The sequence below is a fragment of the Onychostruthus taczanowskii genome, unplaced genomic scaffold (assembly GCF_017590055.1).
Source record: "Onychostruthus taczanowskii isolate IOZ18803 unplaced genomic scaffold, ASM1759005v1 scaffold29, whole genome shotgun sequence".
NCBI classification, from domain to species: domain Eukaryota; kingdom Metazoa; phylum Chordata; class Aves; order Passeriformes; family Passeridae; genus Onychostruthus; species Onychostruthus taczanowskii.
In genome coordinates, this window is record NW_024500239.1 from 7785387 (window position 1) to 7908287 (window position 122901).

A 122901-nucleotide genomic window follows, 5' to 3' on the forward strand; every position below is an offset into this window, starting at 1 on the left:
ACGGGGCTGTTCACTTACCCGCTATACAATGTGACACATCAACACTCCTCAGAACAAGAGTTCTTCTGCTTCCTTACATAATGCATCTGCTTTAATGCTGCTTTTGAAAATATCAACATATTGTTTACCGTGTCTGTATTTGTCCTGAACATCAACACACACACTGTTCTGAAAAGCTCCAACTCAGTCTTACCAAGGCTATAAAAACCTCTGTCAAGACACTTGAAGTTCATGGGTGAAAAGGATGCAGGGAAACAAATCATATACAATGCTAAAAAGAAATTTTTTAAAAGTCTATTACTGTAGCTGACAGGATTTCCAAGTGCTGGAGGAGTAGCAAACTGAATTCAGGAAAAATGCCAGCTGACTCCATAACTCACACTGTTTATTTAACACTTCCAAGACTTGCTGAACAGACTCACTGCCTCTAACCAAGGTGTAACACTTTGAGAAGTGACCCTTTAAAAATGCCATCTTTTTACTCATGAGATCTGCTTTTAGTTTTTGTGTACCAAGTATCACAGAATCATTAAGTGGTCTGGGCTGCAAGAGACCTTAAAGACTACCTAGTTCCAAGCCCTCTGTGCATTTATATAGTATTCCCCGAAATAACAGGGAAAATATTTCATACATGGTACACACAACACAGCACGTTTTAATATATTATTACAGATAAACAGTGTGCTATGCCATAAGGCCAGACAACTGTAAAATATAATGTCTTTCTTTAACAGCTGAAACATTCACAGGCTGCCTGGAAGGGAAGGCACTGCTGGAAGGACTTTATTCTTCACATCCAATATTCAAACGTGCACTTCTGTGAACAGTTTTTCCAATCTCTAGAATCCAGAATAATATGCTTAAAAAATACACGAAACAAAATTTGGAAAAAAGTAATATTATTTAGCATGTTTCTCAATTAAATATTCCACATAACAAAAGTGTTATTTTCATGTCACCAACTATATTACTTATATACATATGCTGAACAGTTAACAAAAGAATTAAGAGATGCCCTATCAAAACCAACAGCGATTTCTTGCTTCAGCAATCTGAAATAACTAGTTTGTATCACAGACAGAGTATAGACAATATTTACAGAAAAGGGCTTTTTGGATCTGAGAACAATTATCTTTTAAAAAGAAAATTAAAGTCCAGGCCTGTATTATAGTACAACATATCCACCACTGATCTAGAAGTACTTGTGGCAACCAAACAGATGAACTCCTTGCAACTGGGATTAGTATTTACAAAATATACTGATCAGCCACACAGAGGCTCATAAACTTTAAATATATATATATATATATACACATATATAAGCACACATATATATATATCTATATATATGTAACATAAATAAAATTCAAAAGAACAAGGCAAAAATAAGAAAACAGCTTCTGTCTTTGGAATGTCTAAAAGACAACTATGCTTTTACTCCAGTGTTTCTTTGCTATGAATATATTTAACAAGTGGCACCTTTGAAAGCAATACTCAGTCAGCTAGGTAGTTCTGCTGAAACAATGACTTAAACAACAAATAAATGTAACATATTTCCAAAATCCACAAAGAAAATAATAAGGAATTTACAGATTCAAAATGATAACTGTTTACAGCACTGGGGAACTTCGTATAGTATAGGTGACTTAGTGTGCATCTAACTTTCTCACTGCTACCACAAAGTGGTATTTGTTTACCTCACAGATTGAGTATATGGCTGTTTTCCACAGATACTGAGATATGTACCTGCTGACCCAGTACAGCAAACAACAACAGAGGCTTTTACTCATTTGGATCCTTATAAAGTAATTATTGCCAAGTCCAAAACCTCAAGACTTTTACTGTAAAAACTAACATCTATCTGCCTCTGTGGTTGGAATGAAAATGAACATGCTCCCTCTCAAGAGTTTAACTCAAGAAAAGCCATGAGCTTGCAGTATTTTATTTTTTTTCAACAAATTCTCAAAATGCACTAAAAAAGAAAGCTTTCAAAAGCAATACAGCCTTTTCCTTGTAATAAAAAAAGGCAAAACTCCACTGTTTTATACTGCATGCATCATCAACTGCAACAGTTTCCAATCTCAATTATTTCTTTAAACACATTTTTTAAAAAGTTGACTGACAGTTTCATGATTTTCCTGTGAAGTTATTCTTCATCTCCATTAAAAATGGGAATCATTCTATTCTGATATAAAATTCCAGCTTATTTTTAAATAGATATACTGGCTGTGAATTCAAAGATGAAACTGTATACATTATTACCTGAGTTCATTGATTCACAGACAACTTAGCACAGATTAAATGAAGTTTTCCCAATATTCTTCTACAAGTTTAAAAAAAAGAATTAATCTTTTAGGTATCTTTTGTAAATAATTAAAAAAACTATAATATATTATTCTATTGTTAGTATCTTCAATGCTTGAAGCTTTAACTGTAAAGTTCGAGTCCCAGAAATATTTTCAACTTTCAAATTTCAAGGTGTTATCGAAAAACACTGCCTATACTTTGCCATTCATTTGAAGATTCTTGTACCACTTCTTCTAAATTCAGAGCACGACTGATGTCTTCCCCTTCTTGTTCTTGGTGACTTGCAGGCTCTTGTACAGGACCTACCGAGGTACAAGAGAAAAGGCAATTGACTATGATTTGACATATGGCGTAAGAAAAAGGAAAATATAGCACTTGAGAAAAAAGGAATCATAATGGGAACAGTATTATACAATTACATCAGATACTGTAAATTTATTAGATAGCCTTGGAATTTTTTTTTTTAAATCTAATACAATATACTGCTTTCCTGGAATAATGTTTCAACTCTGGATTTCTGTACACAGAGCTCCACATAAAGAACAAGGAACCATAAAAAGCAACAAATTGCTGTTTCAACCTGATTTTTGAGTTGCACGTGCAGCTATTTTCTCATCAACTGTAGTCTTTGGCTATCAATGCTTGATTCCTCAAGAACTTAAAGGAAGTGCTCTGTGCTCTCCTAACAAAATATATGGATTCCTGGCCTCAGCAGTACTACTACCATGCTACGTACCAGTGTAACCATGAGCCCGTTTCATATGCAGTTTCATATTGCTTTTCTGTGTAAATCCCATTGCACAGTAGTCACATTTATAAGGTCTCTCTCCTGTGTGCCTTTTCATGTGGACTTTAAGAGCACTCTTCTGGTTAAATGCCTTTTCACACAGTGTACACTGAAATGGCCGTTCCCCTTTATAAGAAAGAAAAACGTACTTCTTAAATTTTCATTTTAAGATTGAAATACAGTTTGGAATTCAGTAAAAATTATCAAGATGATCTAGAAATGAAATAGACATCATCATTTTCCTTGAGACTTTCTCCAAACAGCGCTATAGCTCCACATTGTCAGCAAAAATCTCAAATTAAATGTCAGAATAGTTACATAAGTAGTAAATCATTGATATCCTTCCTGTCCAATTTATAACCTAGGTAAGTTATTTAACAGAGGTACAAAAAAAAACCCAATTTACCAATTTGACTTTTCTGTACTTAAGGAAACTATCACCTTTTTACATCATGAAGAGTAATGCACATAAAGCAATGTACTAGAATTAACAAAGCTGATGCCTTTAAGAAATTGAAAGGTCAAATATGTTAAAAAAAAACCCCATGTCCTAGTAATTCTACATGGGACTTGTGGCTTCCTATGCCAACAGCAACTAGTGATTCCCATATCTCACCAAAAGAGGCTTATTGTTCCAATTCTGCTAGAATACCACTGATTTCTAACTGTAAACACAAGAACATATTAACTTAAAAATAGTTTAAAATTTAACAACACCTACTTTGGAAAACCAGACTAATGCTTTATCACTCAACACCACAACCTCTGACATAAACACACTGTATGTCATGAAGGACTTCTAAAAGCACTCCATGCTATTAGCACAATAAAGCACAAGCAGGAATAAAAACATTTTTCCAAGTTCTTTCTTACAGGACCAATATCTCTCTCCCTCCATTACCTGTATGTTAGTGTTTCCACCTGCATGCTAAATCCAACTTCTCAGACAACCAACAGAAGGTCCTTTAAAGCACAGATATTTTCTTTCTATTTTTAACAACTTTTTCACTAGTTTGAAGAAAAATCCAGGCTTCCTGAAATCCTTTTGATTCCATTTTTTAAATTCACTGAACGTGACTAGCCTTTTTGGTGTAATGGATTACTACACAGTTTTTGGTAAAACTGGAAGCAACTGCTTCCCTCTAATTTCAACATTTCAGCAAGCCACTCTTCACTGACAAATCCTAAATAACAAGATATTTAGAGCTATTCAGGGAAATAATGTGTTTTCCTTCTGGCCATTGATTCAGTAGATATTACCCATTAGAAATGGTTAAAAATGTTTAGTCAAGATAGAAATCATAAACACTTTCTTACAGACAAGGACAGCACCTCTATGGAAACAAGTCAGTTTAGGTTTAGATTAACCTTTCCTATCATAGTTTATATAAATGCATCTATCTATCCAAACACTTCTGTGCAGCACATTTTCACTCTTTTGGTCTCAAGTGTTTTCTAAAAGAACATTCTCCCCTGAAAGAATTACAATCATATGGATTGATCTACTGTTGCCTGACAGTGCTGAAACACAAAAAATAAATATGAATTTAGCAAGGTATGTTACAGTCTAGCACATCAGCCCCCAAGTACAAGAAACCCAAAAATATTTAAGCATTTCCTGAGCGAATTACAAGTCAATCCAAACCAGAAAAAACTCTTCCTATGATGGTGTAGATTTATGAGAAACAGATCCATTCTGCTCTGTTCTCAGCCTTCCTGAACTGCTCAGTGCCTATTACAATGGGGCAGCAGTATGAAATTAAACTAAGCATGTAAAATGACAACTGGTCATCTTTCCCACTTCCTGCATATTCTGTGGAACCCTTAAACAAGGAGACAATAACTTTTTCAAGAGTCTGTGTTATTTAAGTCAGTTTTGCAACAAGCAAATTATTGAGGGTATTTTAATCTCCTTGGATTTTAACTCCTGCTTCTCTTTTCCCACTCACAGTAGAACCAGAATGCTCTTTCTAATGCAGTAACCACAAACCAGCTTGATGCTGGGGAAAGAGAAAACTCTGGTTGATTCACTCTAAGACAGAGTTACCCTTTTGAGGTAATCTTCTTATTCTACAGCACATCCAGCCAAATTCATTGGTCCCTTCCAGCTCAGTAGCGACACAGATAACTTTCCCCTGTCCTGTTTATGTTTAGCAGCCATGACAGCTCTTTATTGGTAGCAGTGCTAGGGAAAAGAAATAGTTTATTTCAGAGAACTGACTGCTATATTTAGAACTCATGTTCTAAAGAATGTTTCTCAGGCACAGAAGGTGATAGGTACGGCAGCTGGGCTATCATCCTATGTACAGCCTTCAACTTACAGTAGGGTAGAAGCTGCAACCTAAAAAGTAGTTACATCACAGAAAATGAGTGCTCCCTAGGAGAAGTCAGTATAGATTTTTTATAGATTAACTGTTGAAGAAAATAATACAAGTGGAATACGTGGAAAATAACACAAATTAAAAGCACTGGCATTAGAAACAGATGACCTGTGCAAGTAGCTCAGTGACAGTGAAGCACTGCATACAGCAGTCAAACCTATCCCTTGTTTAACATCACTGAGCACACCCCTCATTTGCACATTCTTTATATGATTGAGGATGATGATAACCAGTGTTTTTAAATCACTTCAAACAACACTTTAAAATATGCTTTTATTAATCTCTTTCAAAGGCTTTAGACAACCTTTAGACGCAAGCTCATGCACTCACATTATCACTGGAGTACTGAAAGCCCCAAAATACAGATCAGCTTAGTGAAGCACATGACTTTTCAAGTTTGCTATTCCTCCTTTTAATTTCCAGACATTTGAGGTAAGAAATTTATTTGGTTTTTTAAGTTGATATTTAAATGCAGTTAGCTGAAAACATAAGCAAGGGCTCCAAATGTAATACCCAGACATTGATACGAAAACCTCTCAAGATAAAAACAATTTCTGGTGTCACCTGTGTGGATGCGACTGTGTCTCTCCAGCTGACTTGGCTTAGCGAAAGCTTTTTCACAAGTATCACACTTAAACACTCTAGGCTTCTGGGAACTCAGTGAAGGTCCACCCTGATGGGTTTGCATGTGCTCCTAAGCCAGCATAGGAAAAAAAAAAATTCAGACCATTTAAAAAGACTTCAGTACTTAACATAAAAATATATTCACACCTTGAAGACAAAAGCAGAGGATCTTAGTCATCAGCAGACAAGCTGGAAGAAAACGGAAGCCTGCATTGGTTTTTTTTCTTTTAAATGAGAGATTATTTTTGTGTAACAACTCTCTCTAACCATCAGTTTTCACACTTCTGGAAACTCCACCAATAACTGTATGTCTTTCTTTTTCGGCATACATTAGACTCTTTACTAATTATCTGAAGCAAAATAAAATACAGAAAAGCAAACCAGAGTTCTTTAAATGCTCTGTTCATCTACAAAGAGGTATTTTGACAATGGTGCATTGTAAACTAACACAGGATTTCTTTCCCCCTCTCCTCCAGAACATCCATCTCCCTCCTTGTCGAATACATAATGTGTATTCAGCACCTGAATTGGTAACACTGTCAAACTGCACAGGGCTCAAAGAGGCAACTATCACAACATACACACACACACAGCTGCACGATGGCAAGATGCAAATAGAACCACTTCACAATGGACTCTTAATTGAAAAAAAACACCAGAAAATTAAATCACTAAGGTTCTTAATGGTAAGATAGCAGGATGTTTTATCTTCATGAAGAAGCATCAATAACAGTTCTAATTTCAGTGTTTTTAATACACTGATGCTAGGCCCAGATGTTTTTCCAAACTTAAGAGTATTTATGTTATTTTTTTTTTATTTTTAATTTATTAATACCAAGATAAAATTCAAATTAAAAAAGAAAAAAAAAATATAACTAAAAAAATCTAATCAAGAACTGTCTGTGAAACAGTACTGCAAATACTTGTCCACTTTCTAAAATGTGTGTGGATATTCTTTTCTAATCTATTTGATTACAGACTAAACTATTAATTAGTCTTTACTATACCTAAACAATAAGCCTTCTTGATGTCTATGAAGTCCTATTCCTCACTCCACGAACTGAAGCAAACTGTGTCTGCAGAGTTTGTTTACACTGGAAAATCAGCGAGACAGTTACACGGAAGAATATTATTATCACAGTACTTATAATAATAGAGTATCATAGGGAAATAATATAAGGTCTTCTGAGAAAAATTAGGCATCTTAAAACCCCAGCTTAGGTGGAAATAAACAAAATCTTTAAGTTTTATCTTGTTCATTACCCCTTCAAGCATTGAAATGGTGGAAGCATACTATAACCGACTTCAGAAAAAAATTCTGAAACCAGTTGCTTCTTTCTTTCACCATAAAACCCCCAAAAAAACCCCAAACCTCCAAATCTCAATATCTCCCACCCCATCTTCTACTTGAATGCAAATAACATTTCATCCAGATAGCCCTGTAAAACTTTTTGCCAACTTTCTCTGAAGAAACAGTTTGTGATGCAACTCTTTTCCACTGATCTGTGCACCTCTTATACTTTTCCTGTAAAATAAATATACTTTTGAAAACAGTTCATGGAAATGCAACATTCTGAAGTGCAATCATCTCTTTATCGACATAGTATTTCACTGATTGTTCATGTGATGTTTTACAACTTTATTTGTGCAATTCTTATATTCTTCAGAGAGTAATTATCCTGGGGTAGCAAGCAAGTATTATCTAATTAAAAAATAAGACCAGGAAACCTTCTTTTAAATGGCTCATGTATTAGTATGCCACTCTTATACCCCATCACTCCTGAAACATTAATTGTAACCACCTCTGAAAATGTGGCAATAAAAAGTTTGTTTCATTCCATTGTTTTTAATAAGATAAGGCCTTTTTCCTTTCATCTTGGGATCATGTCTGTGCCTTATTTACTACCAACAGTCAACTTCCAGATAGTTCCACTACCTATTCATATGAAACTGGACAGTTTAGTCACTGTGCATGTCTTAATGTTCTCCGCTCTGAAGCTGTAAAACAGGACAGTAACCCACATCAGAAGGGGAACTGAGTCACTGGACTGAAAAGCCTTAATACTGGGGGTGGGGTGGGTGGTGGACACGTTTGTACATGATCTCTAAAGAGGATTTTGTTGTGTATAATTGTGAAAATGCTGGTATTGACATCTTTGGAAAAAACACCTACAGTTAAGTACTGCCATCTAAACACGGATACCCTTACCTCTTACTGGATTTTTCTGAAAAACCTGAAGTTTGGTAGTACCTTTAATATTTTTGGTGATCTCCAGAATTCCATCAGTATAAAATGAAGACTTGTGAGCAACAGATCACTGAACTCTTCCCAAAATCCTAAGCCAAACTCCAACATTTATCTTTGAATTTGCCATTAAAGGCTGCTCATAGCTGAAGCTGCTATTAACAACTTGATAAAGAAAAGAGTCTGATGAGGGGTGGAATTTGTTTTAGTACCTGATGGTCCAGGTAAATTAAACTGTCCTTTAAGACCTTTAAGATCAAAGCCAATCATTAACCAGCACTGACAAGCCTACCACTAAACTATGTCTGCTAAGACACTGTCCATAGTGCCACACTGACACATCATTTACAATCTAAATACCTTCAGAGTTGGTGACTCAACAGGCTTCCCTTTACAGGCTGTGCCAGTGCCTGACAAGCGTTTCAGTGAAGAAATTTTCCCTGATATCCAGTCTAAACCTCCCCTAACATAACTCAGGTATCTATCTCTTGTCCTATTGCTCATCATCCAGTAGAAAAGGCCAACCCCCACCTGGCCACAACCTGCTTTCCAGTAGCTGTAGAGAGTGTTAAGTCATCCCTGGGTTCCTTTTCTCCAGGCTAAAGAATCCCAACTTCCCTCAACTCCTCCTCCTAAGAGCTGTGCTCCACGCCTTTCACCAGCTCCATTGCCCTTCTCTGGACACACTCCAGAACCTCAATGTACTTCTTGAACTGAGGGCCCAAAACTGAAAACAGGATTTGAGGTGCAGCCTTGCTAGTACAAAGTAAAGAGGGACAGTCACTGCACTGCTCCTGCTGGCCACATGTTTATTCCCCACACAGGCCAGGAAGCCATTGGCCTCCTTGGCCACCTGGGCACACACTGGCTCTTGTTCAGCCACTGTCAATCAGCACTCCCAGCTCCTTTTCCACTGGGCAGCTTTTCAGCCACTCTGCCTCCAGCCTACAGTACTGCCTGATGTTTTTCATGACCCAAGAGCAGGACCCGACACTTGGCCGTGTTGAACTTCCCAAAAGGGCCCCAAACCATTGATTTAGCCTGTCCAGAGCCATTGATCCAGAGCCTATCCTTCTGCAGAGCCTTCCTGCCCTCCAGAAGATCAACACTCCTGGCCAGCTCAGTGTTGTCTGCAAAATGACTCAGAATCCTCTTCTCCAGATCATTGATAAAAATATTAAATAGAACCAGCCCCAGTACTGAGCCCTGGTGAACACCACTTGTGACCAGCCATGGGCTGGGTGTAATTCCATCCACCACCAGTCTCTGAGCCTGGACATACAGTCAATTTTTTCCCAGCAAACAGTGAACCTGTCCAAGCCAGTTTCTCCAGAAGAATGCTGTCAGAGACAGTGTTAAAGGCTTTGCTAAAGACCAGGTAGACAACATCCACAACCTTTCTCTCTTCCACTGAGCAAGCCACTTTGTCATAGGAAATCATGTTACTCGAACAGGATCTGTTTTTCATAAACCCATACTGACTGTGCCTGATCTCCTGGCTGTCCTGCATGTGCCACATGATGGCACTCAAGATGAGTGCTCCATAACCTTTCCTGCACTGAGATCAGGCTGAAAGGCCTGTAGTTTCCCAGATCCTATTTCTAGCCCTTGTAGATGGGCATCACAGGTGCTAAGATCCAGTCAACTGGGACCTCCCTGGTTAGCCAGCACTGCTCATCATAAATGATTGAAAGTGGTTTGGCAAGCTCTTCCGACAGGTCCCTTGGTACCCTTGGGCAGCGGACTCATCCAGTCCTACAGATAACTTGTGCATGTCTAAGTGGTGAAGCAGGTCACTGACCCTTTCCCCTACCTCCACCGAGATGGCTACAGTGCTGCACACAGCAGCACAGGGACATTTCAAATGTGTATTTCCAGTGTACTCAGCACATTGGGGTGGAGCTCCAAGCTCAAAGGGCCTCGCTGGCACATGAACCCTCAAACACTGGTGTGCTGCCCTCAAGCTTATCTCCAGCAAGTCTGGTTTTATCCCCTCCTCCCTACAAATCTAGTTTAGATGATCTCTCTCAATGAGCCCTGCTAACTCCTCAGCAAAGACCTTTTTCCCCCTTTGAGACAAGTGTAGCCCATCTGCAGCAGGCCTGCTGTTGTGTAGACCAATCCATGATCAAAAACCCCTAAATTCTGCTGGTGAGGCCAGTCTCAGAGACAGTTACTGATCTGCCAGCTCTTCTTACACCGCTGCCTGCAACTGGAAGGATAGAGGAGAAGATTACTTGTGTTTGTGTTCTCTTAATAAGTTGCCCCAAGGCCGTGAAGTCTCCTGTAACAGCCCTTGAACTTCTTATTGCAACTTAATTGCTGCCTTCCTAAAAAATCAGTTATAGATAATAATCCAAGGGACATACTAAGAAGTTATCTTGTCACTTGGTCCCAGTTTTAAGAAAACAAGCCGAAGAGAGACTGATTTTTGGAGTTTGTTATCATTACTTAAGGAAAACAAGTATCAAGACTGCTTTGGGTTTTTTTCCTGGAAAATTTCTTCTAACTCAGAGGTTAAGAGTTTCACATCATCACATTTTATGATAGTTTCCAACAGTCTAGTTGACAGATATGATCACTCCAAGAGGGTGAACTTCACAAAGAGTATATTTCATTAAAATATTATATCAAAGTGAAATCAAATCTATTGAAGAGGTCTCCTAAAAGCTAATATAAAGATAATATAAATGAATATAAATACATTGCCTTTGGCTCCAAAAATTTCTTGCTATAAATTCTGGGAAGCTGGCAAAATTCTGGGCAACTTATATGTTTACTCCTTTCTTAAAGCTCTTCTTCAAATTACTTCCTTTAAGTATCTCTCAGAGGTAAGATACCGGCCCGAACAAAGCACTTGTCTAGTACAGCCCAATATTCCTAACAAGAACATTCTATAATACAATTAAGAAATTAGATACACCATTAGATACACCACTATTTTTTTTTTTTTTAAGACCTGGAAATATTAGGTTGTTCATAATCTAGAGAAAACAGAGAAAATATCACTAGACAACAGCAATAATATAAGGACATTTTAAAAGAAATGCTTTCTCTATCACTTGTACTCACATGACAGAGCATCTACAAATGAAATGGTAAGACTGTAAAGCAGGTAACTTCCTGAGATAGCGAAATATTATCTGGAAATCAGGATTAGCACTGATGATATTCATATGCAAATAAAGCAAGTGAAATCTTTTCCTGACACTACTACTTGCATGACAGGCATTAACATTTTTCATTCTGTAGTCAATATATGCATTAAAATCCTCTCCATGCTCCAGAAGAGAGTTCTCTATCTGTGCATACATTATCACTTAGATTCCCTCTCTCAGATGCACACCTCTCACACTGCAAAGGGAAAGCAAAGACAAAGGGCTAATAGGTACCTTTTGTTAATATCACAGAAAGTCTAAAACAAAAGGAGTTTAGAGAACAATCAACTGTTATTACCAAATACCTTGAGATGTGTTGCCCTCTTAAAGGCCTTATTGCAGATTTGGCAAACGTGTATTCGCTCCTTGCCGTGAACCTCTTTGCAGTGGTGTGTCAGCATGGTGACGGAATAAAAGGTTTGGCTACACTCAAAACACTGGTGCCCACGAGTTTCTTTTTCTGCTTGACTGCTTTTGGTCACATTAGGGGAAACTTCTGTCACCTGTAACAATTTCCAAATACACTATCAGGAAATTTCATAAGCATACCCACATTGATTTATTTTTCAAAATCTACTTCAACATGACAAATTTTTGGAGAGCATCTGCAAGCAACTTACAAACACAAAAGAAGTCAGTTATATGTAAATATGAATTTCTATTTCATTGCTCTAAAGAATGACACATGTATGTATTTTAAGAAAACAATATTAATAACTATTATCAGATTGACTTAACACATCATAAATAGAACATGTGTGTATCTTTATTTTTCTACATTCAGTTTTATGCTCCTGAACAACTCAGATGATCCTCAATTTGCCACCAAATAAAATTCAAAGCCAAAAGCATTCCGGACATGAAAAAAGTTCTCTCTGATTTTGTAGAGGAGAAGAATATTTTCTATTTGTTTAACTTCTTTACTGGGGATTCTATTTTCATAAGGAAGTAAAGGTCTACCTCCAGAAGTACTGAAACACAATGAAAAATTGATAGAACTGAATGGTGATGTGCTGCATTATTGTTTTAGTTAGTAAGAACTGCCTGGAAAAACTAATTTCTTCAGATAATTTATAATAAAATAATAACCAAATTCCTTTTTAATACCAAATTCAACTTTATAGATACAGAGGAATCCTAAGTACAGTAACATAGAAAGCAACAAATGAAGTCACTATCTGCCTCTCTCATTTCTCCTATTTTAGAGTTTGCCCTACCAGACTGGTTGAAAACATTCATTCTGTTCTTCAAGAAAACAAGTCTAAACCACTTTTTCTAATACCAAAACTGTATTACTTCTGTAGGAGTTTCTATTGTGATTCCAAGGCATAAGAAGTTGCAAAGACTTCATGTTGCACCATCACTGAAACAACGAGGATACAGAAAGAGAATGGAAAAAGCGTACCAACAGGTGCTATTCTTTCCCCACAGCACCAAAATGTACCAATTTTTATTTTCTAAATAGCAACTTACTTGGAAATTTTTGTAGCAGTCTGTGTTGAGTGCATGATTATGTGATTTGTAGAAAGAAGCACATTATTACCTACATTGCATTTTCATCTGCATGTATATATACATGAAACTGGTTTTTAATTCAAAACCTAAAACAGCATCTGCTGACTAGGAAGTCACAGAAAACCTCTTGTTTGGGAATGACATCAGCCTTAATGATTCAAGATAAAAATAAATTGTTCCAGTATTTTGATTAAATAGAAGTCCTTTACCACAGAAGATACAGAAATGTATAGTATCTACCTGATATGCTATTTCATCAGAGTTTGCAGGTGCTGAATGGGGTGTATGGCTCACCAGTATTACTTGCTGTGATCCTGATGTACTTTGGCTAGCAAGACTGGAATCTGTGAGTATAGCAGGGAACTGCTGACCCTGTCAGAGAGGGGAGTACAAAAAAAAAGTAGTAACTATATTAAAAAAGCTGTATTTAAACAGCTGACTGGAGTAATAGAAGTTTTCACACCTAAACAGTACTTTTCTTTTTCCTTTAGAAAGAAACATTTCAGAACCCCATCTGAACAAATGCAACTGTTTTCCTTCCTTTTCTCCTTTAAATTTATATCTAACCATTTAAGGGTAACAACAGCTGGAAGTTTGTAAGACTGGATTCAGTTCTGATTAATTTTTACCAGCCTTGCATGAAATGCTGAATGTTTTACCCTTCCATTGCCTTTCTTTAACTCCTGTGTTCTGCTCTCCTGTATGGCCTTCCCACGGCATATTCCTTTATTTAAATCTCTTGATTAAACATACTTCCAAACCCCATGAAATCATGATATAAAATCACTACTTAGGATACATGATTACTAATATCTTACTACTTCGATTTCTACACTACTTTTAATGACCTTTCAATTTCCCTAGGAATCACAGTTCTTTTACATACAACCTGTCTATTCACCATGATTTCTTGCAACATAAATTGTGTTTGCACAGCTATTATTATTCTTCAATGTTTCAATATTTTTTATGCTTCTTAACAAGAGGCATGGGATCTTATTCATAAACAGCAACACTGCCAAACATTATCACTGAAATGATTACGAAGCCTGAAAAGAAACCATGTTCTGCTTTGTTACTCTATGATACCAGAAATCACACACATATCATAAGATTTAAGTAATCTTTTCTTCCCTTCCCCAGAACAAAACTTCAGAGGAAAGCATATAACTTTGCTTCACCAATTTTAATCACAGCACATGCAAAATAAATAGTATTTAATTTGTATACAATTACACAGTAACTCAGGTCAAAAAGTAAATAAAAGTCAATCTAAACCTAGTTAAGCCAAGAAAATAGAAGAAACAGCCCAAGTTTTCAGATGTAAAATCTACATTAAAATGTCAACTACAAAACCATTTCACTTTGTAGTCTTTTAATATTATTTTTTATCTCCCCACTCTGTAGATTCTATTTGCCAATATGTCGTTGGCTCCTGATGACACCACAAAATTCTTAAGTTATACTATAAATGAAACTAATAATAAGGTTACTGGAGAGATGACAGTCCATACAGCACCATTTTTATAAAATTTCTTATAATGGTCCTATATAAATTCTGCCCTGTTACGTGCTGTGAAAAGAACTGTCCTAACTGCTGTTCAACTCTCCATTCACAAATAGGAAAAGAAAACTTTAACAAATGAAATAATATATTTAGGAGTACTAAGCTGTATTACTGATTAGTGATAATGAAGCACATAGTCTAACACCAAAAACTGATCTCAAACCATGTTTGAAACAGAAGAATCTGTTAATTTAAAAAAAAACCAACAACCTTGCAAAATTTATTGGCACTTCTATCCCAGCAGTTCCTGCTTCTAGATGGCAAACTCACACCGTTGGCAGAGAGAAGGAAAATTAACTAAAATATCAAATATTATGTATTTACAAGACATTATTTTCTAAGCAAAAGAAATTATGTTCTGTAAGATAGAAACACAAATTTACCTGTCAGTTCAGAAAAGCATCTTACCTGTGAAGTGATATTAAGTGTAACTGCATCAAGACCACCTGACAACATTCCCTGAGTGTCAGCAAGAGTCAAAGTGACACTACCATCTCCTCCAACTCCTGATGAAGACATCACCAAATTCTGTGCAGAAACTGCAGACTGAGATATGGGTGCTGCTGGAGGAAGGTTTGCTCCCCCTGTTGTATTAAGTTCTGGAACATACGCAAAATGGTAAAAAAAACCCCAAAAATGTTACATACATAAACACTAAACTACAAACTTATTTTAAGTGAACTTAGTAATTTCTGTTTCCCATTGCTAGGATTTTCTATTGTGGAATCAACAAAATTGGTTAAACTGCTAATCAAGAACCTAAAGTTGTCAGTCAGATGATAAAATTTTAAAAATTACATTTAAGTGTAGCCTCATGAACACAGTGTTGCACTCACAGGTGATCTCGTGCGTATACAAACATACATAGGTAGAAATTTATAAACATACTTAAAATCTCAAAATTTGAGTACTAGAGCAAATTTGTATTTTTTCACTTCTGCAGTGAAGGCACCAGATTTTGTCATCCTCCAGTTTGTACATATAATTCTTCAATACTCCTTTAACTGCCTCGAAGTACTAATTTAAGACATGTCTTCTTGTTTTAATTTTTTCCTATTGTGTGGAATAAAGTTCATTTAAACTGACATAACAATTTAAAGTTTGTGAGAAGACACACAAAACGCGAAATTCCTGAATCCTGACATGCAAGATTATACCATTTAATTCTAGCATTTACTTTTTAAACAAAGCATTATTTTCAATAAGAAAAAATGTTGTATGCATACCTGGAGCATTTAGTGAAGGGCCCTGAGAAAGAAGCTGGTCATTGCTTATAGTTAGTGTAGCACCTGTAGTCTGACTGCTGATGGTTGGTGCTGTCAGCCTTAAGCCAGTGTTCAGATCAGTGCTTCCAGAATTATGCTGAATAAGATCTTGGCCTGAATAGAAATAAGTCCTACTGTAACTGGAATTGTCTCAGCATTATTCTGCTACTGTTCTTGCAATAGATCATAAAATAATAAAAATAGAAAATACAACCAAAACACAAAATTAACTTCTACACATGCAGATTTTTATGCAGCGGTTTGGCATGTTTTTAATACAGATGTGATTAAGCAAATCCAGATACTAACATATACAGAAACACCTGAGATTAGTAATATTTAGTCAAATATGGATCTTACTTCTCTAGATTCAAAGCACCAATTTGATCAATCTATAAAAATCCAGCTGTTAACTGAAGCTATGAATAAAACAGTGAACCAATCTAACATGTTCTCAAGGCAAATGTGTTTGGATTTCAAATGTGGATTTAGGGAGTATCTTCTAAAGCTGATGAATTTAAGAAAAATAAGCCATGGGAAAACTGTGGACTGTGAAAATCCTCGTATGCTACTGTACAGGTACTTTATGAAACAGAGATCTGGTATCATTAAAGATTTTTGAAAACACAAACCAGATATTGTAAGAGTGATTTCTTGAGGACTTCCTGATGAGGTTGCAGTAGTAGAACCTGAAGCATGAGCTAGAACTTGACTCAGACTGGAATTGTTTATGGTCAACATTATCTCATGTTGTCCATTTGTAGATGACACCATACCCTGTGAAGTCATGACTTGAGTAATGTCTTGTGCACCTAAATTAAAGTGGTAGAACAAAAAAAAAAAAAAAAATATCACATGAATATCCTTTGGTGAAATTTTTGACATATTTTTTTGGGCAATTTAGACATTATTTTCTGAGATACTATAATTGATGCAGCCAAGGGGAGATGCTAGAACTTGCAGCAGAAAGTAAAAACTTTTTTACATTCGATTTATTCTTCTGCAGTTAAGATTTTCAGAATTTTCTGTATTTTGCTCAAAACTATGGAAGTTGTTAAGAATTTTCATTATATAGAATCATAGAATGGCCTGGTTTGGAAAGGAACCTAAAGATTACATGGTTTGAACTCCCCTGTCCTGGGCAGGGAAGACTTCCACTACACAAAGCTGCTCAAAACTACAATCAACCTGACCTTGAACACTTCCAGGGATGGGGCATCCACAGCTTCCATAGGCAATGTGTTCCAGTGCCTTACTACCTTCACAGTAAAGAATTCCTTCCTAATAGCTAATCTAAACCTACACTCTAATTCACCTTCTGAGAAAAATAGTATTAAGAAAGGGTAACACAAAAGCTGTAAAATTTGCTGAAGATGCTCAAGCAAAAACTGCAAGTTTATTTTATTAAAATGAGATGATTGGTGGGAGTGGGGGGAGGCAGGGGTTGACATTTTTTCACTGTGAGTAATATCCCGAGTAAAATTAAGAAATTGAACGCAAAATAAAACTACTGACAGTGCTTACCATTAGCGCTGGTTGTCAGCACAGACTCCTGCTCAGACAGGGACCCTATTGTCATGTTAGAAGATGATGTTACTGTAGGCTGCAAAGACAAGCCTGATATGGGCTGAATAACCACATTAGCTGGCACTGCATTTTCTGTTGCCTGGAGGGAGGGATTCTGTGGAGCCATGGTGGGATCTCCAGTCAGCTGTTGAGTAAGTAAATTACTCTGCTGTAATGTCTGCTGTAGAATGCTTGGATCGATCTGAAAAACAGGTTTTCAGCAACCAATCTGAAGTTAACAAACTGGTTAAATGAATATTCTTAATGTAAGTCCAGAATATACATATTTACTGCATAGAGAGTATATACAGTACTGAAAATTTATAATTAACGATTTAAAATTTAAATTTAGTTTTTATGTGTCTGTATATAGCCAGCCTCTAAAGTGACTATGTCACCAGTCTATTCAGATTCACTTTCCCTCTCTTCCTTCAGCAAAATGTTTGGGAAATCATGATCAGTTATATATCAGCATGCCTGGCCCGAGGTAAACACACTGCTGGTATTCTGTACTGTCCTATTAGTGCATGTAATGCTTATCACAGTCTCCAAGCCTTTGGAGCAGAGAGAAGATTGATACCAGAAATTATTTAACTTTTCAGCTCCTAAGGGTCATTAAGGTCTCATTTCACAAGCCAACAACTGTTCTCTATACTTAAAGATAAGGCATTTTCCTCTTCAGAGATATTTAGCAGCTGAGAAAAACAAAATGAAAATGTCCCCATTTTACGCTAAAAACTCCTTGAACAGAGAGACTATGAACAACTCAATGCATCTCTGCAGATGTCCCTTCCCTTGCCTTAGGGTTGTACCTGGTGACCTCCAGAGGGCTCCCCCAACAACAATAATTCTGTGCAACTGATCAAACACACCATGTTCAAGAAAATAATTGTTTCACACATCTCAAGAACTTCTAAATGCAATCATCTCACCTCTTTCTGTCATTCTTTTTACAAGCTCAGTGGGAATTTAAATTGTGAATTCAACCATTAAAAGCTTGCAAAGTAACAGAGTGTCTTATGTTTAGAAAAGAACACTCTGTGCAGTAAGTTGGGTTTGTTTCGGGGGGGTGGGTGGGTGCCTTTTTGGGGTTGGGTGGGAGCCTAAAGTACTTTTGAAGTGTAAAGACAAAATGCAATTAAAAGAAAAAAAAGTACATATTTTAAAGCAGTCTGTCAAAATCCCTGAGAGGATTAAAAATCCTGAAAAAAAAAAAATTAAAGAAACCAAACCAGAAACATACCCCACTGTGCAGCTATTTTTAAGTTTTCTAACATTGTACAAGTGATACAGTATGTTACTAGCTCAATCAGCTCAAGAACTCTTCCAGAATTATGTAGGCTCCTTAAACTTTCTTCAGCCCTCAAAGTGACTCTACAGAATTAAAAGCAAGGAAAGTGAGCAACTCACCTGTAATGTTATGTTGTTAATACCAGTGGCATCTATTCCAGAAATCTGAACATTTTGTCCAACCAGATTAGCAGCAAGTTGTAACTGTATTCCTTCAAGAGTGGCCAAGCTACCATCTGTCAAGGACACAGTTAAGTCACCTCCAGCTACCAAAGAAAACAGTTATATTGTAATGATTTTATTCACCATTACTGACTACCTCTTTCAGAGTACTTATTTTTATAAATTAAATCAATATAAAAGCTACATACACACACATTTATTCATGACAAGAAACATAATTTGAAGTGCATATTTTGATTATAAACTAATTTGACTCCTGTTTTAAAGCTTCATAAATTCCATGTGATTTAAGGATTGCTATTTAGGCACTAGCTAGTGGCTTACAAAACAAGAATCCCTCAGGAGTACCATTAGAAATCTGGAGAAATTTGGTTTCGATTTCCTTGGCGAGTGTGCTGCACCTAAACAAAGCAGCATACACAAAGGGTATTCACATTCTGACTCCAAACATAACGTGAAAGTTACTGCCACACTTTGCACAGCACAGACAGTATCAAACTGTCAAAGTTCATTCTCTGTACATACATGGATGAAAATAAAGGTGAATTAGCAATTGAAATTCAAAAGTCTTTAGAATTTGAAAAGGTTCTAATTTCAAAAGTTGAATAGGCCATCTCTACAAAAGGCCTTGAGAGCATATATGGAAAAAGTAATCTTGTGCTGGATGTACCTTCTTCTCCAAACATCCTGAGTGTGCTCAACCAGTTTCCTTTGGTTGATGCTTCAAAAACACCTATCCTTCCCTCTTCAGAATACTTTAGTACAATAAATCTGGTTTACAATGCATCCAAAAAATACCTGCTCCGGCCAAAACCCACATTACTAGTTTCAATTTAAGAAGGTCTCTTTTTAGGACATCTGAATAAGCTAAACACTCCACCTTACTATGTTCAAAAATCCAAACAAATGAATCAGTCAATTTCTCATCCCAAGTTTATCACTAATTTTATCACACTATCACTGTGCCTGTCAAATAACATCAGTATCTTCTGAACATCAACAATTTGTTCATTTTGGACAAGAGTTTAGATCTAATCAGATAAGCTGGAATGACACAGTTAAATATGAGACTGCTATAATACTCTGAATTTGTGGGCATACCTGCTAAATCATAGACATGTACTGAAAAAAAATGCCAAAGCACATAAAATCTCACTTTCAGAAATGACAGACAGTCCATGACCCACAATTTAAGTAGTGCATTTAAGAGTACTAAGGCACATCTCCAGACACCTTAACACTATTCTGCTTTTAAAATCATCCCTGTCCCAAGTTTACCTGAGCACTTACACAAACATTGGGTCAGTGAGCACTTACACAAAAAATACCTGAAAAAAAATTAGAAATTAGCAAGGATCATTCTCACTTTCTTGCAACATGAAGCATGTTGGATGTTCTGTGCCAGTTGGGCTCAAAGACTAGCCTGTGGCACATTTAATGTGCCAATGCAGCTGTAGTCACTGTCAATCCATCGACTGATTTCATATCTTGGGCACTCAATTATCTAACATACCTACACTACTAGTTTTTTGTATTGTTAAAGAGTTTTCTTGCTTTGTGTTGAGGTTGGGGGTCTTTTGGTTGGTTTTCTTTTAGTGTGGGTGTTTTTTTTTTTTATTTTGGAGAAATAACTACACATTTACTGTAGAGGATACACACTTAAAATACACTCTTCATTATTCACATAAATAACCAGTGTAGACAAACAGAGTAATTGTTTTACTTCTTTTCTTTTTAAATAAAACTAAGAAAGTATTACCACAAAGAATACAAGTACTCCAGCTATTTGTCATCTGCATTTTCTTCCTCTCTGTAGTGCAATACCACAGCAGAACTGAAGAAACTTTTAGGTGAACTGCATATATTTTTCTTTCATTCTTAAATAATTTATGTCACCACTGTGCATCAAACCATGAATTCAGTAAAACTCTTACCTGTTTGGCAAGCAGTTTTTGGCAAAACTTTCCAAACTCTAATAGAAAGCAAATTTCATAACTTGATCACCACACCACCACCATCACCACCCCATCCATTTTTACCTGACACTGAAGCAGGCAGGATAGCCTGACCCACAAGTCCTTGTTGAAGTAAATTTTGATCAAACTGACTTGTCAAAACAGAGTTATTCATGATGAAAACATTAGGGTCAGTTGAGGATGAATTAAGAAGACTGACTGATTGTAGTCCCTCGGTTGAAGTCCGGGCAACAGGCTTCCTAACTTTCTTTGTATCCGGTTTATAATGACACTGTATGTGGGTTTTTCTGCGCCCTGAAGTACGAAACCGCAAATCACAGTGTGGGCATTTGAAGGGCTTTGCTCCTGTATGCAGGCGCATGTGGACTTTTAGACTGCCTTTTGTAGAAAAAGAATTACTGCACACGTGACAACAGAAGAGCTTCTGGCCTAGAAAAGTTTCAAAATCAGAAAGATAAGTGATTAAACCCCTAAAAAGACTGAGAGGACTAAATCATCCATTTAACAAGCCCCATAACAGATTCTAAACTAATTTGAACAGATTAACTTAGAAATATTTGGACTTTTATAATTTGGCCGCTTTTCAGATGAATTAAGGTTCTCAATGAAGAGCATATTAGCGTCTTCCTTTTACTAAAACTCCATATGCTTTTAAAGCTTTCATGCAGAATCTTCTTTGGTCACCTTCATGCCCCTGTCATCCTCCTCATCCCGTGTTCCTGACTAATCCAGTTATTTCAACTACACAGCTCATAAACTGGAGAAATAGAAGTTTCATCTTGCCCTCTTCAGCATTTGGCTCCTATTTAATTAGCCACTCATTTCCTTTTTAATTCCAGCAGCTTTATTTTTCTGTTTCAATGCTGCCTTAATTAACCAGTATTAACAGATTACAAGTAAGAAATTATTACTATTAAGTGAGATAACATTCTAAAACAAAGTATCAACCCACAAAGTAATCCAGAAGTACAGAAATTTAGTCTATACATATAGAGACCTCTTTGTCTCTCCTTTCAGAGTGCATAACATCTGAAAAATATCCTTGGTCTCAAATAGAATTTTTAATGTACTACAAGTAACAGCAAACTACAGAGTTTATTTCTTGAACCATATGAACAGCTGTACAATTCAAAAAAAGTATAAGTATCTGTCTGGCAGAAAACATGCCACTGCTGCTGAAAACCCACTATAACTCCTGAAATTGCCAGGCCTTCCAGCACAATATTGCTTCCTAGCTAAACAAGGAAAAGAAACCCATGCATTTGGTAAAGAAATCACAAGAGCAATATGTGCCTGTGAGTCCTCCTATTGAGTTCTAGTTTCCATTTACACATCATCAATTACATCTCATCAATTTCCTGAACTACAATTCAACTTACTTCAAATAACAAAACCCTGGTGCACTGTTGTCACTTCCTGTTAAACAAAACTAAGTAAACCTCTGACAATGGAGAAGAAAGAGCCCAACAACATGAACCAGTGAAACAATGGGAATCTGGGCTGCAGCAAAATCATCTGCCACATTCACAGTGCCACAAAGGAAGCCATTCAGCAGTCTTTCCCACTAAATAAAAAATCCCCACCCATTGGGAGAAAGGGTGGTGGAAAAACAAGAGAGAGAGAGAGAGAGAGAGAGAGAGAGAGAGAGAGAGAGAAGAAAACCAACAAAAAAAAAATCAGGAAGGAAGAAACAGAACATCTGAAGTCCTGTTATTCAAATATGCAATGAGATTGTGAGCTGACTCCTGGGCTTTTTGTGTAAATGCTAGGAATATGTAAAGAAAAAAGAAAGATGGTTGAACTGTTTTCAGTAGTTTAGTAGTTTCGGGTTAGTGTCCGCAAGGAAACTTGGAGGGAAGATGATCACAAATTCGGCTGAGAAGTCATCAAGGAATGGCGAACACTAAACTGGCACTGCTCCCAAATATAACAAAAACTAAATATGTTTTATGCCACTGACACGCCACACTGCTGGTTACACAATGAACAAGTTAACAAGAGCTGTTATCTGAAACAATATATCTGAAAGAACTGTAACAGGAAACTGTAAAAGCAATGAAGACAGAAATGCAATAGTGTGTGACTTCAGTTATCCCACTTCAGCTACATCAAGATGCAGGAGTTAAGTGTTCAGACAAAGAACCATATGCCTCTCTGAGAAACTTCCAATCTTCCATTAAAGCCCCAAACTAATTCTCTGGATCAATGCTGATTACAGATGATATCAGGTAGGTTCCTATCCAGGCAACTTTCATTTACAGGTGAGGAATAGAGTAGCTTTTCAAACGGAACTATTTTTAGGGGAGTTACAGATATTAATACTGTAATTTTTTAAAATTATTCATTTAAATAAATTATGTGTCTCTCAATATAAAACCAATGAACTAGCAGGTGCAGGTATTGTCCACAGATGAAGACAGCATTCCAGAAAGCAATCTAGGCTCAAATGCAGAAAACTGCACATTAGCTAATCTTCATCCAGCACAAGCTGGCCCAAGTTTAAAAAACATGGAAAAAAACGCCCATAAGATAAAATGAACTACAATAGGGAAAAGGTGATGTGGCTTTTGCAGTGAATATTACACCTCACAAATCTGTACGTGCTCTTTGAAGAAGATCAGATGTCCACTGTATCTGTATTTTTGGAATTTTACGCTGGTTTTGTACGAAAAGACCTTAATAAAAATGACTGCCACAGGATAAAAGGGAAGAGTCTTTTCATGAACTGAAGAAAACCAGTTCTAAGACTGAACACAAATGGCTTACATGGACAATTTTCAAAAAGCTGTAAGTCAGCAGAAGAGCTCCTAAGCACCTGAGCAAGGACTCAAACCATCAAAATTGTACTATATGTAATATGAAAGAGAGAATGAATTGCAGGTTGGGAAAATCTGTTTCAGGATATTAAAATAAAAATTTACAAAGCTCCATCATATATTATCAAAATGTCTGTACAACCACAAAGAGCTAAAAAATTAAGAAGAGGAAACAATTTACTTCTCAAACAAAAATCTAGTGGGCTTATGAACAAAATTATCAAGACAGCAAAGTGACAATCAAACTTGAATCCAGGAACTTACTACTACTGACTGTACTGAAGGCCAATCATTTTTACCTGGTTTTTCTGCATACAGAAAACAACGAGATAAAACTAATGTAAAATATTCCATTAAAGCTAGCAAGCAAAGAGATGCAATCACTTATTCAGAGTCCCACAATCTGTAAAGTGCTTGAACCTGAAGGTAACATGACACAATTCCTGCTATTTTCCTTTCATTATCGTTACTATCTGCTACTGTCTGTCCTGATCTACACAACAATTCCATGCAACATGAGTACTACTTCTTACTAAACAACAGTAGGAAGTACAAATACAGTAAAATGAAGAAGGAGCTTCCATGACTGAAATAATAATTCATTACAGCATTAAAAGATTTCTCTCTTGGTTTTTTTTTTAATTTTTGAAAAGAGATCATAATGAAACTTAACAAAACTGTAGACAGTTTTAGAAATTAATTAGTTCAGGACTGGGTTTATCACGGAAGTTCAATGCTAAGAAAAAAATAAGTATGAAAGACTTAGGTTTTTTTTTAGTTAGTGCAAAATCATAGCTGAAAAATACTACTATTAAAATCAGACCTACGGAAATTCAATGCTAAGAAGAAAATAAGTATGAAAGACTTAGAAGGTTTTTTTTAATTAGTGCAAAATCATAGCTGAAAAATACTACTATTAAAATCAGACCTCTCTCGGGAATACAAAAGCCTACCCTAAAAATCTAAACATTATAGATATTTAGGTTTACCTTCAACTTGCAAGATTCAAACAGCTAAATGCTCAAAATCTTTGTACTCTTATTTTCCAGTTTACATAGCAGTGCAAACATTAATGTTTATATATTTTTTTCCTCTAACTTAATTATGTAAGATTGCCTCAACTCCACCTTCTTACTCAAGAAAACCATTTATCCTTGCAATGCTACAGAAGATCTGACACGAACATACTCAGGATGCTTACATACAGTTTTTGCACGAGCTAAGACCATGCATTAGAAGCCTACTGAAGGCTGTAACAACACGGTTTATTCACAAAGTTCTGATGTGATTCTTTGATGGTGTCACAAGTACCAAATTTCCCCTAGCACTGCCATCCACAGTTCCAAATATTAGATGACAGTGAAACACAGTATTCCTTGCAAAATCTGTACCTAAACAGCGGTCAAGAAAGCAAACAGCTTCTAAACAAAGACATGCAAAACCTTACTGACCTGTGTGTGTTTTAACATGACAATCCAGAGTGGATTTTACAGTGAAACTTTTTCCACATTCATCACACTTATACGGCTTCTCTCCAGTATGGATACGAACATGCCTAATAATTCCAGGATACATGGACAAATGAAATTCTACTTTTATGTCAGTTTGTATAAATATTTATTTTCTATTTTATTAATTTTATAATTAATTAAATACTTATACCAGCATTACACTAGGCAGAACAAGAAGATTTAAATATTTGCATTTTTTCAACAGATTTTTACATGTTTCTATATGCAAGTATTAGAGCAAAAAACCCCAATTTATTCTAAAACTTCATAATAATAACTTTAATACTGCAGGAAAATAAATACGAAAGAGCTGGATTAGTCGCATTCAGAATATGTAGCATTCTGAAATATTTTAAACCACTGTGAAAAAGAAAAATTTATGTAAATATTAGTCAAACTTCAACTTGGGCATAAAGAGTTACATGAAACTGTTATTCCTAAAGTTTCTGGTGAACTATTCAGCAAATTAAAAACATATGAACATTTTCCATTCCTCACCTGACTAAATCACTGGGTTTTTTAAAGCTTTTGGGACAATAACTGCAACAGTTGGCATATTTGGGCTCTGCTTCCAGTTCTGCTTGCTTATCTTTCATCTCACTAATTCTGTCTTTCTCAGCAGCCGACTGGACAAGAACTTTTTCTGAAACAGTGGCACTTTCTTGAGGCCTAATCTTTGCCAGTTCTGCTGTCTCTTCTTCTGTAAAAGTTATGACACCAGGACGAGATTTTCTGGAAGTTCTTTCAGAGCTTTCATCATCATCTTCTACACATGCAACTATTAAGCAAAAAACCAAAACAAAAACCACATTTCTGTTTAGTTTAATCTGTCATCTGAAATTACAAAAAATAGAAGGGCTTGTTATTAAACATACAGCCACATTTTGTGCTTGGACTTGCACTATTATGGACTTTAATCTCTTTCAGACATCTAACTACTCATGTCTGTACTTCATTTTATAAAAAGCTGGATTTATGATTCTTATCTTTATAACAACTAACACAGGTTAAGTAATACGGGACAGAAGATCTATTTTAGTGACATATTAAAATAGCTATGTCACATACAATACCTTTACTGCACTGGACAGATCCTGGAAAACTAGTTTATTTAAACAATTCAGATAACAGCGTGATTTTAGCAGCTCTAAATAGCAGACATTATCCATGCTGGAAGCTTATTTTGTACCATTACTGTTACAGCATTCATGTAATCCACCAAACATCTGTATTTCTTATGTAGTAAGGACTGTAAAAGTAAAAATGAAATCATTTACCTCCTCCTCCTGTATCTGTAGCTGCTGCTACAGCTGAGGAGACTGCCTGATGTTTTTTCATATGTTTTTTGCAGTGAACAGTTGTTCGAAAGCTTTCATCACAGAATGGACACTTGTAGGGCTTCATGCTCATGTGAGTTGCCATGTGCCTGGTAAGGCTGCCATTAGTGGTGAAGGAGGTATTGCAAATGCTACAGCTGAATGCTTTAACTCCTTAAAGTAACAGAAACAAGTAAGTAGCATGCTATTTAAGTTTACTCACACAGGACATTTACAAAACCCAAACATGGATTAAGCTAATATAAAGCTGGTATAATCTGTTTACCTGTATGAGTCTTCTCATGTGACTTAAGAACTCCCGAGGAAACAAAACCACGGCCGCAGAGCTGGCATTTATAAGGTTTCTCACCAGTATGTGATCGTACATGTTGCTTCAAATGGCTGGATTTCTTAAAGCCTTTGTTGCAATATTCACATCTATTAGAAGAATATAGTTTTCATTCGTTTCATGCAATTATTACCCATAAAAGATTCAGGAAATTCTGTGACAAATGCTAGAAGTGTAACATACCTATATGAACGCCTACTTTGATCTTCATTATCCTCAAGAAAATGAGGCCGTTGGGTGTGCAATTCAAGTTCTTCCTGTGGTGACTGGTCTTGCATCAAGCGAGTGGTCTAAAAATCAAAGCCTCAAGTGAATTTCAGTAACACAATATTTAAATATAGTCTCACAAATAGGCAAGAAAAAAATTACAGCATTTACAGCCAACACAAGTAATTAAATTTATGCTTTCGTACATTTTGATAGGAAATTAAGAGTGCAATGTAATACCTCACTCTTCCATACTGAGAAGGAAGGCATAAAAATGTTCAACTACTGAACTGGAATAAACAGACAACATAATGCACTTACACTTCCCTGAATCTCCACAAAAATGTATCTAAATTGTCCAGATTTTCTAGTGTTTGAAGAGTTAAATTTAAAACTAGATCAGCCATTTTAAACACTGAGTAAGCAGCAAAACATAGTGCTGCTGACAAACTTCACTACTTTCTGAACACTCCTGTAAGAAAAAGCAACAACAGAATAGTCCTTGAGAAGAAGAAATTTCAAAATTGAAGACAAGGAAATTCCAAAGCCTGTAGGCAGAAATGACTCAAACTCTTCCAGATCCTAAAACCCACATCAGTTCTCTGACAACATTTGCACTTTGCAAACAAGCTTCAATGGACAGCAACTAATAGAGATGATCATGCCAAATACATGACAACAGATTGTCTTCATGCTAGGTACTTCTAATGTCATAAAAGTTATGTTTAAACTGTATTTTTAGCAACTGAGTCCTTTTGCAAATTTAACTAAATGAGAAACACGCAAAAACATCATACACTGCAATATGCAAGCTCCATGAATGATCACTTAAAGATTTATAATGCTTTTTTTAATTGCCTGATCATATATGTCTATAGACACATAGATTTTATAATTAGGAGAGAATATAATGAAATCATGTTGAATTATTTCATAACATTATATCTTCTCCTTAGTTTTAAACTCACAATCCAACTTTATAGTATTTTTTTAAGTCTAGGGCATCAAAAGATACACTTCCTTTTCAGAAACTACAGTCAAAGCACTTATCCTCTCCTCGCCTTTCTATCTTCCAGTTGTTAAACATAAGCAATCTAGAGAAGAAATCCTGAAACTTTTCTGACTTCTCGTTTTACCTAATCACCAATGAAGCGGTGCAAGGAAGTCCAGCTGAACACAGAACAATTAATCCTGCCTTCAAGTAGTACTTACTACGTTAATAGTGTCTGTATTTGGAACCTGAAGAAGGGCTGGTGGATGATAACTCGTTGAAAGAGCCTGAGATTCAAGCGTGCTTGAATCCTGCAGCTGTTGTACAGCTGGAAATTGAGTCTGTTGATTGTAGCTGTCATTCACAGTAAAACCTGCCAGAAATTAAACAGTCATAAACCTGTAAAATACACTGATTTGGACTTTGAATAACACCACACTTTTCTGGTGACTACCTTCAAAAGAGAATAAGTAGCATTATCACACAGTAATAGCTGTAACTCTTCACTGTTGAGCATCAAAACACACACAAGTTTCTGGCATCTACATAATAGGCATAACAGGGTTACTTACCATTAGCTGGAATTCTATTGGAAAATCTCCTCCACAGAAAAACACTGTTTGAAGTTCCTTCAGGGTGTCACAATTACCTTAGAGCCATTGAAATTTTGAATTTCTTGTATGTAAGCATGCATGTGTCAAACAGGTGGACCCATCTCCCTTTATCCACGTTGGTACCACGCTCCCTTAACTACACTGGAAGCCGATCACAAGGATGCAAAGCTCAGTGGGGAGGATGGCGGGTGAGTGGAGGAGATGACCCAATAGGAGAACTCCAGTTTCTGATAAAGTAACCCCATTTTCTCCTACTTTGGATCTCCTCCACATAGCCCCACTCTTTAGATAATAGTAAAGTAGAGCCTCTCAAAGGCAAACTGCAAAGTGAAAAATAAACACATTTTTATTCACATTTCCGATATGAAACCCTGAAATTTTTATTTGGTTTTGTTCTCCTGAAATAGCAGATCTTAATAATCTTTTCTAAATGAATTAATGAAATGATAGCACCAATGATTGAGAGCCAGGGAAATACAGCTCAGATTGCAGTGGTTTTTGATGCTATTAGAGATGTCCTTATATCAGTCCTTTTAAATCTTAATACTTCCAGTATTAAAAAATAACCCACAATGTCATGTGGAAAAAATTAAACCACAGGTATCAGTAATTAACATATGGGCAACAATTTCAGTACTTCTGTGCAGTTTGCCTTTAGTGGACAAAAAGGGTGAAGATTATGAACACAGAGTAGAAACAAATCCACATCAGATGATCACAGCATCAAAGGCCAAAAAGCAATGCTTGAAGAATGTTTTTGAGCAACAGTAAAACAAAAAACCGGGATCTGTTGAGTTTAAGCAGAAATGTTCCCAAGAGACATTTTCCACAGCAGAAGAATATTGTAATCAGTAGAGGAAAAAAAAACTCTATTTGTATGCTACTGCTCCCACCATAGAATGAAAACTCACAAATGTAAACAAATCTTGAAAGCATTATTAATCAGGTCACAACTAGTCACCAAACTTAATGCTGAAACTTGCATATTATTTTCTCTCCTAGAAGTACCACAAGAGTACAAGAAAAAAAGATCCTAAAATCTGGACCTTGTACTGCAATTGGCCTTTGTGAAATGACAAAAAAGTAGTCGAAGAAAGCAATGAAAACTTCTGCATTGATAAGAGGGCTGCTAATTTCTACTTCTCAAATTAATTTAGAAGTATCTTTACAGAAAAATGATGTTCCCACTACATGGGATGAGAATACAAAAAAGCAAGACTCAAGAAACTGATGCAAAGTGATGTTACTTACATGCCCTACATAAAAAAAAACAACTACTAAATATACTATGTTAAACCCTGAAACTTCTTTTTTAATCAGCAGGTATATTTTACCAGCTAAGAAGGAAAAAAGAAGTTACTGTACTATGACCTATTTCATTTCACAATGTTTGAATGAATTATTGAGATTCTGAAAAATTTCCCAGGATCATACAATAAAATGCCCAGGAAGAGCACTGAATGTAGAGGTATTTGAGGACAAACTGAAGAAAGAAATGCTACTTCTGAAAGTACTTAGGGAATAAATGCAAACCAAAGCTGTAACAAGAATTTAAATGATGCATCCCCATTTTGCTCAATTCCTAGCATAAGGGTCAATTTCCTTTCAAAATGTAATAAAGATCTGGCAGTTTTGAGCACTCTAAAGGCATTTGCTACTGCCATACTATTTCTACAGAGCAGCACTAAAAAAACCCCATACCACCAAACACCAGAACCCAGACACTCAGTCTGAGAAAGAAATTTCACAACCTTTATTTTCTGCTCTTGTTTTCATCACAGTTTGTTGTTTTCCAGAAGCTTTTGATGAATCTTAAAAGAACAGAGAGTATCTCAAGCTCTGTATAACAAGTGGAGCCTCTTACTACAAAGTCCTCTAAACTCAGAATTGGATTTGGTGTTTTTCAGTACAAGTAATCATTTGTGTAACTTGGGGTTTTTTTGGCTTCAGGACATCATCCAACCTTTAATCTTCTATATTAACAAAACACAGCAAGAAACAGAATATTCTGGAAATCATTTTACTCATAGAAAGATATGACTTGCATGTGAGAATGAGAAAACAACAGTATGAGAGTTTGTAGTAAATATAATATTTAATTCAGAAGAAATTTCACATCTTTCCTGACAGATCTTTTAAATTCTAACACTATAAACATTGACATGAACATACGCATCTCAGCAGGGATCAGTGACTATCAATTACTTGCTCTGCAGGTTTGCTTCTTAGGCAAAGGCAACCAGCTGGACAGTACTGACTGCAAATATGTGTAAACAGTTACTGAAAGATCAGAATTCTAAATCCTGAGATTGCAGATCAGCTTCTTAGGAAAGCAAATAGCATTCTGGTGGCCAGGGTATGTTTGTATGGACTGTAGAACCAACAGCATTTGGACTTCTGGTTTTTCAAAATCATTTGCCACTACTTGAACTATCATCCAACCATGCTTACAGGGACACTTTAAAGGAAGTAATGGTGATATAATTTATATGAAAACACATTTGGTGACAGGTGATATTCAGTAACACAAAGAACAGTTTCAGATAAAAGACACATTTTTTGTTCTGACTTCACTTAAAAGTCTTCAAATGAAGATGAACACACTACAAAGAACTTAAGTCCTTTTCATCAGCCTCCAAATCTAGCTCAAATGAATCATTTGATACTGTAGCACCTCATAGGATCTGCACTTCTTTACAAGTCTGAACATATGAAGAAAATAATCTATCCGAATAAACAAGAAATTCAACAGAAGTATTACAAACAAACCTGAAAGAAGAAGAAACAAAGTTCTGCCCGGTCTATGCAAACCTAGAGATTACCCTTATTTGTCTAAAATGCAAAGTTGGGGGTTTTCCCTCAAAAAAAGGAAAAAGAAAAATCAAACAACCTTTCAAAGATTTTTTTACAACTCCTACATAATTTTATTAATAAACACTGAAACAAAATATCTAATCAAGAATACAGCCTATAAAGAATAAAAAGACAGTGTTTTAAGCTTGAATGTTCTGCCTAGCTGATAGGAAAAAGGAATTAGGAGCATGAAGCACAGATGCAGACATAGGGAGAGGGTCGACCAATTTAACGCATGCATCCGCGCAAATGCTTACCTACCTGAAATTCAAAAATTTTGAAGGGCTCCAGGATCTTCAAGGAAACTTCAAAGAGTTGGGAATCTGTGGATGAGATTCCAAGTAGAATAGGAGACGTCTTATACAAATGAGACTTTAACATGCCCACACCACACGTTCTGTTTCTCTGAACCAAATTTACAACATACTGGTGATCAATCTAGATTTCTGATGAAAGAATTTTTTTGTGGATTCTAGGAGTCTTTCCCCTCCCCAAGAAATCATTTGATATTTATATAACACAGAAGATACACATACACAGAAACTGAGGTTTAAATAAGATCACAAAACAAGTGTTACTTATTGGGTTTATAAATTCTAAGGAGCCATTAAAAAAATACCAAACAAAAAACACCACCACTCTTCAGAATAACGTAGAACAAAAGGCTGCTTTTTTTCCCCGTGGTGTCTTCTCATTCATTTGAAAAACTGCAAAAGTCAACCAATGAAAATAATCATAGTATTTTAAGAGGATCTGGATCAGTCTTGTTTAATAAAGGTGAAGACTTTAATTTTCTTTTCTTTACATGCAAAGCAGCACAACCTAGAGAATTAAAATTGGCAAATTATACTATTTCTTCACAGTGTGACACAACTCACCACAGTCAATTAACTTTTTACAAATGATACTATACCATTAAAAGGGAATGAAACTAAGAACAGAGAAGTTTGTGCACGTAGAATACAAATTACTGGTTATCAGCTACAGAAAGTTATTTCCTGGAGTGAAAAACAAGGAGATCAAGGGATAAGCCAGCAATGTTTCCAAATCAAAACAAATGAAAACCCCTTCAACATTCTCAACCTCAGCAACAGCCCCCGTGCCAGAAAACTCAAAACAACCACCAAGAAAACCCCCAAACAAAATTAGTATCTTCATATTATGTAACAATTCAAGAAATCCAGCTGTGAAAAGCAAAAAAAGTAATTTCTTCACTATTTGCAGGCTACACACACTTACACATATTCCTCTGTATTTTATGGGGAAAAATAGTTTCCAAGTGCTTATAATCTCTTTAGTTTGCTAGTCCCTTTGCTCTATATAATATAAAAAGAAACTGCTGTGGAAAGTATGATTTTAAGTGACTATATTTTGCACTTTTTCCGAAATGAGTCCCAGTAGCTACTCACTCAAATCTTAAGACTATGTTTCTGATCATCTCAGGTTATGAGCATATATACCAAGGGAGAAACCTGTGCAAATTGCCTACTGCCACAGCAAGTACAAACACAATCAAGAAAAGAATATTATATGCTTGACTGTAAAACCCATACTGTAATGACTAGACATCAGCTCATAAAAGCAAAAAAAAAAAAAAATTAGGTATTCATAATATTCTACCAAGTATAGCTTCAGAATGGCAATTTTTTCCCCAAGTTCTCTGCATTGCAGTAACTTTGAATGCAGATGCCCACTTTAAATATGTTTTATCATAGCTATGCTGTAAAGCCAGATTTATAAAAACTACTTTTTACCTCCTTTATTTATTACTAACCTTGTGATAAGCTCTGTTGATCAAATGGCTGCTGTGTTATAGTCTGTTGCTCAAACTGAGTGATGTTTTCCTGTAAAGCATGCTGGGATGTCACAAATCTATCTGAAATGGGGAAAGGAAGGAGAGGGGAAAGGGGGAAAGAAAAGGAAAAAATATCAAGAAATTAAATGTATATTTCAATTGTTTCGAAACCCCCATATTTTACAGTCATCCAAATTTTCGCATTAAAAATAAACTAAGCAATTATTAGCTGAACAGGTATTTAAATCTTTGTTTATAGTACATTTTATTTATATTCCCCTGCTGTACTTCACTGCACCATGAAAAAGAGCAAAGCAAAACCAAAATATTTTGTTCCACTATTACAAATAAAATAAGAACATGGAACATTCACCTCAAACCACAGGTATTACTTTCTAAGTAGACTATAAAGCAGTGCTTTTTAATAATCAGAGAACTGACATGATAAGGGTTTGTGGATGGATAATTTTTTGTATATTTGTTTAGTAGTTTTGCTTGTGACAACTAAAGGTGCAATAGTAAACATAAACACAAATGAATGAAAATGTACTATATACTTTAAGTATATAGTAACTAGCCTTTACTCCATGTATTTTTGTAGTTCCTGTCAAGGAACAATTATTTGAGAAACTGAAAACTTACCTCATTATAAACCTCATCATATTTCAAATACTCACCCTCATCTTGCTCTAAAGGCTGATCAGCCAATTCTTGTTCTAGTGCTGTTTCTTCTGTGCCTACTACTGGCTGCTGGTCTAACTCTAAAATAGCTTGCTGATCTGTTGCAACAGTTTCTGACTGCTGTAGCTCATCACTTTGAATCTCCACCTGCATTTGTGTAGAAACATGAATGCTCTGCTGATGTACTGTAGAATCATCTACTGAAGAAGACTGCTGATTCTGCTGAAGTTGCTGTGCAAGTTCATATCTACAAAGTAAGGTTAGAAAGTCTTTATGGTTTCAGTTGGACATTTATCCTCTTTATATGAACAATTTTTTATTTTTACTGTACACCACAATTTACTATACCTGCAAAGGTACCTAAGGTTTGCTAACTATAAGTAAAAATTCTTATTCAAACATGTACAGTTGCTACAGAGCAAAGCTGCCTTTCCAATTATCTTTAAGGAATGCTGCTGAACTACAGTGGAAGATTTACACAAAAATTGCAAGCATACCTGTGAGTCTTCATGTGTTTTTTACAGTTGAGTGATGTTTTGAATGTTTTTTGACAGTAGGGACACATATATGGTCGAAGGTCATTATGGATCCCCATGTGCCGCCTGAGGCTACCACCAGTAGTGAAGGCCCCGTTGCACACAACGCACTTGAAAGCTTTCAATCCAGTGTGTGTTCTAATGTGTGCTTTCAGAACTCCAGCTGACACAAAACCTCTTCCACACTGAGAGCACTTAAATGGCTTTTCACCTGTATGAGACCTTTTTAAGAGAAAGCAGAAGTTAACATAGATTCAAACATATGATTTACGAAGTTGTTAAAGGACTCAATTTTAAAATGAGCGAGATAAACCAAACAAAGGTGAAAGCTGCATGGATGGAAGAGGCCCCAATTAGGAAAAGCCAGAAACTAAATTTTATTAAGTCATAAACAACCTGGCAGGGCTAAAAACAATACTATCTGAGTAGTTTTAGTTATGTTGTACAGTCCAATCTCCTTTTCTGATCATACTTTGTTTCCATCACAATATTTGGGTTTAATTTTTCCATTCCAGATGGTGCAGTAGTTCTTCAGACTAGTATATTATCAGTCACATGTATTTTATGTATTTTCCTCAATTCAGCTAACAAACTGTCCACAAAAGTTTGGAGAAAAAGACATGGTTCTCCTTATATATACTACCACTACATTTAACAACAAAACTCTTGGGACGGGAGGAAGACAGACAGAAGGAAAAGTTAGGAAATGAAATGAAATGCAACAAGAATTTTAAGGGTTACAACTGTAGCACCTCAGAAGAGAGGTAGAAGGAAGGCAATGGGAATGCTAGGAAATGGAAGATAAAAGAAGCAAGATTTAATAAAGTCAGGAAAAGTCAGGGACAGCTCATGATTACAGTAACCTTGGAAGGCTATGACCACCACATCAGAGACCATAACAAAGTATATGACAGACATTAAGATTACTCTTTTGCTACCAATATACATGATAAAAATTAACAGCAGGGTGTTCTGACCTTCCTTGGTGTGTCTGGGGGATTATTTGACACACTATTCATAGTCACTGCTCTACTAAAAATACACCTACTACAAATATCCCTCTTTTTCAGACATTTACGAAGAGTAAACATGTAAAAAGAAAAAAGTTTCTAATTTCTCCACAACCCTTAAACAAAGCCAGACTTCACTCAGTACTCTGTTGAAAGATCAAAGAAACACAGCAGCAGGTGATTGGTACCCACATCCTATTTTTGCATTTTCAGTAGAATTCAAAATTATTTCCATTTAAATCAATCCATCTGGAACGTATCTACAGAAGACAATGAGAAATCTAGGTAGGATATTACAAAAGAAAAAATGGGATATTGTAAAGCTTCCCTTCCTCCTGTTAAGACAGCATATAAAACCCAAGAACTGTTTCAAGGCAATGTGAGAACTTAAAAATACAGAACTTGATTTTTAAGCAGGACAGAGCTTACACTGCAGAAACAAGCAGATTGACACCTGTTGTATGGACTCTTCCCTTAAATTCCAGTAACCATCTTTGGAGGGTTTTTTTCACATTTCTTCTTCCAGTTGTTTATAGTTTTTAAGTCAGAGAGCACTGTTTCATACCTTGACTAAATGTTAAATCTCATTGCTTGTAAAACCACAATGTGATCTAACTTTGAAGCTACTCTTAATTTTAAAACAAAACTGGATTAGTTACCTCTACTGGTTCTTCTACAACCTAAATTTTTTTATGACTCCATGACTGTGGTTCTAACAAGCACTGACTACACAGAACTTGAACTGAGCTTCAAGGAACAAAATGATCCCCAGCAACATTTACTCGATTACAATGTAAGCTCCAATTCTGTTAGTTTTTCTATACAGAACAAAAGGCAAATTTCTGTCTCAAAATATAGGAGTTACATACAAAGCAGGCAATCTGGAGTACGCAATTACAAAATTACTATAAGAATTCACAAACAATGCTTGTTATTTTCTATACACAGTTTTGGAAGAAAGAATCCAAGCGTAAGCAAACTAAACTGCACATTGAACACAACCACTTATACTGCTAGAACTGCACATAGCCATGAGTTAGTCTAAAGACTTAAGAGACTTAAGAGATGGTAAAAAAACGTCTTTTCTGTGAATACTATATAAATATCTAAAGATTAACCACCAACTCTACAAGAAAAAAAATAATCAATTCTCACTGGTTCAGTGTTTAAGAGATGGTAAAAAAACGTCTTTTCTGTGAATACTATATAAATTTTATGTCTTTCCACAAATCTGTTATGGCATACATTTCCTTTCTTGATTGTATTTATTTTACCTGATGTGTTGTTTAAGATGACAGGATTTTTTATAGGCTCGATGGCAATAGTAGCATTTGTATGGTCTCTCTGCGTTATTCACAAAATTACTGTTAAAATAATTTTGGAAGACCTGGCTATTCCTCGGGATTGGCTGGATAAGACCTGCATACATAAACACATACACAAATAGGAAAAATTGATTGGTGAAGTTATTCCAAAGATGCAATAGTCTGAAGAGCTAGTATTTGAAAAGAAAGCATGACTAAACTTGTAGTATCCAAAAATATAAAGAAAATGTGCATGTTTTCAGCATTTGCTTAAAATTATGCATACAGAATTACAGATATTATACTGTACGTGGTATTTTAATGGTAAGTTCTTGTTTTACCCACAGGTCCACCTGTTACTACAGTAGCAGTCTTGTCCAAAATAAGCATTAACTTTTTCTAAACTTGACAGTTACGAATTCATTGCTGATCCAATAATATCTTCTCCTTCCAACCTCGACCTTAGCAAATGATATTTAATCAGTGTATATCAAGTATTACCAGGTATAGAAATGGACAAATATTTAATATGTCCTTTGGGAAAAGCATTGAAACAGACAGAGAACAATTTGCAGACTTTTTTTTCATAGGCTTTTAGAAAAATTAAGACTATTATAGAAAGCAAAGTATATATCAACAAAAGTGCCACTCAAAGACTAACATTATTACAAAGTAACATTATTAAGTTCTTGACACCTCTAAAAGAACTATTATATTTTTGGGGGGGGAAAGGAGTAAAAGTGCGGAAATATTGTCAGAGAGTTGAAAAAACATGTCACATCTTCTAGATAAACAGCAGAACATAGTTTTACATTGAACATTCTAATATCAGCAGAGTTCATGTGCTGTCGGCATCCATAGGAAACAACTTCTATAGTATTTTTTAATTAATATTAATCTTTTTCCAAAAATCAGACTTTCACGGCACAGATATTAATTGAATTGAAGTGGAGCTTCTCTTCAAAATTGAGAAATGGGATTATACTTGCTTCTGGGTTTCACTCAAGAAAGAAATACTGTGTGATCTGTCTGAAGCTGTCAGCTAAGTTTTGTTTGCACCCCAAAAATTTAAGTTTCTTCTATGTGATACCAAAATAACCCCTATTCTTACTTTGAGTAACTCCTGGATGCAGTGAAAGCAAGAGGATGTTTAAAGAGTGATAAAAATTTTATTGATATAAGATAAAGGTATTACCAATGTAAGGTTCCACCATAAAAATGACTGCACAATAGACAAAGTCAGGGGTTAGCAGACTGTTCAATCAAACAACAGAGTAAACACCTCACCCACTACATTGACCTCTACTGGATAACAATATATTTTTTTGTACAACTTCTCCCACAAAGTGGTTTAACATGATCTTGTAACAATATTTATACAACAGAATTAAAATAACTGGATGAATTCGCCAAAGCAGGTTCCAGAATTAAGCTGCCCTTTTTCTGAAATATGACCACAATTACTACTAATTAAGTTGAGGTCATAATTAAAACAAATACTTTAAAATCATGTAACAGACTGACTCATTCATATCTGTAATCTTTATTACAAACGTTCATTGAGACATGATCATCTTGAGAAGACTCTTGGTCATGAATTGTCATCTCCTCTATACCAACGGTCTAATAATATTCAAATTTAACTCCCAATATAAAAGTGCACATGGCTTCTTACTGGAAAGGATTATACAATTTAACTGTAAATAAAAAATACTGTTCTTATTATTTCTAGTGCAAGCAAGCTATAAAATACAGTACTTTGCTGAAGTTTGTTTTTGATGACTTATTTCAACGTGCATCTTTACAAGTGAGCTCTGAATGCTTTTCCTTGATTAAAATGCAACCTCTATATTCCACTGAAACCCAGATTTCAAGAGAGTATGGATTTACTCGCTCTTTACCTAAATCAGTTATGAGTATGGGCTCTTGCAAAGGGATGTCTGGTACTGGACCACTTGACTTTCCTACTCGAACTTTTGTGGGTTTACGTTGGTGTCTCAGTTTTCTTAGCTCCGTATGTTTAAAATGTGAAGTGATATGAGTTTTCCGATGGCCCGATGTTCTGAACTTCTTGTCACAGTGAGGACAAGCAAAAGGCCTAACACCTGCAAAAGTGAAAAAAAAAAAAACCTTAAAATTTTATTTCCATCAACCTAGAAATGTAGCTTTAGAATACTGATTCTCTTTCCTGTACTTTTTTTTTTGCTTTCTCTCATGGTGTTTATTGTAACACAGGTTTTCAAAACAGATCCATAAAACTCAATCAAATTAACAACTAATCTGCTGAATGGCTATTTGACTGAAACACGTCACTTGAAGCAAGTTTGTTATCAAGAAACTGGATGATGCAAAAGTGACAACAAATTTCAAGTTTCAGAAGCTGTCCTAAGAATTGCATGTGGCAGGTTAAAGTCTTTCCAAAACAAACTTTTAAAAAACTGTGAGAAAAAGGAATCAGCAAACACAGAGAAGTATGTTATATAACAGGATAAAAGAGAGGGAACAGGGATGTAACTAAGTAAAACAAAATCTAGATCTGTCTCTGAAAACATCAACTCTGATGGCAGTCAAAAAAGCATTACGACAGAAGTATTAAAGAAAGACGGTTTTTTAATGTAAAATCCAGTAGAAATATCTCCTTGAGCGAGATTTCCTAGAGAACTTGGTAAGTAAGAGACAGGCAAAGCTGAACAACTTTCTGGTTTTGTTCAAGGGGAAATCTTGAAGGCTAGGAAACATGACTGGCTATTATGAAGACAGCTTTTATCAAGTTCAATCACAAGCAGAAAAAATGTAGAAGAATGAACCATTCCTCACAATGCAATAAATGAAACATTATCTGAAACTACAGAGCAGTTCCATAAACACTGGACTACCTGTTTTCCAAGCCACCTAGTGCTTCTGCCACTCTGAATTAATCTGAATGCTTGTATGAAGTAAGCCTGACTTTAACACAAAAAAAAATACTGGCTTAAAAGTTTACAAAAAAAAAGTGGAAGACTTTCTGCGGATAAACCAACATTAGTATTTCATGGATAAAATACATAAAACTATAAAACCCATTGGATCCCAGATGCACCTAAGCCAATAAATGATACTTTTGCAGAAGGCAATTATATAAACAGGAATTAAAGGGAAGAGCAGCACTTTTATCTTGTTGAAACTTTATTTACCTGAACAAACAAAGAAAGAACTTGGAAAACAACCAGATAACTACCAAAAGCAGAAAATTCATTGCTGTTTATGCAAAGGTAATTCAATCACATAAAAAGATTTTGAAGACATCATATGTAAACAAACACTATATGATCAGAGGTGTTCTAGGATATTCACTGTAAGATGCTGAAAACAGGTAAGCTTCTGAAAACATGACGCAAAACTGCAATGTAGAAGATAAAATGGGATGCAGCCAGTCCTGAGTTTTACAGTAAAATTATAAAAAAGTGTGGGCAGGAGGAGGAGGGAAGATCAAGAGCAAATATTAAAGATGACTGGAGATAAGTAAAACCAGAATTCAAATTGCAAGAGTATGACTCTTCAGAAAGCACAATTCATAAGTGATATTAGAAAGGAACAACAGCTGACTCATAATCAGAAAATTAAATGTCAATGTTTTTTGTAAGAGCCCAAAGTTTCAAAGCCATGAAACACTAGAAAGTTATGACAAAAAATGACACTCACTCATCACTCATGTGTACAACACTAAAATAATACATTCTCTGATTGACACTAACAATGACATGGCAGACATGTCTACAGCTTACACATTTCACAGTCTTTACTCATTCAAGGTCCCACCCACATCACAGAATACACAAAACCATCTCTAGGCCTTACCTGTATGCAGGCGAATGTGAACTTTTAAACTCCCTGAGGTGGAAAAGCTTTTCATACAAAATTGGCACTTAAAAGCTTTAATGCCAGTGTGTGTTTTTATGTGTGCTGTTAGAGTGCTCTTCACGGCAAAGGCGCGGAAGCACTGGGGACACTTGTATGGCTTCTCATGGGTGTGAATGCGAATGTGGCGCACTAAATCGCTTGGTTTTTTAAATTCTTTGGAGCAATATGGACAAACATGCCACCTGATTCCATTTTCTTCACGTATAGAACCTGAAACAAGGAATACCAAAATGAATGCTTTTTAAACCTTCTAACAATTCTTGAAAAACCCCACTACATTGATGCTATTGTACAAAACAATCAGACCACAAAAACACTTTGTGAAATAGATGCCATCACAACACACTTCACAGAAGCTTAACTTCTTTATCAGATATATTCTACTTCATGAAAATGGTGATGGGCTGTAACGACAAAAAAAAAACACCCTAAGAGAATCCTGTAGAAATTGTGCTACTTGAATTTCAATGCCACTTAGAAATGTAGAATGCAGTTGTAAATGCAACATACCAGTTAACTTATAAATAACATATCTAACACAAAATTATCCAACAATGACTGTAAATCCTCAACCACAAGCACACCAGATTATTTTACATACTTAACGCTTACCTAACTGGAGGAGATACTTTGCTTGATTCTCTCTTGCAAATTCAGACTTAAATTACATTTTGTAAACTTGGAAGAAAAACCGCGCAAGTCCTTCTAACAGATTAACAATTTAAGGCTGCTTTTTTACAGAAGTTGCTTTATGATCCAAGAACCCTAAGGTCTATCCTAAGGCAAGAGGACATTTTTTTCCTCAACAAAAAATGAAACAACTCCCTTCTAAAACCTATCAGAGTTTTTTTATTTATATATGTTGTTCAATATCAGATTGTATTGCTCATTTAAATCAGTAAACCTAGTGCTTTTTCCCTATCAACACACTGAAGTCATGCTACTTTACCAAAACAAAAGTGGTTGTGTTTGACTCTACAGCAGTGACCTTTTATTTTTATTTACAGTCACAGCTAGAGAGTTGTTGCTGTTAAACACAAGTAACAAAATAATTATACACCAGAGGAAAAATTGAATGTTATTTTTTATCACAGCTATACTGAAGAAGACAAGTTTTTACTTTAGATTAATTTCCCCATCCCTTGCAAAGGAAAAGCAACATCATTGTACCTAGGCAGATACTACAGTCACAGATCAAAGGCTGCATTAAAGCACTGTATATCCCAGGCTGGCTGCTGAAGTAGGAAGGCCTTACTTGCAACAAACAACTTCTAGCAGCCACAAAGCTCAAGCAACCTTGAAACTGAAGTTGCATTTAAGCAACTTAAGCAACAGAGACAAAATGCAGGCTTGCATATACACAACACAGTACAGAGGCAGAATAACAACATGTATTTATGGCAACAATATCATATCAGTACTGTGATTCCAGAGACAGGTGACATAAAGAATTATTCATAAGGCCAGCCTTTGTCCTTCCCTACATGAATCAGACAAGATCTGCAATACTGCCCTTATGTCTCTGTAAGGCCTCGCTTCCAAAGGGGAAGAATACTCCTTGCAAGAACTCTACTCTGGGACACACAAGGAAAACCCAGTCCTTGTCAGAGAAAGATGATGGGAGAGAGAATAATAGATTCACATACTTTGTCCTTTTTCTGTAATCCACTGATTTAATCCAAAAGATTTAGAAGTGTAATTTAATTTCATGCCATCCTGACATCACTTTTTAATGAAAATATATTTCATAATGAAAACTGTAACTATTATTAATCATACCTTACACTGGATTTTAGATAAGAAAAAATACTGTTCATAACTAATCCACAATACATTTTGGGAAATCCCTTTATAAAGCCATAAATGACTACACTCTACAGCACGAGAAGTAGAAAGCAGTGGCAGTATTACCAGGCAAAAATGGTGATTTTTTCTTAATGAACTTTTTTTCTTTTTTATCTAGTTTATCCGTACTCTCTTGCTCCTTATCTTGTTCAGCACTATTAGAATCAGCCTGATGATTTGAGAGGCTCGGGACATCTGGGTTCTGATCCTGGGCCCCAGCAGCCTTAGCCTGGCTGCAGTCAGTAGAATGTGCAGAGACCGGAATCGACGACAACCCGCTGTTCTCTAATGCTTGCTAAAAAAAGAACAAAAAAACCTTCTAGGTTAAGGAAGAAACATTCCACAGTTATCCCAAACTTTTCTCAAGCAAGTATTTAAAAGCTACAATGAAAATATAATTAAATAAATTTCTCATTCTCACAATATTTCAGCTATACTTCAAACCTGCAAACACATTATTACACTACAGTAAATCAGTGACCCCAAGGAGGGGAGAGAAAGGATGCATCTGACTGCATCTTATCAGAAGGCTAGTTAATTACTTTATTATACTATATTATTCTATAGTATATTTCATTACATCTAAACTGAATCTGCCGAGCACTCAACTCTGCACTCAACTGCACAGAAACTTGTGACTCTCAGCTGACAGTCCTGACACACACACACACACTTGGCCCTGATAGGCGAAGGAAACAAAGCACCATCACTTTGGGTAAACAATCTCCATATTGCATTCTACTTTGGCACAACACAGGAGCAGCAAATGAGATAAGAATTGTTTTGATCGTTCTCTTTTCTGCTTCTCCCAATGCTTCTCTTAGGCTCAGAGAATGTGAATCCCACATTACACACCATTGATTTCTGATTGTGAAATTTTAGATTGGATTTTTTGTGCTTATAGCTACCTTCTAGGAAACAACTTTTTTTTTTCTTTTTTTTTTTTTTTTACTAGCTATCAGGATAATAGTTATGTATCATGCCGTTACTCTTTGCAATTCCTCATCACATTCCAGACACTAGAGAACTCAGCACAGGTAACAGGGTGAACCTGCCCATAACTGCATATAAGATTTGGGTCTTCTAAACCCAAATTTAAATGGTATTTAGAAGTCCAGAGATGAAAAGGTACCTTACAGGTTAGCAGGCTACCAGTAACACTAAAGAATATTATTCTCTGCCCTGATCCATCCTGTTTGTGCCCTTCTGGGGCGCAGGCTGCAGAACAAGCACAGCAAGTAATTAATCACCCTACATCTCTTCTATTACACCACGTCTCCTTCTGCCATTATCAAGGCCAAAATATAGGAAGTTTTTTAGGAAAAACACTCACTGACCTTGGAAAAAAAATTCTTGCACAAATAGGAAATATTCAGATAGCCCTTATTAATTAGAACAGGGTAAAGGCCATGTACACATTCTCATTTTTGAACCAGATAAAGTATTTTTCCCCTCTTGAATGATATCATGTTTTAAGCACTGCATGACCTAAGGACATGCCACAAGCTGCTTCTAGGCAACAGGAAAAAAAGAAGGCTTAAGGTATCAGTAAAATTATCCATGTACAGGGTACACTTACAGCCATACAAAGATATATTGGTGCGGCCCATACCCACTCAATAAATCTTTACAATTCTTTCTTGACTAATGGATTGTTTAGAAATCCATAAGGAATGCTATAATTGAAAACACTGAGAATGAATTTCATTAAGATATAAGAAAGAATGAGAAAGGAAACACTGAAATGTAAAGTTGTTCTCACATAGAGCTCTTACCTGCAAAATATCTCTACTGATCCCTACTGCAATGTTGAGCTGTTGACCAGGTTGTTGAGGCTGGTTGTTTTCTACTGGACCTGGTTCTGATAACTCAAGGAGCTGCTGAATGACATCAGTGACAGTCTGCTGACCCTGATGAGCAGCAGCTGGAGCCACCTGGTTTTCTGTCTGTTGAAGAAGTGGAGACCGAAAATGTGTGGCCTGAAATACAGTGGTATGTTTGTCAAAGAAGATCAACAGTATGCGTTATGAACTCACCTGTGCAGCTCCCTTGCCTGAAATGTCTGGTAACTGTGCATTATGAGGATGGTTACTTATACAAGACATAATGATTGCACAAAGCCTCATTCAAAGTTTGCTTACTTCATTATAGAATTGCTTTTGTATATCCCTTTTTTTTCAGTTCTTCCCAAGCTTGAAATTGTAAGCTTACAGCTTGAATTTACTTTTAACTACTGAACCTTCAACCAATTTAGAAAACACTGGGAGGGATCAACTACAAAACTCCCCACATAATGGCCGCATGAAAAGTAATTCCCAAAAGAAATAAACTGACATGGCTATATTTTTGAAGTTCACATTTGTCTCAATCAGGTCCTTTGTAAAAAACAACTTTCCATTAGAGATTTTTTATTTTTACTAAATTATCCGTGTTTCTTTATCAAAACCTTCCAGAGCAAACGACTAACTTTTCCCCTTCAATCTGGAACATTTGAAACCACTTAGCTTTAGAGAAATCTCTTCATGTTCTAAAAATCTAAATACACATCAGGCTCCATCAAAATACTAAAAAAATTTGAAGTGTAAAAATCTAGTTTCCTAATCTTTAATTTGAAACTGTGTATCTTAGACTACCTCAGTAACAAATATGAAGGAAAAAAAGTGATAAAGCGCATTGGAATTTATTTTAAAATCAGAAATAAAGACCCCTGTTTGCCTACATTTATAAATTTTACTTATGACAAAGAGACTGCATAAGTACACCATTACTGAAACAACTGCTTTCAATAATTTGTTTTATTGCAGAAAACAGAAATATGTATTTATACAATGACTAGCACCATAGCTGGGTATCCTAGAACACACTGGTTATTTGCTTCTAATATTCACTTATGTTCTCTAAAAAGAACCACTTCAAAGTGCATGTGCAACCACATACGGATCTAAAAGGCTATGTTCTTTCAGATTATTTTTAGCAAACAATAATCTTAGGCTTCACATTTGTATTATTTCCTTCTAATCTGAAAACTTTCCTGAGGTTTTCTTTGTTACTGACACTTTAGATAGTTAAGATGACAGTCACTGTAGTAAAGAAAGGATGGTTACAAATAATTATATTAAGAAACATTAGCTTGACTTGGATTATGTCCTGTGTGTTTAATGAAGTATTCTTAATGCCTCCTCATGAGATAATAAAAACCAAATCCTTATCTTGCTTCTCTTGCATGCATGTGAGAATATCACTTGTTACTTTACTGATTTAACCATTAGGGGTTTTTTTACCCCACTAGTGAGGCACAAAAAGACTCCATATCTCTTCAGATTCCAATTTAGCAAAAGTGCTAAAAACATTTCAATATGGGTAACACACTATATTAAAATGAGAACGGAATAAACAGGAAGCAAACTTAAACAGAAGAAATGCAGTTTGCTGAAGAGTGTAACAGCTCTTTATAGACATAATTTCTTTCCTGGAAACAGAATGTAAGGAGGCCTTTATGTAGAGCAGGATGCCTGCACTGAAAGTGTATAAAATTCTCCCAGGCTTTAGCAAGAGAAAATTGGTGCTTTTTTAAATTAATCACTGTTAATTAAAATTAATGTTCTTGTTAATGAAGGAATTTCTCAATGTCATCTTTGATATGAAAATCACAGCATTACATGCATTTAGCCAGTGTGTCCTATTACACAGCAGTCTCATGGAGGTTATCTTTTTTGAACAATAATGTACACACATGCACATATATTAAGTTTGTTACCATTACTCCTAAGATACATTCTTAATTATAAAATATTTCAGAGGTCTCTTTCTAGGTCTTATTTGAACATCCAATTTTAAAGATAACATGGAGAATGAAGTGTTTTACTACTGCTTCATAATTCCACTGTTCAACCAAACAGTGGACCTTGTGATGACCCTTGGTTTGTCTGACCTGCTGTGTAACACAGACAGTGTGCTTGCTCTGAGTGAATTACTCCTTCAAGTCACAGTAACTGTAAAAAATTAGAGCAGTTCTTTAAATCAAGTAGTTTATTGTAATTAACTTTTTCTGTTGCCATCCAACTTCAATACATGGCTCCAAGAGTAAATTTTCTTCACTAAAATTTCATACTTTATTTCCAAGTGTCAATTTGCCTAGCTATGACCCTCAAACTTTTTTTCCTCTCCTCTATTAAGATGACAGACTTCTCCCTCTTCCTCAAAACAGAAGATGAAATCATGTCAAATATTTCATCTGATGGACAAGGCAGCTAACGCACCTTAAATCTCTTCACTTATAAACACACCATAGCTTATTTTAAGGATTCTGATGGCTCTGATTCCTCCTGTATCATTGAATACAGTTCATGAATAGTGAACACTATAAACAAACAACTGAAAAAAACCTAAAATTTGCCAGAATGAAATACAGACCATATACAACCATGGATCTGGACAGACTTGGTCAACAGTTCAATTGTACGAGGTTTAATAAGGCCAAGTGCTGGGTTTCTGCACTTGGGTCACAAAAACCCCAGGCAGTGCTACAGGCTGGGGGCAGAGTAGCTGCAAAGCTGCCTGGCAGTTTCAAGCAATTCTGGAAGGAGAAGGCAATGGGATCCATTGCTCCCAACTCACACTTCTCACTCGGAAAAATGTGGCACCCTTCATCACATTATCACAGAACATTTTGGAAGGGACCCATCAGGATAATTGAGTCCACCTCCTGGCCCTGTGCAGGACACAAGAGTCACACTACATGTCTGAGACCACTGTCCAAATGCTTCTTGAACTCAGTTTTGGTGCTGTGATCACTTCTCTGGGGAGCTCGTTCCAGTGCACAACCACCATCTGGGTGAAGAGCCTTTTCCTAATCTGGGTGAAGAGCCTTTTCCTAATATGTAACCTAAACCTCCCCTGCCAAAACTTCAGGCCATTTCCTCAAGTCCTGCCCCTGGTCACCACAGAGAAGAGGATCAGTGTCTGCCCCTTTTCTTCCCCTCATTAAGCAATTTTAACTGAAATGAGGTCTAAGTCTTCTCCAGGCTGAACAGACCAAGTCCCTATCCCTATTTGTGAGGTGACCATCCTCATCCTATAATGGGCCAATGTTATTTTTACACTGCCTATTGCCATTTGAAAAACCTCTTTTTATTGTCCCCCACAGTTCTGGCCAGCTTCAACTGCAGCTGAGCCTTGGCCACACAAATCATCTCCCTACAGCAACAAATACTGTTGTACTTACTCCTCTGTACACCTCCCATGTCACCTGACCTTGCCACAACAAGGCATACACCTTTGTTTTCTGCCTTATTTCCAAAAGATCTCTGTTCATCCAAGGTGGCCATCTGCCTTGCCTGCCTGACTTGTCCTTTTTGCGAATTGCCTGCTCCTGTGCCCTCAGAACATGATATTTAGAACGTGACCAGCACTGATATTCCCCAGCACCTGCAAAAACATTTTCCCAGGGGTCCTTATTTACTAGTTCCCTGAGCAGCCTAAGTCTGCTCTCCTCATATCCAGATCTGAGGTTTTGTTGGCACTTTGTCTCCTGTCAACAATTTTAAACTATCGCTTCATAGTCACTGGGGCCAAGATGGCTGCCAATCTCCATCTTGCTTGTCAGATCCTCTCTGCTGACAAGCAGTAGATCAAGGAAGGCATCTTTCTGAGTCTGCTCCCTTAGGACCCATTACATAAAGTTGTCATCCAGATTTTTTAGCAATCTTATGGCCCAGGTTGTATCAGCTGTGTGATTCTCCCAGGTAACTTCTGGCAAGTTGAAGCTCCCCGTAAGGACAAGGGCAGTTGACTCAGAGGTGTCTCTTCGCTCCTCAAAGAATAATTATTCAATGTCATCATCCTGCCTGGAAGGTCTCCAGCAGACTCCCACAATGATATCTGCATTATTTGTTTGCCCATTGATTCTTATCCAGGCACTTAACTATTCCATTGGCAATTGCGAGTTCCAAACATTCTAACCCTTCTATCAGACACATTCAGTGTCACCCCTCCACCTCTTTGGCCCTGCCTACAGCGGATGAGCTGTTTATGGTGACTTTAAAGCAATACTGCCACATTTCCCAGTTCTTGATTTCGTGAATTTGAGTACAAGAGAAAATAATCAATTCCCTAATGAAGCTGAGAAGGGGAGACTGTAAGTCAGATGGTCTGTCCCTAAGATACCATGCTGCAACCTACAGCTGACAAACAAGATGAACAAAACCTGCCAGAAATCTCAGGGGGACTGGCACATACAGACCTTCAAGTACACCACAACTGTTTGCTATGGAGCGCTAGAAAGTCAGCCCTGCATCATCCTTCCCCAGCTCCATGGCACCTCCTGAGCCCCATAGCTCCTCTGCTGCCTAAATTCCAATCAACTCAACCTGTATGAACACAGCTCCTTCCCTCTCCAACCAAACCATGGTAATCCCTGAAAAGTAAAGGCAGAAGGGGGTAGAGCAATGCAGGATTTTTAAGAATCCTTACTCTCTGGTTTTTTTATACAGAAAAGTATTTACCTCCATTTTGAAGAGCTGTTGAAGAGACTACATGCAAAATCATGACTGTGTAAACAAATGAGGCAACATTTGTTTACATACTCTGCATTCACCAAGGAGCTTCCCTTCACATATTAGCTGATCTAATTTACCACAAAGTATCACAGCATATCACCAGGTAAATTAAAAATTACGTGAAGTTTCTCCCATTTATAGTTTTGACACAAAAATATGACCAAAACTTCACACTTACATTCTTCCATTTGTTATCAACAGGCTGCAAAAGATTAGTAGGGGATGTCGTTAAAGGCTGGGTGACAGAGTCCTACAAAGAAATCAAAATAATTTAAATCTTAATCAAAAAAAAGGAAAAACATGGCTGATACAAAAATGGCAGAAAAATGAGACAATGTGAGAGAAACAGAAATACACCAAATCATCTTAGCTATAAATACTAATGCAGCAAATGACAGCCTTACAGTCACTATAATTTAGAAAATATTCTCATGTATCTCACAAGAGTACATTCTTTGGTAGCACAGCACTTCAGGAAACTTCAGCTTTTGCAATGGGTACTTAATAAGGACATAATCCTTGCTTATCCCCAGGTATGTACCAAGGGATGACAGAGACTGATGGCAAACTTCAGAACAGAATTATTATACTGGAGATTTGTTGTGAAAGCAGTTCTGCAAGCTTTCAGCAGAATGAAGAAAAGTTATAATCTAAGAATGCTAGTGCTAATCTAACAATCTACTAAGTTTCTAAAGCAATAAAAAAATAGGAATAGTTTAATATATGCAGATTCAGATACAAAATTACAAATAAAAAGCATAGTCCCCTCTAATATGCAATTGACATGTCATTTTTTTTATCTCTGCTCCTCCTTGCTAAGCTTCTTGGCATCTATTTTTAGAAAGAATCTTTTTCTCCCTTCTCTTTGCTTATACTACTGTATGGCACTTTTTGCTACTCCACTCTTGCATGCAAGCAGCAAAGTATTCATGCAGGCAGAGATAATACCACACTGCTGCAATATCAATATGCTAAGCAAATACAAAATATTTAAGCAAACAAAAAAAAACCAAAAAAAACCCCAAAAACAGAGCTGGCCAGGGAAAAAAAACACATGAGGTAGTATGATGGAATTCTTTTCCATCCTGCTTTTAAGATTAGGCTTGAGAATGTACAAGTGTAAAAAAAGACATAGAGAATATATGCACTTGCAAACAAATAAAACATATTGGTCCTTCTTTTTATGAGTTAACATGGAGAAAGAAACAGCATCTGCCCTATAAAACAACTTCAGAAAATGTTAAAAAAAAAGCTTTTCCAAACACCATTACTAGACAGCTTATTTCAAGAAGACACAGCTGCAAAATGAAGTTCAGACTTCAAATTTTAACCTTCCTCTTTCAACATCCGGTATTAGTCATCACCCATTGAACATTAAAGCATGAGTTGGAGATTAAGAAAAACAGAGGGGACTAAAGGCAGAAGAGATTGTTCTAATAAAGAAAAATAGAAGATACGATAAATTCAATATGCACTGGCTCAAAAATACTGTAGTCTTATGAAACCAGAAGCATTTTCTGAATTTTAGCTCTTTTTTGTATCTTGGTAAAGAAAAAAAACATTCGCTTCTTCCAATAAAGCTGTTTTTTCCTTTGCAATCTGCCTAATAAGAAGCTAACACTTAAAGTTATCAGATATACACAGAAGAATCCACAATGTGTTTATATACACTAAAATGATACAAACAATTTCTGAAAATGAGTTGAAACTAATACAGTTTTTCAGTAGTTCTAACGCTTCCCCATAATTTTTATTTTATCAGATGAGGCTAATATAATCGGTAAGAACAAGAATTATACTTCACTTAGTTGCAGAATTAAACTGCTCCATTTTCAACCAAAGCATTGAATTGTAAATATTTTTTTTGCATATAGTCGGCCAATTTACATTTTCCCAATATTTAACTAACCAATTTAAATTATTAATCAATACATAATTAATTAATATCAGAATTAATTGATACCAAAAAAAATCACACAAAACTTGAAAAAGACAAAAGACAGCTACAGGTCTAGAAGTTCTAACCTATCTGAAGACTAACTGGAATTAAGATATAGACCCAATTAAACTCTCAAAGGCATTTTCACTATATACCAAGCAAAGCTTACCGCTGTAACATGAGATACATCCGTTGAAGCACTTGCAGAATTTTGTGGACCACCCATGTGCATCTTGCTGATATGTGTATTTAAACTACCCAAGCTTTTGAAGACACAGCTACATTCTGTACAGTTGTATGTAGGGCCATTCTTCACCTTTAAAAAAAAAAAAAAAAAAAAGTAAATTTTTCCTACACCCACCAAATATTAAGTTTTTCATTATTTTTCTATATAACAAGTACACTATGGGATTATGAGAGCTAAAATGGTTTATTTTTTAAAGTTACCAATATGCAGTTATGGAATCAGGCTGGTACCTCTTGGATGTAAATGAACTATAATCTATGTGCATGACCACAATTGCTTACTACCACCTGACAACATTGTGAAGCAGCAGACAGCAAAATAAATGTCCTGCAGCAAACAAGGCCTCAGACTTTTCTCCCTTTACCATCTCCTACCATTTCATACTTAAAAGCAAAACTGAAATGCAACTTCACAATTAAGATGCGCCTGAGGATGAAACATCATGCACAATATAAATGGAAGTTTGGAAGTATGAGATGAAAAAAAAATGCAGACAAAACCAACACCATGAAGGGCATGGAAGTTTAATGTCCAGTTTGAACTGAATTTGAACACACAGATTGAGAAAGTGATCAACAGCCACTTGTTTGAGACTTTCAGACCAATGGGTTAAGGTAATTAAAGCAGTTAAATTTGCAGATTCCAACCATCCTCACCCTCCCTCCTCAGTCCATCACACAGCAATAACATCCAGTGCGGTACTTGCAACGTGCAGGGAGCAACAAAACACACTGCAGTACTTGCAAGATAGAACCGGAATTTCATATTTTGTGACATTAAACTGCCAACAAGACTTTCAAAAAGAGGTATCAAGTAATAAAATATGCTACAACTAAACAATGGTTTAGGAAGTGAGAATCAACCTGTAGTTCATTATCAGCTGCAATATTATTTTGTCAGAATAAAACAAAGAATTCATAGAGTTCCACGCAGGCTTGAAGAAAACATAGCAAAAGCAAGCAAGAAAAGAAAAAACCCAATAAATTAACCAAAGCAGGAACTCAAATGCAGGCTCAGGACTGCAAAGCTCAGCATAAGATGCAATCAGGAGGTAGCATTTATTTGAAGTATCTTATAGCTAATTTGTTTCATACAGGAAAAGGGAGTAACAGAGAAAAAAGTAAGAAAGAATTTTTTACTTCACCCCTAACTAATATTATAAGAGTAAATTTAAAATAACAAATCAATGCTAGTTCATTTTTTTATGTAACATAAGGTATCACACACAGAGAGCTGTTAACCTTGAGGATGACTAGTCACACCAGAGAATCACAGAATCAATTAGGTTGGAAAACACCTTTGAGGTCCTCAAGTCCAATCTATGACCAAACTCTACCATGTCAACAAGACCATGGCACTGAGTGCCAAGTCCAGTCTTAAATATCCAGGGATACGCCACCACTTCTCCTGGCAGCCCATTCTAATGTCTAATCACCTATTCATTAAGGAATTCCTCCTGATGTTCAACCTAAACCTCCCCTGCACAGCTTAAGACTGTGTCCTCTTGTCCTGTCACTGGCTGCTTGGGACAAGAGGCAAACCCCCACCTGGCCACAGCCTGTCTCCAGGAGTTGTAGAGAGTGATAAGGTGCCCCCACACCTCCTCTTATCCAGGCTAAACAACCCCAGCTCCCTCAGGCACTCCTCACAGAACTTGGGCTCCAGACTCCTCATCAGCTTCACTTCCCTTCTCTGGCCACGCTCCAGGACCTCAACATCCATCCTGAATTTTGTGTCCTAAAGGACGCAGTACTCCAAGTTACGTGACTTAATTAAGCATATTACAAACTATTAAGATATATCCATATACTAAGGCATATCCTAAAAGTAAGAAACTAACATGCTAAAAGGATCCTTAGTAATATCTACCATTGTAACACAAAAATGCAAAATGAGACTGCAAATCTGAGTTAGGGGAAGAGTGAGAACAAAGATGATCTTGTGCACACAGGAAATAAAAGAAGCAAAAAGCACTACCTCTGTCAGTTCAAAATTTCAAACCAAAACTAGGTCTTTTTCTATGGGTATTTCCAACCATAACTCACTGAAGTCTGCAAGGAAATTACTGAACCAAGTTGCATAGCTCATACTGCTAAGAAGATTGTATTACTTTATTACAGCAGTACCTTTTGAGTCTTAAAAACTGTCCGTCAAAAAGAGAAAAAAAAACAGACAAAAGGAGGTTGAATCTTTTTATTTAAATGTATTCTGGAATTTTCTTCTACTCGTAACCAAAAAAACTGTAAAAGGCTGCAAGACATACTTCAAAGACAAATGGCAAGTATGTTCTACAACAGAATTGAGTTGCTGTTTGGCCTTGGCATTTTTCACCATTTTCTGCTTGGCTGCTTTCGGCTTACTTTCATCTTATTCTAGCCCTTGCTCTCCCAAGACTGACATAGATACATTTTTGTGCACCTAACCCTATTATTTATTAAGCTGCTCATGTACTGAAAAGACACCGGCAAATGAAGGTTTTGCTACTTCTCCTAATTATACATTTATTCAGACCAAACTAAGGAAAGCCCACAGGTAAAAGCAGCAATCTACACTAGAGCATTTACCACACGCTGGTTGGAGCACAGAGGAATAGCAAAACTGAGTTAAGATGCATGTTAGCACCCAGGACTCGATGAATAATGGCATTTACCTCAGAGTGAACTCGCTGGATGTGTGACTGCAGGTTGCCTTTCTGGGAAAAGGCGGCGGGACAAAAGGCACAGGCGTGGGGCTTCTCCCCCGTGTGCTTGATCATGTGGGTCTGCAGAGCCCCCTTCTGGTTAAAGGCCTTCCCACACTCGCTGCACTTGAAAGGTCTTTCACCTGCAAGGAAACAGCGGCAGGGTAAGGAGATTTAAGTAAATGTCAGCAGCTTTCTGTATCTAAACGAAAAATTGTATCCATCAAAATAAAATACACACGTTATTACATATGTTATTAGGAGGTTTTGACAAAAAAAATTGTTTACCTCGACCACCAACCTCAGCACCTACTCTGATGAAAATGCAACCTTGTTAAAAAGGTTTTGTGACTTAGCTGATGATCACCAGCTTAAATGGGTAAAATAAAGGAAATTTAGGTGAAGCAATTATTTAAAACACCTCCCCTCAACCTGTGGTTGGAAAGATCTCAAAAAATGCTATGCAAAATCACTGGAGCAAAGAAAGCAAAGGGAAAAAGAAAAAGGAAACCCACATAGGTTTTATACCAAATCCTATAAAATGCATATATCTTCACAGAAACAAGCAGGCCCGAGGGTAAATGGACAGTAATAAATAACTAACAGTGAACAATTAAACCTTTTATCAAATTTAAAATAATAAAGTCTTACAGCAACTCTGCAAAAGATGGTATATGGTTCCCACTCCCCAATAAATATCAAGAGCACTCTTTGCAAACACATACTGAAAATATGCAATTAAATAATGTTTTGGACAGTTTTTCTCAGAAAATAATTTAAGAAACTGTCCATATTGAATATTTAAAGAAAAACTAGCCAACATTTTTACAGAAATGCTCTGTCACAATTTCCCAATTTTGGTGCCCTCAGTACTGCGCATAATTACACTTTTTGTATGCTACCAGATAAGCATGAAGAACCCCACAGTTACAGAACATAAGAGGTCCGCATAAACAGATTACAAAGCTACATAAACTTACTAAAAATAAATTTCAGTTTGTTACAACCATGTGAACTACTTAACTCCTGGAAAGCTCCACTGTGAACTTAGTACTACTACTTTTTTTCTTTTAGTGAAATAGTTCAGCTGTGGTAACTCTAGGACGTTGAAAATATTTAACACCTGGCCTTTGCACATTTCCATAGGCAAGACCAGTATAAGCACCCAGTATGCTATCTCTACTACACCAGTAAGTACTACCATGTGCACATTAAGTCAGTTTTAATAAATATTTTTATATGATTTCTAATTTTATAGCTGTAATTAAATCTACTATAAACTTATTAATTCTTAATTAAGAAACTAAAAGAACAAAAGCAGCTATTTTTCTGAAATTGATTTCAAGCATATAATTCACTGAAGGAATGTGTATCTTCTGTTCTGCTGCTTAGGGGTTTTGAAGGTGCCTTAAGGATTCCAGGTTTTATCTGTATATTTTTTAAAAGAGATTAAAATTAAGAACACTGTTTCAAATCTGGAAATACAGAATTCCTATTAGGCTTTCATAGGCAAAAAGCTTAGCTTCCAGTAAGAGTTGCTGGCAGACACATGGAAGTATTGCTTCAGGTTAAGTTTGCCTATGTAAGTAAATCTCATTATCAAAATGAAATCTTAACTCTATTGTGGAAAAGTGAAATTTCTGTATTTCTCAAGTGTAAATTAATAAAATATAGATTTGAGAGGGGGGACAAGGGGTTCATTACTCAATTATTAATGTGGGAATTGCAGTCCCTGAGACTTGATTTTTTTCTCAGAAGGGTGTAAGTGCTTGAAATGACTAGCTAGAACAAAAAAAGTACTGCAATTAAGAGACTAACATAATGCCACCCATTGTGCACAGATCTCCTCTTTTAACACTTAAAGACTTGGGCATTCTAAATTCTCTAAAACAGAGTTGTTCTTTTCTACATATCTACAGTACCTCAAGCAGCTGAATGCCAGACAGATTGTCTGTAGATTTAGAGTACTAACATACTTCACTAATTAAATGAGTATTTGCAAGCTAATTGGAAGTTAAAATGACCTCCCATCATGTGCAGATTGGGACTGCATTTTCTGTCTCTGGTTTCCCAACAGACAAATGTCTTTCAGGCTTCAAACAAAAAAAAGAAAAAGAGAACTTGAACTTTTCGAAGCTTTAAAAAAGCATCCATAACCAACTATAATCTTGTTTCTTTATTCTGACGAGACTAATATAATGAATTAAATAGAGCCATGAATCTAAAATACTGGAGTTAATTTTCACTGCCTTTTTTGGATATTAGTTTCAAGCAACTGTTTTAAAGCAGGTACAAGGGTGACCTCTTGTGTTACTTTTCTATAACTAGATCTGTAAAACTCCAAAAGATTCTTACGAAAGTGTCACACAATGGTCTTTTTATTTCTTTGTAAACAAGGCCATTGCTGTAAATGGCAACTCATCACATCACTGTCTGAACAGTGATATTACAGTGACTGATATTACAAACAGAATTGCACACTTACACAAATGGATACCTGTATTAGCTAAAAACTAAACAAATGGCAATTTATTCAGCATGTATGAAAAATACATATTGAACATCACTGGAATATCTTCAACGAAGACTTTGTTTAAAGCCAAACTCCTGCTATAATAATGTATACCTGGTTAAAACATGAGAACTATTTTTTATAGTCATCTGTACACTTTGGAAGTTTTATTTTATGCTTGGCACTTTTCAATTATTTCAATTACTTATTGTTTAAACATGCACATATTTATGTCAGAAATGTAACAAAAAACATTTCCTACTCATTCTGCAAATTTGAACAGTCACCTGCACTTCTTCAATTATTACAGCCTAGGCTTACCACCTCAGAAGATCACTTCTTAAGTTCAAATAAATCAATTTTTAAATATGCAAGACTACTACTTTTTTAGTATCATTAATTCTCACGTACTTGTGCTCTTTTTGCAACTGTAGATTTTAGAACCTACTCTCTAGAATACATAAGATCTAATTTAAAGTAGGTGACTGGCCCTTATCAAGGGATTCTGATTTTAGGGCCCATTGAAACTCTAAGTACCAAAACTGGTATTTGGTAACAAATGAAATGCATATATTTTTTCACATTTGTTAACTGCTTCTAATCATACAAATCTGGAAAATTTAAAAGCATATAAATTTCCTAAGCAAATGAATTACATAAAGTTTATTTTAAACCAACAGGTAACTGTATCAAATAAGCCTAAATGTATTAATATTTCAGGTCCCAACAGGGAGAGAAACACAGCATTTTGGAGGTTAACTGATTTTTGTAAAATGAAAACAAATTAAAATAAGTACTTCCACAGCCTCACCTGTGTGTATTCTAACGTGCCGTGTTAACTGACTTGGTTTCTGGAACGTCTTCCCACAGTGAGGACAGGAATAGGTAAACCCACTTCTATCAATGTTTCTGTTGTAAGATCTGGTATTTGATACCCTGTGATTAAAAAAAAAAAGTAATTTTAATATGAATTGTTATTTTGAAGAAGCTTCTTTTACCTCATCATTTTTAACATAGTGTTCACTTGATGGCAACATAGTATCAGCTGCAACAGTGAAAACCCAAACTCCATAATGATGCTAAAAGAACACCACCAACAGCTCTTTTCTCAGTACCTCCAGGCACAAGACTTGTAGTTACTTCTACACTAAAGATCCGATACATCTTAGAGGCTCTCTTCAGACATTTTCAGGGTAAATTCTGCCACAAGTATACGGTGACTTCACAAACATTTTGGTGGGAATATTCAACTCTGTGCAACTCTATTTCTTTTGCCTGAACATAGCAAAGTCATTCATTCTGAACTAGAATAGGCAGATCTCATACATTGGAGTACAAGCACACTTGCTGAAGTCTAGCAAGAGCAAGTTAAGAATTTAACAACCCGAATATTCACCATCGGCCCTCAAATACAAATCACACTCTCCAAAGAAACACAGAAACAGAGAATATAAATTCCCAAAATTAATTTTGCTACAAATCAAACTAACTAGTTTATTCATCCTAATGCCTCTAAACAGGAGTTGTTCACAAGAACAATGGTTTTAGTAGGTAATACATTTACACAACTCAACACAAACCTAACTTGATACTTCAAACCTTTACATTTCTGTTTGCAGATTGAAATTTACAACACTTGTTTAAACCTCCTGTAACCCAACTATTAAGAACTTAGAAGCTGTATTAACTTCTAGTAAGAAGAACTGGGAATAGACAAGATTTCTTGGTTTGCATATGTAATTTTCCTCATCTGTTTTTTATAGAAACAGTGAAAATTAAAAGAGAAATCAGCTGTCAAGACTTTAGGCTTTTTTAATATATAAAGTAAACCAAGAGAAGTTTTTTTCCTAAAAATTAAGTTAAACTAGAGAGCTGAAAGAAAAGACAGAACAAATATTCACCAAAAATAAGAACAGCATTTACCAGGCCTCTTCCCCCCCCCCTTCATTTTGTGCTTTTTCAGATTTACAAGAAACTCATGGGAGGCTGTAATAGGGAAAGATGATTAAACTGCAAAGAACAAGTAACATCTTTGCAGAATGAAAGCATTAAAACTTTTGTCATTATAATAAATGCCATGTAAAATTAATATACATTTGCTTCAATATACTGCTATTAGTGCTCAAAATCATAAACACACACCAAAAATCACTTTGCATCAGAGAAACTTGATGCAGGTTTACAAATAGCTGGCAGATGAACTATGCTTAGTATGTGCACCTAAATACAAAAACAGGGGTAAAAAAGGCCTCCAAAAATAACCACCCACTTAAGCAAGGTTTTAAAAAGAAAGTGTCATTTTAGAACAGCATACCAAAGAAAAGAAATTATCTGCATAAATCATGGTACTTTGCTGACTGGAAATACTACTCCTGCTTTTCTCAGCTATCACCATAAAAGTAACATCTGCTCATTTTGTTATAATCCCATGACTGTCACCTTATTTTATAGTGAGTTTTCGTATGCTCCTTTAGCTGTGAGGAAGTTTCAAATTCTTTTTTGCAAGACTTGCAGCTGTGAATCCTACTGCCTGCCAATTCTTGACGATGTTCTTCCATGTGTATGGACAGCTGACTCTGTAAAGTGAATTCATCTCCACACTCTGAACAGATAAGATTCTGAAAGAGATAATAGAGACTGATTTTTCAAAACAGCAGCGCACAAGTTTTGTTCAAGTAGATTAATTTACCCTTCTATGGACACTGGCAGCTGGAAGCAAGCAACAAGAGAAGTATACAAGCAAGAAGAGTTTACGAGCCCTGTGATATAAATCACTGCAAGATTGTATTAATATTTATATTTTAAGAAACTCTACTAGAACTGCGGTCTTAAAAACTTTGTACAATAATCACTGCAAGATTGTATTAATATTTCTATTTTAAGAAACTCTACTAGAACTGTCTTAAAAACTTCATATGGCAGCAGAAACAAGCAGTTCAGTACAATCCTTACCACTCCTTAATTCCTTGGTGGGTTGGTTCAAGACACACACAGAAGCTCACCTCAATGCCATTACACCATGGTCTACAGAAATATCTGTAACAAATAATTACTTTCTAACCAAAATCATTGTAACTGTGGATTCAGGGATTTCACACTTTTACAGGTTAAAATTATAGTGAATGTCACTTTTAAAAAGTAATCCCATCACAGTTAGCACTGACCTTTCTTAAGCTTTCTCAACAGTAAAGATGACAGAAATAAAGAGGGACACAATGTTTCTAACAGATAGCTCTTCAACCCATTACTTTCAGACAGGTGTTTTTATCAGCTCAGTTTTCAGTAATTGTGATTATCACTGCAAATTGAAACGTTTCTTATCCTCCCCCCTTTTTCCCTCTCTCATAACAATCAACAAGAAAAGTAAAAACAAACAACAGAAAACAACCATGTTCATTTCAAGAAGGATATTAACATGAATGTTTCAATCAAGAGGAACACAGGTATACAACATTATTTTTGGACTGTTTTGACAATAAGTTTGTTCTTTAAGTCTGAAAAAAAAATCTGCAGTATCACATTTCCAGACAAAAGCTTCAAAACCTGAAGTCCTTTAATAAAATTAATTACCAATTCAAAAATTATTTGTTTAATCTACCCTACAGGTCATTATTATTGCATTCAAGTTACAGAGTGAGTAACAAATAACTAATTTTGTCCTTTTTCTAGGAGATACATTCAAACCTGAATACTTCTATGGGCATCTACTGTTCATTCACAACAAATTTAGTTTACGATTTTAGATTTCTAAAAGTGGGGAAAAATTTTATTAAGGGAAACCTACAATTACTATGCCAAGCTCATGAACCTCAAAACTGAGGGATTTTGAATCACTTCTCGGCATTTTTCAGACATGCATATGTATCATGTTGCAAATACGCATATTTTGTTAAGCAACTTCTACAAAAAAAAAAAATAGCCTAAGATGAAGTTATTTGAGACAATTAAAGTCTTCATTGTTCTATTCAGTACTGTAAAATTTGCTGTAGGAAAGCAAGACCACGGTAATGCAGAAAAACTACAAAAAACCCACCTATATATCACACCAACAGACTTTGCTATAGGCAATACCAGATGTATTTTTTTGCTCCTCAAGCAAACAAAAAAAAATCACAACCACGCGCAGAACAAGTAATTGAACACTGTAACCTCACTATGGGTAAATCACGTTTTAACACTAAACAGAAGGAGTGATCATACGCAAAATTCCCAAACTCAGAAAAAAAAATTTTTAAAGCTCTACTCATTGGATTCTGCCTGTTTTAACTCTCCCTATCTTACCAGATGCAACATCTGAAGAACACTTAGGAACTCATGATCTTCACCTGTTTTGTATTTGTGACTCCCAGCATCTGTAAAGGATTTTAATCTGCACTTTTTCAAAAGATCATTACTCACCAATTATTAGACAGTACAAATAAAATACAGTGAACATTTCTAAAAAAAACAAAAACAAACAAACAAAACCCCAACATCACACAAAGTAAAACATAAAAACCCAAACCAAGAGGATCTTATAATGAAGGAATTTTCATTTTATATCCGCCAAGTATCAGTTTTAATTTTTTCAACGTATTAAGGTGTTCCTAAAGCCTAAAAGCCCTTCATGTTCATGAAAAAAAAAGACATAGTAGCAGTTCTAATGCACAGGTCCTGTGCATAAATAATTTGTGTTTCAGTTTTTTATTCACCATTTCTAACTTGCCAGTGCAAAATATAGCAATGAAAACCATTGGTCATTTCCACTGAGGAAATGGACAAGGATCAACAATTCTCAAGAAGATGGGTCATATTTGCACAAATATATTCTTAATGACTTCTCAAGAGAAAGCTACCCCATATTAGTGAGTAACTTTAAATATGAAGTTTTTCCCTCACACCAGTATATCACACATAAATCACCAAAGAATGAGAGGAGAAAACAGTCTCCTGCAAGCTCAGTATCAATAGCCCAGAAAATTCCTTCTAGAACCTCTCATATGGAACAATCAATCACAAAAATCAAAGTTTCACAGGCAGACCCACTCTCCCAAATCTCACTAGAGCTGTTCTGTTCTTTCCCATCTGCATTTGTCTGTAGATAAAGCTGCCCGACGCAGCACAGCACAAGGTTAAAGTTCCTCAAATTTCATGTTGTGAAGCAATCTTCTTAACCTCTATGTATGTCCCTAAAAGTATATGCACCTTTGCTCTGATTTCCAATTTTTAACCCTTCTAACAGCAAAAGGAAGAAGTGCGGACAGGAGAGAGAATGTGCTCCACCAATACTTGTTAACCTGCACGTTGTGGAAAACCCCTCAATGACAGCTAGTGCCATCACCAACAGCCTCTGCTTCAAGTTCAAATTCCAGCTCTCCCACAGGTCCTGGGCATAATTACTGTGCAAGTTATTCCTGCAGTTTTATGTGAATTAATTGTTACATTCATCTCTGTTTTATCACAAAACTATTGGGTATTATAAGAAACACATTCATTAGCAACTGAAATATGTTCATATTTTTATAAATTCAATTTTCAAGCTGCAGATGGAATTTTAAATTGGAAGGCTTCACACAGCCTATTCTTCTGACATCTGCAACAAAGCAGCAAAATCAGCACTGCTGAAGCACATGAAAAATCACTTAGTGGTAGAAATAAATACCAAAAACCACCCTCAGGTGTCTTTCTTGATACTTAATTTCCTTATTCTGATGTTTTGAGCAATTCATAAATCAAGTTTCCTTAATAATACCAATTAAGCCATTTATCATATAGATACATTAATATATAGTAAATTGGACTGTAGTCCCCTTAACTTGGCTGCCTACTTGACTGTGTACCTGACAAAACAGGAGCTAAAATGATTAAAGAAGGAATACAATCTCTACCATCTCAGATGGCATGTCCTGCATCTGGTTTAGGGAAAAGTGCACACAGGCCTATTATCCCCAACTCACAGGTCAAAACTGCTGTAAGCTGTCAGCAACTGGCATGGAGAAACACACCACTGTTACATTTGTGATTAGAAGTCGGACAATAAAAGTGCATTCCCGATTCAGCTCCAGTTCTCCAACACAAAGTGCAATTTTAAAAAAGCCTTAACAGGAGGAAGAGGCAATTACATTATCAAAAACTTGGTATTTTGGGCAGTGCATTCAACTCTGGCAATTGTAGTAATGCAGTAAAGACTATAAAGTCTGCAAAATACACCACTATGTATTAACTGCTAAGAATTTAACCAACACTCTATCAAAATGAAAAATGGAATTTTGATAGGGGAAGGAACAAGTACTCTGAAGCAAAACAACAAACCACTCAAAAAACAGAGGTGGGAGCTGTAGATAAGGGAACAGCTTCATCTGTTTCTATGAATGGTGAGAGTGCCTCACCATGACATCAGCCACCAAACATTATTTCTTATGTGTGAGCTTATCAATGTAGATTAAGTCACAGAAGTATCTTCAAAATACAAGTATGTGCAAATAACCAATCAGTTAATGTTTATATATAGTATGATATGGTATCTTTCAAATATGCTCAAGTTCCTTTTGTTCACAAAGACATCATGGGAACACCTATTTATGATCAGGATATTAATTTCTGTAACTAATATTAAAACAGACTCCCCACATAAAGTCTTATATTTCTTCAGAACAAAATCATTTATTCAAAATCTAAATTTACACAAAACCTAAAGCATACAGATAAGGGATTAAATACAACCACTATGACATATTTTTTCAAAATTAAGTTATAAAGTTTAACGAAGTACCTCCTCTTTCTCATGTAGCATTATATGTGCTTTCAGACTGGCTACCCTGGAGAACTTCTTGTTGCACACAGGACATGTAGGATCTTCGCCATTGTGAGTACATTTGTGAAGTGTCAAGTTGAATTCAACATTAAATGACATCGGACACTGGTCACATCGGTGAGGCTGTTTGTTAAAATCACAAAAATAAAGACGAAATTCAGTCTTCCCATAAGCTATATTATCCTAGGCTACAATATTAAGATGTATTCTGTTCCCATCCTCAAGAGTTGTTGAAACCAGGAGGGGCATTGTTTTTCCTTATCTCCTGTTAATGGGCCCATCAAAGCCTTTCTGCATGACTGAGAGATAACTCCTTCTGAGCCATTTCTGTTTAAGGGGCAATCAAGGACCCACCACCTGACTCACAGAATGATATCAGCCCATTGTGAGATGCCCCACCCGGGGGGAGGAGCTAAGCATCCCCACCCAGATATAATCTGGGATTTGGGACAGAGCAGTCAGTCTTTCCACTGGATTCCCAGAGGGACAGGTGTCTTTTCCACTAGAGCTTCAGAGGAAGACTACACCCTTTCTACAGGATCACTGCTCCAACAAAACCACATCTGCCATTCCAGGAGCACTGCAGCCATCAATCCAACTGGACTGCTACCAACACCCTGACCAGCAGGGTGTCAGGTTGTATTCTGATTTTGTCAGTGGTTTTTCTTTTATATTATTGTATGTATTTTGGTTTTCTTTTCCCTTTTCCTAAAAAATCGTATTTCTGACTTCAAGTCTCTCACTGGTTTTGCTTTCAAACCAGAACATATATGTACCCTGAGTGACACATATAAACATACAAATCAAAATGTCAAACATTAAGAAAGAGCAAGTCAACCATCTACACAGGATAATGATGCTTAATAATACCAATATTAATTATTTTATCTTCTTTGCATCTCCTTAGAGAAAATACAAATACAGCATTGTAAGAACCCAAAGGGAAAAGAAAGAAGGGGAACTAAGGAAACCAGAGACTCAAAACTGAGACTGTCCGAAAAGAGTGAAGTTAGCAGGAGAGAGCAATGAGCAGGAGACAGAAATACATTTTCCTATTTTAACTGTGACCATGATTCACCCAGGGGGTGGCTGGACACTGGAACAGGCTCCCCAGGGAAGTGGTCACAGCACCAGGCCTGACAGAGTTCGAGGAGGATTTAGACAATGCTCTCAGGCACATGGTGTGACTCTTGGATAGTGCTAGGGGTTGGTCTGGATGATCCTTGTGGGTCCTTTCAACTCAGCATATTCTGAAGTTCTATGAAATCTCCTGAAGTAAACTAATAATCAAAACAGCAAAACACTTGGTTTATACTAGGCCTGAATGCTCTTCACTTGGTATCTGCAAAACCAATTTTCATTCTTTAAGAGCACTTTAACTTTTGGATGTAAAGGTTCTTACATAAGTGTGCAATAGCATGGGTTTAACTTTATCAACTTTACAACACTGAAACTTGTGTAAGTTGTTATTTTTATATGTGAATTATCTCCAAGTGATACGTTTTGTGAAAATTAATCTGTATTTAGGGTTACCTCAAAAAGTAAGAAAGCTATTTTCCTATCACATGTAAGTAGTTTTAGCTTTGTGAACTAGAAAGCAAGGGAAATAAATTAAATGCCTCATATTACAGATACAACTTGTAGCAAAAGCTTCATTTAAAAAGCCAGTCCAGTCTTAATCACATATTGGTATTCTTCTCATTCTTTCCCAAATTTGATTTGTAATCAGCTAAAGTTATGGCATTAATCCACTCATTAATACATACATACTAAATTAGTTTACTAGTAGGATCCTTTAATAAACATAAGCATTATTTTCTTTTTTATTGCTAATGTGTAGAATCACTTTGCAAACTCTATTGAAAAAAAACTCATACATATTATCATCCACCTGGGTACTTTATAAATCAAAGAAAATGGCTAAAATTAGAAGTTACTGATCTGGAAACAACAATCCAATTAAAGGGCATCAAAGGAAAGTCCTATCTCAAAGGAAACATGAGAAAACATGAAAGAGGTATGTCACAAAACTCTAAGGTCCCCAAGTAATAATTATTAATGGTGTGACTGAAAAGAAATGAAAAAGATGTCTTGTGTTAGCTTCACTTGACAGTATATGAAACTATCAATGTACACTGGTTGTATCTAGCACAATTCATACCTTGTCATTTTGCTCATGATCCCTCATATGGCGCTGGAACTGGGTCTCTCTTGGAAAAGACAGCAAACAAATCTCGCACTTATGGAAGTTGGGTACTTGGTAGGGAAAATTACCGTTCTCTGTAGTTGGTGTCAGAACATCATCTACAAAACAAGCAATAAAACATTTGTATGAAGTCATGTTTTATCTACTTTTAATTTATTGTAAAGAACAATATTTTGAAGCAGCAATTATTCCAATTCCTCTAAGATTTTTGACTTATCCAACAGTGTAACTTTAAGGGATCCTGAAGATCTCAGGCACAAATATTACTGCTTCTCTTGACACAAGATCATCCAAATATATCCACATCTCAAACTGCCAGTCACCACAGACATAAATAACAGACATAAATAATCACCTTTTCACAGTAATTGGAAATAAATTCTTTCTGTGCTTCACAAACACCCATCAAGTTTGAAACAAAATTAAACCTTGCAAAAGACACTAGGTATGAGTAAGATAGTGCCAGGGGTTACTTTTAATATTACATCACATGTTTCTAAAAAAGTTTTTTAAAATTACATAGTCAGCTGTTCTGACTACACAGATTCTCTGCCCTCCCTCCCTTCTCTTGCTCTCTCTTTCCCTAAGAGAAATTTACACATATTTTCTTTCTTCTCTTTCTGGCATTACAAAAACTTTATTAAAACCCATTTTAAAACCTTTAGAGTTGTAAACCCAACACCAATGTTTCAAACAGTTAAGAGAGATGCAATAAACTGCAAGTCTAAGTGTGTACATATTAATTCAATGGAAAGAAATGTATTTTTCTTTAAACAGACCCAGTCTAAGCCCAAACAGTTTTCTTTTGAACTCCTACAGTCATGTAACTTTTGATACACAAGTTGCAAGCTTCTACATCCTCCTGCTTAAATTAGTGAATTCAATCCTATAAATACTTTATGATATAAGAAAAATATTTATCCATGGAAGTTAAACACATTTTACATTTGAGATAGTACTGTATTACTAAAGAAGTTATCTTTATTTAATAAAAACTTTAAGAAAAAGCAACAGGCAGGAGGGGTGAGCTTGTGCTGCAGGTTAGGGTCACGAAAGCAGAAAAAATCTATAGAATTCAGTTTCAAACTGCCACAACTAAAACTGCATCAACAAACAGAACACAAAAAGAAGGGAACATTGATTTTATCATCTAGACATGCAACATTTCTGATGTTTCTCTTTAAGTCAGTACTTTTCTTCATGTATGTAAGAACTAGGCAGAGGGAGTAACAAAAAACACAAGTAGAAGTTTACAGCATCCTGTTTACATTTCCTCTGAGGAAATTTAAGATTATATAGTTCATATAGTATTTCCATGCTACTCCACCCACTTCAAAGTCATCTCTCATTCACCACAGCATTTACACGGAGAAAGAAAATATCAGTACCTTATGTCCTGATCATTGCTAAAATTCTCATAAACTTTAAAAGCTTGTAGTTGAAGAAGCTGTAGGAAACATTTCAGCACAATTTATTCTGGGCAAGAAATCACAACAAAAACCAATGCCCTAGGGACTTGCACTTCCCATTCCTGGACTAAGTGACCCAATTAAATTTTGCTTTGCAAAGTTTAGTTATCAAATATTTCTCTGTAACAGAATGATGCAAACATCACTTATCTTTATCATATGTAAACTTATACTTACTGCACCCTTTAATAGACTATAAATTCATAGTATGCAGACACTATCAATAACAACCCTGAAATGGCCACATTTCTTCCAAAGCTGAAAATCACAGCTTTAACTATAAGACACAAATCTTTAAGCAATCTTGTGATAAATATGCCTGAGTAGGAAAAAGGACACAAAATCAGTTTCTGTAACTAATGGCATCACAAGAGAAGTGAAAGAAAAACCTACTCCTATACTTGGGCTATATGAAAACATAATGCACAAGGCTTTCCTTTCCCCTGGAAAAAGGAGTAATTGTTCAACCCCATGTAGGCCTGGCCTCTCACTTTAAATTGACAACTGAAAAATGATCCAATCCATGACTTTCCAAAGGCCCTCAAACCTTCTCCTTGAACCAAAGAGATTATTATCTTTAAACATTCACTCTTGAGATCAAAGGCACTAGGCAATGTGCAAAAACAATGTGGAAGCAATTGAAGTAGCAAAAATGTAGCAGTGACATCATCAAAGGTGCTAAGTTCTCTACACTTTGAAACAAAAACCCAACACACTCACTAGTTTCTGAACAATACTGCCAAATGGCATCAGTCTTAGGCCACTAATATATCTATGTACCATTTTTATTAAAATGTGTATCATATCTGTATTGACCAATACTGATTAATCTACAGGCTGTGAATTTTCTTCTGCAATTGTAGAAGGAGTTTAACTATAGGATGAAAAATTAAGTATCTTGTAATATTTCAACAGAATTTGATTACTATAATTCTATGAAATCAGACCACCTGATGCAGTACCTGAAAGTATTTCAGTTTTTCTGTAAAAAGACAGGAATAACCACCACTAAAATAAATAGAAAGTGGCAACAAATGCATAATCTTAAGATAGAAAATAATCTTAATAGAAAAGAACAGAAAACCAGCCTGAACTTATAAAAATGAGGAGCTGAACATATCACATCCCATGCCAATGCATCACAAAGTTCTTCAGACTAGTTCATGGATGTTCATAAATCCTGAGCTGCCTCCAAGCTCTTCCACCTTCCCAAAGGCACTCTGATCCCATGGAAGAAGAAATAGAAGGCACCATATAGAAAATGCTAAACAGCAAAGGAAAGACATTGGGTGTTGCAGTTTGTTTGGGTGGGGGGGCTCCCTGGGGAGTCCCTGGAGGAGCCCCCTAAGCTGAGAGTTTGCTGTAGCAGCAGGCAGGCAAGGAGACTCCACACAGCTTCTGAGGGTGCTGATTAGATGAGGGTTTATTGGGGTCCCACTCCCGGGAGCAACAAGGTTTCTGAGGAATAAGGGGGGAAGGGGGAGAGAGGGGGAGAGAGGGACAGCCTAGGGAGAGAAGGGGCTAAGAGAGCGTCTGGTCTTCCCCACACAGCTTAACAGGGAGATTCAAAGTGGGCACGGAATAAGACTTGGGCCAATGGGATCACAGATACATGAGACTTCAGGGCAGGATCACAGGCGTGGAATAAATTGTACATTTTTGAGGGGCAAGACAGAGCATACCATTTTACTAAAATGCAACTCCTCAACTGGAGAATCAGGCCTAGACTCTAGAATCACCAACGGACTGTGAAGTCCAGCTTCTCTTGGAAGAAGACTCTTGGTGCAGAAATCCTTAAGGACAATGCACAGCAGATCAACTTAGGTTGGACTCCAGAAGTCTTCAAAAGCTCAGCTATTGGGAGATCAGGCTGAAGTCTGTTCTAGGTATTACAGCCAGTACGTGCACTAAAACAGTCCAGATTGGACATTAAAGAATTCTGAAAGTTCATTTGCTTCACTTTTCCTCAAAGGGCAGGGCTGTTATCAAATACAGATTTAAATTAAAACACAAACTCATTTATTCATTAACACTACGTCTGAAGTAGCCTATGGGAGAGATGAGACTATAGTGTCTGTTTTCCTTTGTATTGTCACTAAAACAGTCTGGTCCTCTATCACCCACTAAATACTGGATATTTTAGCAAGTTGCACAGCTCCCTTTTATTAAAGACGTAGGAAGCGATTTTATAGCTTACTCTTCTACTGACAAGGAGAGTATTCAGAAAAAATATCCCTCCTGAAATCAAACAACTGGGTAACAGCAAGGCCTAAACTGTTAAACTGCACTTAGAATTAGGAGGACATAAAAACAGGAAAGACACTGTCAATTAAAGAAGTAACAAGCAAGTGAGCCATATTTTGACTTTTCAGGCAGATGTCACAGCCTCATGAAGTATGACTCAGGACTGTTTTAATTTCAATGTTACTTAAAAAAATATTTCAAAAATGAAATAACCATTTGACACTATTTGTTAGAAGAATCAGTATCCCAATGAAAACTTTACACTGATACCTCTTTCATAACAAGTCAAAGTAATAACCTACACTACTGTATTTCACATAAATCAGCAATAAAATAATCTTTCCCTATATGAGAAGGAAAAATGCTTATGATGCATCAGCTTGGATGGATCATCAAACAAGCCAAATGTTGCAAAATACTGAACCTATCTTAAAGACCAATATTTTTAAATACGAAAAAACCAAGCAGACAGCAAGTTTAAGGAACCAACAGCGGGGCACGAATCCTGTATTTTTTAAATGCATTGAGAAATTTGTCAAAAAAAAAAAAATGCAAGAATTCTAATTCCCTGGGTACCCAAGGGAAAAAAAATCAAAATATGGACATAATTACACAGCATTTGATGGACATTTATAATTTATCATATTAGCAAGAATCTCATTAATAGCCAATATGATGCTTATGCTCTCAGAAAAATATAAGTATTAGAAACACAAATAAAACAATCTATTTATTGCCAGGTATACTCTGGCAAATGAAAACACAAGTCTGCTTTTTTAATTAATTAATGCAATTCAGAATGCCATTCAAGCCAAAACCACAGAATTAAAAGTCTGAGGTTTTAGTTCAAGAAGACATTAATTGATTAAGTACATAACATCAACACAATCACAAGAAAAATTGGCATGCTCTTTTAGAGAGCAGCTTCTTACTAATATCTGTAAACAAACACAGAGAGAGAAAACAGAAAATTACTGTCTGAGTAACAAACCTCCTGAAAAATAAAGGATTCTTTCAGGTCTGCACACTACAACAAATTATAAACCTTGCTGAACAGAAGGAAAGTTTCAAACATTTGCATTTATTAGTATTAGCTGCATAGAAATACTGTGTGGAAGCTACCTTCACTTTCTATTTTTTTTTTTTTCAATTTGCATGTTAGTCTAGCTGCAACATAGATCAACCTCATTCCTTCACAGCTTGGGACAGTCAAGCATCAATACAATTAACCTAAACAGGGAGCACTTAGCTCATTATGTACCATCAAACACATCTTTGTCAACATGCACTGTCAAACATATTTTTGTCTGTATTCTTACAGTTTGTCCAATGTGCCAAAAATAGGAGAATCAGATTTGCAAAGTACCTATCAATGATAACAAACTTTCAGTTTAAAGATGGTCTTACTTGAATACTCCTAATGTTACAACCTGTAATGTCTTTCCTGAATTTATCGTCCCTCACAGAGCAGCAATAAACACTTTGGGTGAATTCAGCTGTGACACAGCCTTCACCAACACTTGACCTCAGGAGCTGAGTCAGCAAGCAGGTGCTCTCTGCTAGAAGCCACTGATGACAACTCAATGTGGAAGGAGGAAGACAGAATTAGAGCGCTCCCAGCCATTCTCTCCTTATGTAAGCAGCACTGTGCCTCATGGCAGCCCACAGCCCTCTCTGCAAGGCGCAGATGGACTCATTCAGCTGTGAATGCAGCACAGCCTTATTAGATCTCTAATAACCTCCTCGAATCCAACTGAAAGGACATTGCAAACAAACACTCAAGCTTGTAAAATTCATGGGTGAAAACTTGTCACTTATGTTAAATGGCAGCTAGCAAGCCTAGGGACAAAAGGGTCTGACCCTATCAAAACCTATTTACTAATTTATGAGCAGAAAGAAAGTGGTAGGACAAGAGAACAAAACAGGGATGGCAATACTGACATTTCCTATACTACACTTGAGCTCACAGAACACAAATGATAATGAATCATTAAAACATTTTGCTTATTTCTGCAATCATAAAAGCAACAGGTTAGTTTAAATCTAGCTCAGCACTCTAAACAAACAGCAGGCATTCCTTCTGACTCCTGCTGGGAAGAGCAGGGGAAGGACTTAACTCTCAAAAGAATCCAGAAATCAATCAAGATTCGCACATATAAGACAAGGTATTTTTATTATGCTTTGGTCAACACTTAATCTGGAACACACTGCTAGGACAGACATCCAGGGGTGAGTCACTTGACATGTGCCAACACAAAGTGCACTCCTTTCAGGAGCAGAGTCCAGAGAGCACAGCCACACTGCTGCACCTTCGCTGCAGAGACGCCTGAATTAACTGTCTGAGGACACAGAATTCACAGCTCCATCACAGCCAGTGAGATGCTAAGTAGGTTGCACTGTGTTTGGCCAGGATAGAGTTAACTTCCCTCCTATCAGCCCATATGGTGCTGTGTTTCAAATATGTGACTAAAACAATGCTGCTAACATCACTGCTTAAGCTATTGCTGAACAGCGCTGCACAGCATGAAGGCCTTTTCTGTTTCTCACTTTGCCCCCACAGTGGGTAGGCTGAGGGTGGGAGAAAGGCTGGAGCTAACACAAAGGGATATTCCAAGCCATAAACCGTCATGCTCAGCAGTACAAAACAGGGATAGTTCTTCCAAGGTAGTGTTCTTGGCCCAGACACTGAGCACCAGACTGCACCTCTGTGAGTGATGGCAAACATTTACCTTTGCACCACCTGGTTGGGCTTTTTGTTGGTTGGCAATTTGGTTCGTTGGAGGGGGTTTTATACCTTTTTTTTTTTTAACTTTCCCCCTTTATTTCCTCCACTGCCTTCATCTTAATCTACAAGTTTTTTCTTGCTCTTGCTATTCCCATTCTTTCTCTCACCCTACTGCAGGACAAAGTGAGCGAGTGGTTGGAGGGTGCTTAATTGCTGGCCAAGGCCAACCCACCACACAGATACACCATCCACATCATCCTAACCTACACAGACAACTGAAAATTGGCATTTCCTTCACCAACTTTGAAAGCTTCATTTGACGTTTAGGTAAATATTGCTATATTTATTGCTAAATACTCCAAAACAAGAATTATACTTTTTTTGACAGCTCATATGAATATACCAAGCATATGCATAAGCATATATGAACATACCATTTTTCAGCTGTTTGTTTTCACATGATTTGTATTTCTCACGTGTGAAGCCATGCCCTTTACCTGTGCCCAGCCACTACACTGCTAACAGAAACTTCTGAATGAACTAAATTATTTACTACATAGTCTTCCCTCTTGCGGAGAATGACAATAATCCAAGTGCAGCAATAAAAATCAAAAGAGGGATATGAGAGATCTCAAATAGAAATTTTAATTATATTTGGAAGTACTTAATGCATGGGAATAAATGAGGTATGAAGGTATCAGCACAGATGGAATAGGAAATAAAATTTCTGCAACTGGTGGAAAGCTATGGACAAGGGACAGAACAAGAACTGAAGCTAACACACAGACAGAACCCAAGTTATTCAACCGCACAGATTACTTGGGAAAAGACATGGATATTATTTCAAGTTTAGTGACGAACCAGTGTAATCCAAATTTATCATCTTTATCACCCAACACGACCCTTTGTACATAAATGTGGATTTTTTTTTTACTGCAGAACAGTGAGATACCAGAGTATCACCATTAAAGCCTAATTATGAACATTTTCTAAGGCAAAAGCTTGAGCAGACGTTCCTGCTGCATGTTTTCCAAAGAAATTACCTATACCTATTGTTTTTAAGAGATTTAGAGCACACCACACAAGCTGTACCATAACCTCTTCATTCTTGCCTGCGTGACATCACTCACCTATTCTTCTCTTGTCAGTCAGAGGTCACCACATAAAACCCTAACACACAACTACTAAAATAATCTATAACAAAAATTTGGTAAGATTTAACTGATGTGTTCAAGTTTCATTTTTCTTCAGTAATATAAACGGAGATGTAAAGCCTCTAAATTGATTTTCCCCTAATTCAATGTACTCACACCCGAAATGCTGCTAGAGGACTCACAGCAGCAAGCAAAATACAGCCAGCTCTGCAGAGGCAGACTTAAAGCTATGCCATCTCTGCGTTTCCCAGCTTTGTCTATTTACTATTTATCACTCTTCACGTGTTACAATTCAGGCCCTCTGAAGACATGAAATGCTCAAGTTTTAACTGCACTCATAAAGGAACTCAGTTCAGACTTGTTTCAAACTAGCCCTTGGGTTTAATAAAGGACATACACTCTAGGCTTAAAAACTGCTTCAGTACACCCCGAAATATTTCCATTTGCTGTTCAAAGCATTCCTTTCCCGCTATTTGAAAATGATCAGATAGCAAAAGTCAAAACTGCCCATTTCATGTTGCCGCTAGTCAGTGACAAACATCACAGGTAAAATCAGAAAGGGCCTCTCTATGGAAGGAGATTCCACAACTCCCTAGTGTAACCACTGCCTGTGCTCAGTCACCCTCACAGTAAGGAAGGGTCTCCTTATGCTCAGACAGAACCTAGCATGTTTCAGTTTTGATCAAAGAGGTTAATTTGAGTAGTTCAACTGAGTTTAAAAATGAATAAATAAAAAAATTGCAAGATGGTTTTGGGAAAACAATATAATACCAAAAAAGGAAAAGGATCTTTTAAAATATCAGCTATTGAGGTCAAGGTATTATTTTGACTACTGCTGCCTAGAGTTCATTTTTCTTATCCAACATATTTAATTTTCCTAGATCAAAGAACTTGTTCTAGTCTTTGGCATGCATGGTGGTTAAAGCAGACTAAGAAAGCTACATGAAACATTATTGATTCACCTTTATTTTCTCCCAAAACAGAATTACCATAAACAGACACTGTACAACTACAAAAGCAACATTTCCATGAGACATCAGCACAGCATGGCTGTAGGAATTCCAAGGACCACACTTCAAAAAAATCTAAACCAATGCAGTCTCCTAAGCAAAAGATACAAAACTTATTTTTGCAAACACCTGTTTTCTAAATAAAATTCTTCCTGGTAAAAGTGAAACCCATGAAATGCACAACCAGTTTTCAAAGCCTGTATCTGAACAGGACAAACAGCCAAATGTCCTGTGAACATACATTTCCCAGATTCAAGCTGTCCCGTTCAGTCAGAGCTTCCTCATTCATGACCTTTTTTTGTCACAGAGAAGTACAGAAAAAAAAAATGTGCTGCTTGCCAACATTTTTTGCTTTCCCAAACTCCTGAAATTTCAAGGACCAAACCCACCAGAATCCACAAGACTTGCCTTTTTAGGACAATCCTTGCAACTGTCTCTCAATCCCTGTGATAGCCCTAGATCCTGTAATTCTCAACTGCATTCAAACCACCTCAATGAAAAAAATATAATTAATAAATTGGTAAGCTTCTTTTAAAATAAATGAAAATGTGAAAAATGGAGAATGTGATGAAACTCACATTAAGTCTTGTCAGCCATATGTACGTCTTACCACAGAAATAGTCTAAGATCAAGGTCCAGCTACAAGCTACCAGGCTGTAGCTGCCTGGACAGCTTGTCTCAAGCTGTCTCATCCTTTTCTCATTTGTACATCATGCCATTACTACAGGAGTTCACACATGTATGACACATGCATACCCTTTCAAAAACTACTAGAGTACTAAGAAGATCTTTGAGTAGATTTTTAGTTTAAATAATAAAACAAACAAACAAAACCACCTCAACCTCTAAAGCTAGTAACACCAAAAGTTCTTTGGGACTTTCTTTATATCCTTCTTACTTAGTGATCAAAAGCAGAGATCAATAGCCACAAACAAAAAACCCCACCCCCCAAAAAAAAACAAAAAAACCCCACAACTTCTGGTAGGAACCTGTGGCCCATCTGGCTTTCCATACTGTAGAAAAAATCTTGCCCAACTTCCCAACCCTCACATAACAGTACAGCTTTTTCTTTGCCTGTCAGCACATTTCAATTATACAGAAAAGTATTCCACAGAAGGCTCACCTACACATTCCCACTGCAGAACCAGAACTCATCTGGAAACATTAGGAAATCAAAATTCAAAATTTTCTAAATACATACAAAAAATATTAATTGGCTGATTTTTCATTACTGAAATAGACATGGTATTGAAATGCTTTATGAAATTCGTTCCATTCTCTCTGTTAAAAAATACATATTTCAATCAAACACCTACTGCTACGTGCTTGTGCTGGAGGCGAAGTCACTTATGAGGGTTTCAGGCCTACCTGAATCACGGCATTTTTTGTCTGTGGATCTTATTTCGATATTGCTCACAGAACCACCGTAATATCAGCAGGAACGAACTACACAAAAGAGCCATAAAACTCACCAGCTACCAACTGCTGTCAAAGAAACAAAAAAAAACAAAAAAAAAAAAAAAAAAAAACAACAACCCCCCCCAAAAAAACCCAGCCCATCAAACTAATCCTGCCCTGAAAGTGCTCCCAGACATCAATGGCAATAAAATACAATCAAAAATGTTGAAACTTAAGCGTGAGACTAATACATGTTGGGAGAGAAAACCAGCACGGTTTGGAGCTTTTTACACATGTATTCACAAAGAAAACGACTGCAAAGGTGTTTTTAGAGGAAAGCAACAAGAAACTTAAAAATAACGTCGTCCTTGCAAATCAGAGAGATGGACGAGTTGAACCTATTTTCTATTTGTTTATCATGCTTTATTCGAAGGTCTCGTTAATTTGGCCGGGAGGAGAGGGAGAGGAGCAGCGGAAGGAGCCGGAGCCTTCCCGTCCCGCCCGCCGCAAGCCGGCCCGAGCTCTTCCCCCGGCTCCGGGTCCCGCACCGCGGCAGGACGAGGAGGGCGAGGGCCAGGCCCGAGGAACCCTCCTCCGCCGGCCATCACAGCCACGGCCGCCGCTGCTCCGGCGGGCGGCTGCGGGGAGGCGGCGAGGCCGCCCGGCCCGCTCCGCCGCTGCCCGCTCGGTATCATTGCGCAGGGCCGGCCCGGCTCCCTCCGCTCTCCTCTCCTCCCCTCCGCCCTCTCGCCTGTACCCTCGCACAATAGACCCGGCCTTCCTCCCCCATATCCGGGGACTATATGCGGAGCCCGCGGAGGCTTCTCGCCTCCCACCCCCGGGCGCGGATCGCGCCAGCCCGGCCGCGCTCGTTACCTGCCTCGGCGCCGGCCTCGCCACTCTCCCCGCCGGGCTCGGGGGGCCGCCCCCTCGGCATGGCCGCCCCCAACCCGTCCCTCCCGCCCCCCCCCGGCGCACGCACACACGGACACACCACACACACAAGCTCTTGGCAACGGGCGGAGGAGGGGCGGCGGCGGCCGCCGGTGCGCATGCGCCGGCCTCTGCCGGGCTGGAGTGGTGGAGGTCGGTACATCCGGGTGCGGCAGCGGGCGGGGCCCGCAGGGCGCCCCTGTGGAGCGGGCTTGGGAATGGGGACGGGAACGGAAACGGGCCGGTCGGGGTTTGGCACAGTGGATCTGCCAGCCTGTGGTTCCCACCTGGGCGCGTACCTGTGTCCCCTGCTGAAGCTGAGCCTGCCTTGGCTGAGGGGTTGGACAAGAGGTCCCTTCCAACTCTTTAACAGTTCTGTGATTCTGTGAGGGTGAGAGCATGAAAGCTAGCAGGACTCGTCCAGAGCCACGTGGTTAGTGGCCTGAAGTTGTGTCAGGGCAAATTTAGGCTGGATATTAGGCGGTTCATCACCCAGAGGGTGAAGAAGAGAGTTGGGCCCTGGAACAGGCTCCATAGGGAAGTGGTCACAGCACCAAGCCTGACAGAGTTCAATGAATGTTTGGGCAATGCTCTCAGGGTCATGGTGTGATATTGGGGCTGTCATCTGCAGGGCTGGGAGTTGTGCTCTATGATCCTTATGGGTCCTTCCACCTGTGGCTATTTTGTGTTCCCTGCTTTCCCCTTGCATGCCCTCCATGAATTCTGGTTTTAGGCTGAGAGGCGCAAAACATGAGCACATGGGACTCACCTGGTGCCCAGGAACACAGCACCCCCAGCCCGCAGAGCTGCAGGGGCAGGCAGGGTTTGCTGCTGAAGCCGGCTGAACTTGCTGGAATTGTTTGGCCTGGTTATGGCCTGGCCAAGCTTTGTTACCTGAACCAAATTGCTGCCCAAGGAGATCTTAGAATCACAGGGTGTTTTGGGTTGGAGGGGACCCTGAAGATCATCGTGTTCCAATGCTCCTGCCCATGAGTGACACCTTTGACTAGACCAGGTTTTCAAGCCCCATCCAGCCTGGCCTTGAACACTTCCAGTAATGGAACATCTACAGCTTCTCTGGGTAGCTTGTGCCAATGTCTCACTACTCTCACAGTAAATAATTCCCTTCCAGTATCTAATGTACCCTCTTTCAGTTTAAAGTCATTCCCTCTTGTCCTGTTACTCCTTGTGAGTGAGCCTTGTCAGATAGTCCCTTTCCAGATCTTGGTGTGAGTTGTCATAAAAGAAAACTGGATCATTTAATACTGATTTTTTTGGTGTCATAGGCCATGGGGTTTGATTCTGTCTCTTGTAACTTGTGTGCAGTGGAACTGCGCTCTCTGGAAAGATACCAATAAAGTTGCATATGCTTTTCTTGACAGCACGTTCTGCACTTCATAGATTTCATTGCTACCAAAGACACTGCTGTATGTCATCGTTTAATACACAAGTGTTCAGCATCTAAAATTAGGTGTTTATTACACCTTTTTCTTTATAAATAAAACAATACAAAATACTTACTTTTGATGAATGACTTGATTCTTTTTCTTCCATTATCTCTTTGGTTCAACCTATTTAAGACTGTAAAGCTTGTGAGTTGTGGGGGTTTCCTGCAAATTTTGATTTTTAAATACGTTTTTAAAATGAGTATATTTCTGTACAGAGGGAACTGGTATGAGAATACTGCCTGCAGTGATCAAAGTACCTTTTTAAAAAAATTTTTGGCAACTCAGGTCTTAAAGCAAAAATGGATCCAAAGCCCATTGCCACTGAACTGGCTTGCTGCTGCTTATTTGCTAAACTGTTAAAATGCTTAAGTTCTTTTCATTGCATTCCAGAATGTCCCTTTTTCCTCCCCCCATCCCATATGTGCAGGTTTTTTATTAATCAAACTACATAGTGTTTCAATAGCCTGTATTAAAACATGTTTAATATGATGCATTAATCAGGCTGGATGATCCTGTCCTCATTTATTACATTTATTACTTTAATGTCACTTTCTGTAGACTCTGCAAGTAGTGTTAGTCAGGTACTTCAGATCACTGACCAAAAAACAGGGTGGGTTGGGTACTGATATCTGTAAACTATAGGAGCAGAGCATTACTTAATCGTTTTCTCATCGTTGAATGTTAATTATCACTTTGTTAATTCATCTATCTCGTTCCGTTGCAAATGGATGTAGGGGTTTTTTTCTTAAAGCCTTTCAGATACCTAATTAAATTACATCTAAAAATTTGCCTTAAGCAACCCAGTTTAATCATATCAAAGAATGAATTCAGGTTTTTGGAATGCAAGGTTTAGTTTCTTCCTGAAGGCTAAGGTTGGGTAAGCAATATTTAGATAATTTCACATTCTGTCCGCCAATAAAAAGTGAGTGTGCTGTTTTTAATTTTCTCTACAGCATTGGCTGTATAAAAATGGAAAGGAGGAGTGAAGCTGGTGTGACCATTGCCTGGGGCTTCTGTGAGCTCACTACCCGCTGCAGCCCAGCTGCAGGCAGGAAAAGAGCGAAGAACAGCAGTGGCCTCTGGTGGCTGTAGGATAGTTCTGTGCTAAAATACTAAGATCGCCGATCGTTTTAGCAGTGAACTACAACCTACAAGTATATGAAACAAAGTGACAGCTTTTTGTGTGGTTTCAGAGACGCCCCAGGGATAGGAATAAAAACTAAAGAAATTGAACCGGATCAGCATCTGGAAAAACTTTGCACAACCTCATTATCTTACATATTTCTCCTGATTTTATTCTAACTTTGTTATCAAGCATGTCTGTATTTTTTGTTGAGGTCATCTGCTTTAGGATTAAGAACCTTCAATTTTGAGTTTATTTTCAGTTTTGAGCTGATGCACATTTTACAGGAATGTGAGATTGTATGTACAGGCAACTTTTTTCTGTACAGATAGCTAATGAAAACCTTTTAATGCAAAAGCCATCTTTCATTTCTATTTTAGGTTTTCAACATTATTGTTCCCTGCATGTCCTTCAGCGTTCAGCAGTAGTACATACAATTGTGTTTAATTTTGTGCTGCAAAAGTCTGTTCATTATCTGTTCCAAATTTATATGGTATGTTTGTCATTGCCTATCAGAGATCTAACACTTCTGCATCACTCTCATTCTGTATAAAACTAGCTCTGCATAAAAGCAGAATGGACATAATTTTTTTCTTCAGAGCCTTAAGAAGCTTGTGGTACTGGGAGACAGTTTATGAAGAGTGTATGGAATATGTGTTGAAGAGAAAATAAAAAAAATTAATAAGGAAATTCAGTGGTATATCCTATACCTAATTTTACAGACATTTTCAAGCTGTCTAATCTCTGTGTAATTTTCCTTCTTTGTCTGTGTGATTGACACAATATTTTTCCCCTGCACTTTGCAGCTCCTGAAAGAAATGTACTGCACGTATTGCTGTAACTTCTGTGCTACTTGTCAGCAAATGCAGAAGTGCTGATATTTCAAAATATTTCAAAATTTTTGTATTTTGTAAATAGTAAAATCACCAGTTACAGTATCTCTCTAAAGTCTCTGGCTTCACTCCAGAAGTGCTACACAGGCACTTTGGGGTGTGCCTAGCATTATAACCCAGTGCCTTCTTAGGGGAGAGCATACCAGCTAGCAGACCATTAATTATGCTCTGCTGTCCATCCAAAGAAAACATGGATCTGTTTCCCAGACGTAATCCGTAATGTAATTCAGAGTGAGATGGTTAGCCTTTAACTCTTTCTATGACTAATTTTATCAGATATCACTAATTTTTAGGCAGAAAAGCAGCTATAGTGTCATCCCTTAAAATATGCAACAATAAACCTTATGCTTATTTCATACTTGCAGATGAACTATAGCAACAGAGAGTAAGGTTAACAAAAAGCCACAGAACAAACTTAGTTCTAGGTTTTACTACCAACCAATAGTACTAGATGTGCTGATTGTTAAGGCAAACAAATGAAATTCAGTGAACCATTTTGGTAAAGCTAATTACTAAGTAGGGTACTATTTGCAGTCGTCAGATACTGTTTTACTATTTTAAGTTATTTTTTTCAGTTGCGTATGGCTTTGCCATACTTCAAATCTTTGGACTAAAATTTCCATGCCAGCTGTCTCAAGTGCTGTTTATTTGAACAGTCTGCTTCTGTTTGTCATCTTGTGTATTGACCTTGGGTTTGGTTTTTTTTAAGAATGCACATGAAATCATTTGCTGCACTCACCAGTGAAACCAGTGGTCAAAATGTTTGATGTTAGCTTGAATTTTAATTCAGGAGGAGTCCATTCCAATAATACTTTAAATTTATTCATTTTCTGTGTGTTTCAAACAAATTACTAGATAATGCTCAATTTTTATTTTTATTTTTTATTTTTATTATTTTTATTTTTCATTTAAGGGTCATGTGACATCTCTCTGTCCATGTTTTCCAAGCTGGGGAAGGCAGTATCAGCAGACAAGAGCCTTTACAAAGTACTCAGTACTTTCCTTGAGTTGAGGCTGTAGATGTGTAGTATTCCAGATTGGAAAATCCCTCTATGATTTGCTTAGAATCATGACATTTAAATAAATAAAACACCTTTTGAACTCTTACATTTTGGCTTTTGCATGTCTGAATGCTTGTGAAGTAGAAACAAACATACTTCTAGTGAGTGCATTTTTGTGTCTCGGTTTGGCTTCAGGCAATGGCATTTTAAGAAAAAGGCATTGCAGTTTTCCCAGCATGATGAAAATGCTGATACATCAAAGTAGTTCTGCAGTTCTGTGTTCAGCCAGAAGTGAGGGAAAGAGAGGCAGTCTCAATATCCTGGATACACAGTAGAGCCAGGCCTCCATAGAAGGGCGTTTCGAGAGCTATACCATCAAATTCTGTAGAATGCTTTGGGTTGGAAGGGACTTAGAGGTCGTTGAGTTCCAACCCCTCTGCCATGGGTAGGGAACCTTCCACTAAACCACGTTTGCTCCCAGCCCCATCCAGCCTGGCCTGAACACTGTCTTTGCCAACTGTTGGCACAAAACAGTAAATAAACTTAAGACTGTCTTAGTGCTGTTGCCAAAATGAAATAAGCTGTCCTGGGAATAGGAGCTTTATGATTATAGCACATAACTTGGACTAGAACCTGCAGTAATGTGGAAATGCCAACAAAAGCAACAGTCTTCTGTCATACTGCTGTAATAGAGTAGGCCTGGTATATGTTCAGAATGTATAAATTGTTAAAATTATACAGTGTGAGAACTGCAGTGCGTATTGTTTATGAAGGATTTCACTAAAGAGGTAGTTTTCCAGTGTTAACATATTAATTTCCAAGGAAAGGAAAATGTTTCCTGCTTTGTTGAATTGGTTTGTTCATTTATCAAAGAAATGGTGCCGCCTACACTTTCTTGATTTCCTTTTGTGTAAGTAAAGGACTTAGGTTTCCAGCACAGTCAACTATCTTGCTTCTAAAGGTGCTATTCCAGTGGAAAATAGTATTTTGATGAAAAACTAATTCCGTGTGAAAATCTAGTGTTTAGACTCATTACAAACCCCCACACATTTAATGAAGATTGAAAATGTAAATGCCCCTTGAATAATATCTATAAAAATCTCATTGGCAGCCCTGAGGCTGCTTGTACAGTTCAGTATTTTAAGAGGAATTTCAGTATTGAAATCAGGCAGGGTTGTATTGTAGTATATTGTAGTAGTAGAGCTGAACTAAAGGTGAATTCTATTTTGAGACCAGGATGACTAATCAAATAAGAACAGCACTGAGTCTAGCAGCTTCTTTTATCATATGCTACTGAAATTAGATATTTCACATCTGTGTGACTTTCACCTTCTGCCAGCTGGACACTTACTCAAACTGATCATCTAAAGGACAGGCATTACATTTGCTGTCAGTGTCAGAGTTCTAATTGGATTCCTGTGAATTTCTACAGAGCCATGTTACCTAGGTTGGCTCCTTCACTGGGATTTAAAGTCTCCTTCCATGTTTAAAACTAAGCACAGATATCACCATTTTTTGTGCAGCTTTCCTAAGAGTGCAGTTTTTACTGTCACATTGAGTCAGTCTGAGGCTCTGTGACCAGAGCCTCTTTTCTACTGCGTTTGATTCTCCTGTTTTTCTATTTATGTAATGTATACCCTGTGATGCAGATTCTTCACTGGCTTTATTTTCTGTTGTGGGTGTACCATGCCTGGAAGATGGTCCAATCCTTCACATACAACCTCCTAATCTTTCAGCAGCTTTGCTGCAGGGGTACCAGTGTATCATATGCTCTAGATAGTACGGGGTGTTGATTTTTTTTAATTTTTGTGTCTGTTTTAAATCATTTGTCAGAAACCTCTAACAAGTTTCATTATTTCTTTCCACGACACCAGTTTCCGTGTTGTCTGCACTACCTGAAATCTGAGCCTGTAAGCCTTCTCTGTATGTTTTCTTTATGTGTCTTTTTTGGGGGGTTTATTGCATGGTCCTTGTGGTTTTATGGTCATGCATTTTATAATTTTAATCTATCTTGTTGTGGTTTCAATTTTGTTTTCTATTCACAAGTAATAATGCAGGAGTCTTCATAACCTACTAGGTTCACTGATGCCTTACTTGTGAACTTGGCATTTAATTTCCTGTTTGTAGGCTGCCTTGTCTTGATGTCTTATGATAGGCTGAGGTTTTTGTTTTCTGTTTTATGTTGCCTTTTTGTTCCCTTCCTCCTTTTTCCTCTCCTCTTCCCTCTCCCATTTCCCTTTCCCTTGACTACAAGTGTTGCACAATAATTTCTTCTGCTGGAAGTGTATAACCACAAATAGAAGGTCTATCCATCACCTAATTTTTTCTTCATAGTACATGATGAGCAATTTTATGTGATTTTGTAATTTGCTTGTGTTTTCTGCTCTCTTCATGGTTTTGATAATGGGAATGGGTACTTGGGCAGGCTTTTTGCTATCTGTTTGTTCTTTTCCTCTGTTAAATGCCAAGTTGTCCCTGAGACTGCTGTACTGGGGAGTTGCTGTCCATATTGTGTTTGTCTATATCTCCTTATAATGTTAACATGAACTTTTTGGACATTTTTTGTTCTATCTTCTGCAGCTTCATTCCAATTTCTAAATGATGAGGATTTTAATCTGACAGTCCTGTAATTCAGCTTTCTTACATGATTCAGTATTGGTCTTCCCCAGATTCTTGACCACAGTTTTTTGTCAGTTTTTTAAAAAAACTCTTTCATTAATTCTTGAGATAAGAATGTAAAATCCTAGAAATCCTCTAAAAGCATGTACTGCCCCGGTCTTTTCTTCATAGGCCATGGAATATGTAGTCACCTTTACAAGCAACAAGTACAGTCTCAGGACATCATTCTGCCCTCCACAGATAAAGACCCCTCCTGCAGAGCAGTTTCAGAAGTAAAGCTTGCCAAAGAAATTACAATTCCATATTCTTTTCACTATGAAGACTACATTTGAACCATTGGTCTTTTCACGTGAAGGATTTTTTTTAATAGAAAAAAAGCTTTGTACTTGGACACTACTTGTATTTCCTTAAATCTATTGTATTTTTCCATCTTTGGACATGCTGCTAGATTCTGGATGCTGCATAGACCGCAGAAGCTTGAATAACTCAAGTGCATAGGAGATGTTTTCCTCCCAAAATTTTCACTGGAAACAAACTTGCAGACTTCAGAGTTAGACTATGCATAGGACTTAACCTGAAATAGCAATGTAGGCTAAATACTTTGATCCTGAGGAAGAAAAAATTAAATTTCCCAGCTTCACTCTTGAAGGGCAAAGATCTTACCTGCTGCAACCAGTGCTAATCCATTCTTTAGACAGATAACTAAGGAATTTTTATAATTTCACAAGCCTGTATTTTTCCTACTTTCCTTACTTTCCTACTGTTTACTTTCCTACTTGATGGGAGCCTCTCCCTCTGTATCACACACAGATATTAATATAAATGAGCTCACAGTGAGAAAACACAAAATAAAGTAAGTATGTTCTTGCAGGAAAGGTGAGTGTAAGAAAGTAAGCAATTATACTTCCTTGAACAACAGAAATATAATTCAAATAATAAAATTTTCTTATAAATATTTATTAGAAAAATCTGATAGAAATGTTTCTGTCTTAAGCCTGCACTTTTCTAGATCAATGTATCTGAATGTTCATGTTCATAGTCTTGTAATTTTGAAAACTTGTGCAATAGCCAACAATACAATACAATATAATTAATTGTTTTATGTTTTCACAGTGTTAATTCATGTGAAGAAGCGTTGCTTAGACAGAGCCCTTCTGGGGATGTAACTGCACATTGTGAAATAGTTGGTGGCTGTTCTCACTTAGAAATTCCCTCCCTACCATTCTCACACTGATTTTTCTTCTCTCCACAAATTATCACCCTGGGCTATGCTGGCATGATGGTTCATGAGGGTACACCATACTTGAAAGAGATTGACATACTTGACCCCATATTAGAGGATTTGTATTTTATGTTTTTGGCAAGCACAATATAGGGGTGCCAAACACAAATGCCATCCCCTCAGCCGGATATCAAAGTTGCAAAAATATGGTTGCCAGATTTACTAGGATTTAGAAACATTGCTTCATACAAGGGGGACATAAGAGAGGGGTCATTAGGGAACTGAGCTTTTGGCATTTAAAATCAGGAGTATCATGAGCTTGTAAACAAGTGTTGAGAAAGCCAGTATGTTCAGAAGAACATGTAGTTTGAAGTGGAAATTGTGGTACTGGTAATGTTGTGGGATTTCAGATACATCAGTCAAAGCAGAGAAAAATCAAATAGGCTGCCAGTTAAAGAAGAAAATGTGGCAGAAACAACTGTTTAAAAACTAAGATAAACGATGAGGGAAGCAAGTCCAGCCCTAAGTGGAAGAGGTGGCATAATACACTTATCAGACGCTTGACAGAAGAAAGTTAATTCACAGATTATAACACCAAAACAAAAAAATTGTTGATGAAGGTGAAAATTAAGTAGGCCTTCATGGTGGTGATGTAATGTTTCTTACTTCTTAACAGTTAGAATATAATGAAGAAACTCCCTGCTTCATCAAAGAACTTTATGAATCCACGTGGACTGAAATGCAAAGCCTAAATCAAACACTTCTTGAGAGGAGACCTGGGGAAGTACAAAATTCTTAAGCATTTTTTAAAGCGTGATATCTGTTCCATGCAGAATAGCTATCAAGAGCAGAACTTAATATCTTGATGAAATGATGGGGTTTTTAGCCTTTCTTTTGAACATGTTACATGGATAACCGTGATGTGGTTGATGTGGCTTACTTGGTTTTTCCAAAACGCTTTTGAGAAATGTCTTACTAGAGGCGTTTAGGGAAACTTTGCACCATGTCATGAGAGGGAAGACCCTTGTATAATTAAATGCTTAGAAGACAAGAGTAAATGGTCAATTTTCACAGTAGAAGGCAGTGACAGATGAGGTTCTGTATGATCTATGCTAGAGCCTTTGCTGTTCAACATGGTTATATAGTACTTTGAAAAGCATGTTAGCACTGAGGTAATCAAGTTTGATGATACTAATTTATTCAGGGTAGTAAAACTTAGTGACTGAGCGATAAAATGACAACTGAAATTCAGTACAGATAAAAGTTCAGTGATGTACATAAAGAGAAGAAATACTGATTTCACTTCCCTGAGCTGCCTGGGACAAGAGTTGGGAGTTATGATCAGTAGTCACACAGAAACATCAGTGTTCAGTAGTGTTCAAAAGAGTAAATCAAATATCAGGAGCCGCTAGGAGAAGAATGAAGAAGAGAGATTGGTGGTCTGCCTCCATGTAAACCTATGTTTTTGCCCTGTCTGTAACATGTTGTGCAGTTCTGGTCTTGTCCCTCCCTACCACCTCAAAAAAGTACAAGGGACCAAAGAACATTTAGTTAAGTTCAACAAGAATGGACAGAGACATAGATTAACTTCCATATTAGGAAATTACTTAAGCTACAACTGTTGAAAGGAGACATTCTCAGTGACAAAGGAAAAACTGTGGAAAAAGGAACCAGGAAGAAACTAAACTATTAGCAGCAACAAATAATTATAATCACAATTTAAAAAAAAAAGAGAGTTGAAGGAAAAGTCAGAGGGCAAAAACCATAAAACCAGGGAAATAGAGATACTGAACTAGTAAGCAAAATACTTCTTGATAGCACATTGAGGGCATCCAAAGACATGGTGAATGCTGCTCAGCCATTCTGTACACAGAGACTTAGCAAGGTGTATGACCACAACTCAACACTAAATACTGAAGAATTTCATTTTTTAGTCAAATACAGTTAGTTTGATACTCATTTACATTTGGAATTTTTCAGGTATTGTATGTTTTAACTCATTTAACTGTTTTGTTGAAATGCAAATGATAAGCATATATCTTTTAATGTATTTCAGGGTCCAGCTCCACATGAAGCTTTCGTATGATCTCCTGGGACTCTAAACTATACAAACTCCAAACTTTCCAATTTAAATAAGGAGGACAGCTATTTGAACTAATTTTTCTCTATAATCTTTTTCAGTATTTGAAGAATATACCAGCTCAAAAATACATCAGTCAGTCAGCATTATAACAAAACTTTATTTTAATATTGTTCATTATTTAAATAATAAAAAGGAACTGATTTATCTATTTTCTATCTTAAAACCCCACAGGGCTGAGACAACCAGGTAATTTCCAACCAGTTCATGAATGCTGGCCTAATATAGACCAGTAGTGGCTACATTATGGTGAGCTGTGGTTAAAATCACTGCAGGTATTCTAGTTAATGAAGTGTTAGTTGGGTGGCAGATGACCATGATATGCCGGGGTCATGTGAGTCATCAGTACAGGAGAGTAAATGCTGAGCTGTGTGACATGAAAGAAGGACATTGAGGATTGCCCTTGTAAACTGTAGTCTTTGCTACATTCAGCATCTGCTGACCTGGGCCAAAATGTAGTTGCCAATGTACAGGTGGAAAGCTCTGTATGCTGCTTGTAGGTCATTCATATTTATTTTATAGACATTGTAACAGCAAAGGCCAAAGGGTTTACTGAATTTAGGAAACTTGGGGGAAATTCAGAGTCAAACCCCCAAGTTTTCTAAATTCCAAATTCTCTTCAGAGGTGATGGAGAGAAGAAGGTGTAAAATCATCCCAAATAAAAAACAAACAAAAATTTCATATGTAGGTCTTAGCAGATGAGCAGTCAGCAATTGCAATCTTAGGGATGCCACTAATTTCAAACAAAATTTATTTTATGAAAAATATTTCCTATGTAACATGAATGGAGTACAATCTCTTCTGTGAGAAGAACAAATGATTTTGTAATAGCATATGTGTGGACTCAGCTTCCAGATATGTAGTCACCTTCACAGAAGCCTGATGCTGACTTTCTGTGGGGAAGGTTAGAACAAATAGAGGCTCATCTTCCATATGAGTTAGCTCCTGGGCTACCTAGGTCATTGGCACTGAACTTCATCATTATTTTAGTACCAAAAAGCAACAAAAATGTGTTATCTTTTTTGTGGACACATAAGTAAATGGAAATGGAAAATTATGGCAGGTTTTAAAGATCAGAGAAATGTCAAGATATTAAAGTTGTGATTTAATGCTTCATTACAAGTTTACATTAATTAAATTAATGCTTCATCACAACAGGCATTAAAATGCCTGTTGCCTCCTGTAGTTTTTCCTCTTGTTCTCTTCTCTTTTTTTCTTGCTAATATTTGTTCTTTTCACTGGCATTGCATGTCCTATCAAACTTGTCTATTCTTCTTCTGTTTTATACATTCCATTGCAACACCTCTGTCCTCATCATCCTACATACTTTGTCAGTGTTTGAGTTCCCTAGCTGTCTTTTTTTACTCCTGATGATTTGTCAGAGGTAAAAGAAAGTAGAATCTTCAAAGGCATTGGATACAGAATTGTAATACTTTTCCACATAAGTCAGTGTGTATTGTCTAATTTTTCTGGGGCTTGTAGCTTGGCAAAGTATGAATGTCTCTCTAGGGAGCTTCAGTGAGTGAAAGTGCTGATTTTCAAGTTCTTTTTTCAAAGGATGTAGATAACTGATTTTTTAAAATGAAATAACTGAGAGGCCATATGAAGTAAGCAAGCTGTTATCCCCCTCGTAATTCTTAAAAATCACAAGTTCATTTGAAACACTGACTCTCCCTTTTTATCCTTTGATTTAATTCTGAAGATGACACTTACTCCAGAAAATATCAGCCCACACAATCAAGCTGAAAAGGGTCTTATGATGGAAAAAGGAAAGCTTAACAGCAGGTGTCAGTGTGAACTCTGCCTTTCTAATTAAGGGTGAAACCAATCTGATCAAGAAGTTTCAGCACCATCACATAATACTTTCGGTTGTGGATCTTAAAAACTCTTTTATTATTCAAAAGTGCTTACCAAATATTGTTCTTTCACATGTCAAATAGTTACCATATCATAATCAGGCCATTTTTCTCTCTTTTCAGCAATTTTCACTAGCAGCAGCCCCATAATAAAAACCTTCAAATCAAATAAAAACCTTACTTCTGAAAGCAGCAACCATAATAGTAAATATTTGCTGTTATATAATATCTATTGAATTTGTTTTATAGAAGAATGTGATAAATAAGTGATAAGGTTGATTGAAAAGACTAGACTATGAAAACACAAACAAAATACAATTTTGAAGAGATTTCAAGAATGGTATAGTCAGTAGAAAAAAAAAAACCCTAGAGCAGAAAGTCACTGAGGCATGTAGTAATAAAAATCAATTGTCTGCAGAGCTGGCTGAACAAGCTGTAAGCCGTTAATGAAAGGAATTAAATTAGAATTACCTGGAAACTTGTAAAGTGGGGGGTTAAGGTAGAAGAAATGAACGCTTTTATAATGAAATCCATTTAGGTATTCCTTCTTTCCTTCTGCCTTTAACCAATAGCTTTGCTCATGCATATCTGTGCTAGGTGGGTAAAGATATTTTGCATTTTTGAAGATCTTTGCAGTGCCTACCTATATTTCTTCTCCAGATATTCCAATTCCTGCACTGTTGGGATATTTAGTCCTAATTTTTTTTTTTTTTTCTGAGAAGAGAGGCATAGAAACTTCTACCAACGTGATTGTTTGACAGCATGGTCTATGTGAAAGCTGAGGATAATCACTGATGAGGCATCTCTGTAGATTTATTCTATGACTAGATATGAGACAAAAAACTCAGCCAATCTAGAAGACATTTTTAAGATCATGATTCTTTCAAAAGTTCTGATATACATATATGTGTGTGTGTGTGTGTGTGAGTGTGTGTGTGTGTATTTTTTATATATACATTGATACATACACATATATATACACACTTACATATATATATATATATGTATATATGCAGATGAGCAAGGCTGGAAGGCAGCCAGGTTCTCCCAGCTGAGAATTCCCCTGGCTGCCGGCTTTGGCTGGCACCTACCACACTCTGCTCCTGTGTCACAAAGCTGCAAGTACCTTGTCCTTCAGCTATACTTAGTGCAAGTAGAGAAGCTTTCACTAGGATATAGAACAGTGAAGAAGAGTCTGTCTTGAGAATCAGTGCTCCGTAACTACCTCCATCATTCGGTCTCCTCTACACCCCCAAAAACTTTCCATCTTTTTGGCTATGTGTTTTGAATGGCTGCCGTGGTGTACTGTCTGAGTGACTCCAGAGTGGGAATGTATTATCTTCCTGATCACTGTAAGGTAGAAAAGCTCTGCTACTCCTCATATTACACATGGGGAGTTAAGGCCATACTGTTCATACTGACTCCGAAATCTGTGTTTGAATTCAAAGAACAAAATCACCTGAAGCTGTGTCTGCACAGCCTAGAGGTGCTCAGGTATGAGCCAGTCCTGCTCTCTGCCTCAGATTTCTTCTTTGGAGAGACATTTTGATTTTCCAGATGGAAAACAAAGCAATAGTCAACCTGCAGGCAGTCCCCAGGGAATTTTGCCTCTGGTCCCAAGTGACAAGGCAGTGTAAATACAGCAGCAATTTAAAAGCCTGAGCTATTACAGTATTAGGTGTCCATAATTTCAGAACAGCAAAACTAAATTTCATGAGATTTGGACTCAAGAACGGAATCCAAAGCCCAGATTTTGGGGACTAAACAAAGTTTGGATAACCCAGAAACATCATGTTCTGAGGAGTCATTTGGAATTATCCCAAAGGTACCGGTAAAAGGTTTGTCTGAGAACTCATTCTGTTTGAGACTTGCATGACTGTACTCAGACTACAAGGTAAGAATCTAGATGTCCTCTGAAAGTACTTACAAGTGGGAAGGGAGCCAAGTAAGCTTTGGTTGTACTGGACCATCTATCCCAATGGCTAGAGCATTCAACCTGCAAATGGGAACATCTGGCCCTTCCAATTTGTCACTGTGAGGCTGAAAGTATTTAAAATCATCATCTCTTTGGGGTTGTCTTTACCATCAGGGTAGCTGGTGGTCTTCTTAAATAGATTGTACTGGAGGCTGAGAAGAGGCATAATCCTGTAGCCTAATGGGTTAGGCATTATGGACTGGGCTGTCAACAATTTGTCCAAAACAAGAGAGGCACTCTGCAGAAGCACAAACTAATGCTCTGCTCTCTTGGCTTCCAGGACTTGAGGTGGTGGGCACTCATCTCTGGTTACTGGTAGCGTTGGATATTCTACCTACATTGCATTTAAATGTAACTCCAGCCTGACATACTGCATGGGATAATCAATTTACACTGCACCTCAAACAGTTTCTGAATTTAGTTGAATTTTGTGTTGCATCTGTTGCAGTGGGATTAAAATAAAAGGGGAAGGTGGCTTGTTAAAAAAAAATTAGGAAAAAAACCCTCATCCATATGGATTAGGTTATCAAAAGTTATTCTAACTGAAGAAACCTCATTAACTTGTTCTTTACCTTCCTTAAGCATCCTACTTGCCCTGAGCACTACAGAGAAAGGGTGAGATGTATGTCTAAACCAATAACTAACACCATTCCCAAGAATATTCCCAGGCTCAGAAGCCAATTGGCATGGACTGACTCACAAGTACCCAGTAAACAAACACAGCCAGCCTCCAGAGCAGGCTGACTGGATGCAAATCCTTTGGTGCTAATGATCTGTGGGATGTTGAAATTCCATGCCTGGGAATTGCCTGGGAGACAGCTAGTTGGTACAGGCCAAGAGCATGTCGGGGACTGCTCTAATAATTTCACACCAGTCATATTCCAGTGTCTGGGAAGAGTCACAGATACTGTTTAATTCACTGGCATAGACATAGCCTTAGGTTCACTGGTGTACTCCACAAATTCTTTCCAATTGCTCAGAGATGATAAAGACTGATGATAATTAGTGGGGGAATATTAAAAATTAAATCTTGGCTCAAATGTCTTCTTTGTTGTGGACCTTTTTACTTCTGAGAAATACAAATTTCTAGTTTGGTTCTGGATTTTTGGTCTTATAGTATTTATCTTGATAGTGTAGCAAATCTTTTAAGGTCTCATAGTAATATAAAACAGCTTGAAGATATCTACAGGTTTTAGAATTACTTTTGTGGCCTTTAGGGCAAATTTAGGAGTAGACAACTATATTTGAAATGCTTTGTGTGATTCTGGATATATATAAAAGCAGTCTTTTGTGCAGAGTCTTCTCTCTCCAACACCTACTGTTTTCTTTTATAACAGTTACTTATTTAGAACATATCATAATTTTAAAGCTATCATTCCAGGAAACAGATACCTTTAAAAGACTTTTAGGTTTTGCAAAATACTGCTTCATTTGCTTGTGCAATTAACTGTGCTTATTATGTAGGAATTGAGTAAAATTATAATTGTGTTTCATATTAACTTGATACAAAAAAAGTAAAGCAATGGTTAGGTGTGAACAGATTGGCTGTTTGAATTATTTTCATCTGTTCATTATCACATTTTTAAGTCTTCAAACTCCTACTTCCTATGATGCCTTGTTTTAGCTTTCATAGTAACCAGATTCTGTACTGCATTAGTGTATAACTCTAAACTTCATATAAAGTGTTAGCAAGTTCTCCTCACAGTTTAGTTAGACAAAAAAATAATTTTCCAGTCAGAGAACCAAGGACACCATTGCAGCTTCAGGGCCAAAAAGTATAAACAACAGCAAATTGAGGAGAGCAAACTGAGGATGAGACTTCATAACCTGAAGCTGTAATTGGACAATTAACCCCAATATGTAAATGGACCAAAACTTACAAAAGTGTGAAAACGTGTGATCCATCATCCATCTTGGGTGGAGCCTTGGCCAGGCTCTTGTGCTGCCCAAGGTGTCCTTTAAATGCCTTTTTAATAAATATTTACTTTATTCCTTTAACACTGTCTAGCCTCTGTTCTAGGTAGCCTCTCAAGGCACCACCTCCAGCCCACTAAACTTCTTGTGCATTAGCTAAGAAGGAATAAATAAACCACCTTGAATTTAAAAACATACTTGTAAGCACACAACACATGGAAAAAAAAAACAAACACCTGTTTAGTCTTTATATTGAATTCAACTAATTTTATAAATCCTTTCAGTCCTTTGATTACAAATCTTGTATGAGAGAAAAAAATATGAGGTTTTCACCCCATCATATATTCTTTCCTCTTGGGAAAGAAAATCAACTCAGCAAAAAGAACACATAAAGAATTCAGCTTTAACCTGAACAAAATGCGTCCTTTTTTCTACAAGTTATTTATTCATTGAAGTATCTTTATCTGGGTTCCTCATTATTTACAGAACTAATTTAAATCCCCTGATTCCACAAAAGGTCAGACAAAAGCTTCTGTCACAGCCCTAATGCCCTTCATGCCTTTGTACTTTATGGGAGATTTTTCACATCATGATGGTAAAGGAGCAAGGCCCTTAGAAGATCACTCTGAGAATCCCATGGTCAGTATGTTATCTCACTTTTTTGTGATGAAGTTATGTTTGCGTATTTCAAAGACAGAGATTTGCAGAAAATTTGCACATAAAACAGTGGTGAGGCAACATAAAGAAATCAGAACACAAAGAAGGTGGCAGCTTATACTACAGCATATACTCTTGAAAGGCTTTCTGGTATCCAGCTAGATAGAAGAGATCTGCAGTATTAGATGGTGTCATTGTTTATACAGGATTGCATATACTAAGAGAAAGGATGTAGAAAATTTGAATTAATACAAGCATTTTCATTATAAGAGAAAAAATAAAACTAAATAAGCAAGCAGTAAAATAATTATTCTTCTGCTGTGCTATATCTTACTATCAACTGAAAAAAAATGTGATCTTAAAGCTCTTTCCTTTTGCTTTGTTTCAGCATCACTAATTCATTTAAATCCTTCCTTCTGCTACAAACAGCATAGTCTCTGTGCTGTGACAGGATACTCTAGTCCTATTCCAAAATACTGTGAGACTTTTGATATAAAGGTAGTGAAAAAGGACATAAAAATATGTACCAAACAATACCAGGAATGATGGTTAGAAGAGGCAAGTTTTAGATGTTTTATCTAGATCTGAATTGTCATTGAAGCTCCTATTCTAAAATACATGTCCAAAAGTGTGGGTTTAGACAATATGCTCCATGAACTTATTCTGTGTTATTTTATTGCAGTAAACATGCATAAATAAAATACTGTGATTGCCAGTTTTCATGAGCAAAGCAGTTCAATAAATGGATGTTTATGACTGGGACTGACTCAAGGTAAATAAATTTGTTTAATGTACACCATGAGCAGAAGACTGCAGTCAATGTCCTCAGTGTGTAAAACCTGTGAAGTTTGGTGTTTTCTTGTGGTCTTCTGACTCTAGGAACTGGTGATTTGGAACATCACCAAATGTATGGAAATCATAATACAGAGATAAGTTTGCAGCATTAGAAATTCATGTCACTTACTCGTGTGTTGCCACATCTCAAACAAGCTATATCCATTGTAGCTGCTTGGTCCTGCGACATCTCCTCAGCCTCAGGAACGTCAACGAATTCCAAAAAGTTGTAGAGTTTTCTCTCAGGTTGCCACTTAATTTCAAATGCAAGAGAAGGTTGCAGTGGTTGGTGCTAGCTGGCTGGGTTAGAGTGTGTGGGATCTGTGGTTCGCTGCAGTTGTAGCTTACAGTCTTCTCCAGGGGAGCTGAGTGACACAGACAGCGTGCATCTGAGCCAGCTGCAGCTTTCTGCTTTTAATCGCAGCTGATGGACAGTTAACTGCAGAGATTTCACAGTGGAAGTAGCCAATGTTGAGGAAAGTCCAGGGACTATAAAAGCAAAGATGTAAAGAACATTTTTAAAAAATCCTTTTATAGGGTGAGATGATGGAAGTACAATTTTCTCTTTAAATTTAGGGAAATTCGATCTGAATTGATCTCTCACCCACAGAACTAATTTACATGCTACATGTCTCTAAAAAGGTCAGGCAAAATCATCTTTCACAAACTTGATAGCTCTCATAAATTACTTTGTATTTTCATGCCCGCACAGATTGTTGTTGATTCAATATGACATATCCGAAAAAAACCTCCACAGTCTATTAAAACCAGGCAAGGGGCAGAGAAATAGAGTTTCTTTAATGCATAAAATCCAACTAAAAGTGGAACAGGCATAAAAAAGGACTTGATGCAGAAGCTGCAGGATATTTTCTAATCTTGAAAAGGTACCTGATGGAAATTACCTACTGATGAAGTGTTGCCAGAGAGAAGAAAAGATCTGAGGATTAGCACTGCAGCTGGAGTATTGGTGAAAGAGTGACATGAAAAGGGAGAGAGGAGGCATTTGTGCAGGCATTTGAAATTTACAGACACCTATTAAATGAGATGACATAGAGGAGAGATGCATGAATGGGTTGTATGACCCAAAAGCCCATATGTTATTGGTCAAAATGGAGGAAGAGATCACTATTGGAGGAGGAGATGAGTCAAAAACCAGGTATAAATCACAGAAAAGTGTGGGCAAGGAAACAGAAGGCTTATTTTCTGGAAAGAACAGGAGTTACCTCTAGGAAAGTGGGAAAATGGAGATACCAGGTAACAGAACAGGAGAGGTAACAATGTAATATAGGAGACAGTGAATTACAGAAATATAAACATATTGGTTGGAGGGACTTCTGAAAATCATCCAGTCCACCTGCATAGTTAGTGGAATGAGGATTTTTCAACAGATGAACAGGTCAGCAATGGCTTTGTCTACCTCAGTCTTGAAAACCTCCAAAGATAAAGTCAGTGTCTCTGTCCTGGTGCTGTACCACACTTAGCAGAGACATTTTTAGTAATGCCCCATTGGAACTTCTCTCACTGCACATTGCTGCTATTGCATCTTGCAAAACTGTCTGCCACTACATGAAGAATTTGTCACTGCAGTGTTGCCCCTTGAGGTAGTTGCAGGCCGCTGTTAGTTCACACTGTATTGTCCTCTTCACCAAACCAAACCAAATCAAACCAAACCAATTTCTTCTCACCTGTGTGAGGAGCTATGCCTGTAGCTTGTCCAGTCAAGCTCGGGAAAGCTTCCAAGATAGAGATTCCACAACTTGAATTGGCAGACTGTTAGTTCACATTGTATTGTCTTCTTCACCAAACCAAACCAAACCAAACCAAACCAAACCAAACCAATTTCTTCTCACCTGTGTGAGGAGCTATGCCTGTAGCTTGTCCAGTCAAGCTCGGAAAAGCTTCCAAGATAGAGATTCCACAACTTGAATGGGCAGCTTGGTTCAGTGTTTGGCCACTCTCCCAGTGAAAATATTTTTTATAAGTTTCAATAGAAATTTCTCTTGTTGCCATTTAGGACCATTGCCTTGTTTTCTTTTTATGGCATATCAAAAAGAAATTTCCCCTGTAATCTTATAACATCAGAATAGCTCCCATTACACTTCCTTTGTGCAGGTGAACAAACAGGGCTCCACCACCTCCTTGGTGAGATGTGTTCCAGCCTCCTAGTCATCTTGGTGGCCCTCCAGTGGGTTCATTTTTGTATGTCCATATCCTTGTTTTATTGAAAAGCCCTAAACTGAACATCATCTGTGGTCTCCTTATTACAACATAAAGGAGAAAAACCCACTTCATTTGACTTGCTGGCTACACTTTTCCCACTACAGCTGTCATGGTTTAATCCCAGCTGGCAGTGAAACCCCATGCAACCGTTTACTCTACACCCTAGTGGAAGAGAGTGGGAAGAGAATTGGAAGGGCATAAGTGAGGAAAACTTGTGGGTTGAGATAAAGGTTTAATAGATAGAGTGAAAGCCATGTATGCAAGTAAAGCAATGCAAAGGATTCATTCACCACTTCCCATGGGAAGGCAGGTGTTCAGCCACTCCCAGGAACGCAGGACAAGGAATCACAAGTATTGGTGAAAGCATCGCTTTGAAAGTCTCTCTCCTTTCTTCACGTCCCCACTTTACATGCTGAGTGTGGCATGGCATGGCATGGCATGGCGTGGCGTGGTATGGTATGGCATGGCATGGCATGGCATGGCATGGCATGGCATGGCATGGCATGGCATGGTGTGGTGTGGTATGGAATGTCCCCATCAAAAACAACCAAAATAAAACAGATTCTAAGAGCTGGTTTTGGAGGAAGGTTTTGTTTGCAAGCGTTCTGAGTCACTGAGAATATTTTATGAGGTATCTGAAAATGGACTCCACTTAAGTGTTGGAGTGCTGTTCTTCTGTCCAAATAAAAGGAGCTTTAAAATACAAGATTTAAATTGTTCTCATACTTACAGCATTGTTTAAAATGTAGTGCAGCTGTACGTAAATTACTTCACATTTTGGAAGCAGCTTGGCTGCAGCACAAGGTTGCTTTGCTTATGCAGTTCAACCTGGTGTTTAGAAATTGCTTGCACAGCAGGGGAAGACTGACATAGAGATTCATGTTAATTTCCACACTTGGCAGAGGTACAGAGGAAGAAGGAGAATTAGTAAAATAAAAGCACTGTAGTGGTGAGAAGAGCTAAATTTAAATCACAACATCTCATCTAATCTCCTTCCATTTTTTTTTCAGCAGATTTAAAGTATTTAATATCTTGATGTAATACTGTAATAGCATGGGGAATTACAAAATAAAACAGAGGCTGAGGTTAACAAATAAATGGCTCACAAGGTGGGTCCTTTGTTATATCCCAGTGGTTCTCTGCACTCCTGTCAGACTTGAAGCATTTGAGTTTCTCTATGGAATACAGTGACGCTCAGTATCTCTGCAGGGCCTTTCCTGATTTGTTGCGGGCTCCCTTTGCCTATTGGTTCATGTATGGTAAATATGTGCAAAATTTTGTTTTCAGCCATAAGTACAAAGAGCAAAAGTTCTCAGAGCAAAAAACTCTGATGTTGGACTTCAAGCAGAGCACCTTGCATTTTAGGCTGTTGCATTTCACTGATAGTGGAGTTGGAATTAGATGATCTTTAAGGTCCCTTCCAACCCAGTCTGTTGTATGATTCTGTGATTCAATGACATTCTAGTCCTGTTTGCATTCTTGATGCTCCCAGATATGTGGCATCGACATATTTCATGCTGCTTGTGTCATGGTCATTAAAGAAAAATAGTAACTAAAACCGATGGGAAGCACAGGCACTAATGGAGTCTACCCCAGTACTGATGTTTTACCTCCTGAACCAGACATCTGTAAGGGGGAGAAAAATATGAGGGAAGAAAATGGATGTTCAGCTAAGGGACAAAGCTGGCAGAATAACAAATACCTGGGAAATGACCATAATTAAATTTAATATGGGAATTTAGAGCCAGGATTCTGACTGTTGGAGGGGTGTTATTTTGGACCTGCATTTCAGCTGAAGTAATGGAGTGTGAAAAAAAGAGACAACTGCATTTCAAATGATACTGTTCTGTTCATGTGGTAGAACTCTGGACTTAGTGTAACATAAAAGGAACTTGAAAAAAAGCTTTTTGGCATTTCCACATCAGTTTTAATTGGTATAAATACAAATATAACACTACCTCCTTGAAACTGGTTGGTTTTCATCTTTAAACAATAAATTTAGTTTCATTCCTGAAAGGGGATAGGCAGTGTAGGCTTACAACAATCTTTATTTTCTCTGGAAAAAGGGTGAGTACTTTTTCCATATCTGTCTCAGAATCAGCGTGGTTGTTCCTTTCCAAAGAAAATTGTATTTGAGGAAAAGCTAATCAGATTATCATTCATTTTCCAGAGCAAGCCATTTGGGTAAGATGCCCAAAGGTATCCAGACTGGGGCCAATTTTTCCTGACATTGGTTAGTATGACACTTTCTTAAAAGGCACAGAATTAAATTACTGCAAAAGGAAGCTATTATATCAGTTGAAACTGTTAATATATAGTCATAGTATCATGATCTTTTATCACTTTACACATGTAGTTGTGTCATTGATTTTTAAACAGTGCACTGGGAAAACTGAATCATTGTTCTCTTTTTAATAAAACTCAGTGCACCTTCAGGGTTTAACATCTCCATATAAATAAATCTTATGTGTTACATCACACTTTGGAACCTCACGACAAAAAGATCTGTTATATTGTGCTGTAAAACATGCAAATATTACTGAGATTGCTGTTCTATAAATGCTTGGAAGGTAAGTTTCTCAGTTTTGGACGTAAAGAAGAAATTCACTGCCTTTGGTAGCAGTGGTTAGCCAATATTAAGAGCCTGTCCTCATTAGCAAGAGAAATGGAGAATAGCCCAATTTGACAAACCTGGCAATTTACAGGAATGTATGCAGCATCCTGTTTCCTAGGAAAGAGTCAAAATAAGCACTGTGAGACAGCATCTTCGTTCAAAAATCAAAATCTGCCTGGCTTTCAAGAAATTTTTCTCCAAACAGCTCTGCACGTCTTGCTCACAGAGGTATGCCCTTGACATCGCTTGCTTTCTTCTGGGTTTCTACTCGCCTCATATGTATGCATTGGTAATCAGTCTCACAGCACTCCAGGGACCTCCTCCATCTCTCTCATCTTCTTGAATTGCAGCCTCTTTAGTTAGTTACTTAGTTACCACTCCCCAAAGGGGCCCTTACTTGCTCCTTCCAGTTAGGCTGCTGAAAAGCCAGTCTCTACTGCCCTTTTGATTTTACTTGTCTCTAAGTTAGAGAAAGCATCTCTTCTCAGCAACCAAGGTGGCAAAATTTTGCATTTTTAAAAACTATTATGTGACCAATTGTTTACTGTTTTCAGATTTGCTTTGGAGTAACTGTTAGCCCAGTCCTAACTAAGCGCTGGAGCAGGATGGTGGTGGAGCACTCCCTCTTTCTTTCCCTGTTTGAGTCAGTGCTGTCCTGCTGATGTGCTGGGCTGTGTGGTGAGTACGCCAGCTCCACAGCTGTGGAGCTTTCTTTATCAGCCACAGCAATAACTGAGCACTTGCCAGCAAGAATGAGGAAGTTAAAGAAAAGGGACTGGACGCGCCTGGGAAGGATGGGTCCATGTAGGTCTCAGCTGAAGCAGCCCACAGAAGGCTCTGATGCAGGATGTACCTGGAAACAAGGACAATATTCCTATGAAACATTGCCCTACCTTTGATCAGTTTCTAGTGGTATGCCCCTAAGCAACCATGTTGGACTTCTGTCATGGGGCTCAATGGATTCTTGATCTGTCTGGTTATGTCAATCCCAGTATTCATTTAGGAACAGGAAAATAAGGTGGATTGCACCTGGAAGACAGCACCAGATGCACTCAAAGTAGAAAGCAAGTGAACTAACCTTTGAAATCACTTATGAGATAATGTCATTATTCCTCATCTCCTGCCGTTTGGAGATCCAGTTCAGCAAAAATACTCAAGTTTTTAATGTACAGTCAATGACATGTTATGAGAGGTTTCAAATTAATTGTCTTTAAGTGGTGTGCTTGATGGTGTCATGTCTTTCTAGATATGTAATCTCAATTACAAAAAATGGTTGAGATGACTCTGGAAATTGCTGTCTTTGAAAATGAATGAAACTTGCTGTCGAATGCTCTGCAGGATATTAATTAGGTAATCCTAGTAGCACCTACCTCTGCATTTGAACTCTGTTACAGATACACAGGGAACATGAACAAATTATCAGGACATAGGAAATTGCTGTGTTGAATTCTCTGTGTGCATTCTCTCACTTCAAGTAAAAGTGAAGCAGCCTGTCGTTTAATTGAGAGAAAAACCACCTAAGATTATAGCAGGAGAGGAGGGATGTGTATACGGTTACCTCACAAGAGCTGACGCATGGAAATTCATTATCCCATGGTATCTTCTTGGTATGTCAAAGCCTTATGGCTTCAGACTGATATTTTCTTACATTTTGCTCATTAATTCTCTGCATTGAACAGGCCATATATTTATTTCTTGAAGTCATTGAGAGAGACAAATAAAATTGTGGCATCTTGAAATGTTGACTGCTGAAAGAATAACTACAAGTGTAGTTATTTAGTTTATGATGAAAGTTGCAGCAAAACTGGCCTATGTCTATTTTGACAAGGTATAATTTTTGTAAAGCTTGTGTCCACCAATGCTAGCATGTATATTGTTCTCTACTCAGCTGCATTCCATTTCTATCCAGCATTTTTTTTTTGCCTAAAGTTTTTTTCCTCAGCACCCTGTAAATCTAATGCACTAAATTAGTCATGGTCACAGTAAGTCCATGTTTTTAAAAAACATTTTACATTTGAAATAAACATTTGAAATAAAAGTTGATGCTGCTGAGTATAAATACTTGTAGTAAAAGGTTCCAGGCAGAAGATACCGTAGTGACACTATCATGCCAATGTAATTGCACTCATTTTATGAGTGATCAAAGTACCAATCATATCTAAGATTAAACAGATTAAACAGAAAGTTGACATATCCTCAGCCCCCATATCCTACCATATTGTCAAGTTAATATTGCCGTAAATAACACTTCTGGCACACAATTTCATATTAATATTACTCTATGCTTATATCAAGTGCAGGAATGAAGGCAATGAATTGAGGGCACCTTTATTAATTAGTGTCAGGAGGAGTGACTGACCACTTAGTGGTAAAGAACATGATATTGAATAGTAAACTTTCGTCTTTTGCTGTAGTTCATGTTTCTAACAAAATAATCAAGAGAGCAGAAAAAATAATCTACAAACTCAGATAGAAGCTGCAAAGACACCTCAGCAGGAGAAAACAAGCAGCAAACACAGAATTATGTGTATGGATGGATCAGCAAGCAGTAGGCCAGAGAAAGGGCTGCCCAACAGGCTCAACACAAGGACTCATCGACCCCATGTCATTGCAAGGCCACTTCTCATTATTCAATAATTCAATATTGCTGAATCTTGAAAAGGGACAAAGCACCAGGGGGACCTCGACGGTCTGGAGAGCTCGGCCAGCAGGAACATAATGAAGTTTGACAAAAGGAAATACAAAATCCTAACCTGGGGGAAGAGCAACCCATGCATTGGTGCACCCTGCGGGCAGACTGCCTGGGAAGCAACTTTTCAGAGAAGGTTCTGGGATGCTGGTGGACAAAATGGTCATGAGCCAGTAAAATGCTTCTGCAGCAGAGAAGGCCAGCAGCACCCTGGGGTGCACTGAGAGCACTGTCAGCAGGTCAGGAGAGCTGATCATTTGGCTCTGCTGAACACCAGTGAGAACTAGAGTGCTGTGTCCAGTCCCAGATTCCCCAGTAGTGAGAGACATGGATGCACAAGAGTGAGTGAAGGCCTGCAAAAATGATTAAGGAATTCAGTGAAGTGCTGCAAAAATAGTTAAGGAATTGGAGCATCTGACACAGAAAGAGAGACTGAGAGAGCTGGGTCTGTTTAGCCTGGAGAAAAGAAGGCTCAGGGATATCATATCAATGTGCATAAATAGCTGATGATTGGGAGTAAAGAATATAGAGCCTTCTCAGTGGTGCCTAATGAAATGACAAGAGGCAATGGAACAAGAAGAAATAAAGGAAACTTCCTCTGAACATAAGAAAATCTTTTTTACTGTGAGAGTAGTGGAACCTCAGAAGTGATTTCCCAGAAAGGTTGAAGAGTTGTTATATTTTAAGGTACTCAGAAGCCAAAATGGCACTGTCCTGAGTAACTTGTTCTAGTTGTCCCTGCTTTGGGGGAAGGAGGGTAGGAGGTTGGAGGAGGTGAGGTCTCTTCCCACCACAAACAAAGAACGAATGAATAATAGCGTAAATAAAGGCCTAAAAGTTGCTTAAGAAAAATAGTCTGAAAGACACTATAAACTTTGAAAAGACTCTGATGCCACGCTGAAGATGCCAAATAAATTGTAGCCCAAGTGATACAGTTTAGAAAGGGCTTTGCTGAGCATAAATTTAATCAGAAGACAGATTTAAGCAGCACAGGCTTAACTCTATTCTCCTACTAAAGAATTCTGACATGTTGAATAATTACAAGGACCACCATGTATCCAGTTCTGTGAAATGCAACTTACTTTACGTATTTTGTTTTTGTATGCCTGTTTAGAATCCTAGGAAAATAAATAACTGTGACATGTGAAGCCCGTGATAAACATGAATGAGGAACATACAAAGTTGGTGTTTATTTAAAATTTGACATAATTGTGTTAAGTCAAAATATGTTAAAACATGAGATAATGTCTTCTTACTAAGTTAATGTTTAGCCTGTAGAGTAGGTGATTCTTAAATAGTCTTCACTCTAAGGATCAATCATAACAAGAACAGTTGAAAACTCTTATTTTGTAAAAGAGATATAAATGGGAGATTAATCAAATGTAGTTGCTATTGGCATGTTTCATGCAATTACAGGGGAAAACATGATTAATAGCAATGAAATTTATAGTTGATTAAAAATAAAATATAATGCCTAGAGAGAGGCCACAGATAAAGCTAAATGCATTAATATGAAAATAGGCATCTGCAAGTAAAAATCTGTAGCAGTGGTGAGCCTAAATATAGTTCTTCTTAATTGTGGGGAATAAATATTACCTCTGAAGTTGTGGGAAAAGAGAAACTTGCTTAAAGAGAAAGCACATTTGTTCAATGCACAAAAAGACTAATTGCTGCTAGAAATCTGTTCATTTTGCTGCTCACACAGTAATGATCCTAGCATATACAAAAGGAGCACTTCAGGCAAGTTGAGACGGACGTCGAGCATGGGCTCAAGGAGACTTGGCACTGAGTTCCTCCTATCACCACCCAGCAGCCAGTCACTACAGCTGACTTTCTGGACATCATGGTTTTACAGGGCCAGGAGAGTGGGGTGCTGCAGACTGCCCTGCATCTTAAAGAATGCAGTTGTCGTTTTCATTTTCTACTTGCAAAAGGAAACCCACCACTATCTTTAGGCACTTGTGGAGGCAGAGCATGAGATCTACACTATTTGCAAATTAGGGGCATCTGCTTACAGAAATTGTGGGAATTCTTTACATTGTTCAGGAAAGGAAGGGTATGAAGTATATCTTTAAGCTGCTATAATGAAACACATAAGAGTCTTCTTCTGGCAACCTCTGAACCTGAAGTGTGTGAGACAGACTTGATGATGAAGATAGTGTGCAAATGTGGGTTGGATATAAGCATTGGACTAAAACAATGCTCATAAATGATGTATCTAATCCAGTATGCCATAAATGTACATTCTCAACATCTGAAACTGGCCAAACTGAGTAAAATAAAGGAAAATCTGAAACGTGGCCTGAGGCAAGTTGCTTTCTTTCATCTGCTTTAGGAACCTCCCACTAAAGGAGAAAAAAAGCTAAAGCAACAAGGCACCCTAACATTTTGCCATATTTACATCCGTTTAAATTATTTCTTTTTGCCACCATTAAAAAAAAAAAATCCTGATATTTGTACAACTCTTCGCATTGCTTTTACCTAAGCAGTTGAGGCAAACTGTATCAAGAATAAAACTAAACATTGCCTACATATTACTGTAAAGAAGGAAAGAGTAGAGGGCAAAGAGGAACATTCAGGGAAGTTTAGAAGAGTATCACATGTTCCGACTTCATATGACAGATGTAACTCTTTTGAAAAGACTGAAATTGTATCAGAGCTGAGTTCAATCCACTGATGTTACATGAAGACAAACATCCCAGGAGATTATTTGTAGGATGGATAAAATATTGTATTCCCTGTTCAGGAAGCTTGTAGTAAATACAGACACAGATGGGAATCGACAAATACTTAATTTATAACTACCATACCAGCTTGTACAAATGAATAGTTAATTACTTGCTTATATATTTTGCATATCGCTGTTCAATAATATTTTGTGTTCTTTTTCTAAACTAAATACCCAAATAGAATATAAATAAGGGGGGTTTTGTCATTCAGATAAGTAATATATATGTCATATAGACAACTAAATCCTACTGTCTTGTAATAAAATTTTGAAAGGAATCAAAATATGCTTTTTCCTTGTCATTTGTTCTTTTCAGTTTCTGTCATTGCAGCTTTTTTAAAGCACAGTCCAAACCTTCCCGTATGGCATCTTTGGTACTTTCCTACACATACTTTCAGTAAATGGGCTTCAGTCCAAATTTTGATTCCTTTCTCTTTTGTTGTTCGAAACAATTGACATCAAACTGAAACATGAAAGAGAGAAGAAAAGGTTGTTTTCTCTACACGAATAACCACAGCAGTGTTTTACATTTTCCATATGAATGCAATTATTGTTTGTCTCTTGCTTGCACACTGCATCCTACATTTGGATTTTGGCAGGTAAAGTTATGCTTGCTGAGCTCGCTGATGCTTTGTCCAATTCCAAGCAGCACTGTAGGCTTTGTTATTGTCCACTGGACATTTCCCCTCCCCCATAGCTACTTAAATCCTTTTTAAGATCAGTTTTCTGGAGTCCATCTGGCATGTTCAGACCCCTGTTACGAGGCCAGTGCACTGCTGGGGTGTGCTGTGAGCTGTGAGGGGCCATCGTGCTCTTACGTACACACGGCAACAGAAGTGCTTTCTGTTTATACTCCTCCGCATGTTATCTACAATCTAATTTCAAACACATTTATGCTAAAATAAGACTTCCAACTACTGCTGCTATTTATTCACTTTAAGCTTTCTCAGTCCTAGCTTTATTGGCTAAAAAAAAAAAAGTTTATAGATAACATACCCCAGGCAAAGTTCTCTAATACTTCATTTAAGAAACATTAGTAACTGTGATCTGTGGAAATTAACCAAGATAAATTGTTGCTTTGTTAATGCAGCTTCTTTCTATCCAATTTAGTATCAAAGACTCAAACACTGATAATATGTCTGAAGGATTTGAAGATTAAATAAGAAACAGCTATTGAAAAAGAAGTTGAGTTTACACTTTAAAGCCTGATCTGTCCAGAATAAAAAATTAAACCAAAGTTTTAATAAATAAGGATGGGAGAGCCAATGCTGTTGATCTCTGTAGCTGACTCAGTTCCCCTATTTATAAGCAGATGAACATTACTTGGTTTAGATCTTCTGTCTCCTCTTGCATCACCTGCCTGAGCATCACTTCTGGGGCTGCTTTAGCATGAGTCATCCTCCACTGCCCTGTTTTCCCTGCTTCACCTTGTGTAGCCTATTCAAGTGCTCCTTCACAGCAGAATGGCTCTCTCTTGCTGTTTGAAGCACGTGGCACCAAACCCAGCAACACATTTTGGGTGAAGACTGAGCTACTGGTTAAAACTAGACAGTTTCTGCTCTGACAGCTTGGCAAACCTGGCAATACATTTTGATGGTGAACTGGAAAATCAGTTCTCAGAAAATCCCACTAGCAGTCAAAATATATAATGGAACAACAATGATTATCATTGTCTTTAATGAAAGAGAGTAGTCAATCATGGAACCCATGGCATTCAAAGAAAAGTAAAGTATTAGGATTAGTGAATCCTACCTTGGAAACTACTTTTGTAAATCTGGACATATTTTTCATATACAGTTTGAAAGCAATCTGCATCTGCATCTTTTCTGATCCAGGGAATATAACATTCAGGACAGTTTGTCCACTATCAATTTACAAGTTTTCCATGAGACCTAGGGTAAATTGTTCAGTCTAATCCTTGGTTTTCTAGTAATGAAAAACGTTTGAGTGTTTGAGAACACTTTGCTTCAGTGATGATGATGAAGTATTCTGAAACTGTGGCAAGAATCTAGAGTCTCCTTTTGCTAAGTAGTAGAAAATCCAGAGCTTTAGAGTTGAGTTTTTCATATGAAACAGAAATTAGCAACAAGTCAGTTATTCATGTAATGTAATTTGTGCATTGAAAGATTATGCAGAAGTTCCCTTTCTGTAAATAGTATTAAGAACAAAGAGCATAAGGATAATTGCATTAGACACTTCTGTCCTGCAACCGACCATCACCCAAATAACATTAAGTTGTCTTCAGTCTCTTTGTCTGTCCTTGAGAGAAAGATGAGTGAGGCCAGGCAAAATTTAGAAATAACTATTACAACTGGAAATGTCTGAGTTTCACCCATCTTTTTGCTCATTATTATTGCCTCCTCAGCTGACAGATGAATCAAGTCTGTTAAATCACTGCCTTGAAAATTTCAGGAAAAAAAACCAGCTGGGCTGTCCTAACTCCTAGCTGTAACTGGACAATTAACCCAAATTTGTAAATGGACTAAAACTGATAAAAGTGTGAAACCGTGTGATCCATCCTCCATCATGGTGTAGCCTTGGCCAGGCTCTTGTGCTGCCCAAGGTGTGTCCTTTGGAGGCCTTTTTAATAAATACCTACTTTATTCCTGTAACTCTGTCTAACCTCTGTTCTAGGTAGCCTTTGAAGGCATCAATGACTGTTCATGGCATCCAGGTGACTTGACATAATGAGAATGAGAGGCATACCCAAATTGTTTCATTAAATCAGCTGTGTGGCCAATAATCTTCTCCTGAAGGCTCATTAAAATACCTGTGGACAGAGCAAGAGGAGTGGGTGCTACAGTGATTTCTGCAACAATTGCTCTTTTCACACCTGGGAAACTCCTAACCAAAGGTTACATACTGCTTGTTTAGAAAAAGCAGATGACACTGAGCACCCCTCTTCTTTTCTATGATTCCTTTCTCTTCATTATGCTTTTTGTTGGGGTTGTGTAATAAAAGGGAACTTTAAAGATCCAGAGGCCATCCAGAAAGAAAAAAAATTTATCTGGTCATAGTTAATTACTTTTTGGCAAAATATTTTCCAAAGCATTATCCTGTTTGTTTGCACATCTTTAACTTCCAGTGTACCTTAAATTCTTCTATAATAGCTTTAACTTCAGATGCATTGTACCAATTAACGTTCCAATTTTTTAAGTTCAGAATAATTATTTTCATACAATATTTTTAATGACTATGACAATGTAGCATCCTTCATAGATAGTACTAAAATGTTAATTATAAACATAGCATCTATTTTGCCATATAAATTCTCTTGTAGAATCAAATTAATGACCTTTGTCTCATGTAATCCTATTTACAGAGCTGCCTTACAGCATTTGACAGAGGAAATTAAAAACTGTCTGAGAGCCAGCTCAATTGTTTTCTTGGTTTTTATCACCTTGAATTCTTACCTGGAGGAAACAAAATCAAATGAAATCAAAATTAGCTGAAACAGAAATCAAAAGTGACTGGTTTTATAGGCCCATTTTCCCACATTACTTCAGATGTTGTCTGTTATGTTCATACCACAAATAATCTGGAGGAAAACACTTGGAGGGTCACACAGGTCAATAAACATCTGGCTTATGAAGTGTTGCCCCACTGCCTGTATTATGTTGATAAAATTACTTTAGTCAGGAGTAAGAAACACAAAGTACAAAATATAAGTGGTAAATTTTCCCGTCTTGACATATGGAAGATTTGCATGTGTAATTTACATCAGCATAAATCTCAGTTTATCAAAATGAAATTCTATCCAAAATTCCAAGAGGAAAAGAAACATGGGGTGTGTGTTTTGGGGGTCTGTCTCCATCTGAGTGTGGGTATAAGGTCCTCTGTCCATCAGGATGAGACCATTCCAGAGTGCTTTTTACTTCTCCAAGCAAGTTGTTTGAAGGCACTGTTTCCTTCTGCTATGGAAACAATTTTATTTTGCTCTAAATGCAGATCAGCAGCACAACCCCCCCAGCTATACAAATTCTTATGGTCACACTCTTCCCTGTTTATCTCTCAGGCTTGTGCAAATATTTGAAATTCCTGGAGAAATCCATCCTCACCTGCACCCACTAGCAGATTCACTAAAAGAATATTTAATGAGAAGGTACTGTGTTGTCTCTGTTATCGGGAGCAGCATGCTTAGCTTGCTTTAATTCATGTGGCAGATAGCTGCCTTTGTGATAAGTCAGTTTTCTTCTTTTTATTGCTGTTCTTTGCATGGCTTTTATGTTCTCTTGTGATGTTAGTAAATGTTTTGCTTGAATAAAGATTGGACTGCTTGTTGGATTTTTGAAAACTTTCTGTGTTCTAAAACAAAATTGCTTTGGGCAAATTTTGTTTTCTTTTTTTTTTTTTTTTCCCAAGGAAAATTCCTGTTGACTTCAAATAAGGGCTTCTGGGGTCAGCTGTCCAAGAAAAATGAATGTATGATCACAGGAAGAGATTTGTGACACTTTCCTTGGCTAGGGACATTCATCATATGTTTGGATGGAGTGCTGCCTAGAATGGATCCAGGAAAATAGGTATTAGTTTATGGACTCCAGTTATTGTGCAACTGCAATCAAAGTGCAATAACATTACCTGATGTGTTTAAGTGACAATAATATTTTGTCCAGAGGAGAGAAAGCAAAAATTACTAGATGTGATACAAAGAAAAATAATAGTCCTGCATTAACTGAAGTGATTTTTTTGCAGTGACAAAATTAAGCACAAGGCATCTGCCATAGACACCTAATTCTAATGCTTACTCCAAGAATCTTTTTTTTTACTTCAGGGAGATTGGATCATTTTTCAAACAACTTTCCCTGTCAACCTGAAATGAAAATTACCAGAGACTTGGTACTCACACCATAGGTAATGGAATATCCCCAGCAAGGCATCGTATCTGTGATCATCGTATGCATCCTCCCAAACAGGAATAACAAAACCCCAACACTGATATTTTAGTCTCTGTTTTGGGAAATTAGACGGTAGATGGTTACCAAGAGATGCAATAATATCCTCAAGAAGTCATCATCTGGTGTTTGTTAGGTAGGTCAGCTTCCAGTGTAGCCAGTTGCTGTCTGATCTAGCCACTTCTCATCCTACATTCCAAGTAAGTCACCTCATCTGTACTTATCTGGCCACTTTCTCAGTTTTCTCACAGTCAGACATGCTCATAAAACTGTCCTAAACACCTTTTCCACATCCTTCAACTATTCCAAACAGGTGTGGTGATATATCAGAATTTCGTCGCTGTTGGCTGTGGTGGATTTGCTCTGTTCTTCCTACATTTTTTTAACCTTTCCCTGGAATACTGCAGGTGTGTGCTGTGTGCCAGCAGCCAGCAGGGACTCTGTCTGTGGAGAAGAAAGGCCAAAAGAACCTTGTGCTCTCCAGTGCTCTGAACTGTCATACCTGCAGGAGTTGGATGGGTGCAGCCTCTGCTCCACCGAAGGAGTTTGTGAGATTCGTGTTTTTAAGCTGCCCTTCAGGACACAATCAGGGCTGTGTGTTCTGGCTGAAGAAGTAGAATTCCTCTCTCCAAATTGTTCTCAGTGCCATTATTTGCACTCTGCAAGTGACTGGTCCTGGTGATGGCTTCCATGTGGTACATTTGGTAGACATATCTTGCCTTCTTCAGCATCCCCTGCTCTTTTGTTAACGTTCGCCACAACAAAAACTCAGCTTTGTGGGTTTTTTCTTTCACTTGTGTTAAAAGGTGTGGCAGCCTCAAAAAGAAGGAAGCTTTGTGTTCCAGTAGAGAGGCTCACAATGTTTGAAGGCCTCTTTACTCTCCTTTGTGGTCATTGCAGTCATGTTTGCAGGTCATGGCAGGTTTGGCAAAGCCCGTGAGTGCTGAGGGTGATTCTGCTCACTGTCCACAGCACATATGTCAATGACCCCAGCATCACTGGCCTGCTGATAAACCAGCTCTTCTGGAGCCAGTCTTGTTTGTGACTACAAGTCTCATTTCTGACCCCTGTATTCCTGCCTTAATGCTTCCAAATAAGTATTTTGGGAAGAATGGATGGCATGAACAGAATTACTGTAGGACATCTGTAGACACAGCCATCCTGACTCCTGTTATGACATCTGATCTGCTTTAGAGTAATTGTTTATGATTGCTATGGAGATTGGCGTGCCTGGAGTTTATTTCTAAGCTTGCACGACATGCCCATTTTTTGCTACATAAATTTAAAATTAAAATATTGGAATATATATTACCATTCCAAGTTACACTCTTAAGTCTGCCTTCAGGCACTTAAATAAATGGCCAGGTTTTTAAATAATTAAGTACTTGCAGCTGCCATCAAAATCAATAGAAGGGTTGCAGCAAGGAACAGGCAGCAAACTTCAAGACAGAAAATACAAAGAAAAGGCAATTTTAACCAGCATTGTACCAACCTGAGGCATGTGCAGAAAGAAGATAGAGAAAATTACCCTTAACATGGACTCTGCTAAATAAGGGGCTGGCTGTTGGTCTGTCCACTAGTTGGCAGGCATAGCAACGCAGTCAGCTATCCTGTGAATGCATCCCTGGCTGCTCCCGAATCTCTGCAGAGGCGTCCTAGCAACTGTGTGCCAGCACTGCACTGTGCAAAGGCACAGGCATTAGCAGGATCAATCGAACCTGCAGGGCAGTTTTCCAGTGGCTGGTGCATACAGCATTTCACTGGAACAGAGGGAAATACCTGGAGAACAGGGATATCAAGGTTAATTGGTATCCCTGTTTGCCAGGTTTCCCAAGTTTCCAGGATCACATTCATCTTTTTGTTTCTTAAAAAAAAAAGAAAAAAAAAACCAAAAAAAACACAAACAAACAAACAAACAAAAAAACAAAAACAACCAAAAACACACACACACACAAAAAAAACTAACTAGAAATCACAGTTCTGAATGCATAGCTTGGAGATTTTTCCCTTCCCTTCAAGATCCTGTTCCTGAGGATTATGCAACTGTGCAAGTGCCTGCAGCAGATGCTCAGAATACTCTCACTCTGATGGATTACATGGGTCACTTCAAATTTGGGGACAATAGGACCTTACAGATCAGATTTACAGTATATTTAACTTTCCTGTTTCAATAGTGGCCAGTGCAAAAGGCCAGCAAGGATTGAACTATCTGTTATGTAGTAGTGTACACTATTTTTCCCCCATCAATACTATGTTTCAGAAAAATCCCATTATGTATCAGCAATTTTAGTTCACTTACAAGAGGAGGTGATTTTTTACAGGTTTTCGTTTTGCTTTCTGCCTTTGCATCCCACATATAACAACCCTGTAACATTTATTTTGGAGCAAACTTGTTGTTCATTCAGGAAACCAAGAAATGAGTCACTCAGCTCCCATTTCACATGAACATTTCCCTCCATGTATATACAGATTCACAATTTCATTTTCTGCCTTCTGTGCATTATCTGATGTATTAACATGCTTTCCTAGGCTCCTTCTACTCTTTCACTTTTCTGTAGCTGCTGGAGAGACTTTTGTAGAAGCTTTTTTTTTTCTGCTGAGGCAAAATCCTGTCAACAGAGTGCAAAAGCATGTTTAATGGCCTCTAGCTGGCTGCAGATGCCCACATTTCTGAATAGTACTCAACATCAGAAAACTGAACGTACCATTAATTAAAGCTTTCTTTTCAAATGATGCCAAAATAGAATATTTTCTAAAAAGACCTCACTTTTCCTCCAACATGAAGTAAGATGAAAGACATTTACTCTGTGATTTCATTTGCATTCTCTGAAGTGACTCTCTGAAATGTGCTTTGGCAATAAAGAAAGCACTTGTTGCTGAAAAGCGAAAACAAAGTATTACTTGTCAGTCTTTATACAGTGTATCTGCAAATGTGAGTCTTGCATGTGAAAAATTACTGGTGGTGTAAAATCAGATGTGTAAGGCCACAACTTTCTGCTTAGAAAATCCTAAAAGGATTATTTTTTTTCCCAGCCACATTACATTTTCCACACCATATACCTATTTTAAGGTTATTATACAATAATATGCTAAAAATTATATTTGGCATGTGAAACATGTATAGATAGTACTGAGGAGAGATAAAGCAACTGATTTTTTGCAATTAAAAAACCCCCTTGTTTTCCAATATAGCAATAAGTTTTACAGCATTTCACTTTTTATCCCTGCATCCCTGCAATGCTGCATAAATACCCTCTCTCCGTTTTTATTTCCTTTTACATGTGCAGATATATGTATCTCAATGTAAAAAGGAAAAGAGAATTTAAATAAAGTGTTAATGACTGGTGAAATGCATAGGCATTGCTCATTGTCAGAGCAAGAAAGTATATGCTCAGGGTTACAGGAATGACATCCAAGCTGTGTGGAAGTTGTGCTTGTCCCAGTTCACCAAATTGGAAAACAAGCTGGTAATTGCCTACCCCCACAACTTCCAGGCCACATACTGTGCTTTCATTTCCACAAAGACAAAGCTGAAAGGACAAAAATGCAACAGATTGCCCGGAGAGGTTGTAGATTCTCCTTCACTGGAGATATTCAAGAACTGCTTGGACGCAATCCTGTGCCATGTGCTCTGGGATGACCCTGCCTGAGCAGGGAGGTTGGGTCAGATGAGACACTGTGGTCTCTCCCAACCTGACCCATTCTGTGACTTGGTGATTTTGTGAATAGGAATTGTGGTCTCAGCCTACACAGAGTTAGGATGCGACTGCAGCATAAATTTGGCCCCACCAGCAGAGAGGGAACACAATTGTACATGCAGCACTTTGGACTTCAGAAGGCATTCAGGGCAAGAAGAAACATCTTGCTGTGTTCCACTTGGAAAACCCCTTCCAGCTCCCGTGCAGTTCAGGGAAAGGATAAACAACTCTGTGCAAAAACCCAGCAGTGCGCTGGCATTCTGGCAAAGCTTTCTCCAGCCTAAATCTCTATCTGCCTGCTCTTGCCTGCCTGCATGAGGAGAATACATAATGTGTCAGCAGGATCTGTGTCTCCTCTTTTACTGTGTGCCGAAGACCATGTGGATACCTCTGTCCTCATTAAGTTACTATGCATTAGCAGGATACTAGGGGCATACTTCCTGCCCAGCATTCTCTATGCCTTATTTTAAATTATTAAGTCCTGTTGTTCTCACTCAAGGACTTTTATAATGTAGGCAATTACTTCTGCTAAATTTTAGAACTCCTTAAAAAAGCAAATTTTATTGTGAGAAGTCAAATTTACGATGCTTGATTTATGAGGACTTGTGCAACTGCATCTTCAGGGACCGAACAGACTCAAAGCTTTTTTCCACACTAGGGTTTTTCATAATAGCGCTTTTCCATTTCTACTGGAGACTTTTTAATCTTTAAAAAGTTCATAACCATCCTTTGCCTTACCGGAGAAATGTTTCCACAGAGACAATAATGCAAGACTGGAACAGGTTGTCCAGAGAAGCTGTGAAGTATCAGCTCACAGAGATGTTTGTGCTTTGCACTGGAAAAGTTCCATTTTGAGAAGGACTTTGTCCAAGTGTTGTCCAGGGGTCATTTACACTGGAAAAGTTCCTGAGCAAGCCAAGATAACCCATTTTGAGAAGGACTTTGTCCAAGTGTTGTCCAGGGGTCATTTCCAACCTACATTACTCCATGTTTCTACATAAGCAATGGAGTCTAGTTTATATGTCCCTCTCTATTTTTGTGGCACTACTGCACTGCACCTATATGCTGCTGAATCAGGTTGAATTTAGCAAAAGGGACTCAAAGGTTACAAGATGACAGCATACATCGTGACCACATAATTCTTATTGCCTTGCAAAGGTAGGCTGCACATGGAAAAAAAGCAGTTTTGTCTGAATAAAAGGTTCAAAAATTGCTGATGTACAAAATTGTACTTACATATATGGTTTCTAAAAATGTATTACTTAATATTGGACTTCAAATTGAATTAATTTTCTATATAGATTTTTAATTACTATGTTAATGAATTTAACATTATATTAATGTTAACCGACATTTTTTCTTAGAGTGACAAAATATCAAATTCTCAGGCAAATTCTGACCTCTGCAACACTGAATTACATTGCTGAATTAATATCAAACTAAACAAGAGTAGAATTTATTCCAGCGATTCAGATGAGTTATTCTGGCTATTTCAGTACAGATTTATAAAGAAATTCTATCTAAAGAAATAAAACTATATGCAGTGAAGGATACTTGTGCCTAAGAAGACAGAAAATAAACCACAGCATGTTTCTTTAATGTAGTCAAATAATTATTTGTGTTATTTTACAAAAACTACATCTGCATTTTGTTACTTCTTATTTTTTATCATTTCTTTCATGAGATACAGGATATACAATATTAGAGAAGGCTCTGGTGCACACAAAGGCTAATTCATTTGAGGAACATCACTGATGTCATGACACACAGGAGTGAAGGCTGAGGAAACTTGGGACACAGAATGTGTTATGCCTGTACAGAACAAAAAGATTGCAGGAACATTTCAAGTGTTACTTGTTTAAAACCTCCACAAAATTGCATGACATTTTAGGTTTTCTAAATCAGTGATATTTGTGACAATCCAGAAAGTGAGAACACATATCTTTAACGTAACTTGGGAAATTAATTTAGTTGTAAAACAGTGATTCTTTGGGAAAGATCTCAATTCTTTCTACAATAGAAACAAACTAGTCTCTGCTAGCATGGTGAATGCTGCATTGGTGTCATCTGGTGGATGTCTGACATAGTATCCATGCTAAATAAAGCCAGAACCAGTCAAAACTCCTATTTTGGGAAGCATTACACTCTTTTCTTTACTATTTTCTCCATCCTTGGAAAGGAAACACTAGAAATAAAGTGTTTCTAAATCAAGCCCTTAAGATCCCTTTCCATGCTATTCTAAAGATCCTAGATTTGTCGAGACTTGCTGAAATGTCTGTATCTCCAGAAGGATAAAGCAAAAGCAATTATTGTTTTATAACTTCATGCATAATTTAGAGAAAAGAAAAGATTTTTGAAAAAGGTGTTTACACCAGTTTTCTTCAACTGGTCTAAATTGGTCTGCATCCCTTAATTTCTGAATTCATACCTGATAAAATTGCACATGGGTTTAGTGCTATGATAAATAATCCCACAGGAAACTGCAAGATGACTATCTAATTTAGCACTACAGTGCATTCTGAAGGCTTCTTGCCTAAGTATCCAATGTAATATTATAATCCAGAGTTATGACTAAACAAAGCTGTCTTCTGGGCCTGAAGCATGGCTCTAGCTTCCTGTGCTTACTGCAGCTCCCTCTGAATAGAAGTGGATTTATTCCCTTGCAGAAACCCACCTTTGGGGAGAGCTGGTGCACTCAGTGCTGTTGATTGCCCCACCCTGAGCTTTAACAGCACCCAATAAGATTCTTGTCCTCCTGCCAGCAATTGCAAGGTGGATGGTAAGGATGAAGAGAAAACATCATTTGGTGAGTTATGTGCCCTTAATGTCGCTTTTGCTCCACTTGTGGCATGGAGCTTCTGCACTGATGGCCAGGATCCAAGTCCTTCTCGGACTTCTAGCATGTACAAAGTGCACTGCAAACAGAAATATTTGTACTCTACAACAGGGTCTTCAAGTGTTGCTCAAGGTAACCGATGTTACCATAAAAAGAAGACCAGTGGCGCTCATTTTTTGCAGTGTTTCTATGCCTGTACTAGATGACAGCTCTCCCTGTATTTTGGCAGTCCATGTGATTTTCATGCTCAGATTCCAGGCTTATGTACATAATATATAATAGTCTGTTTGCACTAAAACAAGCAATATTTGTCCAGCATTTATAGTGGTAGGTAGGTATTGGGCTTTAAATCTGCCTCTCCTCTGTGTTTGGGAAAATCAAGCCACTGCAATGCAAGGAGGATGTATTTCTAAATATGAAAAATATGTCTAAATTGCTGGAGTGCCTTCTGATTACCAAAAACTATGGAGAAATAATGGGAAAGAAATTATTCAGTCACAGTTGACTAAGTTGATTGGGGAAAATGGTAAATTTTTAAAAGAAGAAATTCATTGGCATGAGGCTGAAGGATATGCCCTTTAAAAGGGATTAAAAATTCCTAGGAAATTTGTACCTTGGTCACTATGCAGCATATCCCTGTAGTGTCCTTCAGCTCCAGTTGCAGCTAGTTAAAGGAACACTGACCTTTGATAAAGGAAATCCCAGAGTTTATGTATGAGAGGAAGGGGATAGTGAACAAGCCTCATACCCAAAGCATAAATATTCTTTTTTCCAAAGGCGAAATGGTAGTGTTGCAGAGAAATTCCCTTGGATAATTGTGGAGGTTCCACCCATAAGGATGAGGAATTCAACTCTGTCTTCTGTCTCTAGCCAGGGAGGGAGTTTTGCAGCTCTGTGAAAATCCCTGTTGTTGTAGCTAAGCTGACTGCCTGCAGCTGCCTTGGGTGGTTAGCAAAAGAAAAAGTAGGTTAACTCTACTTTGTACTGTACAGAGCAGGCTACACTGAATCTTACCTTTTGTAAAGAATAAATAATAAAATCCCCATTTCTTCTCAGCATGTTTAAAATCTATAGAAAAAAAATAAAAGTTCCTGCTTTGGTGTTTGTATAATGCCTTGTTGGTGACTAAGGTACGCTATGATGACACAAACAATTAAGGTAATTCTTTCTTCTTTATTAAGGAATCACTCATAGGTATTAGGATTCATCAAAGTCTATGATGGGTAATAAAGAAAATGTGTTGTGTGCCAGATTTAGAGTAAATCCAGTGGCAAATAAACATGCTATTAGAAAGCATGTAAAGGAAAATTCTTTTCTGGTTATCTCCCTCCATACTTGAAAACCTTATCCTTGATCTACTGCTCGACCCTGGATCAAAAATACCCCACAAAACAAACCTAAAAACAGTGTCACAGAACAAAAATACCCCAACTATTAGTTAAAGAAATTGAAAATTTAAGTCCAAAGTAGGTCAGCTTTAACCAACTGACACGACTTCTAAGGTCAGGAAAAGCTTCAGTCATAGTTTGTGTTCCTTTGCTAGGGAAATTATTACACAGTAATGTCTTGGGGCTGTGTGCTTGCTGGTGCTGCCAAGACAAGTAATTTCTGTGTGTGCTGTGAGGAGCATTCCTTCTCTATCATATGACTACGAGATGGACATAATGCTTCACAGTAACAGCACTGACTCACCCTGTGGTTTACGCCAACACTTAATGTCATTCATGCTTAATAAAACTGCAGGGTTCTGCTTTTCCACCCACTTTTTGTTATTTTTCTTGAAACCTACCACAGCACAAGAAAAGTTATGGCAGCTTGATATAAAATGCTTATTTTATATTCTCCATTCAAATAGATTTGACAGTATTCCTGAGAAAATGTTCTCTGAACAGCCACACAGATGGCCAGCACGCAGCTGAATGACTGCGGCGTTCTTTTCAGAGAAATAGGTATATCTGCTAATCTGATTGTCCAGTCTTTCTGTTTGGTTTGCAAAGTTCATTTGGAAATCACAAATTCATATGAGCCAAAATCCCTCCCAAAACCCCTTCAGCTCAGATCAGCAAACTGACCCACTTCTGGTCTCCTCAGCTCAAACCCACCTTTACACCGGCTGCCATGCTCCCTTTGAATGACTGATGTGAAGAGAGTCTGTTAAATATTGCAGGTAAAAACCTTATTAAAAAAATATTAAATCAAACATGTTTCCCTGCAACACTGTAAGCCCAAACACAACAGCAGCAGTATGGTAGCTAATGAGAAATTCCATGCTGATGCACCTCAGTCCCCAGCTCCAAGATGTACTGGAGGAAGGCAAATGCCAGCTCTTAATGTCACCTCTTAATGCCACGTTATGCCTTGCCCTGCACACATGTCCAGAAGGATTTCACTCCATTTGAGCAGTGAGCAGCTGTAATTCCAGCTCTCTCCCCTCTAAGAAGAAGCAATGAGGAAATTGAACAGGCCTGAGGATTGCTTGGCTCACACAGCACCAAGGATGGGTGTGCTGTGGTGGCTTTCTTCATGCTGTGCTGCCAACACACCTGAACAGCCACAGGAAATCCAGTGGCAAAATCCTGAAAATTGTAGTAGAGCGTGCAATTTTCATGGACTGTGGGACTATAATATCTAGTGAAATTAGAGGTGTTCTGCATTTGGTTTTTATTGTACTAAAAGAGAGTGGAGTAAAAAAAAAATCTTATTTTGCTCCTGTGTTCAGTTTCTGGAGTCTTTTGCCCCAGTAGAGATATTGGAAATACATAAGATTTGGTGCACTCTGCTTTCTCCCAAATGGAACAAAATTATCATTCAGAAATAACTGTAGCAGTTTCAGGAATAAATTGTCTCTCTTATTGATTTAGCAATACCAAGGCAATAGAAAATTCTCAGTTCTATATAAAGGCAATTGTCCCAGTTTTCATTGTAGAAAGTATTAGGTATAGTAGGTATTTCAACAGAACTGAAATACCTACTTCCAGTAAAATGTTATTTTATTAAAACCACTGTAATTGCACTTTAACTGTTTGTGCATTTTAGTTCTTCTCCTCTTTCCGGCCTGGAAAAAGTCACATCTTTCAGTAATATTGTTTTTCCAGTAAAATTAGTAAACTGGCTTCTGTGTGTAGTATCAGCTTAATTAATAGCTACCACACTCAAATGCATGACCTCCTTGCTCAGGGAGCCTTTTAGGGAGAGTGTGGAGTGTGAATATAGATGTGATAATGAGTGGGTGAGTCACATATTTGTGCCTGGTTTTACCTCAACAATAGTATTTTTCCCTCCCTTTTTTTCCCCAATTAAAAGCAAACAAACAAAAAAAACCCTGAAGAACTCTAAACAACTAAGGATTTTTCATTGCTGGCTTTTAAGATATGCAAAGGATTCTGCCAGTACACATGATCATTACAGAATATTCCCACAAGAAATAGGACTATGTTGCTTTAAAATCTTCTATATTTAATATATTTGTTTTGGGCTCTCTTGTGAAAGCTGTCAGAAGAAAAAGAAGAGACAGCATGTGTGTAATATATAGTTTCATCATTCAAACATGGTAAAAATGATATCTGTTCTCTGTAGATAGAAGCACATTTTCAGCTAAAACAAACCTGTCTTCTGCTTTTTGTTTGATGCAGAGGGAAGTGTTGTTCTGATTAGGATAGAGTACCTGATATCAGGGAAGTTACTCCTCATGGCTCTGACAGGCACTTCTCTGCCTGAATAGGTCACTAAACATTTATATGCTTCAGTTTTATTATTTGTAAAACAATTCTTATTTATTTCAGAAGGATATACTGAGACTAAATAAACTAGCATTATAAAAAGCATATTTAGATCTCCAGTAAAAATGCTGTAAATACGGGACACATTCTCTGTTTGGAAAAATAAGTTGAAAAGTAAAATGAAAGTAGGAGAAGTTTTTAAAGGGAGGTTTTAAATTTTTGTAGGATTCTTTTACTTATTCCTGGCTCATTTTTATCAGTGAAGCCTGGCAATAAAAACCAAAGCTAAGTGTTGCAGTAGGAAGGAATGACACATGCTGTTTCCTCCTCTCTAGCACCCTTACAGTATTTAGTGTTGCTGACATGTACCTCAGGGTTTTGGAACAGGAATTATTCAGAACTCCAAATATTGCACCAGGGCCATACTTGGCACTTGCTGTTCAGCTGTTCCCATGCAAAAGGACCCTCTTCCAATCTCACTTGAAGACTCACAGCCAGCAGCAAGGTGTGAGCCCAAGATTGGTTTAGGAGCCATCATTGCTCCTGCTAACAAGGACAGAGGGAGAGCAGAAAGGAGAGGGCCAGAGCTGTTCCACAAGGACTTGGATGTCTTGGGCAGAGCGTGCTGCTGCCTCTCTGAGACACTGTCTTGGAGATCTGAGGCCCAGGGTTCCAGCTCAGATGGCCTACAGTGTTGTTGTTTGGCTTTCCCTGGTGAGATGGTGTCTGAGCTAAATAATTTAGTGCTTTGCCTTAGGCCTCATGTCCTGTTGCCACAAGTGTACTTAAAGGATCCCCTTCTCCTTTCCAGCTATCACATATGGCAGCAGACATACACATCTGCTGTATATACACACCCAGATTTTCAGGTTTCTCATTTCAAGGCTTTCTTTTTTCCTCAGAGTTCTTCAACTTGAACGGTGCTCCATGTGAGTCATCCATGTTGCATTCAGCTCATTACCCTCAGGGCCAAATAAGAGATGGCACCTGGCATACAGAAGAAAGTAAACTATGTACAAAGAAGTCACCACTGGAAAGAAGCACTTGAAACCAAATGGTTGAATTATGCCCCTGTGGGCTGATGTTCTAGATAGATTCACAGAAGAGAAAAAAAAAAAAAACAAAAAACCACCTTGTCCTACCTCTGCCTATCTAGGACAGGACTAGGATTACTCAGGTGCATAACTGCTTGTTCAAAAGCACCACATGCCATTAAAATACTACTAAATTTTAGAAGGCTTGCTTTTTACTCACAGAAACAAGTATTCTCTACCTAGTATCTTAAAGTAGAAAAACTGCATCACCACAAGCAGTTTTATATTAACTTTAGGTATAGTTATTTCTATTTAATACTAGGAGTCCATATAAGTATTTTGAGGACAGGCTACATTAAGGTTGCAGAATGGCAATCTGAACAGTTCCCACTATGGCCGATGGGAAATTTCCAAGTGTTTCAACCCAGCTTTTGTAACTATGGTTGACATCACCTATGGGACTGACTGCTAGATGAACCCACCAAGAGGTGAAGCTCTCCTCACCTAGCCAGTGATGGCAGCTGGTGACTGAAGAGCCCCTCTCATTCTTTGCTTGAATGTTAATCCCAGTTTATGTTCTTATCTTGTCATCCTGACTGCTCACAACAACAGGGCCTCACACAGATGATCTAGGAAGGAAAGAGGGGAAAAAATAGGCAGAACAGAAAATCATGCAAAGCTCTCCTCTGTCACGTCAGAACAATCAATATTATCACAGATTTGTAGAATCATGGAATAATAAAATCATAGAATGCCTTGGATTGGAAGGGACCTTAAAGATCATCTAGTTCCAACCCTCCTTCCATGGGCAGGAGCACCTTTGACTAGACCAGATTCCTCAGGGCCTCATCCATCCTGACCTTGAGCACTTCCAGGGGACATCTACAACCTGTCTGGGCAGCCTGTTGCTGTGTCTTACTGCCCTCAAAGTATAGAATTTCTCCCTAATATCTAGTCTGAATCTACTCTCTTTCAGTTTAATGTCATTACTCCTTGTCTTATCACTCCATGACCTTGTAAAAAATTCCTTGACCTTCTTGAAGGTCCCCCTTAGGTACGGGAAGGTGCTGTACGGTCTCCCCAGAGCCTTCACTTCTCCAGTCTGAACAACCAGAGCTGAGTCTGTCTTCACAGGAGATGTCCTCCAGCCCTTTGATTATCTTCATGGCTTTTCTGGACTCACTAAAACAGGTCAATGTCCTCAGTTTTGGGGCCCCTGGAGCTGGATGCAGCGTTCCAGGTAGGATCTCACCAGAGCAGATCAGAGGGGCAGAATCCTCTCCCTTTCCCTGCTGGCCACTCTACTTTTGATGCAGCCCGCAATAGGTTTGGCTTTCTGGGCTGTGAGTGCACACTTCCAGGTTGTGCTGAGCTTCTTATCAGCCAACACCCCAAAGTTCTACTCCTCAGGGCTGCTTTCAACCTGTTTTCCATTCTCTCTTTCCATTTTAGCATACATCTAGCCTATTCCTATTAGCCTCTGTAGGATTAGCAGAATATAAAGTTGCAGTATGAGCAACCAATAATTTGCAAATAATCCAAGCCACTTGTTGCTACTGAATATCTCTTACATATTTATATGCTGTCTAAAATGTTAGATATCATTGCTTACATTCTTTAGTATGTCTGCATACCTAAAATTATTTAGATTATATAGTGTTGTTCCACTGCAAAGTGGGAAGGAGCAGTCCATAATTCCTTCTGGGATCCACTCATCAATTATTAGGCTATGGTAACATATGCTGCATAACAGAGGCCAAAGTATCTCATCCAGCAATTTACTCTGTCTGAGTTGGCATGGATTTTCAAGGAAGACCTAGTTCAGACTTTATCCCTCCCTATACAAGTGATTTTATCAATTAATTAACCTCAGCAGTCATAATTTGTGCTGTGCTTCTAGTGAGCATTTGCCTAATGTGTGTTTACATGCTCTGGAACACACGCCCTTTGCTTTGCTGTTTACTTGGGCTTTTTTCCTAAATAAAAAACTATCTTCAGTCAAAAATCTTTTACAGCAGAGGAGCTCTAAAACAGATTGCAATTCACCTCACAACCTTCTTAATGGCATTTGAAGCAAAAGCATGAGGAATTGCAGTTTGGTTTCTCAAAGCAACCTAAGGGAAAGCGGACACAGCTGGGGTGTGCAGGGCTGCCCTTAGCTGGAGCATCGGGGATGTACTGCCAGAAAAAAACCCTAGAGATGCCACTCACCAAACTCCCAGGGCTCCCTCTGGCCCAGAAACATGAATTTTACACCAAAAACAAAGACAGAAGAGTCTGAGGCATGTGTATGTCTCATCCAAGTATGAGCTCCATACCTTGTCAAGAG

At 37.4% G+C, this 122901-nt stretch overlaps 1 protein-coding gene across 6 annotated transcripts; it reads right to left on the reverse strand.

Moving 5' to 3' along the window:
• Nucleotides 1-1926: 1926 nt before the first annotated feature.
• Nucleotides 1927-76554, reverse strand: ZNF236 (zinc finger protein 236). Of its 6 annotated transcripts, none has more exons than XM_041408100.1 (33): nucleotides 76403-76554; nucleotides 65482-65624; nucleotides 63279-63443; nucleotides 58967-59145; nucleotides 57339-57463; nucleotides 53986-54158; nucleotides 51258-51404; nucleotides 49328-49399; nucleotides 44368-44538; nucleotides 42659-42887; nucleotides 40685-40957; nucleotides 38749-38952; nucleotides 36818-36962; nucleotides 34495-34755; nucleotides 33994-34244; nucleotides 33296-33397; nucleotides 28276-28427; nucleotides 27040-27146; nucleotides 26794-26945; nucleotides 26469-26681; nucleotides 25690-25969; nucleotides 25132-25235; nucleotides 20928-21293; nucleotides 18826-18971; nucleotides 17374-17617; nucleotides 16482-16661; nucleotides 15811-15963; nucleotides 14993-15183; nucleotides 13258-13389; nucleotides 11808-12005; nucleotides 6040-6169; nucleotides 3044-3220; nucleotides 1927-2609 (listed from the first exon to the last, which is right to left on the reverse strand). In XM_041408100.1, the coding sequence occupies exons 1-33, from the start codon at nucleotides 76461-76463 to the stop codon at nucleotides 2482-2484; spliced, it is 5754 nt and encodes a 1917-aa protein (XP_041264034.1). In that variant the 5' UTR covers nucleotides 76464-76554; the 3' UTR covers nucleotides 1927-2481. The 6 variants fall into 6 exon arrangements, with proteins under 6 accessions (XP_041264034.1, XP_041264033.1, XP_041264032.1 ...); XM_041408099.1 differs by having other exon boundaries at nucleotides 18826-18941; nucleotides 44368-44571; XM_041408098.1 differs by having other exon boundaries at nucleotides 44368-44571.
• Between the last annotated feature and the right edge of the window lie 46347 nt (nucleotides 76555-122901).

Excerpts from the sequence above, each read along its gene's own strand:
- ZNF236 (XM_041408098.1), bottom strand. The coding sequence starts at position 76,463 with ATGCCGAGGGGGCGGCCCCCCGAGCCCGGCGGGGAGAGTGGCGAGGCC. Across the intron at positions 34,756-36,817 it reads CATCTTAAACAACACATCAG|GTCTCATACAGGTGAAAAGC; the intron begins GTAAAATAAATA and ends TCTCTTAAAAAG. Across the intron at positions 34,245-34,494 it reads AAACACATGAAGACTCACAG|ATATGAACTTGCACAGCAAC; the intron begins GTATGCTTGCAA and ends CTTACTTTGTAG.